At 35.8% G+C, this 123201-nt stretch overlaps 5 protein-coding genes across 10 annotated transcripts; all 5 read right to left on the reverse strand.

The window, feature by feature from the left end:
- Positions 1-6084: 6084 nt before the first annotated feature.
- Positions 6085-12897, reverse strand: LOC128223367 (LIM/homeobox protein Lhx3-like). Its single transcript, XM_052932646.1, has 3 exons — positions 12801-12897; positions 10593-11129; positions 6085-6203 (listed from the first exon to the last, which is right to left on the reverse strand). Exons 1-3 carry the CDS (start codon positions 12895-12897, stop codon positions 6085-6087), a joined length of 753 nt encoding a protein of 250 aa, XP_052788606.1.
- A 28269-nt stretch (positions 12898-41166) lies between these two features.
- Positions 41167-68700, reverse strand: LOC128223723 (LIM/homeobox protein Lhx3-like). Its single transcript, XM_052933055.1, has 6 exons — positions 68062-68700; positions 55665-55839; positions 47734-47942; positions 46013-46199; positions 45317-45456; positions 41167-45001 (listed from the first exon to the last, which is right to left on the reverse strand). Exons 1-6 carry the CDS (start codon positions 68177-68179, stop codon positions 44646-44648), a joined length of 1185 nt encoding a protein of 394 aa, XP_052789015.1. The 5' UTR covers positions 68180-68700; the 3' UTR covers positions 41167-44645.
- A 9611-nt stretch (positions 68701-78311) lies between these two features.
- Positions 78312-94271, reverse strand: LOC128223368 (heat shock 70 kDa protein 12B-like). The gene is made up of 8 exons (XM_052932647.1): positions 93537-94271; positions 89549-89685; positions 85584-85781; positions 84746-84922; positions 84358-84441; positions 84303-84324; positions 81812-81906; positions 78312-81014 (listed from the first exon to the last, which is right to left on the reverse strand). Exons 2-8 carry the CDS (start codon positions 89663-89665, stop codon positions 80037-80039), a joined length of 1671 nt encoding a protein of 556 aa, XP_052788607.1. The 5' UTR covers positions 89666-89685; positions 93537-94271; the 3' UTR covers positions 78312-80036.
- Positions 94272-94412: 141 nt separating this feature from the next.
- Positions 94413-109433, reverse strand: LOC128223722 (heat shock 70 kDa protein 12B-like). Of its 2 annotated transcripts, none has more exons than XM_052933054.1 (7): positions 109280-109433; positions 106390-106526; positions 104543-104740; positions 103283-103501; positions 102732-102870; positions 102307-102401; positions 94413-97213 (listed from the first exon to the last, which is right to left on the reverse strand). In XM_052933054.1, exons 2-7 carry the CDS (start codon positions 106504-106506, stop codon positions 96239-96241), a joined length of 1743 nt encoding a protein of 580 aa, XP_052789014.1. In that variant the 5' UTR covers positions 106507-106526; positions 109280-109433; the 3' UTR covers positions 94413-96238. The 2 variants fall into 2 exon arrangements, with proteins under 2 accessions (XP_052789014.1, XP_052789013.1); XM_052933053.1 differs by lacking the exon at positions 109280-109433 and adding an exon at positions 109008-109216.
- A 1971-nt stretch (positions 109434-111404) lies between these two features.
- Positions 111405-119009, reverse strand: LOC128223720 (heat shock 70 kDa protein 12B-like). Of its 5 annotated transcripts, none has more exons than XM_052933050.1 (8): positions 118755-119009; positions 117814-117872; positions 116936-117085; positions 115690-115887; positions 114878-115096; positions 114467-114605; positions 113687-113781; positions 111405-112821 (listed from the first exon to the last, which is right to left on the reverse strand). In XM_052933050.1, exons 3-8 carry the CDS (start codon positions 117050-117052, stop codon positions 111844-111846), a joined length of 1746 nt encoding a protein of 581 aa, XP_052789010.1. In that variant the 5' UTR covers positions 117053-117085; positions 117814-117872; positions 118755-119009; the 3' UTR covers positions 111405-111843. The 5 variants fall into 5 exon arrangements, with proteins under 5 accessions (XP_052789010.1, XP_052789008.1, XP_052789011.1 ...); XM_052933048.1 differs by having other exon boundaries at positions 117814-118168; XM_052933051.1 differs by lacking the exon at positions 118755-119009 and adding an exon at positions 118336-118748.
- Between the last annotated feature and the right edge of the window lie 4192 nt (positions 119010-123201).

The following is a 123201-nucleotide window of genomic DNA, read 5'->3' on the forward strand; positions in this document are numbered from 1 at the left end:
AGATGGTTTTACGAAGGGTATCGAGCCTGTTTTTACTAAAGTCAATAAACGTTTTGCAAAGATGTCGCTCAAAAGTAATACAATTGTAAGACACAACGGTGCAAAAGATGATGATATGCCTTACAAATAACTGGAATTAGAATTGAAACAGAAACTCCACTGGCATCCCCTGTGTTTCTGAGAAGCAAGAGTGCTGATTTAAGAAAAAAGCATGCATCTAACGGTATTGAGCTAGTTTTCATCTTAATCGAAACAGATCAAAATAATTTCTTATAAAGTATAGTTTGCATGCTCATCAATATCTAACCAATAACTAATCCTTTGTTAGACTATCTTTGCATTGTATGCACATCAATATATAGAACTGCTTGTTATATTAACATTGCATGCTTAACATAATGTTTTTGCTTGAAATATCAGCTTTTAACTAATATCACTGCTATAACAGATAATTTTTCCGCAACCAGGACTCAAACCTGGATTGCTGAAATGTCAGTGAATTGCCATGATCATATGATATATGTATTCATATTAACAGAACAATTTACCTTTATGAACCAGTCAATTTTAACCACGCCCCTCCCCAAGGTCCGAGGAATAGCGGGGACTATGACTTTCGGTCCAGCCAAGCCCGGGCAAAATCTCCGCCTTGCGGGGACGAACTGCTGGTAAAACCCCCGCCAAATGCCCCCACACCCCAGGGACCCTAGGTAAGGCACATTCCCCGCTATATTTGGTGCGAATACAAAACCACCGCATTCACCCGGCACTGCGGGGCCACCTGGAAGGTAAAAATACGGCCCATTTCCCCGGCTATCCCCGGTATACCCCCGGACCTGGGGGGGGGGGGGGGCGTGGTTACAATTAACTGGTGCATTACCTTGAGATTCATAATACATTATATATATATATATATATATATATATATATATATATATATATATATATTATATATATATATATATATATATATATATATATATATATATATATATATATATATATATATATGTGTGTGTGTGTGATATTGCAGGTGTTTTATCTGGTTTAATTTGTTACAAAAGTTATTGTTTGAATATGGTCCTTTTACTTTTAAATAGAATATTACAGCTTTACATTACATTTCTGTAATTTTAACAATAAAATAAGCATTTCTTGAAGTGAGCTTTAATATGTTACTAGTATTTATTTGACAGGCTTTCTTGGAGAGTCACTCTAGAAGCAGCCACTACTTTTTTTTCAATTGAGGAAATGTCAATCTCCAGAATGTTTAAACTGCACCACTCACCCCATAAGGGACGCAGAATTGTACCAGATGCTTCACTTCCTCCCTGAACCAACACCAGCTGACAGTGGGGACCATTATCTTCCATTTGCACAGGTATTTAATTGTCTCACTACAGTTCTTTGTCCTTCATTAATTGTTTTCGTTATAGTTTACAGGTTAATCTGAAGTATGGGGTATAAACAAGCTTACTTACAAAACTATTCATTTAATTATGAGAGTAACTTATCCTCCTTACTAAGGGATTTTGATACTGTTCAACTAGTAAATTAATAAGTTGTAAGAAATAGAATCATATTAAGTGAAAGTAGGTCTATTATATTTGATTAAATTATAATAAACATTGACATGCTTCAGGTGTTTGGAAGTCCATTGACAGAGGATAAATACCGTCCATCAGCTAGGCAAAACACAAGTTTTTTATGAAGACAGCCAGGACATTCGAGATGAAGACAAGCAATGTGGAGACTGCTGAAAGTATATTATTCTATTTCATATTTTGTGTTATATCCTAATAACTTATGTTTAAAATTCACAGCTTCTCTTCTTTATCTATTGACACTTATTTGTACACGTCCTATTTGGAATATTATTTAGGCCTTTTTAGTGGAGTCTTATAAGTGACAGCTTATATGGAAATGTATGTTGATTTTGTGTGTTTTTATATTTTCATCCTATAGACCGAGGCGATAATGGATGTCATTCATTTGTGTCAAAGCGTGACAAACCTAGATGTGTGTACAGTCCCAGCAAACTTACCAGAGACCAGGTAAAAAGAGGAATATGTCTGGAAACCTTGTATTTATTTTCCGTCAACTTTTCATGACCAGCCTCAAAAATGTGGCAGGATTGAATGAATGTGCAAGCTGTTTTGAGCTCATATTTCATTTTGTCAAAGCAACTCCTTTAAATCTATATAGGTGAAATAACTTTATAATAAAATCAAGCAAGTATGAATATTTCACACGAAACAGGAGCCCATGGTAGCCAGTATAAGTTCTTACTTTTATCTTCTACCTCTCTGACCATTATATCCATATGGTTTTCATGACTAGTATCCATGAGGGCACAGAAAAGTGAAAGTGAATCAACAGTACTTTACTTAATATGAAAGAAGAAGAAATTATTTGTTTATCAAACAAACATCATTTGACAGAGGCATCTTAAATATTATTTGTAATTATCATTCTTGCTACATATTAAAGCTGCACTCTCACTGATTGAACGTTTTGACAACTTTTTTACTTATTGTCGGAGCGAGCCAATTTTTGCGATAATCCATGGAAACCAGTTATATAAGACCGCTGACAAAAAAATTAGATCGCAGATTTTTATATTTAAGTTAAAATATTGATGTTTTATGCAGTTTTCTTAAACCGGTAGTAACGGTTTAAGCCATAAAACATTAAATTTCGAACGGAAATATGAAAGTCTATGATCTGATTTTTTGTCCGAAATCTTATATCATTGGTTTGCAGATACGCCAAAATTTGCTCTTTCCAATACAAAATAATAAAAAAGTTGTAAAAATGGTATATCTGTGAGAGTGCAACTTTAATTGGACTTTGTAGTTATTATATATAATGAATAAAAAGTGTCATTAACCTGATTTTTTTTAATATCTTATAATTATTACTCCTAATGTATGCTTTAAATAAAACTTTTAACTAGCAACCATAACTATAAGGATTGCAACCTTTTCCACTTTCCAATGAATATTCCAATTTCTTTATTATATCCTTCTCAACATAGGTCATGAGGGGAAAAAACATATTAAAACTCTTCGCTTGCTTCAGGTTTTATAAAAAATGATTTTTTTTTTGATTTTTTTTTTCGCTCGCACGCTCCATTTTTTTTTGGCAAAAATCCGAGGAATGAAACAATAATTTGGTATGGCCTAAGGGTATGTACTAGATTTGGTCGCAAAATTACTAGAGCATACTTAGTAGCATAAACCTGGTGAGTGTTCATACTTGTCATGGAAAGTGAGTTGATTCAGGATGCTTAACTTAAAAACAAAATGAAAAACGTTAGAAGTGATGCTACAGATATTGACCGGACGTCTGTAATTAAAGGTGAGCCTTCACCGCGCTCGCAACATCACACGTCCAACCGTTGCAGCAATAGAGTTCTGGACTTGAGTAAAGAGAAATCTGTTTTCTCTCTGTGAAAGGTGTTCGTTGCCATACAGTCGGTTATAAGCAGTTGTTGCACAGTGTAAATCAGAATAGTAGAGGACTGATTTGTTTGATATGAAGCACCTTAGATAAGGTAGTGAGTTGGGAGTTTCAGTTGCCCCACAGATGCATAGTGGTGTTTTTTGGATAGATTACGGCAATGGGGTTCAAATTGCTGGTAAATACATCCAAGTCGATGGCGAGCGTGATAATTTCGCATTGTTCTAGTGTCGAACTTCTTAAGATGTGCTGACCATAGTATCTTTCTGATTTAAAGTTGTGTTTTGATATGTGAAGGGCAAAAGGGAGGAAGTGTAGGATTGTGTTCGAGTGTATATTGTTGGATCGTTGTTAACAGGGCGAAGGGAAATCGATTGTGATGAACAGGAATGCGGTCGGATATATGATGGGCTGAGGTTGTTTGTCAGTTTGTAGCAAAGTATGAGCCTACATCATCTTTAAGACAAACAAATCTAGTTGATTTCCTCCAATAGTCCCGTTTCGAACGGATTTATTGTCAATCTTCAGGTCATTAGAACATAGTCAGATTAAAGGTAAAAACACATGATGCAACATGATATCATAACTTCTGCACTTTCGTATGTTGGAAGTGTCGTAATTCTTAACAGAATTCAAAAGATTTAATTAAAACTAAGTTAAATCAAAATGCATATACATATGATTAAACAATCACATTACTCAGGTTTGTGTGACAAGCAATAATAAGATGATTTAGATAATTAATGTTATGCATTTAACAAAAATTTCCATGTCGAGTAAATAAGTCAAATACAAAATGGCCGACACAAAAACAACAAAATAGTTGGCGTTAAATTACTTCCAAATTGAACAAAGATTAAATGTATCACTTTTTTAAACAGCATCATTATTATAAACGATCATGTTCATGCAACGGTTGCAACAAAAACAACGGTGCTTCTTCTCTCCAGTAAAACCAAGCAACCTGTGCATCCATTTGTTTACATTGACAGCACACAAATCAAAAAGACAACATCTCACCGGTTTTAAAGAGTCTCGCTTTCAAGTTCCTAGGGAAATGTTTACACATCATGACCATAAAAAATATGTAACATTATTGGTACAAAATAGCTTTCACGCCTAAAGAGTTATAACCATAACTGTTGACGGGGCGTTTTTAGTACTTTGTGCAACCCAGAATTAAAAGAGAGTATTTAAATTAACTTTCCATTATCCTTCTAATATTTCTCAACTCGGAAGTGATTTAAGAGCTTTTGTTATACATTCGTAAAATATTAGCCCGTGTAGCAAGCAAACCACTATCTTAATACCATTTTTTTAATTGTAAGATTTGTTCTTATTTTCCTTTGATTGTCTTTGTTTTCTGGCATTTTTCCAACCTCCTCTTCTTTTTTTTCTTTTCCTCAACTGTGTCGTCGTCGTCGAGTCGGGAGCACAACTGCTAAATGCGCGACTCCATGAAGAGGTTTTTGCAAAGGTCATGCCTAGGTGTGAGAGTCTTCAAGTGCCATTTTAGCTTGCATTGTTGAGAACATGCATGGGGACATTGTTTACATTTTTAATGTCAATGAACTATCAAATTACTCTGTAATCGGAATGTCTTTCCAAACAATTCAGACGACTTCTACTTCTCAGGGCCTCTCTAACCATTGTTTGGTTTGTCGATTTCTTTCGGAGTGGGTGCCCCCTTACTGGGACCCCAAATAAAAGGACTCATACTACCACAACCGCTGATTGAGCTTTAAATCCTACCTACCTTCCATTAGAGGGCGAGGAGGTAATGGTGCATTGTTTTTAACTGACATTACCCTATCGGAGACATCCACGGGTCCTTCCATTATCAACCAATGCCCCGCCTCACCAGGGAGTGTTAGAACCTGGAATCCCTGTAGTTTTTTTGGTGAGTATCACATGACAAGTGGAACAATACCTTTTCAGACATCACTTCTTGATAGGCGCCATTGTATTGTGGCTGACTGCGACACCCAGAATTAAAGCCAATACCTGATCTAAACTATGTATTACCCTCATTATCTTCAGCCAATCGCTAGTTATGAGAGTTGCTTTGTTTTTCTTATGCATGCTCGCTACCAGCCCACTGATATCGGGTTTCTATCTTCGGTCCTCCTCAACCTCTTCCGCTTTTTCCTTCTTAACTGCTGCATCGTCGACTTCGCATATGTTGGCAGGATCAGGCGTACAACTGATGTGTGGCTGCATGTATAGTTGTTTGCTGGTTTACTGTGAGTCTTGATATATGCTTGCGTTGGCGTTTACGTGGAGAGAAGTCGTCCATAATCATAGTTGGTCGTATGCCCATCAATTATTGAAATGGTCCACGATCAATCCAATGGTGTGCCAAGCGTGTCACGTTGGTCAAGGTCAAGTTTCTGGGGAAGGTAAAGAGGAAGTCACTGGGGATCATGGAATAAAACTGACCAATACCGGTGATGAGACAGAGTGGTTTGCGAGAGTTTTTGAAACCAGAAATTATGACCGGAGATTGATACCTCACAGAGCCTCAGTCGAGGAGACAATGCGGTTTTGCTCTTTGCTGTAACTGACCTTGTTCTTGTTTTTGACATCTTCCTTTACATGAGATCATTACACTTTTGAATGAAGTCACTGGGTACTTGAACCGGTGTATATGATTCTCTGCTGTAAGATGGGTCTTGGGATGCTGGCGAAACGAAACGGACAGTAATGTTTCCCACATTCAGCACATGTGAACATCATAGGTTCTGGAAAAAAGTACTTGGACTTGAATTCTAATTAACCAAAATACGTCTAAAGATAACAAGTGAATACCAATATTATACACGAGTATGTATCTATGTTAGTATTTAAACTATTGAGACCATTTATACACCAATGTAGCATTAGCCATCAACGTCGAAATTAATTTACTTTAATGTTGTGTTTAAACAGAAATTTAGACTGCTGGAAACTGTTGCTTACTCCATGCAAGGGGCAATTTGTAAACAGCATTTTAATATGATCTGTTTATACTCACTTCAACCTTAACTAAATCAAATGGTATTAGATAAACACTCCAAAACGACATTTATTGTAAATTCGGCAAGCAATGCCAGGACAGGCGGACTTGTAGCAGCCGAATCGAAATACAACCTTTGTGGTGGAATATTTGGCCAGAACTATTTCGTATTTTGCTAAACCGAAAATTAATTTAACAGATTTGTATAAATACTAGAATAGTCAACGTTCCGCTAAATCCTGTACCTTCTGCTAATAATTATATGAATAATTCAACTGTGTGTCATAAAAATTGTTCCGACCAGCAAATTTTGTTTTGTTCTACCTGTAATCACAAAAAGAATTTTCAACCCAAGGAAAGATACAATAAAGATCTTAAAACAGCTTTAATGATTATTTTTACGGATTATTTTTGTCCTCCATGTTCCATATACCCTGCATATGATCATTGCTATCATTTGTCAGACTCAATTTGTATCCCCACCTCCAGAGAAAATATCGTCTCAACAAGCCCCTTTTTAATTTGCATTGTTCTTTTAATGACTACGAAAAATGCAACGTGTATACGTATATAAAACGTTCACCAATATATTTCTCTGAACATTTTGTAGTTACTAATGCCCTATTTAACAGCTTGTTTGAAAATAAATAAGTGAAAAATCGTAATGTCGAGCTAAAAAATGTTAGACATTTCTAGAACAAAATGCACCAAAATCGTATTTATGTAAAGTATTATATCGAAAATATAGGCCAGTCAGTATTCGGCTGTATCGTCATTTAAGAGGGACCAAAGTTTGTAAAATCCGGGATTTGTATACAGTCAGTCGAAAAGGGGGCATAACTCATCATGTTTTAAAAGCATTTATTAGTTATTTCCCTTGCAGTAATTATGCGTAATGTCTATGGGAAGATATGAACTTGAATGAATTGAACGGTTGTGCCTCAAACAACGACGACGCCCACGACGCTTTGACATTAGATATGACATGTGACTATGTTTTGTATCAAAGCTTTTAAAATAAGAGTATTGAATATATAAAATCATCCCTAAAGACGTCCCCACATACAGAACTGTTAAAATTAGCAATAGTTTTTCACGATAGTGTAAAACATGTTTGCTAATAATAGATTGCAAAATTATTCATTTTGTTCGTTCATGCATGCAATATTTATCATTGTTTTTGTGTTTATAACGAAGTACTATAACTGCTTAAGTTAAATAAATATTGTGTTGTGGTCTGTTCTGTCAAATGTTGTTTTTTTCTTCTTGTGCCTTCCTTTTCCAAAACCCGTTGACTATTTGACAATACGCGAGAGGGTCATTCAAAAAATGCGTAGAAACTGTATACAAACCATTTAATAAAATAAATAATTACATTGGCGCATACATGTATCAAAAAATTCGTGAGAATATGTTCTCTCAATGTGTCCAATTTCATTCAGGTACATTGACTGTGTTTCATGAAGTAATATTTTGAAATAGGTGAGATAGGGCAAGACGGAGCAACATTAAAAACATTGTTATAAGTTCAAAAACATCATTATTCAGCTTCGAAATAAGTATAGCTATTTTTTATATTAGATTTCTTAAAAGTGTAACTATTGCAAAGTTACATCCATCAGGCAGTTGTTTCATGTTGAAAATTTAATACGCATAGGAAGCATAGCACGCTGTTGTAGCATCGTTATTTCAGGTTTTTCAATTTGCACTTAACGGATTGTCGTTCTGATGATGCCAAATGGTAATTTCAACTGTATCATTTTAATCGCTGCACCTACATGTACTTTAAGAGCAATTTGTACAAGAACACTATACAAAAGGGAGAAATTTAAAAATGATAAAACAAATTGGTCTGCAGCACACATTCCGACGTCATCAATATAATTATATCGCTCACTTCAACTTATAAAGCTAGATTTTCAAAAAGTTTGTTTCAGATTATTTTATTTCTTTTTATGTAACTCAATAATACATTAGTGCATTCAGTCACAAAGATTGATAGAATTTCCCATTATACGCATTGTTACACGCATTGCATGTTTAACCATGAAACCCTATTTTCTACCGTGTGCTCCGTCTAAGCCTTTTGTTGTTAAAATACCAAAACGTCAATGCTTTTAGGACGTTTTTGTTGATACCAAACCAGTTTTAGTTTTGGTTTCAATGGTTTCAGCAGTTACGAAACCGGTTTTAATAGTTTTGCTTGAAGTAACAAGTGCATGGTTTTGTGTACATTTTCAACAATATGGCGGAGCTACTGTAGCTACTGAGCTACACAATTACTGATGTAACCCTTTTCATTTAGCTCATTTGCCCATTGTAAGGCATTGTAATAAAAAAGATTGAGTTTCAACAAACGAAGTTGACCACTATCCGCCATGTTGGTTTCAAAGTAAATTAGTTTTCGGATGGAACAAACCGATGAAACCGCCTCCGGTAGGGGTTTCGATAGTTTCAAAAACCGGTTTCGGTTTTCGTTAAAAAAAACGATTGAAACTGGTTTTGGTTTTATTTGAAACTGTTACAACAAATACACAGTTCGTAAAACCGATATAAAACCGAAACCAGTTTATTACCAACAAAAACGCTCTTAGTCTCTACTTCTTGCAGTTTCTTCAAATGAATGCCTTAATCTGTATAAACACAAAGCATAAGTATGCGACATCATAAGATTAATCACTCTTTTAAGAAAGGCGACGTATTTTTGAATGGCCTTCGTAAAGTTGTGTTGGATTTGTGGATGACATGTTGATTGTTTTGAATGTATGAAATGGACATATTTTTTTGATTATTTATGCATGTTGTTTTTTATTAAAATGACGTGGAAGGATCAGCCTAAGAATTAAAAGTGACAAGATTAGAGCCGGATACCTGCCCCATTTGATCCGTCAATGGACATATGGAAAGGCTGTGTCGCGCTCAAAACCTATGCAAGATTTATTTTGTGTTTAGCGGCATCAGATCATTTGGGTTTCAGCGTTCAGAATTGAATGAAATACAATGCTCTAGAAAATAACAAAGACATGGTTTTCAAATGCTTTGATCGGCCGTATTTGAATCGAAACGAGTTTTGGGTAGCGACAAAATTGAATTGAAAGTTTAAGAACGTGTATTGAAAGATATTTTAAGAAGTCTAAAGGTATGGTCATTTTTATCATTATCAAATAATCATTGTCACCTTGATTCGACGCTAAAATCGTCGATCATAATTCTCAATGCCATCATCATCAGCAGCAGCAGCAGCTGCAGCTAAAGCAGCAACTGCAATAACAACAAAAACATCTCCGTCGTCGCCTCTGTTGCCGTCGACGTCATTGTCGTTATTATCGTTTAATGTTCTTTATGGTATCATAACGTCGAATGCCGATAGGAATGTTTCTATCTTAAAGATTTGCGAAAATGTGGTCATTGACAGAAAAAGATGTACACAATTGTGCAAAATGTTACCGTTGTTAAACAAAGATGGGAACACTGTTGTTCGATACGTGTTGCATTTGCCCAGTCAAACACGGAATGTCACATAATACACAACTGTACAAAATGTGATTTGTGAATGTTGTGGTTGATCATCGCTCTCACCAAGGTTACACACTGTAACACATGCCCGACAACTGATAATGTTACTTGGGCCAACTTCCATCGATAGAGCACACATTCTTCTTCCATGCGGAATATGTTTATTAGGAAATGGTACTTAAAGTACTGAAGCAATTTCGACTATTTCATTGAGTATTTATTATCAGTAAACTACGTACATATACAAATAAATAAAACAAACAAACAAAAATATCATTTATATTTTAAACTTTAAAAGACGCCCAATCGAATTAAATACATCCTGTGAAGCCGTTAAATTTATTGTACAGTCGAACCCCGTTAGCTCGAGCTCTCAGGAACCGAACAAACTACCTCGTGGGTTTGGAAATTCGAGCCAACCGTAAAAGGTCACATCCAGTGAAATAAATCGGTCCTTCACATCCAGTTCGAGCCAAGAAGGAAATCGAGTTAAGTGAGTTCGAGTCAACGGGTTTCGACTATTTCTGTAACATTCATTTATATTCAGATTAAATAGCAATCCATGGACGGTTGTGCTGAAGAAAGTTCTGCTGTTTACTGATACCGGTATAATGCTTACCTGAAATGACCTCACCATTGCATAAGTCAGCAGACGACAAGTCAACATTTGGGGGCATTTCGTTTGGCAGCAAATAATCAAGGGGACAGAACAACTGATACGGTTCAAAGTTTGCAGTAGAACGATTGTCGTCCATGGACTGTGTGGAATTACTGCCGCCATTTTGACTGGAGAAAGATGGGTTTTCTTGGCTTGGGTATGTGCAGACGTTATCAGAAAACCGGATGTTGTTATCGTCTAGACCGTTTTGGCTAGAACTATCCATTGAATGAAACTGGCTGTCTTTTGACCCAGAATTTCTTTGAATGTGTTTTCTCTGAGTTGCTTTGTCTTTGGATCTTTTATTCTGGAACCATATTTGAATTGTTCTTGATTTTAAACCAGTTGATTCGCCGAGTGTTCGTCTCGTGTCCTTTGTCGGGCGTTTATTTTTAGCATACACATCCAGGAGCAGGCGCAATTGAATGTCCGTTATGCGCATGCGTTGGTCCATGTCGTCTGATCCCGATTCGTCTGATTCACTCTCGGAATTCATTTCTGAAAATAAAAGTTTTATCATGATAAAATATCGAAGAAATTAAAATTAATATCTTAGCAATTCATCATCATCATCATCATAGTGCTTAAAAAACATTATTCGTTTATAACACGGATTATTGAATCGATTTTATGATATTAATGTTAACTCTGACATATGAATTTATTGAAGAAGCAGTCACCACTCGAAATATCAATGTTTATAAAATTCTAGAAAGGTATTTTAGGCTATATATTTCATAAAAAATAAAATATTTATTCCAGATCAATATTTTTATTCCGGATACACTCTCCTCACGCTTAACTGGATATGTTCTATTGTATTATTAACTTATAATTGTAAAATCCTGTAATTATATAACCAGCAATTTGGATGTCCATTGACTATGAAATATCACATTTGTTCCGCATATGGATATTGTCTAACGTATCTGAAATCAACTTTAAACTCTTAAAAACTTTTGTTCGATGTGTACTTACACAGTCACATGCATAGATCATTCTTTTATTTATTTGTGATTACTTTTTATCTTATTTTATAAAATAAATGTATTTGTTGATGACAATTTGGTATTAGTTTTTGGCCATGTTGTTGTGTTTTTTTTTGTTTAACTTTTCGTCGTTGAATTTGTTTCTGGCATTATCGTTTTATTTTTTGTTTGTTTTTGTAGTAAAAATGTTAATTTTATAATCTTTTATTAATCTTAACAAGATGGGCAGACAATGTTAAATGAAATAAAAGACAGCATTACAATCGGGCGTTCTAATTACAATTGTAACAAATGCAACAGATTGCGGTCATACAAAATGCATGAATGTTTTTCGAAAGTCAACACCTGATGAGAATAATCCAAGATTAGATTACAAAGAAGGCGCGAGACACATACGGAGCAGGTCGGGCTTGATTGTCCGAAACCATCCTAAGATTGCACTTAATGACCCCACTCAGACTGTCTGACTGACCTTGTAAGGTCAAACAATGACAACAGTGACTGGCCGCGCATTGGATATTGGAAATCGATTAACACATGATCGTTTTTTCGATAAGAAGGATTGGTTTCTCAACTAGCAATGCATGTGAAGAGGGCTTTGTCTTTTAATATTAATATTTTATTATGTCATATGTCCACTTCTGATGACTTACAATCATTTTTAGCCTTTTCATTTATATTTGTACTTATTAAGTAACCGCTGAGTTCAAAGAAAAATTTGAAAATCATTTATACAAATACTTTTAAGATTTCTATACAGCCAGAGTAGAAAACTTCAGTTCAATTCACGCATGTTTCAACATATAAGTAAAGCGAAAATTCATGCCCGGTCGAATTATGATGATACCATAATAATAGACTTGCCATGCTTTTGTCTACTGATATTGAATAACAATCATAAGGATGATGATGTCGAAATAGTCATATTAATGTTTATGGTGATAATGAAATAATTTTATTAATAATAATAATAATAATAATAATAATAATAAAAATAATAATAACAATGATAATGACAATAATAATAATAATAATAATAATAATAATAATAATTATTATTATTATTATTATTATTATTATTATTATTATTATTATTATTATTATTATATTTGGTTTTACTTGTATTAATAGTATTCAAACTTTTATAATGATACTTATCAAAATTGAAATTGGAACTAACCATTTACCAGCATACGCTGATAGTCCATCGTGCAGATAAGCCTTGCGTCGTCAGCCAGGTAAAAGTAGTTCCCCGGAGGTAATCTGCACGAGCACATTGCGCAGGTGAAACAGGCGGAGTGATAAACGTTGCCATTGGCGAGATTTGCAGCGTCCGTCGGCGCAACAATATTTCCACAGCCTGCGCATGTTGCGCCAAATGTTCTAAAACAGATCATACATGAATATTAGGAAAGTGGTAACCGACACGTAATACTCCCTATTTTTATTCATCGTCTGGTTTAGTATAGTTTAGTATAGTTATTACATATCTATTTGTAGAGGGCAGTGCATACTACGAATACTACGAATTTTAAAAACAGTACAAAACACATCTAATTTTCACAAAAATACACAATTTAACTTAGATATCAGTGTGTCGCTTCTGAGCCGCAGATTTTCATTTTATTTATATGAATCTTCAATTTGTCATTGTTCGTACACGGACGTGCACGAAATCAATGGCCTTACAATGCAGTGCTCATATTCACACGATTCTCGTACACCAGAGTGACGATGCTATGCGTACCACGTCAAAATTATCATTATCAAACCTCTGATGAATGAGAATGATTTACTAGCATTTATTCCTAAATAAAGCTAAACTGAACTTAAATAGCCAGCGGAAAGTTACTAATAATATTTAAATAATACCAATAGGCTTATTTTTATTATTATTATTATTATTATTATTATTATTATTATTATTATTATTATTATTATTATTAACAGAGAAAATTATAATTTAGTTACCTGACAAAATCCTCTCTGCAGTAGAAGTTGTTTTCCTTGAAATGATAGCAACCATCTATTTGCTTCCGGCAGATTTCACACCTCAGACATGAGTTGTGCCAGTAATATCCTTGCGCGTGCAAAATAGTCCCGTCGAATATGGCTAAGTTGCACTTTTTACACACTGCCGGACCTAATTCATATACAAAAGAAATGTTAGTCCTCGATTAAGAAACTTTTTTTAAACTATTCACATTCTGTATAACACAATTTGACATTTCATTGGTTCGCGTAAACAAACACTTCACATCAGCAAAACAACAAAGGTATGGACGACAGATTAATTTACGAAGCGAAAAAAAAATTGCAACATTATAAATGACTTCTGAAATTGTTCACAAAATGTCACATAATTTCTTACCCTTTGCGCTGTCAAAAGTATTTTCCATTTTTGATTTATCTCTTGAAACTTTCCCTTTCACATGGACGAATGCAATATTAATGTGTCGTTGATAAACATGTGCAGAATTTATTTCATAATTAATAATTAAATTGTCGCAACCAATACCTAGGACCAATCAGAACGCGTGAGAAACAAGCGTCTCAGACACTCTGATTGCAGACGAGTCACGTGATGTCGGATAGATTTCGGATTTTATCGTTTATAAGCAAGGATTTCAAATGTCAACAATACATGGATCATATCTGGCTTGTTTTGAGTGGTAATTATTTACTTTTAATTGTGAAGAGATAAAATTGTCTAAAGAACGTCTGCATGTTGGGCACTGTAATAACTATTACGTCGTCTGCTGTGTTGCAGTCTGATCTACGCTGTCTTTTTTGGCAATTTCTATGGCCAGTAATGACCGATAAAATCACGTGCAGAAGTATCCTGCAGATGTTGTTGAAATATTAAATAGTAAAAATAAAATATTTCAATAAAAAATACAAAGACTAGTCCCCTAGTCAAAGTATCATTGTAGTATTTTTTTAGTAAAATCTAAATGGAACTTTGGCTCTATCTTTCCCGGTCTACTTTATACAATCCAAAAGAAGTAAACACCACCATCATAGAGCGGTATAACTTAAATACGAAAATAAGGTTATTTAAGCGAACATATTTTTTATAACATGGAAATCGCAAACGTCATAACAAACTTTCCTGTTCTTATTTTTGTGAAAATAACATATTTAGTCATACCCTCAAAAAAGAGATTTAAAATGCCTGTCTTCACACATAATGTATGGTTTGTTTTGTACAGTGTACGCTATCTATGGTTTTCATTAAAATGAATAAATGTATTTGACTAGTGGTGTTGTTTGTTGGCATATAGACCTAAAGACAAGAGCAGAATAGACAGACCATCAACATGGCATACATAACTCGTGGGGGTTAATGGCAGAAGGTAACAACACCTTCTATATTTTAATGTCTCTTGAGACCTTCTGGCATCAGCCTATCGATTTTTACCAGTCAAACTATTACATGTATTTATATACATTGCCCAAGCATGTATGTAACAGAATAGCCGTTATCAACAAATAAATGTTTGGTAAATTTTCGTTTTATTGATATTAATCTAAAACAAAATTGTTACTGAAATGAAGAGCGCTAATTCTATTTGCATTTCATCTGAACATTGGATCGCATTTTCTCCCTTAGATGTTTGATATGTTAGCATTTCTTCTAAAGCATTTATCCCAATTAACTAATGATCTAATTAACTCACTCTTTCACTCACTCATGCTTTCACTCTCTCACTCAATCATATAAAAATGGGTATATAGATTCATTGATTCATTCATTGTTTCAGTCATTGATTCATTGATTGATTCATTCATTATTTTCTTTCATCCATCAATCCATCCATATCCATCAGTCCACCCGTCCTTCTGTCCATCCAATTTAATTCAATCAACTCATTTAATTTAATTAATTCATTCATTCATTCATTCATTCATTCATTCATTCATTCATTCATTCATTCATTCATTCATTCATTCATTCATTCATTCATTCAATCATTCATTCATTCATTCATTCATTCATTCATTCATTCATTCATTTATTCATTCAATCAATAACCCAAACAATCAATCAATCCACCAGTCAATCAATAAGTCTACCTATTACTCCATCAACCAATTACCCAATCATTCAATCCACCAGTCACTCAATCAATAAATCATCTATTTATTTATTTATTTGATCGTTCGTTCGTTCGTTCGTTCATTCTTGAATTGATAAATAAATTAATTATTTAAGTACTTAATTAATTTATTTACTCATTCATTCATTGACTTATTAATTCATTTTTTATGTTCCTTTTTTAAGAACAGAACAGAACAGATTATTTATTAAGACTTGTACAAAGTACATCATCTTTTTAACCATATACATATAATAATTGAACACATGGCGAGAACACAGGTAATACAATAATGAGTAAATTAGAATACAGATGTATGGACATATTCAAATTAGGTGAGGATGAACAAAAAATATAACAAAAAAATGAATCATTGTTATAATTCAATATTAAGAGTTGTTCGTCTTATACATAACGCTTCTTTGACAAATAAAGATAGTTTTATAAGTTCTTGTCTATTTGTTGAATTTAACAGTTCAATAAATTTTAGTACAGACGGACGTATATAATAATTACGTTTGATGTATTTCTTTCTAATAAGATTAAAACATGGACAAATAAAAATAAAATGGAACTCGTCTTCTATATCTCTTCTATTACAACATAAACAAAATCTTTAAGTCGCTCGCTCATCTAGTTACATTTGTAATAATTTATTCCAGACAGCAAACCATGGAACTCCCCTTATACGGGTTATGTAGGGCTCATTAAGGAGAGCTTTACATTTAAAAAAATGTTTTAAAAACCGTGTACAACATGTTTCTGTTGCATAAACTCAAGTGGAACGACACCTTAAGTTTCAAATACTTAAATTCTAATCTAAATGTAATATTCACTATAATATTGACTGGAATTTGCAATCTTCCTACTCTTTTCACCTCTTGTATCTAAATACATTTTAAGTCTGGCTTGGGCACAATGCAACAATATTGCAGCCAGCGGGCTCGGGCAGGCCATGATAAACACCAACAACAGGGACACAACGATGTCGTCCAAAGCACTCATCTTTCCCTTCCTGCAACCATTGCGTCTATTATGTTCGCCACCCATTAGACGGCAAATGTATTCCCCGGCCCGCTATTATTACCCGTCACTCAAAGCGGTCCCGTGAGGAACGATCGATAAACCAATGTTTTAATTTTCGGGTCATTTATCCGGCCCCGTCGACAAGCTTGTCTATATATCAGCTCGTAAAATACATTAGGGAGCCACGACAATTTCTGGGACACATCTGTGCTTAATTTTGTTGGTTAACACTGCGTTAGGATGAGCTAGTAGTTTAACCCCGTTGCATTTCGTTCGACGTTTCTTTCTGTAATGTTATGCCCCATTGTTTTCTGAAAAAATAGCCCTATTTTTTAACGGGGTTTTTTTGTTGCTTTTTTTGCCAAATAATGCCATTTCTGTAGTATATACATACAGTGACTGGACGAAATTGCTTGCATCAATCTGGTTTAAAATACATGTATAGCGAAATGAAGGCACAAATTAAACCGTTTACTTAATAAGGGATTAAGCCAGGATTTAAAAAGGACAGGGTGTTGCAGAAAAGGGACAGTCTGGGTGCTAAGGGTATTAAAGGCACATTGAATCGGGCTTTGCAGAAAGATAACTTAATGAATTTGGCAGAATATGTTAGAAATTGTGTTTAATTGAAGTAATATCAGGTTACAACTGCCAGATATGTAAAGAGTGTATTTTTAATTGTATCATATAAAGTTTTAAACACTACAAAATAAATATTTGTTGAACAATTAATTCTATAAATGCAGAAGGGTGCTGTCTCCATGAGGGCAGAAGGTTGCTACTTAAAGCCCTTGTTTAAGCCTTCTATAAGTGACCCCCCACCCCCACCCCTAAAACCGTGTATTTGTACACAACCTCTGTTTGTTGATCTCCAATTGCCTAATTGTCTTATCGAATCTCCTATCTGAGCATCCTGCTGTGCAGTTTGGGATGTTTTATAATAGCAATGGACCCTTAATGGTCCTGAGCCAATATACGAATACACAGGAAATTGGCCCCTACTGTGACACCAATGCAATTTGCAGGAGATGCACAGCAGTGGATTCTCATACTAAACATTCCTTAAACTAGGCCTTTAAGAAGGACAGGGTGCAGCACCCTCCCTACAACCCTTTAGCGAAAACACCTAACTTATTAGAAATTTAAGTATAGGTATAAAAAAGTAAGACATTGCCACCTTTGGAGCTAATCGAGCTAACGGTGATCCCCTATGTTCAAAAGTAGCGTTAAGATATGCTAGTTTCGCAATCATTTATCTATTGTAAGCTTGGCTAGATTATGGCAGATAAGAATTAAAGAAATAGTGAGGGTTATAAAGCGGACTAGTCCTTAGATAATAATTTTCGATAGATAGTCTTAGTTTTAGCAAGGACCTTTAAGACGGTTGAAGGTTTGCCTGTTCTACCAAGGAAAAGTTTTTTTGATAAAATACTGAATTCGCAAATTATCTCTGATTAACTTACTGGTTAACATCTTATAATCCGTTTTTCTTTGAAGTCTACAATTGAACTTTGAAAGAATAGAAACACAAGATGGGCCCTGACGCTTCTGTATTTTAACCTTGGATAATACATGATTGTTTAGATTTTAACGAGTTCGTGCATTTTATGTTATTTCCTAACCGGCTAAGTGAAAAAACGAACAACAGTTTTTCTCAGCTTAATATTGCCGTGACATAAAAGCTGTATTAATATTTTGCGACTTTGCTAAGATAGACTTTAAGTATACTATCTAATAGACTAAAATAGACGTATAAACAAATACGAACGAATACAGTAGAAAACATTTACATAAAGTGCACCAAAATTAAACCAAAATACACTGTTTTAGTCGTATAATAAGCCACATCTGGGTTTCGAATGGGGGAACCCATAAGCAACACTTTTGGTTTAAACAGAATCTAGTTCGATGTAACAATTACAATTTTCAGATACAGTCAGGTTTGATTCGCTTGGCTCGAGGTTCTCGATGGCTCGATTTTTGTAAAAATCACCAAATTTTGTTTGCTATAGTTTGAGCATAATGAAGGGATAACCTGTTTCAAATATATATGCAAGGTATAAAAGTAATCTATGCACACAAAAAACAACAACAACAAAATAAGCACGACAGAACATAGAACGAAGCCTTGAGACTTATACTCGGTGACCCAATTGCGTCAAAGGTATCCCGACGGCCGCGTAACGCCGGGAACAGAGACCCCTAAAGAACAGATCCGGCCCTGTCTCATTATTTGGACAAACGCTTTCGTTTGATAATCAGTAAATATATGCATATGGTTTAAATCCTCTCACGAAATGATACAAAACAAAAACCTTCGGAACCCGTACGCGTCCTCGGCCATGTTCCATCGAAAACACCCTCTGGTGTGTATGGACGGTTTGCAATGTCAGAAGTCTAAACGTTTATATTCGCTGCATGTACATCGCGTGGTAATGTCAATTTAGAAGTTAAACTAATGACGATACCTTTGGGAATCTCATTAATTTATATAATAATACATTTCACTGGCAATCATTTTAACCATTGATATACACAATACACGTGAACGCTACAATCAATAAATACTTTAATTTGAAACGAACTATTTCTACTTATGTACCGGTATATATATCCGAGGTTGTCTGCGATAGAAACTTGATGTTCGAGGTGTTCCAAATAAATACATACAGTGTATCCAAATTTCCCGTGCGATAGATCAGTTTTTACAATGCGCCAAATTGTTATTCCTTAACAGTAATATAACACTGCCAGAATATTGGAATTGAATTAGAATTGTGAGTTAAATTCGATTTGGATCGAATTGCTAAAGTTATCTGACATCTAATCTAAACTTTTTTTCTGCTTTACAAGGACTAATCTTAATTCATCCTTTACTCGGAAAATTTAATTTACTTATTCCATTGTCTGATGCCTCGGAAAAACGTCTTAAATACAACTAGCAGGCGAAGAAATCCGAAGTAATCCAATTTCGTTGATGGTATTATGCGCGCGTTTCCGTTCTTCAATCAAGGCAGAGTAGCGCTTAATTGAATTAAACAAATACGCCTTCCACGCTAATTTGATTAACACATTTTCTGTTTCACGGGCAAATCTTATTTAAGGTTCTTCACTCGCCGAAATGTTCAGACCGTAAATGTTTAAACTCATCGTCTATTTCCGAAACGTCTGTCAGACCACTACCATTCTTTTAGGGGGAATTTTTTATTCATATGCAAATGTGTTAAAAAGGACAGGGGACTATTTTCCTTTAGTTGTCTTTGACCCGTCGATATTTATTCAAAGATGCACTCTTATTCCAAAAAAAATGAAATTAATAAAATTGTTTTAATATATCAAAAAGGATGAATAAATGTCGAAAACTATGGTTCTTATGAAGGATTATAACCGAGTTTAATTTGAAAATAAGGTTCATAAACACGGTATTTCTACCTTAGAAAACGATGGTAGATCACAGTAAATATTTTAGCATTCACCAATCATTTAATATTTTTGCGTTTTCAGCTATTTAATACACGGTTACACTCTTGTTATCAGTTATTAATATTTTCCATAAATACATTATTTAGTAAGTAGTAAAGGGTTTATCACTTAAAGTTTATGTTTGTTATACGCGTGCATGTATTGATTGCTTATAAAAAATATGTATAGTTCAACAATTTCGCCTTCCTCTGTTACCATGGTAACGAAATAAAATCATCCCATATGTTTTCTTTATTGTGGCATTACAAAAAATTCTGAAATTCACGTCATTTTCTACAATAAACTTCCCGACGGACAATAGATGCGCGTGAATTATTAATAAGCACGTGCTATTTCTCAATTCAGCAGACGACTTTTTACCTGGAAGTTGAGCACGCGCTCGCGTGACTGGAAATGCCAAAGGCGGTCTATTAATGCCCATAAGTCGATGGGAAAATCGATGTTTCTGAGAGATGTTCGGAGGTATATTTATGTCATTCCGGCATTACAAGTGATTCATTTCACTCGTTCCCGGATCGGTCCGTACTGCACTGTCATTAAGTTTGTTCTGTGTAATATGTTTTATTATTTTGACAATTAATTGCGCTGCGCTCTGCCAGAACACTGGCGTAACACCTGCATTTGAAGGAACACAGCAATGCCTTTGGCTTATAAATACTGTTTCCACCTAAACAAAAGAATACACTCATGCAATCTTTCGTAGTCGCGGTCAATTCATAATGCTGCTTATAGGCGCAAGTAGATATTTATAAAACTCAAAAACAACAAAACATCTTGTTTTCAATGAAAATGGAATGGACGCAAACATATACATTTACCAATCGGAACCCCTCGGCAATTTTCTATCGAAAACAACATCAGTTGTATGCCGGTAAATCAGTAGAAGTAGTTTGTACAATTCTAGATACTAGTATAAATCAACACGTGTATTTTGTATTGCTAAGTTCTAGATACTAGTATACATCAACACGTGTATTTTGTATTGCTAAGTTTTAGATACTAGTATACATCAACACGTGTATTTTGTATTGCTAAATTCTAGATACTAGTATACATCAACACGTGTATTTTGTATTGCTAAGTTCTAGATACTAGTATACACCAACACGTGTATTTGGTATTGCTAAGTTCTAGATACTAGTATACACCAACACGTGTATTTGGTATTGCTAAGTTCTATATACTAGTATACACCAACACGTGTATTTTGTATTGCTAAGTTCTAGATACTAGTATACATCAACACGTGTATTTTGTATTGCTAAGTTCTAGATACTAGTATACATCAACACGTGTATTTTGTATTGCTAAGTTCTAGATACTAGTATACATCAACACGTGTATTTTGTATTGCTAAGTTCTAGATACTAGTATACATCAACACGTGTATTTTGTATTGCTAAGTTCTAGATACTAGTATACATCAACACGTGTGTTTTGTATTGCTAAGTTCTAGATACTAGTATACATCAACACGTGTATGTTGTATTGCTAAGTTCTAGATACTAGTATACATCAACACGTGTATGTTGTATTGCTAAGTTCTAGATACTAGTATACATCAACACGTGTATGTTGTATTGCTAAGTTCTAGATACTAGTATACATCAACACGTGTATTTTGTATTGCTAAGTTCTAGATACTAGTATACATCAACACGTGTATTTTGTATTGCTAAGTTCTAGATACTAGTATACATCAACACGTGTATTTTGTATTACTAAGTTCAAATTGATTGCCAGTGAAGTGTATTATTGCATGAATAATTCAGAATCCCATTTGTCAAGTCCTTATGTTAAATCAAATCACTAAACGATCTACTTGTGGCGTAGTTAAATGTAAAGATTTCTGACATTGTAAACCGTCCATATACATTGTACATCTACGGTTGTTTTCGATGGAAAACGGCCGGAGTGTTCCGATTGACACTTACTATAGTTTAGTGAAGTGTTTATTATTCTAATACACGTTAATTTATGCAGAAGAAGTCTTAAAGTCTAAACACAATTTAATAATCATGAGATACATTTGAAACATAAAAGCACACGGATATACCCACTGTTTTATATTGTAAGTATTGTTTTCGTCAGTGTTATTATTGACAGATAATGAGAGTGTGAAATGTATCCATGGAATTGCTTGTGTCGGTAATCACACCATTACTTAGACATCTTCCGTATTCTAAATGTCATCAGATAGTAGGTATGTTACTTTACACATTTTAAGTGTTGACGTGTTCATGTTTTTGAAAGACAGGTACGAGTTCTGAAAAAAACGTGCGAGGCGTGAAAACTCGTTCGATATTTTAGCTAGTATCTCGTTAGTCAATTATTCTTTACTGTGCAGCGTATATAAGTGATGATTTTAAAGCTGCACTCTCACAGATTTACCATTTTTGCAACACCGTATCCACAGTTTTTACATGTTCTTTATCTGGTCCTGATCTATTCATATGCATAGCGGTATCATTCAGACCTTCTTCAAATAGGGGATGTTTCACAACAGCCTTTTACAACAAACAAAAAACGTTACAAAGGATGTGATTAATTTTTTGATCAATGCGTTCATCTTCCAGATGTGTTTACAGGAATGGTGTATTGAACAGACAGACGCCCATGTTGGGTAAACAGTTGCCGGGAAAACTCATTCAGAATCAGTAACAATCCCTTCTGTACATCTGCTACTGTTTATGTGGGCGAGTTGAACCTTGTCTAGGAATGTTTGTAAGCCCATCTTGGCTTTCTTTCAAGATATTGTCATCAATAGCAGATCCAGGGTGCGGGAGTGGGGCTAAAACGCCTATGTATACTTTTTATTTCAATACAAGAGAAAAAGAGTAATGAAATATGCCCAAAACGCACTATTTCGGGCTAGAAATTGTTAAGAATTTCTTAGGGGGGGAGTACCCCCCCCCCCCCCCAGTTAACACGTTTAACCAAATTTAATTCTATTCGGACTGAGGGGTGCAAGGCAAAAGTGTATGCCCGTAAGGTACCCCCCCCCACATCTCTTAATGGATGTATAACTTGACCGTCAGTGCTGAAGCTAAGGTAATTTTCATATTCAGATGTTTTATGTTATGGCGAGCGGTCACACTTCAAACGCTCATGTTTACAATCCAACCCCGCTGGCTCGAACTCGCTTGGCTCGCTTACCTCGTTGGCTCGAAATGGAGGAAAAGGGCTGATTTTTTTCTACTTAATGTAATCATTACCGTTTGGCTCGAAATTCCCGAGGCTCGAGATATTTTCGCCGGCCCCTGGGAGCTCGAGCCAACGGGATCCGACTGTTTGTCTATCATTGGAGTATGAATAATATTCTTTCCGACCCTTCTTATGTTGAAATAATTTGAATTATTCACTCTTTATTTTCATTTCAAAACATATCAAGCATAAAGTATTTGAAGGAGCCAGTAAATACCAGTAAATTACTCTATGCTATAAATTAATATCATCTAAGAAACCGGGTATACGCCTAACTTGGCAATCTTTCAGCATACATGTATCATTTTGTTAATGCCTCTTAATTTGAATCAAATCGTACCGTCAGTACTTCAGCTATCGTCATTTTCATATTCAGAGAGGTAATAATTCAAACGCAGTTATATTTGTCTATGATGGAGAATAGAGAATTATTCTTTCAAATTTACGAAAATTTGAAATATTTTGAATGTCAAACTCGTTATGGACAAGTAAGTTACGGTAATTTTCTGTATTCAAATTAATTATAATCCACATCTAAGAAACCAGTTATACGTACAACTTAACTTTCTTTCAAAATATGTTAAGGCGTTAAATAAAACTACTGTTTGTTTCCACCGAGCCCGACCGACCCCCCCCCCCCCCCAAACACTACACTTTTTTGCCGTAGTGCGGATTGTTTTGTTCGTAATTTCCTAAACAAAAATGAATTATTTTTAATGAACTTGTTAAAATTTAACCATTATATATTCAACCTTTTCTACAATAGTGAAATGACCTACAGAATCCCGGTTCTCAACAAATAGAAGAAAAGGGTTGTCTACCTACCGATCCTATTATCTTTTGATAGTCGAAACAAAGAACTACTTTTTGGCCTAATGCCTCTAAGCTGATATAGACTTAATTCGGTACCGTTTTTTTTATTTCGAATTGAAGCAAAACTTTCTGTACATGTATATAGAAATAAACTTGAAGTATAATTACGTAAATCAATCAAAATTGTGACTTTCTGAAATGGAGCGCAGCTTCGCTGAACATTAGTTATAATTTAGCATCATAAATTATTCAAACATTTTGGCGGGAAAATGAAGTGCTAATGGACCGGAGGAACGGTACGAGGTGAATAATTAAACACGCGCGGGACCGCTTATGTGTTAGTTAGGCTACCGTATTGTCCGGCTAGGCGCCGCTTGCGTCATTAACAATATGTTGAAATGCATATGACAGGAAGGAAAAGAATTTTTGTCTGCTAAAGATTTTGTTTTTGTTTCTGTTAATAAGATAGTAATTGGCGCCTTCACCCATGGGAGTCTATGCTTAAACATATGCTGTAATTATATAGACAGTTTTAATTATTCAAACGTGAAGAGTTTCATCGAAATGGTAAGACAAACCAGTTAAAAAAGCAATTATCGCTATTGCCATTACTTTTTATATACATGTAAGATTTGTAATATAGTTAATAATTCAATGGGTGAAGGGTATTTTGTTTGGGATGGCTACATTTTCTAACTAGCTGCATTGAATACAATGTTTGCCTCCTAATTGGACGTTTTATGCCATCGAGTGCCTAATATAGCACGTAATTAGAACGCGCATTCTTGAAATATGACCTCAATAAAATAGAATAGCCAACTGTTATGGCATGGAAATGCAAATGATCATTTTCACCACTTTTGATTAGTTTCATCGACAACAATCCTCACTTTTACTGAATGTCAGGCCTGTCTTAATGTATCCGCTGGCACTGAGTTTTAAATGGGGAAAATAGAAAGTGCGCCCCTTGTTACAGCGCGATAGAAGACGAGTATCATTTCACGACGCCGCAGTGAGCGACAGTCGAGAGAAACACCAGCGACGCTCCAAAGCTTGACAGTCGCCTTGGGAAATTAAGAGATGGGTTTCAATGGAAAATTATTGCGCTCTTTACGGAATAAATTTTACTCAATCAACTTAATAGAGTAAATGATAAAACGCATTACAGAGCGGATATAAATGCTGGATGATCGCGGAGGGAGAACCGACGTCTCTGTAGGAGAAATAAACTGTATATCACCATCGTTACTACACCTACTTCACAGGAATGGCACCTTTTTCTACATGGAAAATATTTTCTTTAAAAAAAAAAAACCTTACAGTTTGCGTTCCCCATTGAATCTCTTTTCAGGCCCTGAAGCTCAATAAAAAATGTTTTAATTAAACTTGTGTTCAATAAACCGATCTTCTGTTTTGAAAGTTAGCGTAACTTGAACAAAGGCGTTTATAAATAGGATGGATTTTCATCCCCGCCCGGCCCTTCTTTTTCCGCCGCCCCTTAAATTTTATTGATTTCAATAAAAATGTTGAACCATGGTCTGTATTTGCGTTTCGGTCCGGTTCTGTCCGAGAACTGAGTGTACTCATACCTTCGGTGTCGATGTATATCATTCACATGTAAAGTATGCAATATGACAGAGCATGAACACATATTCAACGGTAAAAAATATTAAACTTATATGTCACCCCTGTCCCCATTTAAAGAATAATTTTGATTAAAATCTAGCAATGAATTTATATAGGCCTGACAGAAACTAATCTTTAACTGAAACATTAGACTGTCGAATTCATTTCAGATGAAACATCTTAACAAACAGCCCGGGGAATCCTTTTTTTTAAAGGTACCGATATTTACCATGTCACAAATACAATTTTGCACTGTTACACAGTCCACAGGATGTCCGGGGCCCGACGGGGTGCGTCAGCGACTATTGGCTGGACAACTGGTGTATACAGTGTTAATTTCATGAAAAAAAATAAATAATTCCTTTCATCGTAGATTACACTTCATGTACAAAATATATCATGGATTTTCTCCAAGTGATTGTGTTTAAATTTATACTTATATTTATTTGACATTCATTTAAAAAAAGGTCTATGTATATTCAAGGCCTATAACATTATCTAAATATATAATATTTAAGTTAAATAATATATATTCAAACAAACACATAACGAAGAAAAAACATTCATTATATCATATATTTTTTCCAGTGGGTTATATTTCCCCCATCTTCGTTCCGATCTCATCCGCGAAAGGTAAACACCAGAGCACAACAAATCATCCGATCCAATCGAGATATTCATTGCAATCCCGAAATCTTCTTTACTTGAGAAGGAGAGCTCTCGATTAATTGAATTAATCTGTCAGTTCTTGGACCGAACTCTTCAGCCTGATTAATTTCTGGTTTTGTACGGTTTTCGCAGAGTTTCTCTATGGAGTCGTGTACTGATTCTAGAACATTCGTATTTTAGATGCTGTAAGGACATGGAGATATACTATGTTGCATGTTCAGAATATACACCAAAAGTGACCACAATATGGTAGCCTAGCCCCAATTTCTCGAAACTTTTTTAAGTTTAACAGGCTTAAGTAGCTTATTCCTTATGCCAAAATATCAACTTAAATTTAATTTTGATAAATGAAAAAATGGTTAATTGTAATTATCATAAAGATTATTCCTAGTTAAAGTCTAAACAATCTTAAGAAGTAAATATAACACCAATTATAGAAAAAAGTAAGCTTAGCTTAAACCTGTTATAAGGGACTTAAGAAGTTTCGAGAAATCGGGGCCTGTTGTCTCATTGTCTTAGAATGCTGTGATGGTTTTTATTCGTAAATACAATGAGAAATACAGGCACAAGTTCAGTAGTCGAACATTCAAATTTAAACCCTGTTTAGGGGCACAAGGTGAGGGCCCAAACGCAATAAATTATAGACACAAACAATGATTGTGCATAAATAATGACATTCGAATGTCTAATGAAACCAATACAAATGTATGGAAATACATTGTATAAATATATTCTTAATAACAGTACAGTCGAATCTCGTTGGCTCGATATCGCATGGCTCGATATCCTCGTTGGCTCGAACCGGATTAAAAGTACCGATTTGTTTCAGTAGTAGTTTATTATTTTATTTGTTATGCTTACAATGCCTCAATTATAAATGGCTTAGGTTATATCAATTTCTCAATGCTCATTTAGGCGTGTACTTGTAACATGCATTTTGATAAATAAGCGTGAACACTTGAATGTTATCTACAGTGGAAAAATACTGTGCCTCCTAATTTTATTATAATACTGATTGCCAAGAAATAAAAAACACATAACACCCTGCCTTCCTAAACTGCAAACTATTTTGTCTCGCTGAGGCCCGGGGATTTGTAAGCCGGGACTCGCATCGCCACAATTAAATTAGGGGTTAATTTACGGGATTTCATTAGCACTTTGCACGCTGGCACGGTGAAACATGTCAACCACAGGTTTCGTCGTTGTCATTCCAAATTTTGATTCACTGCATCAAGGGTTTTGGTCAGCGAGGCGTGTGTTTCGTCACTTTGATCGATTACTTGATGTCAACGATGCCAGGAACATGTTTTGTGTCTAATATCACTTTAGCATTTTAAAGTTAGTTCGTCATTGTTTTCGAAAAGAACACTTGCATATTATATACATGCATTCGAATCCCGTTTGCTCGATATCCCAAAGACCGGCCATAATACTTCGAGTCTCGTGAATATCGAGCCAAGCGGGAAAGCTTAAACAGGGTAAAACAAAATCGGGCCTTAACAGGGGCGTACCTGAAGCATTTTGAAATGTACGCCCGTACACTTAAGAGCGGTGAAAAAAGGAAAGGTATTTCTATAGTCTGGTCCCAATATGATAAATGGGGGTGGAGCGGGACCGATATCCCCTGACGTTGGACTATTTTACTGGCCATTTCGCGGGAACCTTAATTCATTTGTACGCCTGTGCGTACTGGTGTATGCCTAGCTACGCCCCTGCTTAACATCCAGTCCGAGCCTACGAGGAAATCGAGCCAAGCGATATCGAGCCATAATGTTTCGAATGTACACATGTTTTACTAGATTTGTTTAAGGTTTATTTATTTGAGGCCGTCTATTCCTTGGCACGGATGGCTGCACATATTTCAACCATCAAAAGACCGTTTCGCTTTTCACTTGCCAAGGCTATATATCGAGAGTAAAACGGTTTATTTGTTATTCAGTCGAACCCCGTTGGCTCGATTTCCTCTTTGTCTCGAAATGGATGTGAAGAACCGATTTCTTTTTACTGAAGGTAAGCATTTCCACGTGGCTCAATTCCCCCAAGGCTCGAGGTATTTTCGTCATTCACCAGGATTTCGAGCCAACCGGGTTCGACTATATTGTGTAATATCTGTATTCTATACCAACTCTATGACATATACACTTTTATACGAGTTCGAATACATGTCTGGGACAAAGTCTAGACATGTTATATTATTAATATAGTCGGCACGCACGTACCTTCCGAATACACTCCACATAAATCGTGTACGCGGTGATCTCCCTTGACTAGCAGAAGGAACATACACCCTTAAGTTTGACTACACACATGATGGAGCGCCGAGTGTAATCGAGTAAGGTGATATTTTGACGATGGGATGCATAATGTCTTGGCGAAACAGTGATGCAAACTATTGGTGGATCATAAATGTAATTATATAATCTCTGGAAATATGATCCTAAAATGGTCCTGTAGATCTTGAAGGACATGTTTGAAGAGTTGATTTGTAAGCTTTAGTTCGATGCAATCTTTTATAGCATGGTCATTAAGCTCACTGCCATTTTACAAGACATCAGAACTGTTTTCTACTGGGACTCTTCATTTGAACTAGCATGCATGCGTTATGCTTAGATGTTTTATTGGCGTAGGTAGACCAGACTTCATATGCAGGTCTGGTTTTGCTAGGGCTTTGGGCACATGCTCCAACGCAAAATTTGCTAATGCAGGATGCGCTTATGTGCGATTTCAACTATGTAAAGGTCGCATTGTTATGACGTCGAGTTAAAATATGACGTGTTTGTTTGGCTTTCTCATTCTTATGTTTCAAATAGCAGTATCAAATCTAGCACACCCTTTTTGTAAACATCGTTTCGATATTCGTCTAGATCATATGATGTTCTATAAAGCAGGATACTATATTTGGAGTCTGTTCCATCACAATGTAATCCATGTTATTAGTGGTGCATCCTTTGATGGTACCATTCCCTTTTGGATGTGAACACTATTTACTGGCATCACAGGTAGTGGATCGCTATACATCGATGCATTCGGAACTCCTCGGTCATTTTTTTATCGAAAACAACCTCGGATGTATTTGGACGGTTTACATACTCGGTACGATTGAGTCCGCTGCAAGTAGATCGCGTAGTAATTTAATTTAGAAGTTAAACTTAATGACTTAACTCTTGGTAATCTTAATTGTGTTTGCAATAAGACACTTCACTGTCAATCATTTTAAACTTAGATCAATAAATACAAGCTTAAACACTACATTTAATTAAATAAAAAAAATTAAAAAAATACGAACTACTTCTACTGATGAACCAGCATACATCCGAGGTTGTTTTCGATAAAAATGACCGAGGAACTCCGAATGGCATCGATGGCACGGATCATTGCCTTCAAGCTTTCACGGAATTATCTTTGGTTCCTTTGATTTGATTCCGTCATTAAGGGACCGTTTGCAGACTTACCTTTACATTTAATGGCGGTATCACCATTGTTTTTACATTTATACCCTTATCTGATTATATTTCCAACAATAAATGACATTTTGCGACATTTTCCTGGATGTTTATTGACATTTTGAAACGTACTAATAACGGTAGAGTGAATGAAACAGTATATCTATTTCATCTTATAATAAAACTGTTTCTGAATCGATAGGCCGCAAATTAAAGGCAACTTAGTACTTTCAATGGCCGGGATATCTCTGCAACACGCGAGATTTTAATTAGTCCAGCATCGAAGTCACCTTTCCTGGTTTTCTTTATAGGAAGTATGGAGTTGGAAACGATTTAATTTTCTGTCCCTGGGGTCGTTAAAGTAACGGATGGCCGCAGTCTAGATGGATGACTCGATAAGGCCGTGGCGATAACGCCATATATCCGCGGGAAGGAAGTTACATGATGATATCGGAAACTATTCGTTCAAACTTTATACTAGACCGGATGTGTTTTATCAAAGCGTTCAGACGATTCAGATCAGTTTGTGAGAGAAAAATGACTCCAGAATAAAAGTCTTTTGTGCAGAATTCATTTGCCATTTCCGAATAGGAAACAACCAGGGGGTTGTAATAACGCCAATAATAAATGTTACACAGAATAGAGAGTGTATTGATTCACCAAGAATTCTATAAATGAGCAATGTTTAATTTTCAATGTAACGGAACGGTCATTTATTGCGTTTTTGCGGAGTTTATTCCGCAAAGTCTATTTTATTTCCACAACCATACACTGCTTAAAGATGGTAACATACACGTCCTAGTCATTGTTACAGTATCTTGTATTATTTACAAGGGCGGGGTGAGCGAATGCGACTTACATTAAGTAGTCTTTTCAGTAAGCGAAATGTCTTTAAAGTTGTAAAACTATAATTGTTCCTAACGATATGATAGGTCTACAAGGGATCAAGCAGGTAATTCTCTAAGCAATGCTATTACAAAACCGTCGAAGACGAACAAAAAAAGATATGTGATTAGGTATAAACCACGTTGTGGCTTTGATTATAATGTTAACACTTCCGAACATTTTGTTCCTATTTTACCAACATGTTCAATATAGTAAATACATTATTTGCAAAATGTGACTTATATACTGTTCGATGTGATATATTCTTCAAAACGATCGCAGTCTGTGACGCCAGCCTCCAGCCAAAACACTGCAACGCAGAGATGACCCATGTCCCTAATCTCGATAAACACTGTTACAGTCGAACCCCGTTGGCTCGAACTCTCAGGGACCGGCGAAAATACCTCGAGCTTCGGGGAATCCGAGCCAATCGGGAAAACTTACCTTCAGTGTAAAGAAAACGGTCCTTAACATCCAATTCGAGCTAACGAGGAAATCGAGCCAAGCGAGTTCGAGCCAACGGGGGTTAACTGTACTACGTTTTTTTTTATTTGATTTTAGATTTAGATTTTTCTTCTCTTTCCATTCATTTATCATTTTTTAACATACTGAATGTATTAAATGCATGAAATGAAAAAAATTATATTGAAATACATAAAAGAAAATGTTAATACATGTTTAAAATGATTACATTACATTTTCCACATCACGCGATTTGCTTGCTGACAGAACTCGTTTCTAGAGTTTTAACTAGTGGAAGCTGACCTTAAATTAGTTCCGAAGGCAACTTTAGCAACATAAATAACTTACAAACATTCCGCCTCACCAAAACGCCGAAGGCATCACTTCAATAACAAGTAAAATCGTTTTGCAATTTAGAAATGAAGTGATTATTATTTGTTTCTCTATTCAAAATTGCCAATCACGGAAAACCCTCTTACATAACATTCACTGTAAGACATTCAGCCAATGGATCCATTTACCGTTCTGATAAATGTGAAAAATGAATTCCTGTGGGGACCATTTAATATTGGTATAATTTGAAAGGGTTTTGTTTGCTGATTGAGACTATATAAAGCCAATAACCACAATTAGAGGTCCACATTACATTTTTGTCCAATGAGAAGGCAGTATTTCCAATACTGGTTGAGTACCTTAATCGGAACAGTACCTAAATATGGTACACCTATTATAAAAGTGTTTTTCCGATCGAGATCAGTTTATTTTAATCAATGAAGACGCTTGCCTTAGATACAAGTTCCAAAGAGCACGATTCTCAAGTAAGTATTTCAAATACTGCTATCATTTAAAGTTTTTCATGCGCAAATGTCAATACATGGCACGCGGGGTAAAAACTTCATGCTTGCCACAATCACAGCATACTGGTACAGCCTGTATTTTACTGAAATCATCAAATTTTACTGACAACAATAAACACAAAATGGAAATAACATAAATTATTAATTTACTGAAACAAAACATGGAGCAATAATTTTAAAAGAATACATTAAAATAAATAATGAATTAAAACTGTTCCATATTTAGGTACTCCGATGACGAAAATGGCAGTCCTTGATTGTGTGGTTAATAAATTACTTTTCATGCAGATTGGTAGTATCTTGAAAAATGCCATATATAACAACCAATTGGTCTTGAATCCTAGTATGCTGATGGAAAATTTTGTAGATGTGGTGCAAGTCTAACTAAAAATATTTCAAAAATAGAGCCGAAGTGTTCCGATTTAGGTACTCACCCAGTACATCTATTTCAGTTAATCAGCAGTCAACCGTATAAAATGTTAAAGTAACTCGCTCATGGTTTGAAAAATGCACTTTTTTAATTACAAAATAAAGTGTGGCAAATCATAAGGAGTGTTTAAAAAAAATACCAAAAGCTGGAACCTTCGAGTGTTTAAAAAAATACCAAAAGCTGGAACCTTCAGCGAATGTTGATATTTGCTCAAATATCGTCTTTGAAAACCACAATTTTTATTAGCGTTCATAACGCGATTGAAAATTTATTACGGCTGTGGTGTTGCGTGATTGGTTGATTGACATTATCACGTGATGTTATGAATGAATCCTTAACAGGAACAGAACAGAACAGAATTTTATCAGACGTATACCATCACAGTGCATAGTCAAATAATATCAAACACATTTACAAATATGAATTCACTAACAGGTCAACATATCCACCACTTCTGATAAAGTGCCGCTGGCCGAGTGTACTAGTTGTCTTTTTTTCTAAAAAAAAATCTGGACTTTACCGGCTAGGGTTCGCACCCAACTTAAAACAAAACTACTTTTTATGCTGTAACTGTATTTTTTATGCACTTTCGATATCAAAACTTATATAATGATAAAATAAGTGTTTTCAGATGTAGGCTGTACCGGGAAAACTAAGTTTAGTCCAAAAACATAAGCGAGTCACTTATCGAAACACTCGCCGAATGGGCCTTTCCCGAGTGCGAGTATAAATAAACTTACATAACACCAAACAGCAGACAAGGTTTTTGACGAACAGAATTGAATTGTTTTGTATTTTAGAGAACTGGAAATTCTTTTTTTTAACAGAGTGGCTGATCATTGTCTTTAAAAATCTTAAAGTTTTTTAGTGGTCTATTTTATATTTAGTTAACTATCCACAAACTGGGCCAGCCACTGTTCAAAAATACTACTTCACCTGATTAAGATCAAGAAACGGCTGACTGCTGATTTACTGAAATATATTTATTGGAAAACTGCCTTCCCATTGGACAAAATATTATATTGACTAAAAATTACCCAAGTAGCATAATATACATTAATGTGAAGTGTGTAGTAACAGATTTAATGTATAATCCTAACATTTTATTTCACGCAGCAACTCCTAAAATATAGTTTTTAGACTGTCGGCTGCAAGCCGACAGTCTTTAGAGAGCGGTATTTCAGAAACGCGACTAGTCGCCTGACACGACATATTGAACATGAATATATTAATACACACCACCTGCGTAGCAACAGAACTACTTACGTGAATGTGGGGCGTCAAGTACCTGCTTATGTGTATTTAACGCGTTATTGCCTTTTTTATGACAAACATTGCGTGTTACTCTTAGTATAGTTGTACCGTTGCAATTTGGTGAGTTTTATTGAACAAAATAATGAAAAATAATGAAAGTATAGCATTTACATACGAAGTCATTTTACCCTACAACCAATAGTAAGCTACACCACATGTTTGCACCCCGTGTGACGTCACACATATCCCGGCATTCAAGACTGACCCGGCAAACCCCGGCAAAGAACTTATTTTATGAATGAAAGTTATTAAGAAATAAATCATACGCGGTTAAAGAGTTCATGTCATGTCATATTTTGTGAAATAGCTTTTATGTTTCAAATGATTTTTCAGCAGCAATCGAACTATTGTATTTGTTTGAGTAAATTATTTGGATTATACCTATCACAGTGTGTCAACGTTATGCCTATTGTTATTTTGGACTATAGGGTGTAGTTTTTAAAGTCATACACAATATGGCGGCGATTATGCGGAAATGAAATTGAATGTTACTTCGAACACGTTCTTCTACAAAATAACGGACCTGTAGTTAGTGCTATTGCTTTAACATCAATCAAAGCAAAAATGGCATCAATGTATGCGTCTAAAAATGTTAAATTTAGATGGAGACAATCCAGAAATGAGCTGCCAGGAAGTGATCGATTTCGAACACGAAGGTACATGTACATTAGTCTGAAAAAATAGACGTGTTATACGGGATTCTTCCAATCCCTAACGTCTAAACGGTTTTGTGCAAAAAGCGGGGGTGTTTGAAAAATATTGAAATTGTATTAAGTGAAGTATTTTATGGTTGAAATGGATAATAAAGTAAAGATTTATATTCATATTTTACCATGGAAGTGCAAAGCTATTTTGCAAAAAAAACAAGCATTTAATGCATTAAAACACATTATTCACCTTTTCATTAAAAGGAAAGTTGACTGACACAGACAACAATTATGCCAAGTGGAACAACTTGACCCAATCGTAATAATTCGGCCACCTCCGACAAGCTTCGAGATAATACAATCGTAACAACTCGGCCTTGGCCGAAAAATCTGAACACCTCAGCGAGTATCCAACAGGGATTGACTATCTCGAAGCTTACTGAAGATGGCGAGTTGTTACAATTGATGGCCGAAATGTTCCGATTGTTGTAAAACTGTGAACTGCAGCCTTGCAGGTGTCCTTCATGTATATATTGTTATGTTTTGACAGAATGAAATGAAGAAAAAAAACATCAAACTCATAATTATTTGCTTGATATTACTTTTTGGTTACGGAATTTATATAAAATAACAACATTATCTGGTAATATTTCTTGTTTTTATGATAGGTTATAGATGCAATATGCTTTAACCCGGAATCCCGATCGGAATAACTACCCACTTTTCGTACAAAACAATTTGTACGTGAAGGATTTGCTGTTTCAAAAATCGTAAAAAAATCTGTCAACGTACAATTATTTGTACTAGAAGGTACATCTTGCTGATCTACATCTCTTAGTCTAAATATTTGTACGTTGACGGACTCTTATATGGCAAATCCTTCACTACAACATCTTCATGTTACTTTCAATTCAGAGTAGATTATTCACTAAAATTATTTCGCATTTTTAATTGTTTAACCTGAAACGTCTCAACCATAAAAAAAGAACATAAATGCTTCAATAGTCTAAAAAATAGACGTGTTATATGGGATTCTTCCAATCCCTTACGTCTAATCGGGTTTGTGCAAAACAGGGTGGGGGTTGAAAGATATTGAAATCGTAGTTAGATAAGTATTATATGTTTGAAATAGATATTAAAGGTTTATATTCGTATTTTAGTTATTATCATGTAAGTGCAAAGATTTTTTTCACAAAACAAGCATTTAATGCATTTAAACACAACCATTTTACATCTATGTAAATCTATGCACCGCAGCCTTGCAGGTGATTTTTTGGTACAAAAAAATTGTATGTGAAGGATATGGCATTTCAAAATTTGTAAAAAGATCAGTTAAGTTATTATTATTTGGACTAGTGCTTCAAGTGTTTGATTTATTGTCTCTATAATGTATAATGCACCTGTCAATTGTAGAGCCAAGCTGGGAGCTGCCTAAAAATCAGTTACCCAGTTAGCTCAGTTTGACAGAACTCCATGCAAGTGTTCACATGGTCGTGGGTTCAAGCACCATACCAGTAGCATCTTTTCTCAAAGGTTTACTTTAGAACCCATCATCCAGGAGTAAACAATTATGATTTTTTTATTAAATATTACAGGCCGTGTTCTTTTGTAAACTTTCAGATTGAGAAGTGCCTGGATACAAGGCTAGTATTGTTAACATCATCTGATACAATCAACTGGAACAAAGCTGAAATGGCTGCCTGACCTGACTTAAAAATTGGATGGCAGTACATCAGACTAGAAGATTACAAGTATTGAGGTGGACAAAATGAAACCTGAGCCTACCAAAGCTGACAGATTGCACAAGAAACACATAATTGCAGGTATTTACTGAGATATTGTAATTATTTTTTGAAACTTCTCATTCATTTAGGAAGATCAGCTGAAACAGAGTTGGCAAAAACAATGAATAAAGGTATACACATTTTGAATTCTAATTCAAATGAGAACTTTACTGGCCAGCACAGAATGGTAAAATGCTAGTCTACCAATATAAATGTGCCTGGTTCGAATCAGTAAAGCTGATGAATGTACTGGTTGTGTAGCCAGGATGTGAGTAGGTCTGCACTTGGCTGATAATGCATATCATATGTTAAAGCTGCACTCTCACAGATTGTCTGTTTTACCAACTCTTTTTTTATTTCTTGGTCTTGTAATGAATTATTTTAAGCGAATTTCTGAACACTGGACATAACAGACAACTGGAAAAAGGGGATCGCTGCTTTCTTATATTAATTCAGTCAAAAAAGACAACTGAAAATATTGGAACGCTGTTTTCTTATTTTAATACGGTCAAAAGATGATGTTCTGTGCCAAAAATCTCATTATTAGTAAAGCGTTAGTAATGCTTTTAACCATAAAACCAATAGTTACAAATGTAAATATAAAAAACATGATCTTATCTTTTGTCAGCAGTCTTATTTCATCAGTTTTCATACTGCTTTTCATTAGCTTATTTCAAGCCAAAAGCTAAAAGAAGTTGTCAAAACCTTCAATCTGTGACTGAGAGTACAGCACTCTTACAGATTGAATGTTTTGACTACTTTATTTATTTTTTGTCTTGGAACGGGCCAATTTATGTGAAAATGCATGTTAACCATTCATATAAGATTGCTGACAATAAATTTGTCAGAAAATGTTTATATTTAAGTTCAAAATGTTTTATGCATTTTTCTTAAACCGTTAGTAACGCTTTAAGCCATAAAACCTTTGTTTTCAACCTGAAATATGGAAGTCTGCAATCTAATATTTTGTCAGTAGTCTTATATCACTGGTTTGCAGATATTTTAGCCAAAAAATAGGTCTTTCCAAGACAAAAGTTGTAAAAACAGTAAATCTGTGAGAGTGCAGCTTTAAATGACTAAATGTTTTGATTTGGCTCAATTTTCACCTAAAATCTTATAGTTTTGTGGCATCTAAATGGTTTGTTTTTAACAACATTACATGTGCATATGTATATATTTGTTCTTAAATTTGTAATTTTGATTGGAAGATTCATTCTCTGGAAAGTAGAAAAGGGCATGTTACATACTGTTATCACTGCCATGACAAAAACCATATTGAGGAGCTGGTCCACCTGTAGGAAGAATTGCGCTATTGGTTGGAGTAGCACTATTACCCAGCCATACACCAGCACTTAGTTTGTCATAGGGAGCATTTCTGAGCAGTTATGGAGACCACTAACTATGCAGGTATGTCATAATCAAAATCTTGGTTTATATATTTTTTTATAATTTAGCATCTGTTGAGAAGAAATTTATTTCTAGATTGAAGGCACACACTATAGATTGATGCCAAAATATATTTCTTATTTTAATGCATTATCATGTCTAACTCATTTGACTTAAATGATCAAAGCAAAAGAAATGCAAATGATTAATCTGCAGATATACAAATGTAAGCTTTTTTAACTGGGGAAATTGTTGCCACTTGTCTATTAATTAAAGAACACATTTATAATTAATAATGTTTAATCTGTACACAAATCATATGCCTTCTTTGTTTTAACCATCAATGTCAAAGAGTCCAGCATGATAATGCATTAAATTGAAAAAAATGCATTAATTTATATGAACCCTTTAAAACAAAGACATTTCCTAAATCCAATAAAAAATAATTGAATATTGATTGATGCAGAGTTCAGTTAGAATATAATATAACTTTTTTTGCAGTTGTTGCAGTGAAACTTGCACCAGTGTGTTTTCTGTGTGGAGATAAAGAGATAGTGTCCAGCAATGAAGACCCAACTCAAGATCTGACCTTGTAAGGCCAATATGAAATAACTGTGTGAGAAAATGGGAAAAACCTGCAGTCAGGAATGCACGGAAATCATCAAAAGAACAGTGTTAAATTAATCTTGAATAACTTTTATTTTGTTTGACATATTTATTCATGGTGCAGTGAAAACATTCTTTTTTCCTCATGGTTATTTAAATTTAGAATTGATAGGAGGGAACATCACTATGTAGTTTCATGTTCATAGTCAGATCAAAACCCATGTACATGCCCAAATGAGCATTCGAAAATATCAAAATGGTACTTGTTGTATGTAGTGTAAGTTAATTAACATAATAAACAAAAATATTTAATCAATTTCAATTTATTATGCCGCTTTCAAAGAAGAGGAGTATATTGCTTTGCACATGTTGGCTGCTACGTCCGTCTGTCTGACAGTAGACCAAAGCTTTTCCGGGTGATAACTCTACAATTCCTAGACCTATTGTCAAACTTGACATGAAAGTTTGGTTTAACCAGTAGATTACCCCTTTTGATTTTAGGGGTAATATGGTCAAAGGTCACAGTGACCTTGAACAGGAAGGTGTCAAACCATACATCTGACTGATAAGTTGACAATGCCTGCACCTATGGCCCTCAAACTCAACATGGAGGCTAAGTCTGACTATTAGAAGATCCTATTGATTTAAGGGGTCATTGGGTCAAAAGTCAAGTTCACAGTGACCTTGAATGCTAAAAGGTTGTACTAATAATGACTGGACAAAGCCTGCACCCTTGGCCCTTGAACAACTTGGCTTTGGGGTTGGGCCTGACGAGTAGGTGAGCCCTATTGATTTGTCACAGACCATTGAACGCAAAAAGCTTGCCTGTGTGTCAACTCGACAAAGTCTGCACCCATGGCCTTCAAACTTGAAATTTAGGTTTGGGGTGACCAGCAGATGACCCCTTTGGATTTGGAGGTCAAGGTCACATCTCCAATATTGATCATTAAAACTATGTCATTTGCTTATTCCCTGCTGCTAAGAGGATACATGTTTATCAGCAAATATCAGCCATCATCTGAATATGAGTGAAAACTGTACCAACTACCCTCATACTTTGAATAGCATAATCTTAAAACTGCCTGAAAGGCATCTTTTGTCAATGAAAAACCAGCTGTCATTTCGGTTCATGCATATTTCATTCAATTGTCCAGATATTCTTGACAACATGGCGCTAATTAATGCTGCAGGTTTGAAATTTAAGACATTAATTTTTTTTCTTCAGCACCATGCAGATTTATTAACACTTTTATTATAAAAACAAACTAGAAAACACATTTTAAAGATATTAGTTTTTTTCATGGTATGATGCCACAGCACCATGCAGATTTGTTTTCACTTTTATATCAAAGAAAGTAACTCGAGCACAAATTTTGTAGATATGTGGACTCTGTTGATAGAAGTTCTGGGAGGCATTTTTAGGCTTGAAAGAGCATCATTTTAAAGTTATATTTTTATTATGTCCCTTGAATCTTGGGTATAGTTTGTATTGTATTTGCATTTTAAAGACATTGGCTTCAACAGACCCTAATGAAATGAAGGAATGTAATTGCTTACTAAAACTGTTATAACGACGTCATAAATTTAAGCAATTTTAACATAATGAATATGCATTTAACTAATTTAAAGCGGTTCAAAATTAGGAAATTTGAATTAAGAATCTTGTAGGCCATTGGATACATGATTAAGTAGGGCCAATATATTTGTGCTTATTATAATCACATTTATCCTTCTTCATCTACCTTAAAGAGTGTTCATCATTTGTATGAAATCATTTGATCACGTTTCATTTGAAAGAACTTTGCGGTAGTGTTTGCTTGCTTCAGTTACGTCACCCACAGTCTTGCAGCGCTTTCAGCGCTTTGATTCTTTGACCACGAGGAAAATAAAATATGATCTTATACTGAAATCAACAAACATTCTGTTTCTTTACAATAATATCTTTATTTGAACATATGCATTTAAAAAAAAAATATTGTTACTGGACTTATAAGTTTCTGCTTCATAGGGGATATAATCAATTTTAATCAAAATGGTGTACCTACGCTTGATAGTTAAAGTAGCTTTTCAAAAGTGTTATTTTCACTTCTTAGTTTGTAGTGAAACATATCAAATGGTCACTGTTGTTATTTCACTGCTGATATAGGGTGATAACTACTGGGTTTCGATCCGGGTTATTGTATTCGACATATTGTATTGTCTCAGATTCGGAATTCACGAGCCACTGTTTTTACGAGTGACCAATACGACACAATAGATACAAGTTTAAATTACTTCAAAGGCACATGCTATATTTAAATTTATATATTAACACCACAATAAATGTCATTTTAATAACGCATGTTTTCGTTTCATGACGTCATTTTAACATCGCACAATAATACCTGTTATGACGTAACGCTTGCATTGCACTGAATGGAATACGGACTACCGTAGTTTGTGATATGTATTGCATAAAGGCGCGTAGCTGACTGTACGCAAATACGCAGTTTCGTTATGAAATTCTGAAGGTCAAAGTTTTTGTCATACCAAAACCCCCAAATTGGAAATAAAAAATGGGGTAGGGGGTGAAGGGGTTACTATGCAGTCCGGCATCGATCTGGGTTATCCCAAATTGACCCTAGCTACGCCCCTGGCTTATATTGTATACAGTTAACCTCCATGTTTCACCAATAGGCTGGAAATTATCTATTGTCACATTGTTTTGTTCCAAACCCTGCAATCATTTTCTGAATAAATATTTGTGGATAACAACAACATATTCATAAAAAACATCAATGTTTTCTTTTTTCATTTTATTTCACAATCTCAAAAACATTGTAAACAATTAAACTCAACTTTCCATTATACCTTTTATACACGCAATGCATTTTTAAAATCCAACTTATAAAGGTTACCAAATCGAAACATGGGTTGTCCTTTATCAAAAATTCATTATTTTATATACAAGGGTCGTCCCAAAAGCATTAATTAGGAGATAATAAATTTTACTAAAGAGGGTTGTTCCAAAATAGCGTATAATATTTGTCTTTAAAAGACAGAATGAAAACAAAATGGTACGAACATTAGATATGATTTTCAAGTGATCCTTTGCAGATAATGTCCGTAAACAACATGACTTCTCATACAAGATTAAACTTCAACTTCAATATAGTGAATTCTTTTTATTTTTTAATTTCATTCAATTGTTATACAATTTCTACTCTTAAACAATATTTTACTAGCCCTTTATGGTCTTCAAAAATTAACCTTGGAAAGTTTACACATGTATACACATGTCATGTATTTTTATCTATTATAAACTTCATAAACTTCATTACAATGCAATATGATACTCGAATAATGACGATTATTTGATTAATATAATATATGTATATAAGTATATTAATATAATTTAACATAGGAATTTTCATGACAATTAACATACAAACAAAATTATCTTCGGTTCACACATAAGTAATGGAATGCCTAGATATATACCATGTGTATCAATTTACACAATTTAAACGTTTATTCACCAACCATATAAGCCAAGCCATAAATATATACATAATGGATAAACATTATTATGAATAATTACTTCGTACGACAATGCTATGGATGGAAATGTTTTATGATCAACTTACAGTGGCTTAGTCACTTACTATAATATAAAGATAATATCAAATATATTTCGAACCATGGGCATGTAATACATGACATGTGAAAGATAATACATACCTAATGTAGAACTTAAACTAAAATCGCAGTAACATATGTTGCAATGCAAATACAGTCGAACCCCGTTGGCTCGAACTCCAAGGGACCGGCGAAAATATCTCGAGCCTCGGAAAACTCGAGCCAAGCGGGAATGCTTTCGTTCAGTATAAAGAAACTTTTCCTTAACATTCAGATCGAGCCAACGAGAAATTCGAGCAAAGCGAGTTCGAGCCAATGGGGTTCGACTGTAAAGGTTATTAGATAAGCTAAGTGAATCATTTTTAAGCATGGTTCTCATTATATTTTTCCTAAGTACATCTAGACTAACTGGTATACATGAGTAATGTTTCCGTTAGCGTTATTATTGACAGATAATGAGAGTGTGAAATATATCCATAGAATTGCTTGTGTCGGTAATCACACCATTACTAAGACATCTTACGTATTCTAAATGTCATCAGATAGTAGGTATATTACTTTACACATTATAAGTGTTGACGTGTTCATGTTTTTCAAAGAGAGGTTCGAGTTCTGAAAAAACGTGCGAGGCGTGAAAACTCGTTCGATATTTTAGCTAGTATCTCGTTAGTCAATTATTCTTTACTGTGCAGCGTATATAAGTGATGATTTTAAAGCTGCACTCTCACAGATTTACCATTTTTGCAACTTTTTTATTTTTTATCTTGGAAAGAGCATTATTTTGCGCAAATATCTGCAAACCAATGATATAAGATTGCTGACAAGAAAATCAGACTGTAGATTTTCATATTTCTTTTTAAAAAATAATGTTTTTTTGGCCATTAACGGTTTAAGAAAAATGCATGAAACATCAATTTTTGAAATAAAGTACAAAAAGTCTGATGTTTTGTCGGCATTATTATTTAGCTGGTTTCCACGGATTTTCGCAAAAGTTGGCTCGTTCCAAGACAAACAATAAAAAATAAAAATGTCAGAACGTTCATTCTGTGAGAGTGCAGCTTTAAAGGGACTAGACACCAGATGATACCATTGCAAGAATTTTTATACAAAATATTTCATAAAATTGATATCGGTGTGTACAATGCATTGAATCTTATGGACTGATGTATCACATGCATCTATCGCAGTCTGTGCGTATTTTTTCCAGTTCGAAATTTAATGGGTTTGTCTACCACGTAAATCCCAGTAAATTTTAAAAAAGCGCCAGTTTATTTCTTTGTACTAATCGCGTGACCTTCATAAGCTAAATATACACACTATAAACTGGGAAACCATTATGCGCTAATTTTTAACGGGTAAACTCAGAATATTCTTTAAATCATTTATCGGCCGCATCCTAGTTTGTATTGATAATTCTAGGCTTGTTTCGAGGAAATACTGTAATTGCCGATTTGGGGACCATTTGGTGTCTAGTCCCTTTACAGACCCTTGTTCTACACCAATATATACATATACTGATATCAAATATTAACTTTGATCCATAAATGTAACACATACTTTGCAACATTATTGTTGAACAAAATGTGTATAGCTCGACACCTTCTTTATTATCAAATATTTTCACTTAAAACAAAGTGTGATCAATGATTATAATGGTTAATATTTGATATCAGTAAATGTATATATTGGTGTCGATTTTTTTACATTTTCTTCTCAGTTTAAACAAATATAGTAAACATATATGTTTTTGTTTAAAAATACGAGACTTTATTAAATTGCCCGTGGGCAAGATAAGGATTTTCAGCATGGTCAAATATTTGGATCTACTTATCTAGGGTGGGAGAAATTTAGTCATCGTAACGTGGTCTTAACATGCTGCAAACACTTAATAAACTGTTTTTATAAAGAAAGCGTACGGTCAGAATCAACTCGGACTTATAATGATGCAATCAAACGTTCCATCTACCGTCGACTCCCGTTGGCTCGCACTCCCAGGGACCGGCGAAAATAAATCGAGCCTCGAGGAATTCGAGCCAAGCAGGAATGCTTACCTTCAGTATAAAGAAATCGGTTCAATACATCGAGTTCGAGCCAACGGGAAAATTGAGCCAAGCTATTTCCTAACAACGGGGTTCGGCTGTATGTGTGTTATTATTACTTATGTCTTCATACATATATCAACATATTTTTATATGTTTGTGTTGTTACATTTTAACAAACACACACTCGACACAAAATATACACACGAGTTTGCACTATGACTAGATTAACAATATTTGCGATTCTTATAACATAAAATAATTATACTTTATAAACATTCAGTTAATCTTTGTGACCAGAAATACTCACTAACTGTTTGGCAAGAAAGTTTTAAAAGCACGCCATACAATCCATTAATTCGAACAGCTTGTCCGAACTCACGAGTTCATCGTGCTGGAAAGGGAAGAGGGGCTGTCAACCTATGGTGGGGTGTGTCTGTCCCACGAATTCTTCATTAAACAGACTAGATCAATCTGAATCGAATTCATTATATCACCATCCAGCGTCCATCGCCAACCAACCTCCGTCGGAATCAAGTCTTCCAAAAGCACGAGCGCGATCTACTCGTGAAGCACGTGTCTTTTTAGATTTAAAGATTCAAATGTTGTTTTATCTACGATGATTTGTAAACATCAGTAAACTTCCACGTGGTTTGAATTTTGACTATAATCCGGATATCCTCGGCCGTTATCCGGCATATCCGGTGGCATCATGCGGCCGCCCATTGGCCCTACCATCATGGGCGGCATGCCGTCCATCGGCATCAACTGTGCGCCCATCCCCGGCGACCGGCGATCAAGGAATCCATGTCCGGGTCCGCCCATCAGCCCGCCATACGGGCCCCAGCCGTCCATCGGCGGTGAGCCGGAAGGTCCGTGTGGCGCGTGTGGTCCGGGAAGCGATTGGTCGTGGTCGAGCGGACTGGAGAACAGGTCGCTGGAGAGACGTCCACTGTGAACGGAGCCAGGATCCAATTCTTCTAAGTCAGCTGTTGTATATAAAGAAAGATATATCTGGTTGCCTTAGAAAAAGGAACATCAAATTGGCAAAACTATATTCACAAGAGATCTTATTTTGGGATATTGAAATATATTTGGTATCTAAAGTTTTAATAACATGTCAATATATGTTTTATCTCATATAATTATTAGTTAAAGCAAAAAGAAAAAAAATGGATTATCACAATTCCAAATTAATAAGTGTTTAATAAATAGATTCTGGGACTTCAGTGCAGAAAAGAAAGAGTTAAACATAATGAGCGCGATAGATATCCCCCTTCCCCTGTTACAGAAAGTGTTCTTACGGTGGTAATCAGTCATGCCGTCCTCAGAGCGGTCGTCGCTTAGAGAGGAGTCCATGTCGCCCCCTTTCTTTAGTTGTCGGAGATAAGGGGACCAGCGCTGCCGTCCCGCGTCTTTCTTCAGCCTCTTCTCCTTCGCCCGCCTGCAATGGAAAAACGTATATTATGATATGGTCTTGAAGGAATCCATGTCGCCCTCCTTCCATAGCCAAAAGAAGGGCAACCAGCGCCTATTGCTTGAGTCACTCCACTTGGCGTGTCTGCCGGAAGTGCATCCATACATGTGCATGGTTTGAATAACATGAAATCCACAAGATAAAAAACGTTGATCAAATTTAAATATGTTATGGCCTAAACCAAATTATAACGCAGCACAGACATATGGATATGAGTTGGCATTTCAAATATATTGATTAAATTCATCCTCGTCTAGACAAATACGCGTATCATATTAATACGCATAAAGACAAGCGGTGTACACTTGTTTGTTTTTTGCTTACATTATATCTGAATTGAGCTCAAATATAACGAAAGCTTTGAATATAATAACGCCGTTTCCCTGGTAGAATCCAGTACCTATGTCCATTTTGGGAGGCCATAAAAATGTTCCCATTGTGGGAATCGAACCAACAAGCTGTCCGGTGAGAGGCGGTCACCTACACCATTAGACAACTCTTTTCCACTTATCTACATCTGTACCTGTTTTGGAACCAGACTTGTACCACCCTCATATCGAGACCCGTTTCGGCGCTCAGCTGTTCGCGCACGTGTCTGGCGGGCTTTGGACTCTCGTTGTACGCGCGCTTCAGGGCTTCCAGCTGCTTGGCGGTGATCGTGGTCCGTGGACGCTTGCTGGCGTCATCCAGGCCGTAGTCGCCAAAACCCTCTGAAATAGGAACATGGAGGTGGTTATTATTTTTGCTTAAGGGTTTGAATATCTCGAGAAATCGATTGATAAATCAGCCAATCAATCGATCAGCTCATTTATAAATCAGTCAATCGATAGTTATAATGAAAGCGATCAATCAAACAGCTAGGTTTTTTATATACTAACCAATAAGCTACCAGCCAGCCAGCCAGCCAGCCAGCCAGCCAGCCAGCCAGCCAGCCAGCCAGCCAGCCAGCCAGCCAGCCAGCCAGCCAGCCAGCCAGCCAGCCAGCCAGCCAGCCAGCCAGCCAGCCAGCCAGTCAGTCAATCAATCAATCAATCAACCACTCAATCAACCACTCAATCAACCAAGCAACTACGCGTTTTAACTTATTAGCAAACCAGGTGGCATTAAGAGAAGTATAGTTTGCAATCATAAATGTGCATGAAGAACTGAACTTAAGACTTTACGAGCCCGCACATGTATACATATATTTCCTCTTGTAACCCAATCTTCAACACTCATGCGAAAAATAAAATAAACTATGGAGCAAAAATCGCAATTCTGCTTCATGTTCAGGGTTTTATACATGTTTATGAGGTCGTTGTGCGCATTTTCGACTCCTATTTCATCAATATCTAATGACGCCTACATAAAACAAACGTCATTAAATGATGGCCATTTATTTACCACATGCTGGCGTAAAGAATGCATCTTTGTTAGCTAATGACGTGCACAGCAATTTAAGATAAAATAAACTGTCATATATTCTAAAGGTTTCTTACTGCGCGTATTGTATTACATTCTTTTAAGATTTATATTGTTTATTACTATAGTATAAGAACATTTTAAGTACAATTGTTTCTCGAGTGAACAATGCGTGTGGTATAAGGGTGTTTTTTACGTTACCGTTTAAAGTATGTTATTGTTTAACGATACGGTTACAGATATATCATATGTTTAGGTCGTAAAGAAACTTAGAGAAGACATTAAATCTCATTGTATGCTGTAAAACAACACTTGTCAGGTTGTGTTGAAAGAAAGTCACTGCACTTATGTTGGTTTCAAACATGCGGGAAAATAAAGGTTTAACCTGATGTTTAACGTTAAAGAGCATTTGCCTGAACAATGGGGAATGGTCATGATATGTGACAAATAACTTCTTAAGGATTGCATTCTCTTTCATGCATTTTCTTAAGAATCAGAAGTTCAATTGACAATAAACTATTGACGTACACAGAAAATACCTTTTTAAAGCTACGATAAAGAATGAAAATAAGTAAAATGTATAAAAAAAACAATAAACTATTGACGTACACAGAAAATACCTTTTTAAAGCTACGATAAAGAATGAAAATAAGTAAAATGTATAAAAAAACAATAAACTATTGACGTACACAGAAAATACCTTTTTAAACCTACGATAAAGAATGAAAATAAGTAAAATGTGTATTTTTATATATTTTTATGAAGTCTCTGATAAGATGGAAACAAAAAAAAATGAATATAAAAAAGAATATATTTTTTTATTTTTTTTATTTTTAGACTCACCTTCCCCTCGGGCCTTAGCAGCCTCGTAATCAGTTTTGCAGACCAACTTCCGGTCCTCCATTAGGTAGAACTCGTCCCCCGTATTCAGCTGCCGACTACACATGAGACAGGCAAAGCATTCCAAATGGTAAACGTTGTCCTGGGCACGCCTCACTACTTCCGTTGGCGGAATGCCTTTATCACATCCGGCACACTTCGTACCGAAATGTCTGAAAGATAATTAGAACATGTTATGATTTTAAAACTCAGAAAAAGGAATCATAGAGAAAAAAGGCTAATACCCGACAGCGGACAACGTATATATTATTGTAATTCGCGTTCTCTGACTTCTCAAACAAAACTTACTACGCTTTAAAGCTGTACTCTCACAGATATACCATTTTACAACTTTTTTATTTTTTGTCTTGAAAAGAGCAAATATTTGCGTAAATATCTGCAAACCAATGATATAGGATTGCTTACAAAAAATTAGATCGTAGATTTTCATATTTTCGTTCGAAAATTAATGTTTTATGGCTTAAACAGTTACTAAAGGTTTAAGAAAAATGCACAAAACATCAATTTTTGAACTGAAATATAAACATCTGCGATCTTTTTGTCAGCAGTCTTATATAACTGGTTTCCATGGATTTTCGCAAAAAAAATTGCTCTTTCCAAGACAAAAAAAAACACACACAAAAAACGGTATATCTGTGAGAGTGCAGCTTTAACATTAGACGTTTAGTCATTCCTAACACTTGTGACATGTACACTTAAGAAGGGACAGAAGTGACAAGCACGTGTGACGTTGTGCATTAATTTATTATCAAGGTATACAATTTCTATTACAATCAACACTTGTGGTCATTGTTGGCACGTCCTTCGAATTTCTGTGAAATACCCCTGATAGAAAAGATATAGAAATAAGATGTAGGACAAAATGTAGGATTGTATTGTTTTGAATTCAGCGTTGTTTGTAGTATTCAAATGTATATAATTATCAAGTTGCAAGCGTTCGTTACCATGTTAGGTGTGACATGTTATAAGTCGGAGCTTGTTTGGAGCGTAGTTTACATTTTTGCCATCTATCGAGTTCATACAAATTGTTCATTAAAATGGTCATTTTCTGATGGTCAGACAGATTAGAACTTTTCCTATTTTTGCACATTTTGAAGCATGGCTGGCATTAGTCAGGAATAGTTCTATTTTAATAAAGGATGTACCTATAATCGTTCAACTGCTTCATTTGATCAGCGAAATATACAAAAATGTATATAGAAAACGGACAGTTATAGTTATAATTAAGTATAAAAATATAAAAAAAAATCATATGCACGTTCTTACAATTGTTGTGATTGTTTTGGATAACCTCTATTTATATGTCTCTGAGTTGACCATAACTAGGGTAAATATGGTAAATCAGTTGTTTGTAACCTTCCTTGCACAATACGGTGCTTGTTTGACGAAACTTGTGAAAATGTCAGTATCCGGTACCTATCCTGTTATGCAAATGTCTCTGATTTAACCGAAAGTATGGTCAATTTGGTAAATTAGTTGTTTGCAACCTTCCTTGAACAAAGCGGTTCTTGCGTTGACGAAACTGGTTTATGTGTCAGTATCCGGTAACTTACAATTTCATCCCCTATCCTTTTATGCAGATATTGTTTGTCTGCCCGCCGACAGACTGACAGTACGGCGTAAATCCGTGGTTTATGTTTCTCCTATCGTCCACAATGTTTATACAGCCATCTCTCTCTTGCCCGCATGAAAAAAAAACCGTTGGCCTGACTTTCTTAAGAACATGTTAATGTTTCAGTTCTCACTAAAACAAATATTTGGCGTTCTAATACAATTATACAGGAATGTATTTTGTCTTTATTTAAGTGTTGATGAATGATTAACTGGGTAAAAAATGAGGCCAAATTTAATTTGCATTTGGAAGACGAAGTCAAAACAAGGTATCATTTCACCAAGGGAGCGAGCGGTCAAGTGGTATAGTTGTCCGCCTCTCACAGAAGAGGTTGTGGGTTCGATTTTTTTAGCGTAAATAACATTCTCATGGCCTTTGAAAATGCTTAGCGGTACTTGTTTTTAGCTAAGCAACGGACACCAGTGTGATTATGTATATTATAAGCTTTTCGACGGACTTTAGTGTGATTTTGTATATTAAAAGCTATTTCCACGGACTTGAGCGTGATTACAAATATTATAAGCCTTTTCCGCGGACTTTAGCGTGATTTTGTATATTAAAAGCTTTTTCCGCGGACTTGAGCGTGATTATAAATATTATAAGCCTTTTTCGCGGAGTTGAGCGTAATTATGTATACTATAAGCCCTTTCCGCGGACTTGAGCGTGATTATAAATACTATAAGCCCTTTCCGCGGACTTGAGCGTGATTTTGTATATTATAAGCCTTTTCCGCGGACTTTAGCGTGATTTTGTATATTAAAAGCCTTTTCCGCGGACTTGAGCGTGATTATAAATATTATAAGCCTTTTTCGCGGAGTTGAGCGTAATTATGTATACTATAAGCCCTTTCCGCGGACTTGAGCGTGATTATAAATACTATAAGCCCTTTCCGCGGACTTGAGCGTGATTTTGTATATTATAAGCCTTTTCCGCGGACTTGAGCGTGATTTTGTATATTATAAGCCTTTTCCGCGGACTTGAGCGTGATTTTGTATATTATAAGCCTTTTCCGCGGACTTGAGCGTGATTTTGTATATTATAACCTTTTCCGCGGAGTTGAGCGTGATTTTGTATATTATAAGCCTTTTCCGCGGAGTTGAGCGTAATTATGTATACTATAAGCCTTTTCCGCGGAGTTGAGTGTGATTTTGATGGTTACCAGCTTTCGTCACAACCGATCTAAGTATTAAGCCATATATAGTTTTAAACTTCAAATACAAATGCTCTTGGCACATAATATGGTGACAAACATATATCAACACATGATCAGGATACAATATAATCTCATACGCAAATCATACAACCTTATGATCCCACCAATATATTTTATAGTCTAATATAGCGGCGTCAATATTACCCGTATTTTCTTCATCAAGGGGGAGGACGTAATTTGCAGGCATAAAACAAGTTTCAGTGCAACACAATCGTGAATTAGTAAGGAAAAAACAAATAATGGTAACAAGTTTTGTCTGGTACGTGGATTGCCCTTGTAAATTTTAAAAGTTTGGTATCATAAATTTGAACATAAAAAATATTAAACATATTGTGGATCATGTATTATAGCTAACTAGGCAAATGGCATATCTGTGCATGATCTTACGGTGCTTGCATGTATAAATTTATATTTTCCAAACCTGCTGGTTATCACATGACTGTTCACGTTGTTTGACCGATTTTTTACTCCTTAACCCCATTTTGTTTATTGCAAGCATATTACCCACATAATCCACCATATTTTGGTGACAATGTAAATTTTTGCATCCTTTCCAAAACACAGATTTCTACAAGCTTCTATATTGTGCTGTTTAAGTAAATGAGTACCACTGACTAACGGGAATTTAATGCATGACTGTTCATTGCAATCGGAGCTCCTCGGCCATTTTCAATCGGAAACAACCTCGGATGTATGCCTGTACAGTTGAAGTAGTTTGTCAAATTAACAATACTATAATTACAGTGTTATAGCGTGTAATATTAATTACTTAGTTCAAATTAATTCCCAGTTATTACATAAATAATTAAATGTTTTAAATTAAATAAGAATTATGTTTTTCGCCATATACTGGACGCCTATATTTAAAAAAAAGAAAGAAAGAGAGTCCACTTACATTGCAACAGTTTGTATCAGAATCGGTATATTTTCCTTACAAATCCGCCATTTTGTTTGCACCGAAACATTTCTTTCACTTAATGATTGCATGGAACGAAATTAATCCCTCCCCCTTGCTTGATTTCATTGCTGTATAAACATCAAGAGTTATATTATTTTTCAATTTTAAGTTATGCAAAAAAAGTTTGAATTGAACCAGAACGTTGATATTACTGACGACCACTTAGTCAAAAGATACGCCTCATTTAAACTTTGTCATATGTTTTTTTTATGTTAAGGGATCATTAATTCAAATTTGCAAATCGTGCATTTTACCTCACGGCTATTAATATGTAGCTGAATTATTAAACGTTCAACCGAAGCAAGCGTTAATGGTACTTTGAGACCATCGTGAACCACCGTGAAAATTAAAACATGAACTATATTTCAAATTGAAATCATTGCACGGTTAAACCCAGGTTGTTTTCTAGACGCAACCAAGGACAAAAATAAATACTACATTGTATTTAGCTATTGGTTCATGCACAAGATATATAAAACGGAGTTAAGACAAACACACATAGGTAGTTTCAACTTTTTTGTATTAAGATAATTCTATTTAAGTGACACATGTATAACATGTATGTCTTTTCTTTATTATATTCTATGAAGGTGCACTGTGTAGGGCTACAATCAAAAACATTCATGTTACGTTAAGATTTTATTAATTAGGGGTATTTTTCCCCTTTCCCTACCGACCCTTTGTTTTCATCCCAACCCTACACGTTGTTTTTGCCCTAATGTGGGCTTTTGTTCGTTATCTCCTAAAATAATGTGGATAAATTTTTAGTAATTATGTTAAAATTGGATAAAATTTCATATGTCGAATTTTCGACAATAGTGATATAACAAGTTAAGGGTTTAGAAGGTGACCCGATATGTGATGTACGGGGAAAAGGAAACCATATCCTGGTCCCCGTGTATCCCATATCGGATCACCTTCTAACCCTGTAACGTATATATCAATATATCACGTCAATAACATGTTTACATGTTTCAGTTTGTCATCGGAATCGGAAAAATGTCATTTTTGTACGATATAAATTTTTGATGACCCAATAAGGAGAAATATGGGGTCACCACGTGACCAGGCCTGGACCAATGGCGTTGCGTCATTCATGTTGGAGGCGTGATCTACCTTGATATAGGTCGGTATGGTACAGAATCGCGGTTAGTCTAGTGGTAATACACTTGACTGTCAAGCCAGTGGTCGCAGGTTCGATTCCCCGCCGCACCACTAAAAATACTAATCGTCTTTCGGGAGGGACGTAAAATGGGGTCACGTGTGACAGTGGTATACCCAGACGCACGTTAAAGAACCAAGGTAACTCTAACCAGGATTAAATTCTGTCTGTGCACAGACACAAACATAAAATGATTACAACATGAATCTTATTGGAATACTCTCTGAATGGGCAAGGCCTAAGTGCAAGTATAAATAAGCTTACAGACCACCTCATACGGTTTTATAAAAGTATATTAGTATCAAACGACCCTGCTCTTTTTCAGAACAATAACCTTTATCATTTCGATATTGACCAAAACTTCATATATATAATAATCCTTAACCGTTGCCTTCACAACGCCAAAATACAAATAAGGAGAAATTTAGCAACAATCCGTGAACACATTATATCATCTTCCCTATCTTCGGCATCCTCTAAACAGACACAGGATAATGAGACCCCCCGGGACCTAGCGTTAATAGGTCGGAAAATGGCGGCCCGCTAAAATATTTATGATATTAGTAGGCACCCGGGCTCAATTTTCACGCTCTGATGTTGGTTGTTGTTCACCAGGGTGTAAGTCAAATGTCATTTCTACTTCCTGTATCAGTTTTGTTTATTCTCGTTAAAATGAATAAACACTATATTTAGTCATTTTCCGTTCGTAGCATGTTTATAAATAATGTATATACATTTAATGTCGCGAATTATATCTAGTGTTTTAGAGTCTGAGTGTATTGCAAATGCATTAGCCAATATGCCTATTTAGCATGCATTTATACTTAAAAAATAATGGTTGAATAAATGCTTGAAAATAATGTCTTGATCTATTTATTTATTTATTTATTTATTTATTTATTTATTTATTTATTTATTTATTTATTTATTTATTCATTCATTCATTCATTCATTCATTCATTCATTCATTCATTCATTCATTCATTCATTCATTCATTCATTCATTCATTCATTCATTCATTCATTCATTCATTCATTCATTCATTCATTCATTCATTCATTCATTCATTCATTCATTTATTTATTTATTTATTTATTTATTTATTTATCTCTTTCATTGTTTTATTATTTCTTTGTTGGTTTTATTCATTTATTTATTTAATTTATCTATTTATATATTTCCTTTTGTTTTTTTTTATAATTTTTAACAGTATCTATTTAGCAAATTGGATTATGTTTTATAAGAGACAGTTATCCTCATTGATTTGAACAAGCCAGTATAAATCAGTTGTCAAGCCAGTATAAGCCAGGGTCAGTTGTTTAAAGCTTGCAGTATAAATATTGCATATTATTTTTATTTACCCTGTCAAAGAATTGCGCGACTCTAGTTTTTTTGGTTGTATTTGAGTCAATAAAGGTCAGTCCGTGTCCATTGGCTGCATTATGGCTTGACCCCACGGCCTTAGATATTGAGAGTGGACTTGCATATATAGTCAACCTATGTCGTTAGATGTATTATTTTAAATGACTCCAGATTTTTTCCACTTAACTCAGTTAAAAAATCTGAAAAAACCAAAGGTCATAATTCTTTCATTATTAACACCACACACGTCAAGTTCCATAGGAGATCAAAAACACCCCACCCCGCCATCTGTTCCCTCCCCAATACACAACAAAGTTCAGAGACATGCGAAACACTCATTTTTCATTCTCATAATTCACTGCACATGTTTTTAATTATTTCATGATCATTTGTTGACAGAATTATGATCGATAAATCGATAACGGTATTCAGAGATTCCGTCCCGGTGATATTTTCTTCTGGTAGCCGGCTTTTATCATCAATGATTTCATTACACTAATTACGTTGATATTACTGCTGATTGTAGATAATGCCCCTTTAAAGAAACCACGCGGCTTTGAAATAAAGTTGAAGCCAATGTAGGCGAAGGTTCAGTTTAAATGTCAATAAAATTGATTAGGAAAATAGTTAGTAAACAAATTAAGGTAAATTTCCTGCAGAAATTAAGTTGATTTACACCTTTAGAAATCAGATCAATCAGCATGTTCAAAGATTAATTGTTTGTAAGGCCACGAAAAATTAAACAAGTTTTCGACAACATGGAAACCCAAAATGCTGACAATTGATAGGCACGATGGATTGTTATACTGGATGGTCCGTAGTTTTACAGGTTCGGTCCAATCATTATTTTATACATATTTTTCGTCCGAAGATATTTCTGGTTTTAAGCTAGATATTAATCATAATCCAAGGCAGATCAAACGCAACAATGGGTTGTTGAAGTCGACTGTTTGCACCTAAATGTCGACATTTACTCCTGACTCCATCGCTACCCCATACGATTTAAAGGGACTAGACACCAGATGGTAAAAAAACAGAAATACAATATTTCTTCAAAACAAGCCCAGAGCTGTCAATGCGAGCAAGTAGGTGGCCGATAATACATCATTTTACATATTAAAAATTAATCACAACAATTATGTTGCTGTCTCATCTGAGTTTCCAATTTCGCATAATGGTTTCCAAGTTTTAATCATATCTGTGTATTGCTACAAATAAATATACCGATATATAATTTTAAACTTACTGGGATTTACGTGGTAGATAACCCCAGTAAAATTCGAAATGGAAAAAAATGTGCAAAAACTGCGAAATATGCATGAGTCGTAAGCGATGTAAGTAAGATTCAATGAGCTGTACACAACGATGCCAATTTTATGTAGGTCTTTGCCCATTTTCTTTCTTTTTTTGCAATTGAATCATCTGGTGTCAAGTCCCTTTAAAGAACAAGCGCAAATGGCTGTAAGAACGACGAATGATTTCTGGAACACGTTTTGTAATTATGACCGATATGAATATTGAGTCCTTTTCCCCAAATACTGAAAATATTGGTACGAAGACCATTACCTGAAGAAGTCATCCTTGCAATAAACATGGTCGCCTTTAGAGAAGCATTTGTCCGTGAGCTGCACGTGACAGTCCGCGCACTGGAGGCAGCGCGCGTGCCAGCAGCGCTCCAGCACCTTGAGAATAAACCGATCCAGGATTGGTTCCCCGCACCCCGCACACTTCGGTATCGCCGCTGGAAATAGAAAACAGGGAACCATTACAATACATTTCAAAACAATAGTAACTTTGGCTGACTAAAATATTAGTTACCATGACTCCCTTTTCATATCCCTATATCGTCCATCGCCCCAAACAGGCCAATCATCATCGTCGGATACCCCCGATACACACTACGCTATGCTTCGTATGAAGTTACGGAAGAAAGGACCGTGGTTGCCGACGATGGCCTATCATATACATACACATCTTCGGCATCCATGGCACTTTCTTGCTATACATTTTATACACAACGATACATTTCGCCGTCGTTTATCGGGATTATTCGACAATGAGAAGGATTGGCAAATAGCTCAATGAGTTAATGTTTCTTGTTATCATATACCCGACTTTAAATACAGATTAGTGTATCATGTATCTTGACATATACGGCCATCAAAACAACTAGCGAATTATAACATATCGCAAGTTCCAGTTATGTTTTGGAATACTTAGCCAGCGTCAAAATCGATAAGGACGTTTACTTGTAAAATGAATAAAACTAGTGTATTTGTTATTTTTGTTATTATATTAATATATCTCCTTACAACCAAGAATGAACCGAATGTACGACACGCTCGATAATAAGATGGTCTTATCTTCACAAATGCCAGTTTCATTCCAACTAGATGTACGACCTGGTACTGAGGAGGTGTTTGAACGATTATGTCTTTGTGCATCTGTCATGGTTTTGTTCAAACAAAAATATTTACACCTCAAATTCCATTCCTTAATTGAACTGCCTTTCGGACTCCACGCACTTTGACCAGCCCAATTGCGTTCATACCCCGATAATTACATCAACCCCGCAATTCATTCCTTAACTGCCCTGTTATGCAATAGAAGTTAAGGTCAAGCCACAGACGCGTCATACCGGAATACATTAAAATATGGTACTTATAGCGGGAAAGTTATATCACGTGTATTAGTGCCTTATACCGAGCAGGTTGAGAACCAATAGGTCTTTATGCAAACAGTTCGGGTACCGGACGAGGACCTCCCTGTATCTCACTATGTTCTCCAGATCTGTTTATTTCTGGGTTTAACTAAGGATATTGCAGTGGCTCTTAACCCATGTTACTGATGACATTTAAAATATCATAAGCCGTAATGTGGTCACGAGAGTGTCAATACTTATGTTAAAAACTACAGAAACAAGCTCAGTAACCACAAGCTTAAACATAAACCCCGTTTAATGGCACAGGGTAAACGCCAAAGACATAGAACACAAAAACAAAAAAATCACAAACAAGAAACGTAGAACAACAGCACAAAACTCCACAAACAACACAGTGCATATATACTATATAAAAGTACTAGGTATGTTTATCAAGGATTGTTAGGATCCGCCTTGGAACGGTCACTGTAATGTAAATTTACTGGGGGTTTAAACCAGTTTGTGTGCACAACCTCACTCTTAGGCGGCTCCATAATGCAGCCAATGAGCGAGGGCAGACCTTCATAAACACTTTCAAGCAAAAAGGACTCCGTAAGTTAATCCCTCAGCATTCAATGTCGTTGATTAATTTACGTTTCGGTACGGTTACGATTTTGAACCATGCCCGAATTCTTTAGCTATGTCAATATTTACTACGGGTCCAAGTTATATTTTGTCTAAATAACATCTTGCGTAACTCTCGATCACGCCATGAAGGCGCTACGGGAGCATAAAACTCGCAACGAGGATCGTAAACAAAATGGTGGTGCCAAAATACGCACCTTGCACGCGACCTATATTGGCTTGAGAAGCCATGCCGACGCTAGGAGGATGATTTACGTTTTACGTAATTCAACTAAATCCCCTGAAGTTCCGTGAGAATTTGATTATAGCGTCCTATGATTTGCGACACGCTAGTCTAATTTGTAATGAACGTTTCAGGCTTTCTGTTATTTCATTTTATTTTTACAATTCTACGAGCTTTATTTCTTTAGGGTTCTTACCCATGTTTTCATAGACAGCAGTGGCGGTTTTATGGGGGGAACAAGGGCCCGACAACGCCCCCCCCCCTCCCCCAGTTGGCCGGCAAATAAAGCGTTTTTTAACCTTTAATTAACACCTTAACAATTAAAACGCTCATACATATACAGTCGAGCCCCGTTGGCTCGAACTCCCAAGGACAGGCGAAAATACCTCGAGCCTCGGGAAATTCGAGCCAAGCGTTAATGCTTCCTTTTTGTAGCACGAAAACGGTCCTTTACATCCAGTTCGAGCCAACGAGGAAATATAGCCAAGTGAGTTCGATATATATACGTATATATATAATGTGTTTTAACGGTTGTTCCTATCAGCATGAATTCCTGGATCCTCCACTGGACAAGTCAATCTCAAAGGGTTGGTTTCACTAAATATCATTACTAACAATGAAAATCCTTGAATTGAAAAAGTTTTAATTAAGAAAAAATCCTATACATCTCTGTACAAAAAAAAGATCGTTTCAATTAGCTTACCTTTTCCAGCCGGCATTGTATGAGAAAAAACATCACAGTTTTGATAATTGCTTTTCCATTCTTTAAAACGACGGAACCATCTGCGAAAGACTGTTACAATTATCACAGCAAAAATAAAGCAATAATGGTATTTTCAGTGATCATAGAATACGTACTACATATTTGTAAAATGCGAATTGCTTATCACTTCTATACTAAAATGGACTGTATGTTCTAGAACACATGTGACTTGATTAAATTTTGAGCTGTTTCTCACCTTTCAGTGGAAGAAAGAGGGAAACTAGCGTGGTTCTTAATTCATAATTAAAGAACCAAAAATAAATTCATGAATCATGAAACATACGTTATTACTAATGCAATAGCGCAAGATGAAATGTCATGTATGAGTTAAATTATACAAGCGAAATGGTCAATTACCTCTGACTGTCTCGTTAATGTTTATTGCCTTTCTAGTAAAAGTTATAGTTTTTTTCGATACTAGAAACTGGTATCAATTCAACATGAATTGAACTTAGTGTTGACTTAATTAGTAGCATTAATTACACAGGAAAATACAGCATTTTATACTTAAATAAGAAAACAACAGCAACAACAACAATATAACATTTTAAGCCTTTATTGTTAGTTTTAGAGGAACTCATATCACGTCAAATTTATTTATTTAAGCCGCCCCTGGTACAGGTGTAAAATACTTTAAGTAACAGAAGTACCAAAACTGTAATGGTGATAAAAAGAGTGTGACGATACCAAATGGGTCGATCCATCAGTCTGTGCGCTTTGCAATACGACCTAACTCTCACATAGATCGACGCCCATAGTCCGGCGGCGTCGTTAAATAAAAGTACACCCCAATAATGACTCATTTCCCACGTCCTCTTCAATATTACTTTGCACGTACATGCTAATCATATACATACGATATGGATCTACATATTTCCATCGTTTGTGAAGATCGAAGCTTTTTAAACAGTTTCATGAAACAATATTTTATAGGAAAACGATCGTAAATCAATACAGAAAAGTTTGATAAAAACGTCCAGATGTTTTATCGGCAGAGCGTGACAATCACACGTCGCGAATATCAATCATTTGCAATCATTACGACTGTTAAAAATTTCCGCCTCACCGGTTTAATGGCGGTGTCTTGGATGATAACAGCGAGACATAGTCCTTTTTATGTTTTATACCCACCCATTCGATATCCCTGCCCTTATTTGAGGTATGTTTACTTTTACCTCATTGTTTTTCGTACGGGTTTCCATCGATTCAAGTGTTGTCCTCACTAGTATAGCAAATGCCGTGTGAGTTAAGGTGCACACATTTATAAACAACGTATATAGATAGTCCCCGTTTGTAATATTTGAATTTCATTTGATGCATTTTGATATGTATTAATCAAATGTGCACATTTTCATCTGGCAAATTATAACCCTAACAATGGTTTGCCCGTCCGGTGGACGATAGGTTCCTGGTTAGGCGGACATATAGGGAACCCGGTGACAACAATATTTTGCCGTCTAAATCCCGTGGGTGTTCCCCCACTCCCCGCAAGGCAGAACATAGATTGGTGCATTATAGTGATTTTTTCGAGGGTCAATACAATATTAGGTACACACCAACAATATTCTGTCTTGGGTTAAAATAATGAATACTGCAAAATATAACCAAAGGAAATCCCCTAATACGAATTGGTTTGGGGCATATTCCAAATCTGATCATTTGTGCACTCAAACTGTTGTGGTTTTGGTTTAAACCTAACTTGATTTAAAACAATTGTGAGGAAAGATGTGTCAAGTTATGCTTCGTCACTCTCGTTGGCACGTTGTTTCGCGAGAGTGTAGCTTGGGGTTGTGTGTGTGTGTGTGGGGGGGGGGGACCGAGTAACGCCGGAGGACACCGACCCCCAACCAAACTCAATTTGTTGTGGTTTCATTTAATGTTGTTATAATCATCCCTCTCGGAGAAAAATATTAATCTCTGCTTTTGTTTAAATCATTTTCATTTTATCAAATATATATTTTCATAACATATAACTGATTGATACATATATTGAATAACATATGTATATATGCATATCTTCTGTATAGGAGGAAATAAAGATTTGATTGATTGATTGATTGCACAACTCGGAAAAATCAGGGACCTTCCGGTACTAAGATATCTTGTGGTCTGTTGCTACAAAACTATGATTATCAACTTCATGAATCGCAATGGAAAATACCGGTATCATATTCTGACACATCATTTCCACAGAAAATATTGAACTTGAGAACTCTAATAAAAAGTGTCAAAAGAGCTCGAATTCCGAGACAGTTTCATAACAGATGTGGTCTCAGACTCGGCGCGTGCTTGGCACGTGCAGTGCTCGTGAATCTATTTTCATTTATCCCTGCTTTAGAACGTGCAATAGAGATGCGTTGCCTAGGATCTACCGTTTAATCCTTCCTTCCGGTTGCTGCAAAAGTGTGCACGTGCATGTCACGTGGTTTCATCCCGCCCTCTGGCGGGGTAATTGGTATAATTAACCGGGAGCATTTAGTAGGGTAGAAAGTCAAATGTCGCCGTCTTCATGCTTGTCAACAATGTAGCGCAGAGCTCGTGGCCAGAACCGGAAGTTTAAAATTATTTGTTTGTCAAAATATTTAAGGTCGCAATTTAGATTGTCAAATGACGGTAGAGCTGAAACAAGAGCCGTTGTCATTAAACGTCGTTCTAAAGTCTTGGTTAGATCTGAAACCATAATACATTTCCTACCACCTTGTGTTAATTTAATGACTACATTTGTTCAAATTATTATAGTATTTTTAATGTTGTTTATGCATACGAGAATTTATTTAACCTATGGTATTATAATATTAAATATTAGAGGTACTTAAACTTCACATGCAGTGAGCGAAACTTATTTTTAGATGATTATCAATGAAATTGATGGTTGGAAGTAACCCACAATTTAAGATGCATTATTGTAATGAAATTGTAAAACATATCTCTGCAGATTTTCCCAAATCAGATTATTCATGCACCTAACAGCTTTGTCAACAAGCTAGCTCCAGTTGAAGATGTGTTCGTAAAAATAGATTTATTTCTTTAAGTAGCGATGTTGCACTATCAAACACTGCAGATTTAACGGTTAAAACCCACCAGAGCCGTTCGGTTTGACAAATAGTGATCGAATTCACGGAATATCAATATATATTAACGTCAACTTGAATGAATAATAAGATTTCAACACAGTGATTTGTGTGGTGTATTAATCCTGGATACATTGATGGGAAATGAATTACTCCGCTGAGGAAAATAGTTCCGAAAATCAATGGCGTTTCGAAACAAAACGGTGAATTATATTTGTTTTCCAAGCAAAGATGTGTCTTTAAAATCAGTTTTATTACTGTATACAGCCGGAAAGTCTGATAAATGATTTCTTAACCATCGTAAGACACGAAACATCGCTAGAGGAATGACCCCGGGCTGCTGAATGCACCATGTAATTTAGTTGTATGTAACATTGGTTAGGTAACAGAACAGACGATAAATATCTACTGTACGGTGTATACTTTAACATGTATTGAGTGATTTTATCAACAGTCGTTATCAAAAAACTCATATTTAAGTCATAGTTTTACTTTTGATGAAATAAATCAACTTAAATACCAAATAGTTTTTCTTATTGTACCTAATATTTGTCCCTCGAAGTTTAGCGATCAAAAGCAATGCCGTATAACTTTCAGATGAGCGAGTTTTCCCCGGAAGCACCACAAGCGCTTGTTTGTATAACGAGAGCTGTGAAGCGCTATGTCCGGCATTGTGTAGGCTTCCGGCGGACACTGAAGCCATGTGGCGGCCGGATATAGCCGTAAAGGAAGCCTGAATGCAGGCATGGGGGAAAGGCGATCGGGGTTTTCTATTCCTTCTCTTAATTGTCATGAGGTTCAGTCTGATCTTAGAAATATCAGATTCTACAATGTCTGCACAAGGGATTCGTCGGCATGACATCCATAATAATTTCAACGGTTATATCGGATAAAATTTCTTCTTTTAGTTTTTTGGGTGAATTAAGAAGTGGGATTCGCCAAACATCTCCCCGGGTCTGTATTTTATGCCCCACCCCTTCCCCCTTTACAAACTATTGCGTAGACCTCCCCCCCTCCCCCCAAAAAAAATAAAATAAAAAATAAAATAAATAAACAACAACATAAAAACACACACACAAAAACAAACACTCACATACACCACTCTGTTAAACTTATTTATAATTGTAAACATTACACTTTCAAGTATTAAAATAAAACTTTGTTTTCAATTGTGAAAAAAATATGACTATAATTTTCACATTTTTGAAAATCGTGATTAGCGAGTTTTGTGGTAAGACAAAGCGCAGTTAATAATAATGTTCAAATGCCATAGTATGGCAAATGCCAAGAGGAAGTCAAGTTTATGTGTTTATATAAAGTCTGATAGTATCTTAAGATATATCTGTTCCGGCCGGTATTTGTTATTCTTTTTACAGGTGTTTACGGCGGCAGTTTCTTTGATGTTGTTGTTATCGCTTATTGTTCACCGTGTAGCGACCATTGTCTCACTATGTCACGCATTGTCTCGTCGCACCTGCTCACGTGACTTTGATCCGGCTCAATGATGACGTTTGGGTCAATCTGTCAATCAAGATCGCTCTAAGCCGGGCTGTAGCCTGTTGCCATAAGCGGATTGTGCACTGTCGCCATGGCGACGCGATAAATGTTCCAGATATGGACGTAAAATCCGGGCCCGGCACGCGAACCTTTCCAGGTAAATTTCTAGATAGATGTCCGGATATGGCGTTATGATGGATTAAATGTAAAACTACAATGATGGCTTTCATCACGAAATCTTCACAACACTCCGTTATTACAATTTCCATTAGCAACAAGTCCGATAAGCTCAAATCAGGTGTTACATACGCGGGTTTCCAAGCGACTGTAACGTATTAAATTGTTTTTAATTATTCTATTTTTCCGACAAAATCAAAACACATATCGCAACTACTAAATTATTAATTAAATATGTACGGCTACATGCGAAAAGAGTTACTCCTTTACACGATAAGGCATGTTCTTTCTCCAGTATTTACGCAGCAAAAATTGCATTGAACTACTTCCGTTTTATTTCTGGTCATTTTAAATTACCTCCCAATATTCGTTTTGTTGTTCAACTAATTTTCGTAAGCGACGAATATTGATTTCAAAATGAAAGTCTAAGTTCAATAAGCAAAATTCTGATTTTAAATGGGTTTCTAAAACAAAACTAAGTACCAGCTATATTCGGCAGTGCCTTTTAGTGCGATCTACCGTATGTATTACATTACCCCCCTCCCCCATGTCTGTGCCTTTTCACGAGCCGACCTACCCTCCTTTAAGTCTAAACCATCGATCTTCTTGATGAATAATTGATGGAAACAGAGGTCTTTAATTAATATAAGAGCTTTGTTTCCCGGCCAAACGGATTACGAAGACTATCTGTTCTCAATTTTGGTGTTAATTGATTCTTTTAATTCCGTAAAAACTAAACCTGTCATAATGATCTTAAGGAGTAGTAGAATATATACATGTACGTATGGTACATAAAGCCACCCTTAATAGGTTATATGTTTGATGTTTTCCTACCTGTATTTTGAGATGTGGGTCACAAGAAAGATCGGTCCGTAATGACACACGAAACAATAAAAATTAAAAAAATATGGCCACCATATGAAAGTAGCGTAAGTAGCTTATTTCTATAAGTCAAAACACAGACTTAAAACTTAAGTTTGATAAATGGTTTATATGTTTATGTTTTATTTAAAGTTTAAACACTTTTAATGGAATGAAAAATATTCAACTCACAGAAAAGTGAGCTTAGCTTAATCCTGTTTTAAGGGACTTAAGATGTTTCGTGAAATTGCATTTTGAGCCCATAAAACTACCTTTTCACCGATATTGACATTCAAGTTAACTTGGACGGTTTTTATGGCCGGGGTGGGGGGTATGGGGGGAGTGGGGTGCCGATGGGGGACGCCCAGCACCCCCCACCCTTAAATTTGCTAGTGCATTAACATGGCGACAAGGTTCAGGTTCAGAAAATGTAACATTCGTTTTATACGTCACAGGTGATAGAAAATGTAATACTGTTAAAGAACCTCATTTTGTTAGTTTGTAGTTAGCCTCTCGTCAATGTAAATAACGCACAAAACATATTAACCAGGTACATGTATATATGCTATCTAGTTTGCTCTTTGTGTTGTGGCAATGCATTCATTGATTATGCTAACACAACTATGGCTTATTTGACTTGACAATTAATAACGAAATGATAACGCGCATTTGGATTTGGAAACACATTGGATAAGCGGCTTGTAACAAGTTGAATTAGTATAACACCGAATAAGACAATTTGTATTAATTACTTTCCAATAAGCTTATTTGACTTGATAATTAATAAGGAAATGATAACGCGCATTTGGATTTGGAAACACATTGGATAAGCGGCTTGTAACAAGTTGAATTAATATAACACCGAATAAGACAATTTGTATTAATTACATTCCAATAAGCTAGAGAACCATTTCTCCCACCCTAGACAAGTATATCAAAATATTTGACCATGCTGGAAATCAGTTTCTAACCTAGGGCAAAGAACCCGCATATTAGATAAATTAAAATACATTTTTAACTTTATTTTGGTAATATGAGGTGGTTGAAAAAGAATATTCCATGCCCGCTCGTGTGAGATAGGTTCATTCCAACCCTCGCGCAGGATGTTCAGCGGAAACTCGGTTAACTTCGCAAACAACCTACACTTGGGATTAGAATGAACCTTTCTTACACTCTCGGCCACGGAAGATACTTCACACTTAAACTGTTAGGCGACATTTGAATGGAACCACTATTCCAATTATTATTTAATACTATTTTTTTCTTGCGAATTATGTAAAAAGTATATCTGAGAGGCATAGGATCACTAAGGTTCATGCGCAGCCCTGCATATTCGAAGAAATTGTGCTTGGAGTCTATGTTAGGCTTAAATATAAGCCTTGTATAAAGTTTATGTTTACACACTAATATGAACGCTGGTGAAGGATGCGGCCACTCCGAAAAAAACAAAAAAACTATTCTCAAATTGATGAAAAATCGCAAAACGCCACTTAAAAAAATAAATCAGGACCTATTTTGCATCAAGTTTTTCTTCATTGATTTTTAAAAGATGAAATAACATTATTCATTATTGCCCATATAAGGTTTATATATTTTATTTTAACGTCTGTTTCAAATATCATAATGGCCCTTATTTTTTTCTGGAAAATAAGTGAGGCCAAAACAACCCTTCAAGAAATTACTATTTTGTAATATATTTGATAAATATTTTATAAGAAAAACATTTAAATAAAATCACACCACATTTTCACCTTAACTGATTTTCAATTTGCTGTTTATATTTTATTAATTAAGTTTCATATTCATGCGATGGCATAGTTTAAAGTGACACTCGTATTTAAAATCAATACCTATACATATATATAACAAACATAAATTATGAGTGATTAACCTTTAACTACTTACTAAATAATGCGTTTATGGAAAATATTAATAACTGATAATAAGATTGTAACCGTTTATTTCATAGCTGAAAACGCACAAAATATCAAATGCCTTGTGGGGCCTAAAAGAATTACAGTGATTAACTATCGACTCATAAGGTAAAATACGGTGTTTTCTGCACATTTCTTTCAAATTAAGCACGGTATCCTTTATAAGAACCATTGTTTTAGATAAATTCTCGTCCTTTTCGGTAAATTAAAACAATTGTATTAATTGTGGTACATCTTATTTGGGACTATGGGTGTATCTTTAAGCATCATTTAGAAGCTGTAGAATTACGATATGAATCTTGATCAATACATATTAAAATGTCGTTGAACTTTCGCCCATGACGAATTATTTTAACAGATGGTTAATATGCTGATTCTCCGATCCTGATGGGTTCTAATATCACGAGAATTGTGCGATTCTTTTTCATATAAATTTATACGGCGCAGTTCTAAAACATCATTTATAATGACGTTATTCCCCACCCGCTCCCGCGTATAGAATATTTATATAATTTCTACCAAAACATGCGCTCTAAATTAATTTGAAAGTCTGGGTACCGAATAATTTTAGTTATATTTGTGTTTGCGTACCGCATACCTCAATTGTGAGAACTAAATATCCATTGACACGCTTTGAATACTGCGTACCAAAACAAACATTATCCTCAAATTGTATCATGTCAACCTACTCATCCTATTCAGAGCTAACTGCTCACCTAAATATAATCATTTAAAACAATCATAATCATTAAAAATTGTGAAATTTGGTTTTCGTTTTAAAGCAAACATATTCTGAACGTTTATTTTATAATCATTATATGAAATAGTACGCAGATGTTATTTAAAATTGTATCTCAATAAATTACAAACTAAGAGTCCACATATCAACTTGATAAAGGTGGATTTATTTTTGTATTTCGTCTTGTTTTTATTAAGTTATTTCTATTAGCCAGGGAATACACCAGAGTGTAACGATGCCTTTTGTTAACCGCTAATAAATCAAAACCTCTCCGTTGCTAATCGTTTTCTGATAAACGAAACCGGTCATATCCTTTGTATTTTTAAAGATTTCTTTATTGTTACCATTATTTATTAACGGTACAAGTATGGTTTAATCAATTTTCTTGTCTGCAATTTGCAATGCTGATTGTTTATAAATAATAAATCAATAATCGAACCGTGGTATCAGTGTGGATGACCCCTTCCCTATTTCGGTACGCAGTACATACGGTTTTGTCTTTGCGGTATGCGGTACGCACAAACTGTATACATTACATTGCATTATTCGCAACATGGTTTGATTTGATTTACAACGCAGATTTCAGGTAAAAAGATCAAGCTGTATTAAGTTCGCAATATTAAGGGAGTAGGAACCTTATCCTCCGATCTAACCAAATTCGGGTGAAATACTTTCCAAATATATCGAACTCGCCACATATTCTAATGTGTAAAAATCAAGTCAATATTTTTACAATTTGATAATGTTGTATTTATATAATTGATTGAAGGTGTGAACACTTCGAACACCACAATGATGCAAAACATGCATGTACAAGTCTTACAAAACTAGTGTCATTGCTGTTGCAGCTGCTACTACTTCTGTATTGGTGGTGATGGTGATAGTGATAACGACGACGATGATAAATATGACGATGATAATGACAGTAGTGGCTGCGGGCTAATATTTCTGCTGTTTGAGATTATGGTGTCAAAGGTGTTTACATGTTATATTGTTTAATAGTTTTGATACTGATAGGAATGATAATAAAATCATCGATGCCAGTAATAACAATAACAATAATTATTGCAAGATTCAAATATACCTGCAATTAGTGATATCTTGTACATCATCTATATCATTCGCGTTGTGTCAATCTATCATATGTATCACCCCTTATTCCCAAAAATGATGAAAGCGTTCTGGGGTTAAGGTGTTAGCCTCTCACCTAAGAGGTTGCGGATTCGAGCATGACTATGGGAACAATCTCTTGGCCTCTCAAAAAAGACACCAGTATTTGTTCTACCCTGGAAACGAACTCCAGCGCGATTTATATCAATTTTAGAAGTGTTTGCAATCGAACTCAAGTAAATAATTGTTAACTAAATGCCATAAAACAGGCACATGTTGAATATATACCTAGGTCACCCTACCTTCCAACATCTTGTTCCTGCTGATCATATCCGCCAAGGACGCCGGGGGACTCTCGGGCGCTCCACCGGAACTAGCGCCCAGGAAGCCAATATGGCCGCCCTCCAGACCGACGCTCATAGCCCCCGCCAGGCCCCTAATTCCGTCGGGTGTCTGGTCAGGCAAAGCGACGATTGGTTTCCGGCGATATTTCGAGTCCAGAAGGTTCGAATGCTGAACTCTTACACCACACCTTTTCACACTCTCCGACTTGGTGAACACACCTTATATCCTTTTTGCAAGTTTGTCTTTATTTATTTTATCATTAAACTCACGTCTAAATAAAAATCAGTCTTTCTTAAAATGAATTCGTATAGTTAAAATAACTGTAGTTCTATAAAATAATACTGCACCGTAAGTTATTTTCTAAATACCTTTTCTGTCTGCAGTTCCAAGTTTCTTTGCATATTCTCTATAAGTTATTGTGCATATTTAGGCATTCCAAATATAACACATAAAGTTGCATGTTCCTGTTTAAGTTAAAGCATAACATTCCCTGCAATTAATTAATTATAGAGATATGATTTCGACAATCAGACTTTAAATTAAAAGTTTAATTTTCTTGATTATTCCATAGTCGATTTCCCTTCTTAATAAATTGTGACAAATTCTATTAGGTTAGAATGTCTCTCATAGCAATTTCTGAGACAACATTTTCTGGTTTACCCTCTTGACTAATTTAAATATTCATCGAGTTGGTATTGATTGTTAATACCGTGTTTGGAACTTGAGGCGTGGCTTAAATAATGATGCTCATTTTCCCGATATTCTATAGAACAAAGTCGACATTCTCAGTAGGAAGCTTAACATAAAGGAGGCCGTTTGACGAATCCAATAACGGTACCTCAGATATCGGCTACAGCGGCTGAGCGACCATGACAGCCAATCAGCAACCAGCAAAATAAACGGAAATATTCTGTATACGGTAGGCGCTTTTCAACCTTAAAGAAATCTGCTTTACTAGGTATGCTTGTGCAGTTTTCGCCGCTTTTAATTTGTTAATGAAGTTTTACAGCCACAAAGTAAATTAAAGTGATTGCTTGAGAAAGTGATCAAGATATATTTCGCTATACAGTAAAACGAGGAACGACTTCTGCTGAAAAGATGCCGAAGATAAAGAGGTCATAAAAAGTAAAAATTTTACTTAATCCACTTCAATAACAGTAATTTCAGACTGGATTGATTAGGACCGATTTCTATCACACTAAATTGAAGGAGTTTATTTGTCTTGAAAACCACACATAATCAAGAGGAGTTGAAATTAATACAAAAATCATAATACGGTCAATACAATTCCTTGAAAGTCTATATACCTTTTTCGTTTTGTTGTATTTTCTAATTTTATTGAAAACATAACACTTATTGTAACCCCCACCCCCTCTCAAGTAGCAAACGGAAGAACCTATGTAAATTAGCAGGAAATGCTGAATACCATTTGAAGAATTTGTCGAGGATGTGGGTGTGTGTGTGTGGGGGGGGGGGGGGTCGAGGTGAACTTGTCCGTCTCCCAAAATCTATAAAAATATATCGCCGCAACCGGGGACGAAACATTTGTGCACACATTCTAGCAACATAAGTATTATTAAAGCTACCGTTCACTCTATGTATCGCCTGATATATTGTATATTTGCTGATTTGTTCTTTGATTTTCTTTAAAGCATCATTACTTGACAAACTGCATCCGCTTAAGGTTCAGTTTATTGAAATGTGAATCATTTATCAATACTGATAAATTAATAACCCACACACAGGTAAGCCATAACTTTTTTATTTTGGAGCTACTGAGCATCCACAATGAAATAAAACACACACAAAATATAGTCATTCTCGTGTTCGTTTAGTTACTCTCACCCCTTCAAATGAATTGAACAAAAACAACATATCCTAGGGACGCGATAAAATCATTACAATATCTTTTTGTATTCAATATAAGTATACTCAGTTTTCAGCTCACAGAATAAAAAAAACAACATTATATGATAATATTTCCACTACGATCATTCTTTAAATTCCTTTTGTCCAAGCACTATCATGTATGCCTTTGCGCACCTAAAGAATTGCTTAGCATGTTCGCACCCAGGTTACGCTTCCCAGCACGACGTGTTGGCTTTAACACATCACCGTTCAGTGGGATGAGCTGTCCATTGTCGTCGCGCGGTGTTCAAAGAAAGGGCTGGTGAAAATAGCAACAAATAGTAACAGCAACTTGTCACCTTCTGATTTCACCTGCTAGTCGAAACAGTAAGTTCAATGTTTCTGTTCAATGCTTTCATGAGTTCACAACTTTAGACATACAATTTGACCACAAGTATAACTTAAAATGCGGAGCCATTCCATGAGGTCATTATTATTTGAAATTACAATGTATTAATGATAGATAGATATATTTATTTGTGAATATATATGTCATAGTAACAAACACAATATCACATCATCAAAACAAATATTTTGGACACATACGTTACTAAAGAACTCAAATTCGTGAGCCATACATATAACACTGGTTTAATGATCTACATGTAGTTTAAATAGTGACTTTTGAAACAATGGTTGTAGTGTAAATGTTTAAATGTTCGTACTAATCGATATGGACAGCCATATTATTTTACGCCATCATGAGAAAAAGTAAGCACAAACATTGATTCTATATTTAGCTGAAAGTTGACCTACATTGCAGGAGAAGGCAGACACGGTGCTTCACAAAAAACGTCTTTAAAGATGCACTCTAACTCCCAAATAAGATTTACCACAATTGATTCATTGTTTACCAAACATGATGAATATATGTCGAACACAATGGTTCTTATGAAGAATACCGAGTTCAATTGAAAAGAAAGTTGCAGAAAACACGGTTTTCTTAACTTTTTACCTTATGAGACGAAAGTAGATCCGATATATCTTTTAGCACTCACCAATCATAACATAGTATTTGCGTTTTCAGCTATAAAAAATACGATAACAATTTTGATATCAGTAATTAATTTTTTCAATAAATGTATTATTTAGTAAGTAGATACAGGTTTATCACTCAAAATGTATGTTTAATGTTAAACACGTGTATGTATTGATTTTGAATAAGAGTGTCTCAGACAACAAGCCCTCAACGGATTTTACCGCGAAAACTTAATGGTCAGGACATATACATTCGTAGATCCATATTTGATTAGAAATTTATTTTTTTCACGATAAAAGCATTTCCATGGACTCATTTTTTTGGCTCAATTTCTATTATTATTTTTTATCGTTGTAAACGATTCGATGGGCGAAAACCTGCCCGCCCGATGCCGCTTGGCAAATTGGCTTGGCCTTAAATGTCGGATTCAGAAATAAAGAATGTTTAAATATTCGCCTGTACGACGTTTTCTCTACAGATAATTTAAAGCAAATAATTGTAATTTGTAAAGAATAACTGGTCACACAAGGTGAAAACTGTCGCAAATTATAAAACACCATATAATGTTTTTATTACATTGATACAATGTATTTGTTGCTGTTTCCTGGTGTCTTGTATAACATGTATACAAAGGGCACATTGGAACGACATAGGTTACAAATATCAAAATAAGAAGCCTTTCCACAATAAATCCAATTGTACATGTTTGACTAGCTACGTCATCGTGAATTACACGAAACAGAACACAAACAACAACATTACAGGTGCACAAATAACTATGTTGTTTTCTACTTCATCCCATTTCGGACACGAATGAAAATATTACGCAGAGAAAGTGCTGCCTGATCGATGGCCGCCATCACGTCCGCTCCTTCAAAGGACGGACGGCCTGCGGAGCTTCCGGCGGTCATTTGTATGATTTCCCTGGCGGCATCGAGAGCCGCGCATTGAAAATCGCAGAGACAGAAATAAACCCTTCTACATCCTGCCTAGCAAACGTACAAGGATATAACTGAACCCATTTAAGCTTTACTGTTGCTGCACATTTATTTTCTGGGTCTGGCTGGAAAATGATGATATACCGCTGAAAGGATTCAACCATTACACTTATTTGAATGAAATATCATCTCGTTGTAAGGAATTACCAAAAAAGGATCATATATTTAGATTAAATAACTCGCATACCGCATGAAGTCATTTAAAGAATTCGTTGTTCAGCGTTATCATGTTGGGTTTTGTTTTTCTAATTTATAAAAATATATTGAAAAATGATAAAACATGGCAAAGCAGCATTTCAACCAAATGTCATCAAGTTTACATATGTCCAGTTTACGGTTTGATTTACGACAATGGAACTGTTTACGACGTTTGGCGCGTGCGCACATTCTTTGAAGTGGAAACGAGGCACATGGCCCCTATTGTTCCCTAACGACCGTCTACGTCAAAACACACAATAAAGAGGGTCCATGCATGCGGAGCTACGGATTTAAGGGCCGTGTCCGAATTTAAATGGAATTTAATGGGGCGTGCGTGGAATTGAATTGACCGAATATAGCTAAATAAATGGACGACAAAAGTTGATAGTGATATACGATTGTGATATTGCTAAATTAACTGTTTTCTTTAGGTAGTGAAAATGTCCTAGCTTTACTACCGCTCCATGTCAATATACTTAAACTTCCTTAACATTCCTAAGATTTAGCATCTTTTTATTAAAATCACTTCAGTTTGTCAAAATATCAACTGTGTGTAACATCAGTCTAACAACTTTTCGAAGTTAGCTCCTAAACCAGATATCTATCTTCCACCAGAAGAGCTCGGCCACACAAAGATAGTGAAAACTATCTTCAAACGATTTTTCTTTCTCCACCCACCAACATTTACAAGCAGAACAATATTGTTTGTAATATAGCATCTTAAATACTTTTTCACATTACATAATACGTATACAATAATACACACGTCAGAACAAATATTGTATATACATTTTTAGACTAATAACCATTTTTAGATATCGCTAGCAAATATGTTCCAAAATAACACATATCTTTTTGGGGCATACAGCCGTTTCTTTTTTTCAATTTGTTTTCCTTTGTCACAACGTGTCGTAAAACATGACGTCACAAGTGTAGCACGTGCACAGTTGCTAAGCTCTGTTAAAAGAGTCATAGGGCCTTAACCAATGGGAATTGTAGTTGAAACATTAAAAAATGTGGGAACACATTTATATTTAAAAATATAAACGCTTTATTGTATTTTCATAATAACAAAAGCACATTATCAAATTTAACTGGCATTCATACACATCACGTGCGCTATAATGTAACTTTCAGAGATATTAACACGTTTATTCTGCAAGTTTTTATTCTGTCATCTCAAAGGATGAAAGTAGGATGAATAAGTATATGTAATTACAAAATTCTATTAATAGACAGTTCAGTGAAAGAAATAAGGACAGACTATGCTTTTATCAATTCATTTTGTTTTTTTATCAGCCATAATAGATCCATCCCGATGACTTAATAATACATCTGTTGTTTTCCCCAGCATGTAAAAAGCATTATAATGTATCAACATCGCGCAAATGAAAATCAAATAAAATATTCCATCATACGAATCCGCGTTCGATCATAGAGCAATATTACCGTCGAGTGTTCTATCTCTTGGGAGTCCTTAATTTTTACGACAATCTGATTCTTTTTGAAAACATTCATGTCCCCATAGAATGGGAATTAAGACTAGACATTGTGTATCAAAGACTTCCAACGCTCCTGTTTTATGAAGTGTAATGTTAGAAACTAAAGGAACGGAAATTGTGGTCAAAATGCCAGTTAATTCATTTTACCAACAGACGGGTAGCGCTTTTTAGAAGTATTCGGAATACTCTGATAAAATCGTCAAAAGACTTTTCAAGAACGTTTGGTAATGTGCCGTAAACGGATCGCTTTCTCAAAAGGCGATGTTGCATTTAATGTCGTAAAGGGTCAAAATGATACACTTGAATCGCTATTCATTCCATACATGCACTGTTTGGTTTCATTCAATGATGTGCGCTCATGAATAAATGCGATGATTTCGCTATAAAAGAAAGCGGTTTGGAAATTCGACGACAGGTGTAAAAAGGGTAATAAATTTTTGGAAAAAGGATTTCAGAATGTGACGACAATCTGGCGATGTAATGTTGTCCTGGATAATCGATTTTTCTTCTGTGAACTGAAATGCTTAAAAATACATTTATATTTTTAAATTATTTTGTCACTTTTAAAAATGCGAATATATTCACTTTGTGTTTTCGTATATGTAACTATGGCAAATAAAGTTCACAAAAATCTGTTTGAATAAACACGTGTATCCGATGTTTCTGTACGTGTACGCGTTAACATATACATGTATACGTGCACATATATTATAGATATGTATTCTTTAAGTTGTTTGTAAACTCTTCTGAAGTCGTATCTTTCATCAGGAATGATTGCATCTTTACATTCAGATTGAACAAAATGAAATAATTTTCTAATTAGTTTAACCTCATAATGTTATTACATGTTGATGATTTTATTCCATCAGATTATATTAAAAGTAGTGTTTGTTTATTATAGTGTCACCCCTCTTAGTTAAGGGCCAGCCTGTTGGGCTTATGAGACACCTACATTCGTGAACATCTTTACCCCGATTCCTTATCCAAAATGCTAGGCGCCTGGCAAGAAGGCAATCGGTACCCCTCGATTTAACTAGCTGCTGGGTCGGCAACCGGCCATGTCAGAACAAGCCCCGTGTGAGACTAGAACCATCGACCTCCCGCTCAGTAGGCGGACGCCTTAACGCCACGGAGACGGTATATTATGTAAACGACTAAATCGTTTTATCGTATTATGTCACGTGATTGAATGCTCGTCATGGGATACCTTTAATTATCTAAGAAAATACTTGTAAAATTAAATGTCTATTGTATACATTAAATATAATTTCAATTTTTTATTATTTTCCAACGACATATTTATCACATAATAATACCGGCTGGATAATAATTAACCTTTGAAGAAGACAGAATATTCTTATTTAGAAGACGGCGGCGGCAATTTAATTGATTTGTGAAACTATTGCCATTGAAGAAAGTTCAGTAACATCTTGACCCGGTACTTGACATTATGGCGTTGTTCAGCGCTGGTTTAGTCAATTAAATTGAAAATTTCATTCAATTCAAGACGCCTCAAATTATAGTAATTGGCTGCATATTTATTTAACTATTTACACTGACTTTGCCCACAGGGCTAAGACTTGATGAACATACCTTGTAAGATTTTGAAAGTATCTTTTGCCAGATGGGATGGAAGTAATTTTTAAATATGTAGTTAATTTATTTTGTTTGCTGGATCAGCCGTCACCCGTTATTGATTTTAATCAGGCGAAGCAGTAGATTTAAACTGAGGCGGGTTCAGTTGACAAAAATACAATGTCAAACACTAAGTTAGTTCAGTGATGGTTAGTATGAATTTACCAAATGAATTGGGCCACTTTCCCGCGACACTCCAGACTAATTTAATTTGCTTAATACATACTTACAGCTTTTAACCAGTACTTAATGACGTATTATCGCGTTATCATGTTAAATAGATTCACGGAAATATAATAAATTTATTGTGTATGTATGACTTTGAAGGCTTTTAAAAGTCGGATGACACTTATCTAGCAATCAAATGCAAAATATTTAGCATGATAAGGTTGGAAGAATCCATGGACTAATTTTAGTATATTTCTATTAACTAGTCTATCTTATAGACTTATGTTCTAATATTAAATCAACGTTTCTCTTTTTTAAAAACATGTATCTAAAAAACGGTAAATATATGTTTTGGTATTCTGGGTGCATTTATTGTGAACAACATTTCACACTGAATATTTGGAAACTTTTTCGAAGGTTTTCAAGATCTGTTGAAAGACAGCCGTCGCCTATTTGGTCAATATGGAGGCAGATGATACGGGACCAGAGGTCAACGCGATGCGCACGTGCACGCGGAGTACTTGACATGCTCTCGTTTAACCCCCGGCACCCCCGTAAAACACCGGACCATATTGTCCGGTCCGAGGGCAGAACGGGGGCAATATGAGACAATAATGCACAGCGCGTGCTCAATAGAAGTGATAGCTTTACCGATAGTTTCTTACACGGTCAAACGCCTTGCGCGGATACAGGAACGTGTATGCGCATTCCTAATGTACGCTCTCTTTTTCTGGCGTATAATAGGATGAAAGAGGAGGGTTCTTTGGCCTTTGGGTACTGATGTCTTGTGAAGTTCTTAGACTCATGATGGAACCGTTGGATTTGGATGGAAATTCTACGTTAACGTATCTATGGGGTTTTTAAGAAGACATCTGTCCGTTTTGAGATAAATGATTGGACACAAATCAGAAGCGCAGAGCTTAATCTCTTGAAATAATTTGGTGTGATTTCTGTTAAGGTAATATTCAGTTCACTTAAAATTCATAACCATGCACATTTTAATAGCCTGACTCGAGTTACATAATAATTGTTTATTTTGTTATGAAAAATTGTCGAATATAATTTATTCATAGCCATATGTTGTGACTATCGAAACGTTGATTTCTATATATAAGGCATGTCCACCTGAATAAGTTCTCCTATTTAGCAAAATGTCATTTATAGCTATTAATGTATTAGACAGAAGTTCAAGCTTATTAATGTAATTTTACATATAAATAATGAACGGCAAGAAAATAAATCGTGATACAAAAGGACATAAGTACGCTAAATATACGTATTTATATGTGTTATTTTGGAATTAATCACACGGTTATACGTTTAATCACAGCACGTATAACGCGTGCCCACACTGTTTCCGCACCCAAATGTAACACATCTGGGCGCACGATAGTTCAAATTGTATTAAATTGACAATTCTAAAGTGCCGAATCAATACCAAAACCATCATTTAGCACTCTGCTTCCAGCCCATATTGCATTCACAATGGCGCATCACAATGAGAAGTCTTTGAACCCAGTTCGTCTTCACACGGTGTTAGGGACCTTTCGCACCTCGGATAATAAACCCTGCACGAAGCTGTCTATTATGAGTAGGAATGAAGGGGTTATTTCGCCCGGGGTCTGGCGGAATTCAATTATTCTACATGAAGGGTGTGAGCGACGCGCGGTTTTGACGCCTTACAGGAAGTGGCGTCTAGCCGTGAGTGTGTAAACCGCGGGAGCCCCCGGGGATCGGTGATGTATTGGTCCCGGATGGTAGTTGACAACGGCGCGCCGCGGACAGAGGTGTGAACAGGGCTGGAGTTCAAACGTGAACATATTTCCCCGGCACCATAACGCACAGCTGGTTAAGTAACAGTTACGTCAATCTGAGGGAGGGTAAGGTGTTACCTTTATGTCAGTAACATTTAAAGTACGGAATTGTAGATAAACCCTCATTTTTTTAAATAACTTTAACAACAGACATATATCACGGGCTGACATAGACTAAACGATACGCGATGTAGACAAACCCTTAGACAAAAAAACCCATACATATACAGAAGTAATTACCTAATTGAAGATTTTGTTAAGGCACTAAGCCAATGGATGTATTTTAGTAAATTATTTTTTAAGAAATATAATTATGTTAGATTTATATAACACATGCAAATCAAGCGTATGATTGTGAAAGTTTGATTTTCGTTTTCATACAAAAAAACGTCCAAGCTCCTTATCGGGGTAAAAAGAAAAAGTCATCCAACAGGCCAATTGACCGTAACCATCTCAATTTCTCCAGAATTAAATACCAATTCCCTACATACGTTGCCATTCAAGACGGCCGCCCAAAACAGATATTCATACGGCAATTCTATTGAAATTAACATTACATGTATGTATAACACTTTATGTCGGCGACATTATCATAGTTATAAATTATGGAATTGAATACACAAAATAAAACAAACAAACCTAGAATGAACAGAACAAAGTTTAGTTCGTATAAAACAGTTCACATAATAAAGACAATGATATAAGTTAAAGATGACCCTTGATCATTGAAAAATTAAATAATCATTTACTACATCACAAACTTAGACAAGGGATGGTATTCCATACTGCTATCAACTAAATCTAAGAACGATGTAGCTAATCGGATTACTTGTTATTTATAACTGACAAATTGAATGAAAGAAGTCAATGATGTATGACCATAAGATTGACTTCAGTTACATATTGACTACTACACAATATTGATACAATTGCAAATTTTATACATATACTATTAAGGTGAATATATTATTAGTTTTTCAGACACATATACAAAAGAAGAATCTATTTCCGGTTATAATCATTCTTTTTATTTAAAATTAAATTAAAATTATCTCAGAAGCCATTAACAAGCACATATGAATAAAATATGATAAGAAAACAGTGCACAAGATAATAAGACGGCTTAATACCACATCAGAAATCTAAGAGAAAACTCTTAGATATAATTATAATATATTTTGGTAAAAAACGGCTGTTTAGTCAAATTCGGAATTAAAATATATACATTAAGAATAAACAAAATTAATGGAGCGGGAAGTAAAAATTGAATGCATTTTGACCTCAGATAGCAGTGCCTGTTATCATTTGTAAGGTACGACTGACATATGACCTCAATTTGTACAACCACATTTTGATTTTAATTATTAAATTATGCGTACTGTTTCAATGTTTCTTTCATCATTGCGAAGGCCTTGTGAACTATGAAAATAAAACCTGATATTTCACTTTAAATCTCTGACGCCTACTACACTGTAGATGTTAAAATCAGTGAATCAATTTAAGAAAATTAAGCATTTACAAGGGATTCAATTTGACGTACCTACCAGAATGGAATAGCCACCACTGAACCATTGTGTACGTCCATTTTTGGTCAAGAATAAGTCTGGTCGAAAATAATCCTATGTCATAACAGAAAACACAATACAACTTATCTGAGCAAAGGAAAAGAGTGAAATAAGCAAGGTTCGACAGAGAATGATAATTTGGAAGATATTAGAAAGAGCGCTGTATAATTAATCAGAGTTTAATTAATTAGGGAATGGGCAGTCTTTGTACTGGTACAGAATTCAGAAAATAAGCTACGGTGCATTTATCTAATTTCAAATCTATTTCTGGTCTGATGAAATCGACCCCCGAGTATCTAATTGAATTGGTTTTATTAAATATCAGCCTTCCCATGACCTGGGAGGCTGGGAAAATGGCATATTAAGTCTTCAACTATTAGCGCTGATATTTGTAACAATTTATCTCGATCACTAGTTTCCAACAAAAAACATGGGCCAGTAATCATATTTGCTTCTGGTACAGCGAACTCCGTGGGATAAGCTACCAATGAAGGATAGCCAGTTATTTAGTATTCTCAGAAACGCTGTGATCTCCCATGTCGCTACCCCCAATAAACAAATAATCATAATCATGTAGGAATGCATGGTTCTAAAAGGATCATGGTATAAATGACACTAAAAAATGGCATACTAATGTATGATATTTAATATGTGTGATAGAAACAGAACACAGCAGGAGCAACATAGAGTCTCATGCAAGTATATACAACGTAAACAAAATTCTTTACTTGTGATCATCGTAACAAGGCTGTCAATTTTAATAACGATTACGATTTTAAAATATGGTGAACGTTCCAATAAAGCAATATTTTGATAATAATAAAATGAAAATATATAATAGAACTGCGTAGGAAGAAACAGGGTTAAATAGTAGATTATTTTAACTTACACAACAAAGCATCTCATCATACAAATATATATATATAACGTAAACAAAAATAATTTGGAAATACGGGTGCTTAATGGTTATATCAATAGTTATTCAATTAAAATGTTGTTGAAATGAAAGGCAAGCTAAAATGCATAAGGCAGGGCACAAACCTCTGATTTTTTATAAGTCGTATACATTTCTAGATTAAACATTGGTATACAGTCCATCCACAATCAACTTTAACACGGGGATGCTCTGCTACAGGAAACCGCTGGAAAAAGAAACACCCATTGTCTATGCATGATCCAGACAGTCAATTATCAAATCAACTTCTTTCCCAGATTTCAGCATCTTTCGCTTGACCCACAGCTCCGTATCCCCGAAAGTCAATGAAGTTTCTATCTTGAAATCATCATCCTCAATATCTTCCTCGCTGTAGCTGATTGTCAGGTGACCAATCTTCTCGCATGCAGAGTCAGACACTGTGACAGGGGACGAATCACGTGATCGGTAGATCAACAATTTGGAAGATTTTTTGCTGCCTGACAAGCGTTTACTTGTGTGTTTGAATGTTTCATCATACACAATTTCTTGATTGATAGAACAGAATTTGACGAAGCAGTTCTTTGCCATTACTCTCCCGTTTTTGTTCACTATCTTATATTCTTCCTTGTGCTTTTTAGGATCAAATGCCAAATCTCCTCTTACCCCGTATGTATAATCCATGATCCGCGACGCCACTACAGCAGGGTTGTGTCCAAACTTCACCGCCCCCTTCAGTACAGCGAGGCCCGGCTCACTAGGGATAATAATGTGTTTATCTCCCAGCGCCTCACGAAACCTCTCCTGAACATACGTGCTCTCAGCAAATCCACCGACAAGAATTATTGTCTCCACTCCGCGTGTGTTAGGTTCTTCCAGCAGGTGCTTAACATGATGTATTGTGTTGTTCACTGACTTGTCAAACCAGGTCTTCACGATATCCCATGGAACACGCAATTTGTCTGGAGCTTTATACACCACACTCTCCCCATACACGGAATCCTTTACAACATCGGCCATTTTCTTTCCTTTCACTTCCTCACAGAATTCCTTCAGTGATGCGGGTATTTTAATCATTGTCAACCCTCGCGTACGCATATCATGGCTCCTTTTCTTTATTTCAAAATCCGCGAGGATTGCAAGGAAATCCATCATCATCTCTTCCCTAAGTCTTTTCATAGTTTCTTCGCCGAAGATATCAGCCAATGTTTGAAGAAACAGTTTATCGACCTGGTAAAAGAAACCTCATCTTTTTGGAACGCAGTGTTCAATGTGCTTTAAAAGGTACTCGGGCAACATGAAATATTGGTAAACAGTACGCAGAAATTGCAATATGACACATCAAGATCTCAGACCGTCAAATGAAAGTATATATAAATTATTTTTAACACAGAAATCAGGTAGAATATGAAGGTGTGTGCGTGCGTGCGTGCGTGCGTGCGTGTTTGTGTGCGTGCGCGTGTGTACGTGTGTGTAATGGGGGCACCTTCAACGTTTGTAGTTTTCAGTATTGGAAACAAATAAAATATAAAATACATAATAAGCAAATTTCAAGATACTGTATACATAAAAAATATAAGACAATTAAATTGCTGCTTTGAGAAGTTCACAAACTGAATGAAAAACTGCAATACCATTGGAATTCAATCAATTCAATCAATGTATTCCAACGTGGCAATGTGTGTCTTTTGCAGTTCCAGGGTCTTAAACCACTAACCTAGGGTTCAAGGGTTTATCATTCAACCATTGTGCTTTGTAGTTAATTGTGCCATATGTAGAACGAAAGTGCATTTTAACCTTATTATAATGACCAACGATTGTGAAGCCAATTATCATATTTTCACATTATTCACTCTCGTTGGCACGATTTAACTTGACAGAGTAACGCGGAAGAAACCAACTTTTCACGTTTGTGATCAAACGGATATACATCTTGGCAAGGAAATTAACCTGGGACATCTTGGTGAGATAGGAAGTGAGCGTGCCAGACAGCCTAATGACTTGGATATTGTGGGCCTTATACAAACCTCCGTGCCGCCCCAGGCTCCTCCACTAGCCTGGTGTATCTCCTTAAAAGTTCCGTTATCGTTGCGCTCGTGCACCGATACATCCACAGTGCCGCCTAAAAAATACACAGGCGACTAGTTATCGTGGGTATACTGAATTGTTTTGCTTTTATATTGATAGTTCTCCTTTCTTTTCATAGTGTATATATAGATACAATATTTGGTATCAACTTAAGAATTGTATGGTCTGATGTGTTAATATCAGGGAAAACGTTTGAGACGTTGACCTTTAAAAACTTACAACAGTTTGTTTATACACGTCGTCTTTGCTTATGGAAGTATATGAAGCAGGTCCTTATTGATAACCAAATGGAAGATATGGTACAATAGCCCTAACATAACCATAATCATGAGTTACCATAAGGGAAAACAAGGAGCCTCTTTCCTCCGGGTCATTTGCCTAACCAAATGGAAGATATGGTACAAGCCCTAACATAACCATAATCATGAGTTACCATAAGGGAAAACAAGGAGCCACTTTCCTCCGGGTCATTTGCCTAACCGAATGGGAGATATGGTACAATAGCCCTAACATAACCATGCTCATGAGTTACCATAAGGGAACACAAGGAGCCTCTTTCCTCCGGGTCATTTGCCTAACCGAATTGAAGATATGGTACAATAGCCCTAACATAACCATGATCATGAGTTACCATAAGGGAAACCAGGGAGCCTCTTTCTTCCGGGTCATTTGCCTAACCGAATGGAAGATATTGTACAATAGCCCTAACATAACCATGATCATGAGTTACCATAAGGGAAAAAAAGGAGCCTCTTTCTTCCAGGTCATTTGCCTAACCGAATTGAAGATATTGTACAATGGCCCTAACATAACCATAATCATGAGTTACCATAAGGGAAACCAGGGAGCCTCTTTCTTCCGGGTCATTTGCCTAACCGAATGGAAGATATTGTACAATAGCCCTAACATAACCATGATCATGAGTTACCATAAGGGAAAACAAGGAGCCTCTTTCTTCCGGGTCATTTGCCTAACCGAATTGAAGATATTGTACAATAGCCCTAACATAACCATAATCATGAGTTACCATAAGGGAAAATAAGGAGCCTCTTTCCTCCGGGTCATTTGCCTAACCGAATTGAAGATATGGTACAATAGCCCTAACATAACCATGATCATGAGTTACCATAAGGGAAAACAAGGAGCCTCTTTCCTCCGGGTCATTTGCCTAACCGAATTGAAGATATGGTACAATAGCCCTTACATAACCATAATCATGAGTTACCATAAGGGAAACCAAGGAGCCTCTTTCTTCCGGGTCATTTGCCTAACCGAATTGAAGATATGGTACAATAGCCCTAACATAACCATGATCATGAGTTACCATAAGGGGAAACCAGGGAGCCTCTTTCCTCCGGGTCATTTGCCTAACAGAATTGAAGATATGGTACAATAGCCCTAACATAACCATAATCATGAGTTACCATAAGGGAAACCAGGGAGCCTCTTTCCTCCGGTCATTTGCCTAACCGAATTGAAGATATGGTACAATAGCCCTAACATAACCATAATCATGAGTTACCATAAGGGAAAACAAGGAGCCTCTTTCCTCCGGTCATTTGCCTAACCGAATTGAAGGTATTGTACAATGGCCCTAACATAACCATAATCATGAGTTACCATAAGGGAAAACAAGGAGCCTCTTTCCTCCGGGTCATTTGCCTAACCGAATTGAAGGTATTGTACAGTGGCCCTAACATAACCATAATCATGAGTTACCATAAGGGAAAACAAGGAGCCTCTTTCCTCCGGGTCATTTGCCTAACCGAATTGAAGATATGGTACATTAGCCCCAACATAACCATAATCATGAGTTACCATAAGGGAAAACAAGGAGCCTCTTTCCTCCGGGTCATTTGCCTAACCGAATTGAAGATATGGTACAATAGCCCTAACATAACCATACTCATGAGTTACCATAAGGGAAACCAGGGAGCCTCTTTCCTCCGGGTCATTTGCCTAACCGAATTGAAGATATGGTACAATAGCCCTAACATAACCATACTCATGAGTTACCATAAGGGAAAACAAGGAGCCTCTTTCCTCCGGGTCATTTGCCTAACCGAATTGAAGATATGGTACAATAGCCCTAACATAACCATACTCATGAGTTACCATAAGGGAAAACAAGGAGCCTCTTTCCTCCGGGTCATTTGCCTAACCGAATTGAAGATATGGTACAATAGCCCCAACATAACTATAATCATGAGTTACCATAAGGGAAACCAGGGAGCCTTTTTCCTTCTGGCCACTTGCCATTAAGTTATACAGCCACGTGTTATTATTTACTAATGGATTGTATTGGTCAATTGAAAGGCCGAAAGACACCCAACGTCTTGTTCCTTATCTCATAACGTCCTTACGTTTCAAGAAAAAAGGTACCTGCTTTGTTTACGATGTTTAAATCAATGCTAAAGAAAAGCCCTGTACCTCCAATGTCAACCACCATGTACTTGACTCCCGGCTATTGCAGCTCCCGGGTTACTGCTGCCTCCAATTCCCCCTCGCACCAGATCGAGGCTACTTCCGGTTCCAACACGAGCTTCAATTGGGCAGCCGGTATTCCCGCCTGGGTGTGGAATGTGTAAACAAAAAGTCAAAGCTTACCACTACTGACTATGTACGTAAATGCTAAGTAAACAGTAGTTAAGGGTTAAAATTACAATATATAAAATAGCTTGTAATGACTGATATAACAAATAAATTACTTCAAAAGTCTCAGAATGAGAATACTACATTTTATAATAATACCAAAACAAGAAAGTACGCTTAGCTTGATCCTGGTTAAAGGGACTTTCGATTGTAAGGGGCCAGGTATACCAAAATCATGGTAATTACATAACAACAAACATGACACGAAATGATATACACACCTCTTCAGCGGCTTTCCGCATGAACTGTTGGGCACGCACGTCCCAAATGGCGGGAACGGTAATGACGTAAAACACGTCAGCCTCGGTCACGCCCACTGAACTTTTGTTGATAAGTCTACCACGTGCTGAGGAAGGTAGTGTATCGCGTGCGTGAAGATTGGTAACGCTGGCTCTGGGTTACCCTGTATGTCTTCGATGGTTGAATGGCGGTTGAGTTGCTAAATGAAACATGAGATGAGAATGTTAGTTTATATTAACGTTTAACAGGTTTATGAAAAATATATACTAGTAATTAATCAAGTTTTAGTAAAATCTACCCAGATAAAAACAGAACAATACAAGGCATTTGTAAGGCATGACTTATATTACCCTTGTCTCTGAATTCGTTTGATGGAAAGCTTAAAGACTGACAATTTCAAATTGTGCCTAGTTCACCCTAGGATTAAATAATTAAGGGGGAAAATGCGTTTACAACTATGATAGAGTCTCAGATAATGTCTGATAAAATTCCGTGGTCCAAACGATGCTTTATTAAAAAGAAATGTATGGGTAATACCATCGAGATCCCTAACTCAACCACTGACCCACTGTACGCTAAATCGGTAGATAAGTGGGCGGAGCAAACAGAACCTGAGCAGTTGCCGGACTCTTTTTGAGGTTTTAGACTTAAAATTATCAGAGAAATACTGACCATTATCAAATGTGGCTTACAACATACACAAGTTCTAACAGGAGAATCCAAGCACGCATCAACAAAGGTGGTACTTAAGATGCGTGTTATCGTATTAATTTCTCATGCCACATTAGTTGTTTAAGTTAAATCTTTGTTTTCTTTCACCGTGTTATTGTGCAGCATCATTTTGAAGCGCCGAAAGAGCCTCCAGCCGCCATGCTCCCCGTCTTCCGCCAGGTCGGCGTACGCCTCTTCCGCTTCAAACCCGAAACTGTGGAACTCCCCGGCTGAATTGAGGAGAACGCTAGTTGAAGTCTTCAGGGACATTAGTTGAGAAAAACCTGACGTCCAACAACTGTTCACCTGTGAAGAATAATTGAGACATTATATATGCGTAAATGTTTAAAGTGTAAGACCTACGGATTGAGACTCTCCGACTTGATCCAACATTTCGCTTATTGAGGTATAAAGGAACATAAATGGGGACACCTAACTCTTCCAATAGCGGTTCAACAATGAGGAATACAGAGATCACATGATACATATAGTGTGTAACTCATTGAAAACTCCCGGTTTAATTCAGGAACCGCTAGTTGAGGTTTTGAGAGACATGCCTTTAGAGCAACTGACGTCCAACAGTTATAAGCATACATATCTAGACTGTCCCTTGATGAAAATAAACATAAACAACTGTGATACACGTGGGGTTACCTCAAAACACGTGACTATTTACAGAATTAAGTTATTTATAAAATAGTAACATCTGGAGTTATTTTCAATGCACTTATTTCGCTAGTATTTTTCCGAGTATTTCCGATTGTTTATGGTCATGGTTTTGAGGTTTATTAAAACTCATGGCTTAATTAAAAGAGATTTTAAATAAAGCATATCAACAAATAACATAAAACAAATAACAAATTTACTTAAAAGTATTTTCTAAGCTAACAACAAATGATAACATCAAATAGAATGTAAGTTGATACTTCTATTTTCTATTAAATCTTAACTGCACAAAAAAGTATATTAATTTTAAAGGGAGACTTTCAAATTTAATACAAACTAATGTTCTACCTGTACTATTTATTTGGAGATAGAAAAATACAACATACTACGTGGAGCTATTTTGTAAAAGGAACTAATGTACATAGATATGAATATGATACATATAAGAATTACATTACGAACATGTGGAAAAATAATTCGACAAATAAAACACAAACATATACCTGGTATTCACGCTAAGTTATATAAGCAGTTTAATATTTGTCAATGTGACAAAAGGAGATGAAAAGTGAGTGAATTTATATGTATTGTTGCGTGTTATTAACTATGAAAACTTTTATGCATAATGATGCGTAACATGCATTCTCGCATATTTAAGATATAACTGTACTCATAAAGATGATGGTATTTATCGCAAATAAAAATTGAAAAAAAAAAACAAATTAAAAAAACGTTCATTAAGGTAGCACACCCCTAATGGGCATCATTTCAAACTATGATCAGCTTGATAATTTCGTAATGTGTATCATTTCGTAGTTTCAAAAACAAAGTTTAAAAGAAATTTAGTGTCAAATAACAATTTTATTTAAGTTTTTATTACCCTACCCCCATTTCTGAAATTTTAATAAAAACACGACATCACACAATACAAGAAAAACCTTTATTTCATTTATTTTTTAACAATTTGGTAATATTTTGATATCGGAGTAACAAAAATATATTTGTTTTTAGAAATTATACTTTATTGATCACATTATCAACAAATATAATCAAACTGTACTGAAATATGGTATTATAATTTTAACACACTATTTTGAAGCATAAAAATTGAAAACTTGTCGTTTAAAGCAAAATCAACAAGTTATAGAAACTATCATGACCTTTTCGTTATTAATAAATAACGTAAACCTTTTTGGAACATTATGCAAAGAAATTAGAATGTTTTACTGACTCCTTTAATAAAAATAAGGGTTTGAAATTCCAAATCACCTATTTCAACCGTGACTGCAAGTAGGAAAATTTTCAAAGAAGCTAATATGTATGTGTAAGCAAATGAAATAAATTACTTTTTAATGAAAATACTGTATAAACTTCTGTCAAAAAATGTTAGCTAATGAAATATAAAGAACAAAAGAAAAATGCTTCTAGATCGATTCGAACCGCTACCATGAAACATCAAAAGATTTGTAGGCCTTTGCTTAACAACATAGGCTAAAGCATTAAAATTGAAGAGTTTCAAGAGGAGGTTTTCATTAGGGGTGTGTTAACTTAATATCACTATTCTGATACTGACAAACATTAACAGGAAGTTAACTATTTACATTGAAATTTTAAAAACCGTATGACCAGATTGAAAGGTTCATTATTTAAACATCTCTCAAATTGAATTTCATCTTTAAAATTCCTATATAATTCAAACATGAACTAGATTCATTAACTTGACTCCTCCAATTTTGTACATAGTGATCGTGCAATGCTCTCTTAACAGTATGTTTAAAAGATAAAATGTGTTGTACATGCTGTGAGTACCGAAATGAGACCTTAATCCAAGATCATTCAAGAATGCAATTGAGCTAACCAGAATTAATATACCGTATCTGACGCAAGTAACTGTTAAATAAGTCCCTCCCTCAGAACTGAAATTAAAATGGTTTAAAGTGTTTAGCAGAGGGGGGGGGGGATTTAGACTTTTTTCAACAGTTCAAGCCGAAAGAATGCATTTTGAGCATATTGCGTTTTTTCTCCCATAATGGCATAAAAAGTAAACATGGACGATTTAAGTACCTCTCTGGACACCTAGTGAAATCGGTTTATTAAACAGGAAACCTTATAATGTTTAACACTTAAAATGTTGCACCAGAAATTCAACATTGATCGTTAAGGAAAATAGAAAAAGAAGCGGAGTCAAATGTTCTCCTTGACGCACCCCTAAATAACAAGAATTCTGATAAATCATTGCAAACTTTATCACAAGACTTGGCCTTACCATCATATCGAATATGGATTTAAAATACCTTCCATCAATATATTTCGAACGCTTTTTGATAATCCATGAAAGAGCAAAACTATCTACTATGCTTTTCCAAGTAATAGTCTATGAGCAACTTTAAGGAATATAGATGGTCCATAGTGCTATATTTTTTGTGAAAGCCGGCTTGCTCTTCTATGAGCCGCCCAGTGTCCTGGAGAAACTTGCCTATTCTATTGTTAAGGACATCTGCAAACTATACATATTCCCCAATAGTTATCAGGAAGGTTAGCATCACCTTTATTTTGTAAACAGACACATATGAAACTTCACCATACGTCAGAGACAACTCCTATATCAAGTATCAAGCTGAAGAGTTTACAGTATAAAGGCAACATACCATCTTTCAAATACTTAATATACTCATTTATAATATAATCTTCTTTAGAGCAAGCTTTATTATCTGAAATAGGCAAGTTAAGCTCATTATTATAATCACTCATAGATGAGACATCAAAAGTTTCAGAACCATCATTGTCCACATTATCATCTTTATTGAGCTTTCTAAAATGTTCATAGAAAACTGCCTTTGACACCTTATTTTTAACATCCTTCCTTCCATTGCTATATATTCAATAATGACCAGTAAGACGTTCTATCAGTATATCTCAGGTTTTTGTCACAACCTTATTTTTGTAATCTCTTACAGACTTATTTATTTGTTTCTTGTAGAGTTTACTACAATTTTTTAATTCACTAAATTTGTGTCACAATTCTTTATTTTTTAAGAATGTTTAGCACAAGTACTGATGGCGTTTTATTTTGCATTCTTGGTTAAACAAATGCTGAAAATGACCTTTTATACTTTTTATGTTGCACTTTTATGCAGCATTTATATATAATGTAAATATTCCAAAAATGGCATTTACAAAAAGTGAGATATTTAAATCATCCATTTCTTTAGAAATGTTGGTATCATTTTCAAGAGTTTGTACATGTACACCATTAATATAATTTATAATATGCCATTGCCAGTACATACCTACGCTGTTTCATGTCTACTGTTGGTGCCAGCTGTATGTTTGGTGCTGTTTTTGATGTTTAACGAGCTTAAACAATAGCATACAAGCGCACTCACCAATTGACAACTATTACATACATGAATATTGGTGGGGTTGTCTCGGAAGGAGAAAGCGTATCCGCTGTATGTGGTGCCAAAATCAAAGGCCGCCACCAGAAGGCAGTTATGCTTCTCGGGTCTCCCCTTCTCTGTCATACTTCTGATTCAAACAGCGTCTGGAACATACATGTTAAGCGTACAAGGCCATGTGTGTGCCTTCAAGAGAAAGGTCATATTACAATTACAAAAGTTAACTCTGACGTACAGAGTATAGAAGCTGTACCCAATCGGACAATGGAAATCAAAGTGTTAAAAGTGTTAAAAGACTGTCATTCATTTGATGATCTTGCTTCAAATAGGTGAAATAGGATATATGCATTTATAGCAAGTAGGTTGATATCGTCCCTTCTTACAGGACAATCCAATTGCCAATTGATTGAGTATCTAATTCTTAATACAAGGTTCCTTAGTTCGAACCTCTCCGAGTTATTTTCATTTAAGATCAAAATTATTCAAAATGCTTCAATGGCATTGTAACAGTCTTAGCACACGTTTACATGGGTTCATTTTTGGTGTCTGTTAAGGCGATGTTTTTAAAACTCAAATACAATACAATTTATACGTACGATTCAAGGAAAAATATGACAATATAACTTTGACATGCTCTTTCAATACCAGGCCTTCTTCTGTCAACATATTTCACATTTTGCAGCAACCAGACATCAGTTGAAACGGTGCTTTAAATATTCAGGTATGTGAGATTCAAAATATGATTGATTTAGATGAATACATTTGTTTTCTTGCTACACTATCTTTGACGATAAAAGTGCATATAAATCTGCCTGGTGCTGTGTCATCAATAAAAAAAGGTTTCACGCTTTGATTCACACCTACAACGTTCATTTTAATAGTGTGTGAGTAGCGCGTAGCACGGCGGTTTTTCCTCAAGACCACCAAAATAAAAAGTGCTTTAGGGTGATAAATAATTTTAAGATTAATACCTGGAAAAGTTTAAATTAATTACTTCGGATATGTGATAACAAGAAACATAAGCTACATGAGATAATTTCCGACCTCAAATATAGATATAATATACCGTAATAAGATTTCAACTATGTCGGGTATTTAATAACCAGAAACATAATACACAAGAGCTTTTTCTGACTGGAAAAAAGTGAATTTAAACATTTCTTCTTAAGCTGTGAACTAAGATGTTAAAAATAGAATATAAAAATCTGGTTCATCGACTATTTGATATTATCCACCACACACATCCCCCTTAAAATATTCCAAATTTACTTTTTGTTTCAATATCGGATAAAAACGTAATACAGTATGCGTAAAATGAACCATTTCAGACTAGATATACTAACATTTTCTTCCAGGAGTACCGCAAGCCCTCTTGCCTACACTTAAAACCAAATACATTTCTGAGGGAGCGTCGCAGTTCAAAGCTTACGTTCCTAAGTTACGCCCCGTTTAACTTCGATTCCTTGATTCGCCCTGATTTACATATTCACATTACATGTCAAAATATACTGTCATCATGCAAAGTGTTTCGATATTAATACTTAAAGGCATGCATTTGATCCCCACACATACATAGTTCCTTTGATACGCAGGTGGTGGTGCAAACTATTTTAAGGGAAACTTTGCCGTAAACGGGCACGCGGCGTGTTTCCGAAATGCGGCTCACTGAAAACGCCCACCATTGTTTTGCAGCACCGTGCTCGTAAAGAGGGGGTGCAGTTAGAGGACTTCAACCGGCTGGACAAACGGGACATTGACATGCCCCCGTTAGATATACTGGACGGATTGTTGGTGACCAATTGAGCTTCTGATATGTACGTGAAGTTAGCGGCCTAGCGGCCTAGCGGCGTGAAGTTAGCGGCCTAGCGGCGTGAAGTTAGCGGCCTAGCGGCCTAGCGGCGTGAAGTTAGCGGCCTAGCGGCCTAGCGGCGTCAAGTTAGCGGCCTAGCGGCCTAGCGGCGTCAAGTTAGCGGCCTAGCGGCCTAGCGGCCTAGAGGCGCAATATGGTTTCTTATTTCAAAGTATGAATATATGCCCTTTCTTCTTAAGCAATGATAAATTAACTGATTTTGTGCACGAAATATCAATTTCAAGCCATTTTCAAAATATTTTTCTAAAAAGGTTATCAAACAATTTCCTATTTTATAGCATGCAAACATGCCTGCTCTGCTAACAAAATGATATATTTGCTGTTTATATGCACCAATCATCAGTCTAAAGCGATTTTCAACATTTTTTCCAAGAAGTCGATCAAGCGATCCAGCGGCCTAGCGGCCTAGCGGCGTGAAGTTAGCGGCCTAGCGGCCTAGCGGCCTAATATGGTATCTTATTTCAAAGTACGAATACATGCCTTTTCTTCTGAAACAATGATATATTTGCTATTTATATGCACCAATCATCAGTCTGAAGCGATTTTTAACATTTTTTCCAAAAAGTCGATCAAGCGATCCAGCGGCTTAGCGGCCTAGCGGCGTGAAGTTAGCGGCCTAATATGGAATCTTATTTCAAAGTAAGAATACATGCCTTTTACAAATCATCATTATGAAGCGATTTTCAACATGTTTTCAAAGAAATCGATCAAGCGATTCAGCGGCATAGTGGCCAACTTCACGCCGCTAGGCCGCTAGATCGCTTGATCGACTTCTTGGAAAAAATGTTGAAAATTGCTTCAGACTGATGATTGGTGCAAATATATCATTGCTTTATAAGAGCAGACATGTTTGCATGCTTTAAATGGAAAAAATGTTTTATCAACTTTGAAAAAAATGTTGAAAATCGCTTCAAATTTCTATTTTGTGCACAAAAACAGTTAATATATCATTGTTTAAGAAGGAAAGGCATGTATTCGTACTTTGAAATAAGATTCCATATTAGGCCGCTAACTTCACGCCGCTAGGCCGCTGGATCGCTTGATCGACTTTTTGGAAAAAAATGTTAAAAATCGCTTCAGACTGATGATTGGTGCATATAAATAGCAAATATATCATTGTTTCAGAAGAAAAGGCATGTATTCGTACTTTGAAATAAGATACCATATTAGGCCGCTAGGCCGCTAACTTCACGCCGCTAGGCCGCTGGATCGCTTGATCGACTTCTTGGAAAAAATGTTGAAAATCGCTTCAGACTGATGATTGGTGCATATAAACAGCAAATATATCATTTTGTTAGCAGAGCAGGCATGTTTGCATGCTATAAAATAGAAAAATGTTTGATTACCTTTTTTGAAAAATATTTTGAAAATGGCTTAAAAAATTGATATTCCGTGCACAAATCAGTTAATTTATCATTGTTTAAGAAGAAAAGGCATATATTCATACTTTGAAATAAGATACCATATTGCGCCGCTAGGCCGCTAACTTGACGCCGCTAGGCCGCTAACTTGACGCCGCTAGGCCGCTAACTTGACGCCGCTAGGCCGCTAACTTGACGCCGCTAGGCCGCTAGGCCGCTAACTTGACGCCGCTAGGCCGCTAACTTCACGTACATGCTTCTGATGCCTTCTGAATTGCAGTTTAAATATAAATTGTTTATCCACCGTCCAGGGGTGGGGAAACATTGAAATGTGCTTCCTTATGTAAATCTTGTCTCTAGCAGTTTGCGTGCACTGTTTATTATACTTCCTTTTAGTTAACACCACTATAAGACATTCTAAAACGACTTAAAAAATTGAATATGGCTTTCGTCATTCATTTAAACTTCACTTTTGAGATGTACCCTAAACAGATGATTTAATTATAAAATTAGTGTTGTCCTAGTACATATGTCTGTTTTGGTGATGAACTCAATCAAATGATTTTAATAAATTTGAAAACCAAAAGGTCTCTAAGTCTTAGGCTTTCGATCAAAATGATCATTCATTTGTGTCGTTACATGGGTCTAATTATAGCTTCAAGTTTCAGGACTATCAAAACAAAACTTATTTGTATCGTTATATGTTGGCAATTGAAGTATTCAGTCCTTAAACCAATCAATTTAATATAATAATTTTAAATATTACCTTCAACGATAATCCGTCTTTTCCATAAACCTTAAGTCTGTATTCTTCTTCCGTTTTGATTATGATGAGAATAACAAGTTTCAAGTTACAGTAAACCATAAATCATAAATACAAAAGTTACAAAAACTTAAGTCTGAATAATTTTAAAGTTTCACAAAGAGCTTTTGTATGTAGACATTATGTTATTTAAGAAACAAACTAATACAATTGTTATATAATCCACTGACATATGTATATGTTATAATGTATATGTATATAATGAATAATTATAGTAAAGTTGTGTTTGAATCTTTCACTTTAATATATGATATATAGTTGAACCCCGTTGTCCCGAACTCCCAGGGACAGGCGAAAATACCTCGAGCATCGAAAAATTCGAGTCAAGCGAGAAACCTTACGTTAATATATCGGTCTTTAACATTCATTTCGAGCCAACGAGGAATTCGATTCGAGCGATTTCGAGCCAACGGAGTTCGACTGTAGTAAAAGAAGCGTCATAATGGTATAATCCATGCAAAAATAATTTAATGGTAAACCAATATAAGTTAAACTTACAATTCTCTCGATAATAATATCTTAAATGCACTAACAAATGTTTGCATCCGTATGATGGATGGCTTACTTTCATGTCAAGGCTGTATTTTAGCAGTTGTTTATCCTTTTCTCATATGACACATACATCAGACTACATTTTCACGTATCATTTTAAATTATGTAAAAAACTGTGTTATTATGGTTTCTGTTTAGATATCCATTGTACAAAACAGACATAGCATCTTGATGACTGGAAAACCCGGTTGAAAAATGAAAGCATATCCTATAACACATTTATGTTAATGACTTACTTTGTTGATAACATTGAGGAAAATACAAAAAAAAGTTACAAGCATTTTATTACACAACTTAAAATACCTGAAAATAAAACTCGCGAAGAAAATTGGGAATCTCAAATTGAACTTAACTCTATACAATGGAAAATTGTGTACAGTCGCTTCAACTAACAATGGATACGAAACTTCGGGAATTCCAATACAAATACATTATGCATATCCTAACAAATAATGACAATCTATACACAAACAATATTGCTTCATACAGGTTTTGTGATTTTTGTCTAATGAACATCGACTCAAACATCCATATGTTTTGGGAATGTCATTATTCGCAGACGTTTTAAGGTGAATTGAAAATATTCATAAAAAATTCGTTTAATGCAGTTAGCTTAAGAGAACTATCATACAAATCTATTACCTTTTGTGACTTCATGCCAAACAGAGAAAACAAAATTGTTATCAAATACATTTCATGATACTTTTAGCAAAATATTTCACCTTTAAATCAAAATGTAAAGGAAAGATTCCAAGGTGTGCCATGTGTGCCTAATAGCTTGGTTAAACGATAAAAATTGATCAAACCATAGAAACAATGCAGAATAAAATCAACACATACAATAGACGATGGCAACAATTAGAACACTTATTATCTAAGTAAAAGTGCTCTTGCATATAGTAGTACGTTTAGTTACTGGACATTAAATGAAATATTCACGAAGAACTGTATTTTATATTTAAGTTAGTAGTTTGTCCATATTAAATATTCCGTTTATGTTAGGAACATTTTTCCAAATCAACAAATATACACCATCTCCCCCATATTTTTCTTCCATGTTTTTTTTGTTGCTGAAGAAATTAAGTCTCAAATTGTTAATCGGGTTTGACAAATAAAGAGTTAGATCAATATGAACTTGTTTTCATTGATATGTTTTGGAATAACGCTAAGGCAAAGTGTGATATTACAAACCAGAAAAGATTTCAGCGGGCATTTTGAATATTAATTATCAAACTTAAATACAACGGTTAATATTTAGTTTTGATCTTTATAAATTTCATTACCATAAACATCTGTCGAACATATACATTTACTTCATTAAAAAAACAGGTGCTAATATAGTCAGGACAGTGGCCTGGCTGATATTTAAATGAAACATGCACGTAGGGATTGACCAAAATAAAGAAGCAGCCATGTTTTTGTACACTTCAGTTTCTGATAATGTTAGCAACATATATGAGTACTTTAAATTACATGAAACATTTAGTACCTCATAGCAATACTTTCCAAAGTCCCTGGTGAAGTCTATATTTGTTGGTATAGTTTAATAATACATTCATAGTTATAAGACCCTTACCTACAACTCATTGACTGTTTAACACGTAATGCATTTCCTGATACGTTAAAGATACCTCTTCAAGGGGTAAGTCAATGTAGATCTAAGTCCATTTTGCCCTACCTGAGCCTCTTTTACAGAATACTACCACCTTGGCTGTTGGCCATATCAACCTTCAAATCCCGCATTTGATAATAACCATAAAGCTGGTTAAAACTTATTATTTCTATCCTGCAGTATAATTATATTAATACATATTTCTTTTTAAATATATTAATACATAATTTGAAAAAGAACAGAACAAAACAGAAGATACTTTTGACTTATGAACAAAATATTTAGTCGTACAAATATATACAACAATTTTTGCATACCTTTTTAAAATTATGTATACCTATGATCATCGTAACAAAGTAGGCGATACTATTATAACAATATAAGTTTGTTTATTTCTAGATTGGACATTAGTATACAGTACATCTACAGTCAACTAACACAGGGTGGTCTGATGCATCGCTTAAAAGGGAAGACCCATTGTCTATACCTGACCAAGGCAGTCTATTTTCAAATCAACTTCCTTCCCAGATTTCAGCATCTTTCGCTTGACCAACAGCTCCGTATCCCCGAAAGTGAAGGAAGTTTCTATCTTGAAATCATCATCCTCTACATCTTCCTCACTGTAGTTGATTGTCAGGCGACCAATCTTTTCGCATGCAGAGTCAGACACTGTGACAGGGGAAGAATCACGTGATCGGTAGATTAATAGTTTAGAAGACTTTTTGCTGCTTGAGCCTCTGCTTGTGCGTTTGAATTTTTGACCAAACAAAACTTCTTCATTGATAGAACAGAATTTGACGAAGCAGTCCTTTGCGAACACGTTCCCGCGATTCTTCATTATCTTATTTTCTTCCTTGTGCTTTTTAGGATCAAATGCCAATTCTCCCCTCACCCCGTATGTGTAATCAATCATCCGCGACGCCACGACAGCAGGGTTGTGTCCAAACTTCACCGCCCCCTTCAATACAGCGAGGCCTGGCTCATTAGGTATAAGGATGCGTTTATCTCCCAGCGCTTCACGAAACCTCTCTTGAACATACGTGCTCTCAACAAATCCACCGACAAGAATTATTGTCTCAACTTCGCTTATATTTGGAAGTTCCAGCAGGTGCTTAACATGGTTTATTGTGTTGTCAACTGACTTGTCAAACCAGGTCTTCACGATATCCCATGGAACACGCAATTTGTCTGGAGCTTTATACACCACACTCTCCCCATACACAGAATCCTTTACAACATCAGCCATTTTCTTTCCTTTCTTTTCCTCACAGTATTCCCTTAATGATGCGGGTATTTTAATCATTATGAATCCTCGCGTACGCATATCAGGTGTCCTTTTCTTTACTTCAAAATCTTCGAGAATTGCAAGGAAATCCATCATCGTCTCTTCCTTAAGTCTCCTCATAGATTCTTCGCCAAAGATATCATCCAATGTTTGAAGATACCTTTTATCGACCTGGTAATAGAAACATATATCATAACGTGAGACTACATCCCTCAGTGTTTGGTACGCAGGGTTCAATGTGGCTTTGAGGTCACTCGGTGATTATGTAAATGGTACACGGTAGGCAGAATATCAAATACGACATTACAGTCTGAACCCGCTATGTCTAACTATGTTTTATGTGTTGGTACTGTCGTACTGTTTTCAAGTTAAACATGTACAGCCCCTGTGTCTGTAGTACTAACAGTTTACAGTATTGGGTACATTAAAAAAGGTAAAGGCCACCATAAACAAACTCAAAGGTACTGTCGACGATCCCTTTTTTAAATATTTTGAATGCTGATTTGAGAACTTTCGAAACCTAATGTTACACTATAACCAAGTTGGAAAACGTGGTAACGTGTGTCCTGGTGTTCACGATCTGTTTTAAACCATAAGGCCTTACAGTCCAGTCACACTTTTACTTAAATACTTAAGAAAATTGCTACAGCTCAAAATTTAATGACCAATTCAATTATTTTCAAGTATTCATCAAAGTAAAATGGAAAATATATTTATTAATAAATAAAATCAGTTGTCCCTCTTTGTTATAAATATGATATTGTCCAGATGGCATTGTGAAGAAAGCATTTGGAAAGAAAATACATTTTTCCATTGACTGTTAGATCAAACTTGCTGCACTTGTTCAGTATTTGAAGAGGTATGTTACAACATTGATAAGAAAGCTAGAACATTCATAACACAAGCTAAACTTGTAGATGCACTATGCCACATCCATTTGCGACAATAAAGCACATAAGTAAATATTGAATAACATGTTTATTTAAATAAAGCATTTTAAAAATAGTATGTTGGATAATTGTTAATAGAAATAGCACATTTCTTGAACTCTCTTATGTATTGGGGATTTCGTGCCAGAGATAAGCCAAGGTTATAACACCACATTTGGAAATTGACGATCTTAAAAAGCATGTGATTTCCTTCTTTTCTGTTTTGATCGAATACGCTGAAGTTTGCAAGTAATGTCATATTGTTTGGGCAGGCATTGCGTAAAGGTGGGTTTGCTATGTATAATGAAGCTCTTGAGTCTCTTGTCCCTTGTTGTTTTGCTCTTGACCATTTAATATATGCTCGTTGGCTGGTTGTACATATCCGTGATGAAACAGAGAACAACAGAAGTTTATTTTTATTTGTTTGCTCAATGTGGGTTTGTTGTACTCTAAACTTAACGTTTATCCCACGCTACTGCAGTTGAACATGCACATGAGCAAAATAATATACTCATTAAAGGAGATGGCGGAGCATAAGGATTCACTGAAAGTACCAGTCTTTTGCTGCGCTTGATGGTGTCTGGTAATGATGAAGCCCGTAGTTGCGCATGAATTTCAATCTTCCACCGATTTTTTGAAGCATGAGGAAGGTAAAGGTCCTAATATTAACCACCACGAACGACAAGGCTTTACCTAGAACATGACTGTTCTTGCATTAAGCGAAACTAGATAGAATAGAAATGGGGAACCAATTCAATGACCACTCGAGGGATCTTCTAGACTGAGATAGGAGAACTATTGTAAATGCAAGTGTTATTGAAACTGTGAAAAACCATGAACAGGCGGGCAAGGACCAGTAGACAGTGTCTGCATCTGAGGGCTTTAAAATAAAAGATAAACTACTGAGAGGATCCATTAAATAAAACAAGTTTCCTCTTTTCAATAGACAACCTTCAAAACAGATATCCAAAGAAAAGCAACAGCTTAAACAGGATTCTTTTTCCATTTTCAAAGCTGTATGTTTCATGTGAAGTATGCGATGGCAACATTTGACCATGGGAATTCTATTTTTTCTCATCATTGTCATAGTTTGAAAAAGTCAGATTGGGCGCCAAGTCGGACCTTGTGAATTGTCTTGAATGTCACTCACAATTCACGCTTAAACATCCTCCAGATAATGCCTTAATTATAGAAGGAGCAGTCAGGGCCAACATGCTGAAACCGACCGGTTGCCAAACATTCAAAGATCACTCCAATAATGTTTTCAGCCGTCGTCAGCTTTCAACTTTACAGGGGTTGGTTGTTGTTTGGGATGTATATGATCCTGATGGTCTGATATCTGCTTCAATGTTGCACAGAGGTTGGGATGTAGACGAATGGTCCTTCCAGACACGAAAATCCCATGTAATTGGTATTATTAATTGAGAGTTGATCAAAACATAGGAGAACTGTGCATTTTTTGACAAATCAAATAGTCTATGTAAATCACAATGATACTCAGCGACCAAGGTATTGTTTCTTTACCACAGTTTTATTCTAAGAACTTCCCCTGTCAGGAAGTTTTTAAATGCGGATGCACTTCAGAAATGGGAGGCAATGGAAGATGATAATTTTCAAAGCTGTAAATCTATTGGGTGCTCTTAGTTGGTGTGATGGCAATTACGACATGGACTGACTGTTGGGCCGTACTTTCAGTCATTTCCTATCTCGCTGTCGATAGTAACATAAGTGCATAAAGCAGACTTAATTTATGGAATTATTTCATTCTGTAATTGATTCTTGGAAGCTGTTATGAAATATTTTCCAATGGTTTGATTTTTATTTTATTTTGATCTTTTCTATGGAAGCAATATTTATTTAATACGTAGTTTTTTTTTCCTTTTTCTGCAACAATATGTTAAACACAGTTAAATATATGACAAAGTTGACTCAATATATGTATGAAACATAGTTTAAATTAAAAAACACCCCCCCCCCAAAAGAAAAAAAAAAAAAAAAAAAAACAACACAACAACAACCCCCCCCCCAAAAAAAAAACAAAAACAAAAAAAAACAAAAAAATATAAAAAAAAACATTATTTTTCGTAGACCATATTAAAGATGGCTGCTAGTCAGCCATTGTGAAAGATGGGTCAATCGGTCAGTTGCTTATTTTGTCCTTATATAATATTAATGCGTATTGTGGTGCTTTAACCGTATTCAAGTTTTTCTTATAGTTTTACTGAGGATTTGACTGCACTATTACGCAACTGTGCTTCTTTTCTTCAAGGGTTTCGTAGATCTACCAATGTGCCTTGTAGTTACATTTAAATTGATAAGTGTGTCAGATGTTAGATTTAAGTTTAGCCCAACAACCTTATCTTGTACAAAGATTGTGAATTTAATAACACTACCACATTTATCATTCTCATTACCGTGAAAACGTTCGCAGAGGAAACCCACTTTTCCGGCTTGGTGACCACAAACCAAACACATATACATCTAGGTAAATAATTGAACCAGGAGAACCTTGGTGAGATAAGAAGCGTGCGTGCTAACTACTGTGCTGATATTCCGTTCACACAGCCCCCCCCCCCCCCTCTTCTATAACGCTCTAAACGTGTTTACCGAATCGTGACCAGTCGTTGTATCATCGTGTAAGATTGAGAGAGGGTCTTCATAAATATGGAAGGGTCGTAGTAGAATTGCAAAGATTGTTAAGCGCCACGCTTTTTTAACATGTTCAAAACAGTCGTAACAGGAGCGTGGCTAAAATCAATCGTATGAACGTAGTAATGTCGGCATAAGTGTAAAAGCATCGTGGAAGTATCGTGGTAAGATATTCATTATCGTTATGACATTGTAGTGCATTCGGTGAACAATTGAACTACGTTGATACCACACTCCTTCCAAGCTTCCACTACGCTCCTGCGACGGTCAGGAAGATCACATAAAGACCTCACGAAGAGCTTGCGCCGATCAAGTCGCATGACGTCAGAAATTTTCTGACTGGCCCTTTGCCTTTGTTTATTCATTCACACTCTGAACGTTACAAACGAAAGTAGCCCAACGTGTTCAACGCCAGAATAAGCCTTTCAAAGCAATAGCTGAGATGGCTGACGATCCTTCTGTTGACCCTTCGTCGCCATCTGTGCCATCTCCAGAAACTGCTATTCCCGCCACGACAGAAATTGGTCCAAATTCCGACGATATAAACGCAACTAATATTGACAAAGAAAGCTCGACCATACCAGAAAAGCGCAAGAAACTACAGACTGATCTGACAGAACACGAGAAACAAATAATGGTAGATTGGCTCGCAAATGAAATAACAGTTTTATACAATAAAAATCAAAGGTTTCAAAGATACAAATACATGTAGTAAGGAGTTCTTGTAAAGGGAGCCGGCTTCCCGTCCTGGAAAGGATGTCGTGTTGATCAAGACATGGTACAAAAACATTCGAAACCGGTATGGGCGTCTCCAAAAATATCGATCTGGTACTACTTACCAAGCGCAGACTGAGAGGGACAATTGGTTCGTTTCATTTCCTGCTGCCACACATTATAGAAGTGTAGAAACGAACCGTTGTCAGCGTAAGATCGGACTATTTTTCTCTGTTTATCATGATTAGAAAAGGACTTGTGTTAAAGTCATGGTATTAAAGGAGAGATTAAAAGTTTACAACAGGCTTCGGTACTTTTTCCTTGAAGCAGGATGTCTCATAGTGATGGCTAGTTTCATGCCTGTCTCGTAAGGTTTTCTCCAATGAGTCTCAGTCTTCTGGATTCTCGGCCCAACCCTTTGAAGTTTTTCATCAAACATTTTCGGTGGTATTCTTATAAAGTTGAAGTATGATGTTGTGTCTTCCAATCTTAACTTACTGACCAGTCTGTCGTAATGTCCAAACTGAAGCCTTCTTTCTGCAGCTAGCCATGGTCAGACACAGTTTCTTCTTTCTCTTCTTCTTCTCAGAATAATATTTTCCATTTGATATTCGACAAGCATCTGCTCTTGCTGAAGGATAACACGTTGCACCTATTCTGGCCTCTTCATGTTTCCACGTTTACAAGAGAACTGAAAAGCTGTTCACGGTGGTTGATAATCGCGGTGGAAACGTGGTTCAAATGCAAAAGCAATTTGAAACGAGATGGTCGTGGAGAAATCCTAGTACAAGCGTAGATCTGGCGATCTTCTGACGATACTCATCGATTTTCAAGATTTTGACCCCGTTCTCGCCCCGATTTGATAAACTTTCAGATCGGGATGAGCGACGTGAGCGTGGTGAGATCGTAGCTATGGTAAATTGGTCATAATTATACCAGAAAACATAAACACAATGCAGGCCTAATACTAACCTCAGTGCCGCCCCAGGCTCCTCCACTTGCCTTGTGTATCTCCTTTAAAGTTCCGTTATCGTTGCGCTCGTGCACCGATACATCCACAGTGCCTCCTGGAATACATAGACAGCTAGTTATATATCATTGAATGCAAGCCCTGGTGCATATCTTTACATATGTCCGATACTTAATGCATATAGATATAAGTGAAACCATTTAAAACAGTCTGTATATACAAGCCAACTTTGCTTTTGAAAAATTGAACGCAGACCGTTTTAGTGAACCAAATGGAGAACATTTTAAGAAAGCCTTAACGTCCGCATACCCCTGAGTTACAATGACAGAAAATGGAGCCTCGCTCCGCACGATCACTTGTTGCCTTAACTTCGGCATACTCCTTTTATGTTTGTTTTCAATTCTTTTTTTAAGAAAAGCCCCCTTACCTCCGGCGTCTACAACCATGTACCGTATCCCCGGTTGTTGCAGCTTTCGAGTATCCGCTGCCTCCAATTCTTCCTCGCACCAGATTGAGGCTACTTCCGGTTCTAACACGAGCTTCAATTGGTCAGTCGGTATTCCCGCCTGAGTGGGGAATGTGTAATATAAAATATTACAAACTATTTCAACTACTAAAACCTACTTACTAGGTACGTAAATGAAGTATAGAGTTGTTTCGTACTCTGCGTAACATAGTTTAGGCGAGAAGTGTTTTCTCAGTGAAACAAGGAGGATTTTTCAAAGATACATGCAACATATATTTATATAATGAAATGTTTCAATATATTGTATTTAAGTAGGTTACAAAAGACGAGACCGGACATCTAACGGTAGGACTGTCTTGTTATTCTGAAAACGCCAGGGTAGAGGTGTCTGAGTTTCGGCATAAGACAGAAACCAGAAAACGAATCATTCAATTTATTCGGGTACAGGTATACCAAAATACTAGCCCACATAGCACACGATTATAAATTCCTTGGAGTAGCAACATACACACCTTTTCGGCCGCTTCCCGCATGAACTGTTTGGCGCGCACGTCCCAAATGGCGGGAACGGTAATGACGTAAAACACGTCAGCCTCGGTCACGCCAGCTGAACTTTTGTTGATGAATTCTAGCACGTGCTCACGAAGGTAGTGTATCGCGTGCGTGAAGATTGGTAACGCTGGCGAAGGGTTTCCTTGTATGTCTTCGATGGTTGAATCGCGGTTAAGTTGCTAAATATCAATTGAGAAAATTTACAGGCTTATGAAGGTTGTATCGTATTAATAAAATTGAATTAGATCCAGCCAGAGAAAAAACACCACTCAGGGCAATTACAACATATGTATGATATTATAATGCTTTTATCATTTGCTTTTCAAATGTTTTGTACTTCTGAAATGAATTCATTTCGATTTTGCAGAATGATTTCGCATTAAAAAATGAAAAATGTGACACTTTTTTTGGCCACGGGTTTTATTAACCAATGTTGTAGATGTTGTTTTACCATTAAATGATATCATATACTAAAACATAACTGTTGTATAGTTTTGCAACAAAAATGCTTTTAGTTGGTTTAAAATAATCAGTTGCCATAGTAAATTATTTTCATCGATGTATATTTTTGTTATTGTCATGACAAGGTTTTGTTTCCCTTCAAACTTGTGAGTGTGTTTTGAAGTTGTTCGTAATAAAATATGAAACATCATTTGACTTTTTGCTGATAAATACCTCAATTTTGCTACGAAAATCATGCTATTTTCCATGTTCCCTTATTGGCGAAAATTGCCATAGCAACGTCAATGGTTGAAATAATAAACCCTTAAATGGACAAGCAAATAATAGATTACAATTTGAATTTGTCATTCTTGAAGGTATCCATCAAATCAATTTAGGGAACACGGTAGACGACGCATGTGAAAAGGTTGAACAGTCACAATTAAAGGTTTTAACTGAATCCAAAGGGATAATTTGTGTAAAAGCAATATTGATTAACAAGTGTATGATAAGAAAACGAAATATCGCTTGTTTAATGTAACAGTCATTGAATCGTATTCATGTATGTACAACACTTTGAAATAACTCAAAGTTATAGCTACATTCAAATTCGGTCAACATACCTCGTTAAGATCATGTTTTGGGCAAAATGTTTTACGAAAAAAGTCGAATGGCTTAATAGCGTTTCCACTCGTATTATTAATAGAAAACACATTTTAAAGAAATGACATTAAAACTCATTATCAAAGTTGCATCAGTTTAATCATTGTTTCTTTTACCGTGTTGTTGTGCAGCATCATTTTGAAGCGCCGAAAGAGCCTCCAGCCGGCATGCTTCCCGTCTTCCGCCAGGTCGGCGTACTTCGCTTCCGCTTCAAACCCGAAACTGTGGAAGTCCCCGGCTGGATTGAGGAGAACGCTTGTTGAAGTTTTCAGGGACATGAGTTGAGCGACACCTGCCGCCCAAGAGTTGTTCACCTGCGAAAATAATTCATACATGATATACGTGAAAATGTTTAAAGTGTAAAACCTACGCATTAATATTCTCCGACTTGATTCAGTAGCACATGTGTTGTGGTTTTAAGTGAAATTAATTGAAACACGTCAGACTTTCAATAGTGATTCAACAATGAGGAATACAGAGAACATATGATAAATGTAATGTAGAACTCATTGGGAACTTCCGGTTAAATTCAAGAACCGCTAGTTGAGGGTTTGAGAGACATGCCTGTAGAGAAACTGACGTCCAACAATTACAAGCATTAATATCTTTACTGTCCCTAGATAGAAATAAACATATACTAGCGGGGGGTAATAAACTGCGTATAACGCGAAATTCGTCTACAATATGTCCAGTCTTTCGTGATAACACTATTGCACCTCAATTATTTAACACATAAATGAAAATGTGATACATGTAGGGAATTACCTTAAAGCATGAAGAATCAATTTTCATAAATAAGTAATTTATGAAAAGGGTCAATTCCTGGATCTGCCCCAAGACCGAGTAACATGGGTCAATAATTAATTCAAGCTGGTAAAGCTCAATTGTATTCTATCTTGGATTGTCTCATTTTTGATATTCACAGCATGAACAGCACATTTTATCTTTTAAACATACTGTTAAGAGAGCATTGCACGATCACTATGTACAAAAGTGGAGGAGTCAAGTTCTTGAATGTAGATAAGTTTGAATTATAGGATTTTTAAAGATGAATTTTAATTCGAGAGATATTAAAATGATCTACTTTTCAACCTGGCTATATAGTTTTCGAAAATTATATGTAGAAATAGTTAACGTCCTGCTGTTGTTGGTCAGTTTCAGAATAAGCATTATCAGTAATAATGTAAATGAACGCTATTGTAATTTGTAACTTAGAGACGCAATATTTTGACATGCGCCCCTCCCTAAAAACTGAAATATATATGGTTTTCATTTATTGGTGTTCTTGGCTTACATTTTAAAACAGTTTCAGAAACTTCCACTGAAACTGAAACATAGCAGTGCTGTTTTCATACCCCCAGACTTACGATGCATATAGTAGAATTGGACTTACCATTGTATCGAAAAGAAGAATCTGATTTTCAATGGGTAATCCAATAGCTCCTTTTAAAGCTTTTCTGGCTTGGCTACGAAGATGAGATCTTGCTTTTGCAAATTTCCCATTGTAATTAAACAAAAACCCAAGGTAGGTAAAATGATCAACAACATCAACGGTATTTCTTTGATAATAAAAGGAAGGCTTATTACCCAACTTGCCTTTAGAAAACACCACAACTTTAGTTTTTGTAGCATTCACCTTTAACTTCCATAATGCACATTATGTATGGCATTAAGAGCCATTTGCAGATCCTTTTCAGAATAAACAAAATAACTGTGTCACCTGAATATAACAAAAATATAATTTAAGGAAAACCCTCAAAGGCCTATGTATGTACACAGAAAATTATGTATATCATCAGTTATTAGTTAAAAAATAATATTATTCATAAATTGCCCTCGCCAGTACACGATTAAGCCTTGTTTCATGCAAGTGAACAGTTGGTGCATACTGTGTGTTTCCGAAGTTCAACGAGCTTAAACAATAGCATACAAGCATACCCACCAATTTACATATTCTACATACATGAACATGGGTGGGACTGTCTCGGAGGGAGTAAGCGTATCCACTGTATGTGGTGCCAAAATCAAAGGCCGCCACCAGAAGGTAGTTATGTTTCTCGGGCCTCCCCTTCTCTGCCATACTTCCGATTCAAACAACGTCTGCAACAAACATGTCAAGTTTACAAGGTTATGTGCGTGCTTTAGAGCGAAAGCTCATATTAAAATTACAACTGTTATTTCTGACGCTCAGATAGCGGTATCTGATTGGACAATCAAAGCGCTGAAAGCGTTAAAGGACTGTCAGTCATTTGATGAACAACTTGCTTAGGTGAAATAGGATCATTGCGATTATGAAAAAGTACGACGATTTGCCGATTCTTACAGAACGTTCCATTTGCCAATTGGATTCTAAATACAATGCTCGAGTTCGAACCCCTTTAAGCTGTTTTCATTTTAGATCAAGAATATTTAGAATGCGTTTACATGCGATCATTGGTTTCGTATGTTTAAGGCGATATTTTTGAAACTCAAATACAGTATAGTTTATATGTACGATTCACGGAACAAGTTGACAATAAGTATGATATGTTCTTTCAATACCAGACCTTCTTCTGTCATCGTATTTCATATTTTGTAGCAAGCAGACCAATCAGTTGAAATGGTGCTTTTAAGATTCAGGTATGTGAGATTCAAAATATAATTGTTTGAAATGAATAAATTTGTGTTCTTGCTTCACTAACTTTGACGATAAAAGAGCATTCAAATTTGCTTGATGCTGTGCAATCAACAGCATAAATTGCGTTTAACACTTTAATCCTATTCTGCAACGTTCATTCTAATAGTGTGTGAGTATCGCGTAGCACGTTTTGTTTAGCTAAACCACCAAAATGAAACAATAAAAAGTGCATTAGGGTAATAAAGAATTTTAATAAAAATATCTGGAAAAAATTAAATGATTTACTTATAGATTGGTATATAATTCCAAGAAACATTACTTACATAAGCTATTTCCCGACGACAAATACAAATATAAGATTATTATCTAAGTACCCTTTTCTATTTTAATTTAGTGGGTAATATAATAACAAAACATAAACATAATGCATGTGCACTTTTCTGGCTGCAAAAAAGCTTTTCAGCTGCAAGATTATTATTCAGCTGTGAACTAAGATTGTTAAAATCAGAATGCAAATATCTGCGCCATTGATTCATGGCTATATGTTAATGACAAGATAAGATAAGATAAGATAAGATAATAAGATCTTTATTTAAAGTCGGTTATGATAAACATGAACAACACTAGCTGATAGCTAGATAGCTTGACATCTTCACATTACAAGTCAAAATATACTGTAAATAACATTCGACGTATCTTTCTTTATAAATACTTGTAATACGAATAAGCATGCATTTGACCCCCACACTAACGTAGTTCCGTTGATACGCAGGTGGTGGTGCACAAATATTTTAAAGGGGCTAGATACCAGATGGTCCCAATATCGGTAAATACAGTATATTTCCTGAATACAAGCCTAGAATTTTCAATGCGAGTTAGTGGTAGGAGGTCGATAATATACCAATTAACATGATGAAAATCATAAACGCAACGATCATATTGCTTTCTCATCTGTGTTTCCCCATTTAAAAACAATCGCATAGTTGTTTCCAAATTTAAATCATATCTGTTTATGAGTTCAGATAATTATACCGGCCGTAGACAACCTCAGTAATCTCGAATTAGAAATATGCACAAAAACTGCAAAAGATACACGTTTCGTAAACGATGTGATACTACAGTTAGTAGGATTCAATGCGATGCACACAACGATGTCAATTTTATGTAAGTTTTTGACAATTTTCTTTTTTTTTTGCAATTGTATCATTTGGTGTTAAGCTCCTTTAAGGTAAACTCTGCCTGTCAGGCACGCGTCGCGTTTTTGGTATGTGACACTCTAATTCATATGCAGCTGACAGTCTAAAATTATCGACCATTTTCAACAACGGAGAGACATGCATTAAGAGGATTTTAAATGGCGGGACAGGCGGGACATTGGTATGTCCACCCGGAAATATACTTGACGTTGTTTTTTTCCCAACTGATGCCTTGAACATCTTTGTCCCGTATAAAATGCAGTTTAAATATCCCGGGTTTACCCACCGTCCAGAGGTGGGGAAAACATTGAAAGGTCCTTCCATCTGTAAATCTTGTCTTTAGCAGTTTTGGTGGACTTGTTTATTCAACTTCCTTTAAGTTAACACTATGAGACATTCTAAAACGACTTTAAATAGTGATTATGGCTTTTTTCATTCATTTGAGCTTCGATTTAAAATGTACTCTTAACAAATGATTGAATGATAATAAATATATTTGCTTTGGTGATGAACTCAAATCAATAGAATTTAATATTTTTTTAAAACCAGAAGATAAATCTCTACACGTTTTAAGCTTCTGGTCGAAATCATAGTTCATTTGCATCATTACATGAGTCAAATTGAGGATTAAAGTTTCAATATTATGATATGAACAATCCAACAATCAAAACATAAATTAATTGTATCGTAGCATGTTGTACATTGTAACTTTATTGATATATTCCATCCTTAAACCAGTACATTTGATATTATAATATTAGAAATTACCTTCAATGATAACCCCTCCTTTCCATATTAACTTTATCTCTGTATTTTACATCTCTGTAATTTACTTCCGGGTTGATTATAAAAAGAATAACACGTTACAAAAAAAGGTTATCCATTCATCATTGATGCAAAAATTGCTACCTAAAAGATAAAAAGTTAAAATAAGTTAACAACGATAGCTTTTTATATAGACATTATGTTAAGAAACAAATTAAGAACATTGTTACATATCTCCACTGACATATAATTATAGTAAAGTTTTGTTTTAATACCTCCGTTCAATATTTCATATCATAGTAGTAGTGTCATTATGGTGTAATTCAAAAATGTAATCCATGCAAAACAAATATGATGGTGTATCATTATAAATGAAACATAAACAAACTCTCGATGTCAATATCTAAAATGCACCTATACATCTTTGCATTCTTGTGATGGGCGGATACATGTCAAAATGTCAAGGCTGTATTTGAGCAGGTGTTTTATCCTTTTCTCATATGAAATAAACATAAGCCTGCTTTTTCGCTTGCCATTTAAGATCTTGTAAAATAAATGTGTTATTATGATTTCTGTTTCGTGGGAGTAAAGCTGAATAAAATCTTCACCTAAGAAGACTTACATATGTTTAATAAATTGATCACGTGATTTGTTTAACCCTTTCGACTTAGACTCCCCAAAATGCAATTGCCAAGGGCCGCCTCCCAAACCCATGGATCGTAAAAATACATACATACAACTTTGTTTTCAATTTTACCCTATGCGCGTCGTAGTCGCAAAAGCCTTCGATTCTACCAATTTCACATTATTGCGGCATAGAATAATATAATATGCAACACATCTTGAGGAAATCCATTCATCCGGCTTGGTATCAACATTACATACTCACATGCGCTGAGGCCGATTATCGAACCCTGGACATCTGGGTGAGAAGCAATTGTGCTTACCACTGAATCACTAACCAGGCAACCAAATCCATGTGGATTCTGCGTACGACTCATTAACGAAAGTTGATATGTGATCCATTTTGTTCTATATTAAAGCAAGGAGTTGATACAGAATCATCAGCAGCAGAACCACCAACAGAAGCAGCAGTAAAAGTGAACGAATCACGCGACAACAGTACAAATACTACAATTAAAACTACAAAGACAAGCCCAGTAGCTTAAAATTCATATAAAAACCCTGTTAACACATACGGTACATGGTAAGAGCCAAAATGATTGTTCAATATAGAGCTTCAAAAACCGGATTTCATCATTTCAATGATTACACGTCATGGAGAAAAATTGCCAACATCACTTCTTTTGGAACTCACAAATATCTGTACGGTATCACACTAGAATAAGTCCAAAAACCTTGTGGCATTTAAGACATACAGGTTTTTTTAATCTCTGATATAACACTTGTGGAGATGTCATCAGTAAAAATAAATAAATATGAAGAATCACTTCCGCTTTGAGGCCACTCATGTGTTCTCTAAACATCCTAGAATTTAGAAAGCTGATCCTCACCTGGACATGTCCCTCTTGTAATTGCTGACTGTGTAAATAATCTTTAAAACTCCCATAAAAATATGAAACTGGGAATATTACGGTGTCTAACTAAATATGATTTATCCTTATTCTTAACGGGAAATAACTTTTTTTTCACTGTGATGGTTTACACCAACTGAACAAGATGTGGTATTCAAAAACTAGAAAATATTTCAGCTGGCATTTTGAATAATAATTATCAAACTTAAATACAAGGGTTAATGCATATTTTTGATCGTTTCAAATTTCATTACCACAAACATCTATCGTACTATACATCTTCTTGTGTATTTTGGCAAGTTTTTCAAAAGGTGTTACCATTCGGTATATTAAATCATTTGTTTTACATATGCTGATACTGTAGGGACAGCGGCCTGGCACATATTTAGACCTGTAGGTAGGGATTGACCCAATCATAGGAGCAGCCATGTTCTTTGTACACTACTGTTTCTGATAATGTTAGCAAAGTATATGAGTACTTTATATTACATGATAAATTTAGTACCATCTAGCAATACTTTCCAAAGTCCCCGGTATATTTGTTGATATAGTTTATTAATACATTCATAGTTTGAAGATCTTTATCGACAACTCATTGGCTATTTAACACGAAAGAGCTCACGTAGTTAAACGTATTGCCTGAATAGTTAAAGTTAGCCTCCAAGTGGGCCTCTTCTACGGAATACTACCACCTTGGTTTTTGCTTATATCAACATCTAAATCCAACATTTGACGAGAACCATCAAGCTGGTTTAAACTTCTTTCTAAATCGTCTACAAAGTTACCCATTATTTCTATATCGCCTGCAATAACATTACATGTTAATACATAATTTGAACAAGGATAGAACAAAAGTTACAAAACAGAAGATTATTTCGATTTATGCAGCAAAACGTCTAGTGATACAAATATATACAGCAACCTTTTTAGAAATTATGCATACCTATGGTCATCGTAACAAGGTAGTCAATATTAATTGCAATACAAGTATAGTTATGGAATAATAAAAATGTTCGTTAGTGGCAATAATGTGTATAATAATAAAAATAAACACGCTGTATAGATTTTCAATAAGATAAAACATGGAAATGCGGGTGGTCAATGCTTATAACAATGGTACATTTAACACTTTGTACGAATGAAAGGCAAGATCAAAAGGCTTCAGGCAGTGTCATCACAAGCAGACCCCCCCCCCCCTCCCCGAAATTTGTTCATATTTCTAGATTGAACATTAGTATACAGTACATCTACAATCAACTAGCACGGGTGCTCTAATGCATCGCTTAAAAGGGAACACCCATTGTCTACGCCTGACCAAGACAGTCAATTTTCAAATAAACTTCTTTCCCAGATTTCAGCATCATTCGCTTGACCAACAGCTCCGTATCCCCGAAAGAAAAGGAAGTTTCTATCTTGAAATCATCATTCTCAATATCTTCCTCGCTGTAGCTGATTGTTAGGCGACCAATCTTCTCACATGCAGAGTCAGACACCGTGACAGGGGACGAATCACGTGATCGGTAGATCAACAGTCTAGAAGATTTTTTGATGTCTGATTTGCCTCGGCTTTTGCGTTTGAATTCTTGACCAAACAAAACTTCTTGATTGATAGAACAGAATTTCACGAAGCAGTCCTTTGCCAAAACATTCCCGCCATTCTTCACCATCTTATTTTCTTCCTTGTGCTTTTTAGGATCAAATGCCAAATCTCCTCTTACCCCGTATGTGTAATCCATCATCCGCGACGCCACAACAGCAGGGTTGTGTCCAAACTTCACCGCCCCCTTCAGTACAGCGAGGCCTGGCTCACTAGGGATAATAATGCGTTTATCTCCAAGCGCTTCACGAAACCTCTCTTGAACATAAGTGCTCTCAACAAATCCACCGACAAGAATTATTGTCTCCACTCCGCGTATGTTAGGTTTTTCCAGCAGGTGCTTTACATGATTTTTTGTGTTGTCCACTGACTTGTCAAACCAGGTCTTCACGATATCCCATGGAACACGCAATTTGTCTGGAGATTTATACACCACACTCTCCCCATACACGGAATCCTTTACAACATCAGCCATTTTCTTTCCTTTTACTTCCTCACAGAATTCCCTAAGTGATGCGGGTATTTTAATCATCATCAACCCTCGCGTACGCATATCAGGGCTCCTTTTCTTTATTTCAAAATCTGCTAGGATTGCAAGGAAATCCATCATCATTTCATCCCTGAGTCTCCTCATAGATTCTTCGCCGAAGATATCAGCCAATGTTTGAAGATACAGTTTATCGACCTGGTAACAAAACACACATTATAACGTGAGGCTACATCCCCTTTTTGGGAACGCAGCGTTCAATGTGCTTTAAAGAGTAACCGGGCAAAATGTAGTTCGTACACGGTACGCAGAAAATAAAATATGACATTACGAACTCAGACTCTGAACGAAATTAAATATAAAGTTATTTGAAACACAGAAATCAGGTAGAATATGAAGGAGTAAGGTGTGTGTGTGTGTGTGTGCGCGCGCGCGCGCGCGCGTGTGTGTGCGCGCGCGTGCGTGCGTGTGTGTGCGTGCGTGCCCGCGCGCGTGTACGTATGTGGAGTGTCTGTAGTTTTCAGTATTGGAAACATATAAAATCTAAAAGACATAATAACCAAATTTCAAGATACTGTATATATATATATATATAACATATTAGTCAATTGAAGTGCTTTGAGAAGTTCACAAACTGAATGAAAAACTACAATGCCATTAAAATTCAATCAATGTGTTCCAGCGTGGCAAATGTATCTTTTGTAGCTCCATTCTGTGTTGGCGTTTTGTCTACATCATAAGGTCTTAAACCACTGACCTAGGGTTCAAGAGTTCATCATACAAACATTGTGCTTGTAGTTAATTGTGCCATATGTAGAACGAAAGTGCAGTTTAACCTTCTTATAATTACCAACGATTGCAAAGCCAATTATCATATTATCACATTAATCACTCTCGCTGGCACCATTTAACGTGATAGAGTACGCGGAAGAAACCCACTTTTCGCTTTGGTGATCAAACGGATATACATCTTACCGAAAATGAACCTGGGACATCTTGATGAGATAAGAAGTAAGCGTATCAGACAGCCTAAGGACTTGGACATTGTGGGCCTTATACAAACCTCAGTGCCGCCCCAGGCTCCTCCACTAGCCTTGTGTATCTCCTTTAAAGTTCCGTTATCGTTGCGCTCGTGCACCGATACATCCACAGTGCCGCCTAGAAAATACACAGGTGCCTAGTTATCGTGGATATTCTGAATTGTTTTGCTTATATATTGACAGTTCTCCGTTCTTTTCGTAGTGTATATATAAATACAATATTTGGTGTCAACTTAGAGAATTGTTAGGTCTGATGTGTTAAATGTCAGGGAAACTTTTGAGACATTGACCTGTGAAAAATAACACAGTTTGTATATGCACGTCGTCTTTGCTTATAGAAGTATTGGATGCAGGTCCTAATTGTTAACCGAATGGAAAATATGGAACAATAGCCTTAACATTACCATAATCCTGAATTACCATAAGAGAAACCAGGGAGCCTCTTTCCTCCTGGTCGCTTGCCTAACCGAATGGAAAGTATGGAACAATAGCCTAAACATTACCATAATCCTAAATTACCATACGGGAAACCAGGGAGCCTCTTTCCTCCTAGGAACTTGCCTAGCCGAATGGAAGATATGGTACAATAGCCTTAACATTTCCATAATTCTAAATTACCATAAGGGAAATCAGAGAGCCTCTCCATTAAGTTATACAACCAAGTGCTATTATTCATAAATGGAATGTATGGTTCAAAGACAACCAGCGTCTTGTTAATGAGCTCATAACAATCTTACGTTTCAAGAAAATGGTACCTGCTTTGTGTACGATGTTTAAAGCAATGCTAATGAAAAGCCCTGTACCTCCAATGTCAACAACCATGTACTTGACTCCCGGCTGTTGCAGATCCCGAGTTACTGCTGCCTCCAATTCCCCCTCGCACCAGATCGAGGCTACTTCCGGTTCCAACACGAGCTTCAATTGGGCAGCCGGTATTCCCGCCTGGTCGTGGAAAGTGTAAACAAAAAGTCAAAGCTAGCCACTACTGACTACGAACATAAATGCTTAGTAAACGGTATAGGTTTAAAATTACAATATATAGAATAGCTTGTAATGACTGATATAACAAATAAATTACTTCAAGTCTCAGAATGGGAATATTACATACATTATACCAAAACAATAAAGTACGCTAAGCTTGATCCTGGTTAAAGGGACTTTATATTGTTTGGGGCCAGGTATACCAAAACCATGGCACAAAATGATATACACACGTTTTCAGCCGCTTCCCGCATGAACTGTTTGGCGCGCACGTCCCAAATGGCGGGAACGGTAATGACGTAAAACACGTCAGCCTCGGTCACGCCAGCTGAACTTTTGTTGATGAAGTCTAGCACGTGCTGACGAAGGTAGTGTATCGCGTGCGTGAAGATTGGTAACGCTGGCTCTGGGTTACCCTGTATGTCTTCGATGGTTGAATCGCGGTTGAGTTGCTGAATGATGAGAATGTTAGTTTATTTTAACGTTACACAGGTTTGTGAAAGTTATATCTTATTGATCAAGTTTTAGTAAAATCTAGCCAGGAAAAAACAGAACAATACAAGGCAATAATACGGCATGATTAATATGACCTTTGTCTCTAAATTCGTTTGGTGGAAAGCTTTAGAGACTAACAATTTCAAATTGTGCCCAGAGTATTAAGGAATTATAAAATAATGCGTTTACAACTATGATAGAGTCTCAGATAATGTCTGATAAAATTCCGTGGTCCGTACGAAGCTTTATTAAACAGAAACTCGACCACTGACTCACTATATGCTAATGCAGTAGATCAGTGGGCGGTACATAGCGCTTTGCAAACAGTACCTGAGCAGCTGCCAGCATCTTTAGACTGGAAATTTCTAGAGAAATACTGGACATAATCAAATGTGGCTTACAACATTCACGTGAACTAAATACATGCGGGGACAAGTTCTAACAAGAGAGCCCAAGCACGCATCAACAAAGGCGGTACTTAAGCTGCCTGTTACCATATTAGTTTCGCATGTCACATAAGTTGCATCTGTTTATTTTTTGTTTCTGTTACCGTGTTATTGTGCAGCATCATTTTGAAACGTCGAAAGAGTCTCCAGCCGCCATGTTCCCCGTCTTCCGCCAGGTCGGCGTACGCCGTTTCCGCTTCAAACCCGAAACTGTGGAACTCTCCAGCTTGATTGAGGAGAACGCTAGTTGAAGTCTTCAGAGACATGAGTTGAGAGACACCTGACGTCCAATAGCTGTTCACCTGTGAAGAATAATTGAGACATGATAAATGTGTAAATGTTTAAAGTGGAAGACCTACGTATTGAGACTCTCTGGTTTGATTCAGCATTAAACTTGTTGCGGTTTTAAATATGCTCTCTTACTCGCAAAAAAGGACGTACTGCAGTTAATACAATTGTTTTAATTTACCGAAAGATGAATATATATCGAAAACAATGGTTCTTATGAAGGCTACCGTCTTTAATTTGAAAGAAATGTGCAGAAAACACGGTATTTATACCTTTGAGACGATAGAACATCACTGTAAATCTTTTAGGATCCACCAGTCATTTAATATTTGTGCGTTTTCATCTATTAAATACACGGTTACAATTTTGTTATCAGTAAATGATATTTTTCATAAACGCAAGGTTTATCACTCAAATTTTATGTTTGTTATACATAGGTACGTATTGATTTTAAATAAGAGTGTCACTTTCAGGGACATGGATCGAGACACTGCAGACTTCCAAAAGTGGTTTACCATTGAAGAACAAACATAGTAATCGCGTGATACGTGTAATGTAGGAACAACTCATTAAGAACTCCCAGATTGATTCAGAGGAATGTTAGTTGAGGTTTTTAAAGACATGAAAGACATGCATTTAAAGAACGTTTAGAATCATATACTAGCGGGGGAGGGGGATGTGAACAATAAATTGCGTATAAAGCGAAGCTCGTCTGAAACATGTCAAGTCTTTCGTGATTACATGTTGCGCACCTCAATTATTTAACACATAAATGTAACTGTTATACAGGTGAGTTGCTATCTCATGCATGTCACACTTTTCAGAATAAAGTGAACTTAAAAAGTAATAAATGGTGTTATTTTCCACGCATTTTTATTTTGCTAGAATCTCTCCTAGTATGTTCGAATGTAAATGCCATCGCCAGTTCTCGAATAAGCCTTGTTTTAAACATGTGTACTGTTGGTACCTACTGTGTGTTTGTTGCACTTTTGGAAGTTCAAAGAGCTTATACTATATTATACAAGTATATACGTCAATTTCCATAATTTAAAAAAAACATACGCGAACTTGGGTGGGGTCGTCCCGAAAGGAGAAAGCGTATCCACTGTATGTGGTACCAAAATCAAAGGCCGCCACTAGAAGGTAGTTATGTTTTTCGGGTCTCTGATTCTCTGCCATACTTCCGGTTCAAACACTGGCGGTCAGCAGCGACTGGAACATGCATGCCCAATACAAGTGTAAGATATTAAGACAAAGCTCATATTATAATTACATCAGGTAAAAATGACGGCCAACAGAAGCAGTACCCGATGTGTTTAGAGGAAAATAGACTTGACCGGATTGTTTTTTCCTCTCGACACATCAGTGGTGCAGCTGTGCCTTCAATTATTTGTACATACGTTTATATGATTTATATGTCATCTGATGTTTTCTTACATACAAAAAATCGGAGAATGTGGTACCGTGTAATAACACTTTCACTACAGGTTGGGTACAATTTCGTTTCAATATATTACGAATTGTGATGCCAGAAGCTATTCTCCCGAGTCGGACTTGTGCATATTTTGAGATTTACCAGCATTTTAACTAGATTTCGGATCTTAGATACTACTGAAGAACATTCTGATGCATGCAAATATAACTGTTATGTATAGTCCCCACGTCGGCACGCATTAAACTCTTCTTAAAAAGGAAATAGACAAATAGTTTATAAAAGTGGCTCCTGGCAACACAATTCGTAATTATATTTAAACGAAATTGTATCAAACCTGTAGTAAACGTGTTCTTACACGGTACCAATTTTCGAAATATGTTAATATTTCTCAAGATTTATGCATTTGTACAATCAAAACATAATTTCTTTGTATCGCAACATTTTGTCAATTGTAAATTTAATGAAAAAATATGTTTAAACCAATCAATTTGATATCATAATTTACCTTCTCCGATAATCGATCCTTTCCCGTAAGCTTTCTCTCTGTATTTTACTTCCGGGTTGCTTATAATGAAAGTAACAAGTTTTATGAATAAAGTCTTTATTTTAATACCAATGCTCTTTTAGAGTAGTTGTTTCCTTTTATCACATAACATGTTCATCTGTCTTCATGGTCGAGTGCACTTTTATATTTGTAAAATAGTTGTGTTATTACCGCAAAGTTCACGTTATTCGAATCGGACTTGTGCATATTTTGAGATTTGTCAGCATTTCAACTACATTTCGGATCATAGATACTTCTAAAGAACATTCTGCTGCATGCAAATAGCACTGCTATAGTTCTCACGTCCGAATCTCTTCTAAAAAAGAAACATATACACATATTTTACAAAAGTGGCCCCTGGCACCACAATTCGTAGTATGTGGAAACGAAATTGTACTCAACCTGTTGTAAAAGTGTTTTACACGGTACCAGTTTTCGAACTATGTTCATGTAATAAACAGATCAAATGTAAGTAATACTCACGTGTGTACAAATAAACAAAAAAACACAATTGCATCACGGAAGTGTCAACAGCACATGTTCTTTACACCACCGATGAGTGATTGAGCTAGCGTTTAGCAGTCGTGGTATTGTTGACTCCCACTATGAGTCATTATAAAATCTCTTTAAATAGTGACTTTAGCCTTCCCCATTCAACTAAAACTTCATTTTGAACTTAACCTTAAACCGACGATGTAATGATTATGTAGTCTTAATACATATTATTGTTATGTGATGAGATCAAGTAAATGGTTTTAATAATTTGAAAACTAGAAGACAAGTCTTTACACGCCTAGTGCTTTAGATCGAAATAACCATGCATCTGTACATGTTGTCAATTGGTAATTTAATGAAAAACTATATTAAACCAACACATTAAATATCATAATTTTAGATTTTACCTTCTCCGATAATCAGTCCTTTCCACTAAGCTTTCTCTCTGTATTTTACTTCCGGGTTGCTTATATTGAAAGTAACAAGTTTTAAGAATAAAGTCTTTATTTTAATTCCAATGCTCTTTTTGAGTAGTTGTTTCCTTTCTTTCATATAACATGTAAATCTGCCTGTGTGGTAGAGTGCACCTTTATAGTTTGTTAAATAAATGTTTTACAATGGTTTCTGTTTCGATATTCATTGTACAGAGAACTCCACTTACGTAGTTGCGTATAATATAAAAACCCAATGCAGAAAAGATGACTAAAATATTCACCTCAGAAGACTTACATATGTTTCATGAATTCAAATCGTGATCTGTTTAAGACTTTCGACGCAGAAGTCGCAAAATGCAATGGGCGAGGATTGCGACCCTACCCCATTTTTTTTCACCCTTTGAGCGCCGCAATCGCAAAAGCTTGAGAGACCGCAAAGTTCACATTATTGCGCCGTAGAATGCTATGGTATGTACTTTCAAATACATATTTTATGTATATATTTGAAGTCGAAAGGGTTAATACGTAAAACAGGAAAACATTCAACTCTTTATATATGTGGTGTGTATCATTCATCTGCATTTTAGTTTAAAATTTAATTGGTTTATTTCAGAACGATTGTGAAACAAGCTGCTACAAATCATATTAATCTGTCTCGAAGGAGCGAATTTGTTTCGCGAGAGTGCAACTGGAGCACCCAGAGGAAACCCACTTGTTCGGCTTGGTAGCAATAAACCATACGTACGTCCAGGCCGGGAATCGAACCCGTGACGCCTTGGTGAAAAGCGAGTGCGCTGATCACTGACAACTGCGCTTTCCGGACAACCTACTCCATGTGGATTTTGCGTATGATTCATTGATACAATTTGATATATATATTTTTATATCTAAGCATGTATCTGCATCAGAATAATCAGTAGCAGAATAATCAACCGCAACAGCAGGAGAAGGAGTAGAAGGATCACGCTGCAACAGTGCTCATAGCACAAAAAAACTACAGCCAAGTGGTCAACATTCCTATAAAACCGTTTTAAAAGGTACACGGTAAGGGCCGAAACGATATGATTAAGGGCCGAATCGAAACGATAAAAGACAGAAAAGATACGATTTAGGGCCAAAACAAAACGATTAAGGGCCGAAACGATTTAGGGCCGAAACGAAACTATAAAGGGCTGAAACGATACGATTATGGGCCGAATCGAAACGATCAAGGGCCGAAAGAAACGATAAAGGGCCGAAACGACATGAAAAATGGCCGAAATAAACGATAAAGGGCCGAAACGAAACGATAAAGGACCGAAACGATACGATCACGGACCGAAAGAAACAATAAAGGGCCGAAACGAAACGATTAAGGGCCGAAACGAAACGATAAAGAGCCGAATCGAAACGATAAAGGGCCGAAACGATACGATTAAGGGCCAATACGATTGTAAATTAGAGAAACAAACGTATGAACACTACTAATTGACCACACTTGCATCAAATTTGCTTAATCGACAAACGATAGGATTACCACTTTAAAACGGCCTGTGAACCTTGCGTTCACCTGACACTTGTCCCATCTTTTATCAACAGGGGTAGTTCTTAATTAGACTTAGAAAGTTATTTTTTTGTACTTCTACTTTTGCGATTTTTATTAATATTACTTCTTCTACAATAACTAAGTCTACACTATATCTACTTTTGCGCTATAAATATATTTCTCATGTATCAGGTCAGTCAGCCCCCGAAGGTGAATGGACCTCGGCTAACGCCTCAGTCCATATACACTTTCGGTGGCTGACTGGCTGGTCCTTATAATGTCATATGACCCTCAGTGGTGTGTTATATTTCTTAAATATGAAATATCAGTACGCAGGGAACCAGACAGCACACATTTGTGAGCGACCCTATGAAGTCCGCTGTATCCGTTGCGGTGAAATGGAAAGTGCTAGAGGACCATGATTCGAAGGGATATTATATTCATCCTGTCATAATACATCCCAATGTTTGACAAACACTCCCGGGGGAGGTGGATTTAATTCATCACCGCGTGCCAGACCAATTTAGCCCCACTGGTTAAAGTTCGAGGAAGTCCCCCAATGTAAAGCGATCGACGGTATGATGACATTTAAGGCTTCCGGATTTCCAAACAGCAAAATATTAACATAGTTCTAGCGGAACTTGACTTAAATCAAGTATTTAGTTGTAACCTAAGGAATAAAACTTTCTTTAGCGAATGCAATCGGAACAACTCGGTCATTTTCAATCAAAAACAACCTCGGAAGTATATGGACGGTTTACGATGTCAAATTACTTATATTTAACTATGCTGCAAGTAGATCGGGAAGTATTTTCAATTTAACAGTTTAACCTACTAAGGACTTTACTCTTGGGAATCATTATTATTTATGCAATTATACACTTCAATGGCAATCGATTTGAATTTAGTTATACAAAACACCTGGTGTTCCGAACGCAGTAACGATATGTTGATAGTTCATTCGGAATACCTCGGCCTTTTTCCATCGAAAACAACCTCGGATGTATGTGGACAGTTTACAATGTTAGACATCTTTACACTCAACCTGGGAACATTTTAATCCTACTCCCAGATTTAACCTATGACCAACAACAATAATTTAATCCTACTTCCAGATTTAACTACGCTGCGTAGTATTTTCAATTAAGCAGCTTAACTTAATAACTTGACTCTTGTGAAACTCAACTATTTATGCAATTACATAAAAAAATGTATACACTTCATTGGGATTCAATTTAAACCATGTAATACAAAAACACGTTATTATTAAGAGCATTTTAAAGGAAGAAACGTAAATGAGATTCGTATTTGATTATTGATTATTTGAATTTTGTCACAGAAATAATTTAATTCTGCACTCAATAGTTGTCAATGTGTTTATACAACTATTTAGAATTCGGGGTCATGACGTAGGCTTCAACTGCCTCCGGACATGCAACCCTTTTTTTACTGTAAATCATAGTTACTTCGCGCAGACGCAAATGGCAGAGCGATCTATGAAAAAGACGACTGTACCAAATTATTTAGACCGATTAAATACTCTCTACGAAAATAAATGTTTGTATTCATCGTCAAATCCGCTTTACATCCTCAGATTTAGATAGATTATAACACTACAATATTTAACCAATTTATTGTAACTTTTTGTAATGTTTTGCATATATACTCGTGTGTACTACATTGTTTGCTACTATGCATACACGTTAACATTGATAATTATAAATATATGGGTTGTTGACGATCTGCATGTACATGTCGAAATAAGCTGTCTGTCTGTCTGTCTGTCATGATATGTAGCTTTAGGAAATGGGGTAAATCCTCGATTGTCATTGGCCCGTAGATATATGTGATGCCATCAAAATTAATTAATACTATTATTCAACATTTCACGACCTACTGCATATATCCGAGGTTGTTTTCGATGGAAAATGGCCGAGGAGTTCCGAATGATAGATTGTTTTGTTATGTTATTATTTTGTATAGTTGTGTCTCTTGTGGTATCTTTGCTTGATTTATATTCCAGGCTACTGGCCCTTTACTTTCCGTTGTTTTCTTGAATTTACTTGTCATGTCAAGAAGATAATACCCGGTCGTTCGATTTTATCTAGGACTTTAAAATTTCATAATCAAATACGACATCATTGAAACGCATTAAAGGCAGCAAACACTTCCATTCTCTTAATCGATCGCGCACTCGATAACATGCTCAATTGTAAAGTACATTTCAAAATAAGGCCACACAAATGAAACGCATTTGGAAAAGTTTAACTCAATACTTAATAACCAGTTTTTATTTAGTTGAAAATACTACATAAAATGTATGCACTAGTGTTACTATTTCTTATAGTAAATAATTGGTCAGAAATTGAAAACACCCATTTGTGAACTGATACATTTCCGTGTGGTATGTATCTGTTTTGACAGTCCTTAAAAATGAACGTGACTGCCTTTAACGAAATCAGGGCTATTATATTTCCTTCCGCAATTTACGGTAACGCATCATATATCACAAACTGCTTTCACTATCAGTGTCTAATCACTTCATTTCTTCGGTAGGTAAGATAATGTAATACACTATTAGTCAGAATTGCATGGTAAAATTTGCTCGCACATACGGAGTCACAAAAGTTCGAGTTGAAACGAGCTAAGCTTTTGAACACTACAAAATGTTTTTCACATGACGGAATTAACAGTTGAATCACTCCTTCCGCATACATAAAATGACATCTTAGATATGATTAAAATATACATTATTCCTTATGCAAATTCAGTGGTCATAATAAACGGCTTTGTGTGTGTTTGTGGGGGGGTGGAGGGATGGGGGTGGCGGTGGGGTGGGGGTGTATAACATAACCCTTTGACCCTGTTGAAAATTTACCCTGACAATATTTCATA

Source organism: Mya arenaria, chromosome 17 (assembly GCF_026914265.1).
Source record: "Mya arenaria isolate MELC-2E11 chromosome 17, ASM2691426v1".
Taxonomy (NCBI): domain Eukaryota; kingdom Metazoa; phylum Mollusca; class Bivalvia; order Myida; family Myidae; genus Mya; species Mya arenaria.

What these genes read in the sequence shown, in the direction of transcription:
- LOC128223367 (XM_052932646.1), bottom strand. Translation starts at nt 12,897, where the DNA reads ATGTGCTCGTGCAGATTACCTCCGGGGAACTACTTTTACCTGGCTGAC. An exon ending in TCAGCGTATGCTGGTAAATG is followed by an intron (nt 11,130 to 12,800) that starts GTTAGTTCCAAT and finishes TTTTATTTTCAG; the next exon opens with AAATGAATTCCGAGAGTGAA. An exon ending in CAATGGTGAGGTCATTTCAG is followed by an intron (nt 6,204 to 10,592) that starts GTAAGCATTATA and finishes ACTTTTTTCCAG; the next exon opens with AACCTATGATGTTCACATGT.
- LOC128223722 (XM_052933054.1), bottom strand. Translation starts at nt 106,506, where the DNA reads ATGGCAGAGAAGGGGAGGCCCGAGAAACATAACTACCTTCTGGTGGCG. An exon ending in CATGGTTGTAGACGCCGGAG is followed by an intron (nt 102,402 to 102,731) that starts GTAAGGGGGCTT and finishes TATGTATTCCAG; the next exon opens with GAGGCACTGTGGATGTATCG. An exon ending in GAGCCTGGGGCGGCACTGAG is followed by an intron (nt 97,214 to 102,306) that starts GTTAGTATTAGG and finishes TTCTATTACCAG; the next exon opens with GTCGATAAAAGGTATCTTCA.
- LOC128223368 (XM_052932647.1), bottom strand. Translation starts at nt 89,665, where the DNA reads ATGACAGAGAAGGGGAGACCCGAGAAGCATAACTGCCTTCTGGTGGCG. An exon ending in TGATGCTGCACAATAACACG is followed by an intron (nt 84,923 to 85,583) that starts GTGAAAGAAAAC and finishes CATACAGGGTAA; the next exon opens with CCCAGAGCCAGCGTTACCAA. An exon ending in AGGGGGAATTGGAGGCAGCA is followed by an intron (nt 84,325 to 84,357) that starts GTAACCCGGGAG and finishes CCGGGAGTCAAG; the next exon opens with TACATGGTGGTTGACATTGG.
- LOC128223720 (XM_052933052.1), bottom strand. Translation starts at nt 117,052, where the DNA reads ATGGCAGAGAATCAGAGACCCGAAAAACATAACTACCTTCTAGTGGCG. An exon ending in ACGACCCCACCCAAGTTCGC is followed by an intron (nt 115,888 to 116,935) that starts GTATGTTTTTTT and finishes TATTCTTCACAG; the next exon opens with GTGAACAGCTATTGGACGTC. An exon ending in CATGGTTGTTGACATTGGAG is followed by an intron (nt 113,782 to 114,466) that starts GTACAGGGCTTT and finishes TGTATTTTCTAG; the next exon opens with GCGGCACTGTGGATGTATCG.
- LOC128223723 (XM_052933055.1), bottom strand. Translation starts at nt 68,179, where the DNA reads ATGAGCGTCGGTCTGGAGGGCGGCCATATTGGCTTCCTGGGCGCTAGT. An exon ending in CAGGAACAAGATGTTGGAAG is followed by an intron (nt 55,840 to 68,061) that starts GTAGGGTGACCT and finishes TTCTATTTCCAG; the next exon opens with CGGCGATACCGAAGTGTGCG. An exon ending in CGGCATGACTGATTACCACC is followed by an intron (nt 45,002 to 45,316) that starts GTAAGAACACTT and finishes TATATACAACAG; the next exon opens with CTGACTTAGAAGAATTGGAT.